At 41.1% G+C, this 141,451-nt stretch overlaps 3 protein-coding genes across 4 annotated transcripts in view; all 3 read right to left on the reverse strand.

Moving 5' to 3' along the window:
- Nucleotides 1-2,146: 2,146 nt before the first annotated feature.
- Nucleotides 2,147-13,500, reverse strand: cdk1 (cyclin dependent kinase 1). Its single transcript, XM_028603091.1, has 8 exons — nucleotides 13,408-13,500; nucleotides 12,204-12,246; nucleotides 11,807-11,963; nucleotides 9,293-9,416; nucleotides 6,252-6,422; nucleotides 5,946-6,109; nucleotides 4,669-4,810; nucleotides 2,147-2,422 (listed from the first exon to the last, which is right to left on the reverse strand). Exons 2-8 carry the CDS (start codon nucleotides 12,238-12,240, stop codon nucleotides 2,306-2,308), a joined length of 912 nt encoding a protein of 303 aa, XP_028458892.1. The 5' UTR covers nucleotides 12,241-12,246; nucleotides 13,408-13,500; the 3' UTR covers nucleotides 2,147-2,305.
- Nucleotides 13,501-18,970: 5,470 nt separating this feature from the next.
- Nucleotides 18,971-102,428, reverse strand: hnrnpll (heterogeneous nuclear ribonucleoprotein L like). The gene is made up of 14 exons (XM_028603729.1): nucleotides 101,982-102,428; nucleotides 71,324-71,442; nucleotides 57,543-57,652; nucleotides 57,304-57,431; nucleotides 55,937-56,022; nucleotides 55,742-55,838; nucleotides 51,554-51,626; nucleotides 41,781-41,855; nucleotides 37,827-38,044; nucleotides 35,717-35,838; nucleotides 24,256-24,457; nucleotides 23,087-23,144; nucleotides 22,750-22,848; nucleotides 18,971-19,555 (listed from the first exon to the last, which is right to left on the reverse strand). Exons 1-14 carry the CDS (start codon nucleotides 102,213-102,215, stop codon nucleotides 19,500-19,502), a joined length of 1,677 nt encoding a protein of 558 aa, XP_028459530.1. The 5' UTR covers nucleotides 102,216-102,428; the 3' UTR covers nucleotides 18,971-19,499.
- A 21,721-nt stretch (nucleotides 102,429-124,149) lies between these two features.
- Nucleotides 124,150-141,451, reverse strand: part of galm (galactose mutarotase) — a 20,592-nt gene continuing 3,290 nt past the window's right edge. The window contains exons 3-9 of one of the 2 annotated variants that reach the window (XM_028604287.1): nucleotides 139,564-139,718; nucleotides 136,498-136,611; nucleotides 136,079-136,171; nucleotides 135,210-135,291; nucleotides 130,782-130,932; nucleotides 130,509-130,683; nucleotides 124,150-124,540 (exon numbers count right to left, since the gene is read on the reverse strand). In XM_028604287.1, coding sequence (XP_028460088.1) covers nucleotides 124,463-124,540; nucleotides 130,509-130,683; nucleotides 130,782-130,932; nucleotides 135,210-135,291; nucleotides 136,079-136,171; nucleotides 136,498-136,611; nucleotides 139,564-139,718 — 848 coding nt within the window. In that variant the 3' untranslated portion in view covers nucleotides 124,150-124,462. Of the gene's footprint in view, nucleotides 124,541-130,508; nucleotides 130,703-130,781; nucleotides 130,933-135,209; nucleotides 135,292-136,078; nucleotides 136,172-136,497; nucleotides 136,612-139,563; nucleotides 139,719-141,451 lie in introns of both variants that reach the window. The other variant, XR_003694780.1, reaches the window with a different exon arrangement.

A 141,451-nucleotide genomic window follows, 5' to 3' on the forward strand; every position in this document is an offset into this window, starting at 1 on the left:
ACAGCATCCAGGACCAGGACCAGGACCAGCCTCCACACGCTACACAGTGCATGTGCTGGTCATGAACGGGCCTTCAAACTAAAATAAATTTATTTTTCGAGAAGACGCTGACCTCTCCAGTTGCCTTTCCCTCAGCTCCGCAAAAGTTATGCTAAATTGTTTATTTTAAAAATATTAGTTTCGCTTTATTTTGTTGACATGAGACGATGATGGCATGTGGCTAGCAGTCCTTCACCAGGAACAGAAAATCAACTTGCCAGTCTCGTGCTAACTCTGCTAACCTCATGGCGACTCTTTTAGCGAGCGGACCAGTCAAGGTTGTAAACCCAGTGGAGAAGGGGAAAAAGATGAACCATTTGATTAGGAGTCCCTGATCAGGACGGGGACATCAACTCACCATGGCTCAGTAACACCAAGGGTAAAGTTCCACAGACTGATCTCATAAAGTGGCACATGTATGACACGCCAATTCGGATGCCATTTTGGCGTGTTATCAAGACGCCTAATCGCTTTTTAGCGTTTTTATCAACGCCATTGACCTACATTACGTGTTAATTTTCGCCATAGCGAGTAGTATGAAAGGACGTAAGTCTGCAGAGGGAGGATTTTTGGGGTTTTCGGATGGGTAAAACGCAGGACTTTCACCCAGAAGAGACAAGATGGCATTTTTTTTTTGTTCTTTTTAAGCCTTCCCCAGTGTTTCTTTCCTAAACCCAACCGTTTGTTTTCCTAAGCGTGTGACGTTTGTCACCGTCACGTTTTTGACGTTTTTTTGTGTTAATAAAGCCTTTCCCAATGTTCTTTTCCTAAACCCAACCTTTTTACACGCGTGACGTCGCGATAGTACGGCACGTTGTCGCGATAAAGACGCAACGTGGCGTGTACGTTTACATATTCGTGGATAGCTGAAAATGCGTACAGATAACACGCCATTTGGCTTTATAAAGCTGGCGTGTATGTTTACGCAAAGTCATGATGCCAAGTTGCGTTTCATTAAAAGTCAGAATAAAAAACTGTTGCAAAACCTTACACTTTAAGTCATTTTTCATTATTGATCCTTTCAACCACGACTTTAGCTTTATTGTTCCAAAAGGGAAAAAGCCAAGAGCAGCACACCGAGAAGACGTGGAAACCCAGTATTATTAACCACTGACAACGGCTGGTCGTCAAGTGCAATAATGCATTTGGCAAGAGCCTAGTTATATTTTTTTACAGCCAAAAATCTCCAAACGGCTGGAATTGCTCCTCTTCTGTCGCCTATACCTGCTTGACGGAGAAGTTATGGTCACGTTGCTATGAGGTGTATCGGGTATGGTAATATCCGAGTCATTTTGTGACTACAAGTACGAGTACATGCGCATGGCATCAGACCGATACGCGATTACCGTATAAGCAACAGGAAATTGCAGTCAGTGATCAACAAATTATGATGTGGCTTTTGGTTCCAACAGGCATGAAAACGGGTCAGGGGTGAGAAGGATATTACCCCTCTAGAGGGGTCCGGGAGCATGCTCCCCTGAAAGAAAATGTTAAATATTCCATATTTTAAAGCATCAATCTGATGTATTTTGAGATGCATTTTTTGCCAACCATTTGTTTGAACTACTTTCTCAACTAAAGCTGCCTGTATCTACCATAGGTATCTACATGCTCCAAGTTTGATAAACTTTGTTTGGCTCAAGGTCATTGTGCAAAGGACCCTAGGGTGAAATTACTCCAAACCATCACTTTAAGAAGAGATTAAGATTTTAGAAATGGTTAATGGAGCGCATATTTTGTGAAAACATGAATTGTGTTAACGATATGGCCTGAGCAGACCCATGTTGGGCTAACGGTGTTTAGAGTTTTGAAAATATGACTACAAATTGGACAAAAGGATGGAAGAGATTGTAAAAAAAAAAAAAAAAAAAAAAAAAAAAAAAGTCACAAAGCTGTAATTAAAGTGGTTCACGTGGAGGGAAAAAAATTAAAATGATCTTTTTACACCAATTTTTCCAAACCTATAGATGAAGATATTTGTACAACTTGTATTTTCTGACCCTATGTCTAGGAATTGATCGAGGCTACACATGTTTTATAAGTTCAGATACTCCAGCTTATGTCAAGCCTTAAATTTCAGGCACACAGAAAAATTACAAACATGAAGTATAAATTTTGGAGAATGACAGAAAGTGCCGTTTTATTGAAAAGATTGTTGAAAGACAAACGTTACTAAAGGTCTACAACAAGTATCACACATAAGTATTTACAAAATGAGAATTCACAATGGTATGTATGTATGTATGTATGTATGTAGTTCTGTGTTTTAGATTTTGTTGAGGCTGGCAGCAGGCAGGGTGGATTTGTCCAAGTCATCAAAGTAGGGGTGAGTCATGGCCTCGCGTGCAGAGATCCTCTTGGGGGGGTTGTAGGTCAACATTTTCTACAGCAGAGACACGAGACAGGGAAGAAAAGGAGACCGTGTCACTTAGGAAAGGTTATGTATATCATTAGGTTATGTATGCATCAATAAAAATAAATCACGAACGACAGTGGAACACACAGAAGCTTTCCAACATATTTATATTCCTTGGATTAAATGAGTTATTATACAACACTGGAGTTATTGGAAATGTTTGGACAATCAGCTGTGTCAGGAAGTCGATGACACGGCGCGGTGTTAAAAAAATAAAATAAAAATAAAATAAAAGCCTACAAGTGAAGGTTGGCCATAGTGGCTGAGGGTCGATTCATGGGGGGGAAAATTCCAGCAAATATTTAAAGTTACAACACGATTGAGCGAGCAAAGCAGCTTTGTGTTTGTGTGGCATTTGTTCATTTTGGCAAATCCTACATATATATAATATAAATATATACATAATATAAATAGAGTAGGATTGTAGCTTTAATTTTGTTTGTAACCATTGAATCACGAATAATTGATGCATCAATGAATAAATCACTGAAGTTCAGGTTATGCGTCTGCACGTGGTCCATAGGTTCTAACCGTCTCCCCCCCGCCCCATAACCATGACAACCATAACTGTTCAGACTAGAGCCCGACGGATAAAGGATTTTTACAGCTATATCAATACAAACATTTGGGGAATTAAAAATCCAATATATATTTATAAACTAACAATTTTCATTAACACTTTACATTAACACATGATAATGCAGTCTAAAAATAAACTTTGTTTTATTGTCACAACAGAACAGAGGAACACCAAAAGATATTAAAGTTCTGATAAATAAAAAAGGTATAAACATAAAAACTTGATATGAAACTTAAAGTCCTTTGAACAAAAACACGAACAAAAAAACTCTGTGTAGCCAGCCATGTTGTAGAGCGCCCTCTGGTGGACTAACTATGCAACGCCCTACACTCACAACATGGTTGAAGGAGTTTCAGACAGACAGGCAGACAGGCATGGCATGTGTATGTCAGGCTCTAGTCGAGAAACAAGGCGAGGTGAGCGGAATATGAAATAGAGGGAGTGTGCCTGAGATTGAGACACCATGTCCACTTCTGAATGGTGAGTAATAGAAGTGTACCACTAACGTCAAGTATTGTTCTCCCAAAGAAACTAGGTTTATCTGTACTGACTTTAAATCGGACCGACCGGTCTGAAATAAAATAAAATAAATAAATAAATAAATAGATAGATAGATAGAACACCCTTGGGAGGACCACCAAGGAATAAGGAATAGATTCCTCCAGTGTCCCAAATTCACTTTTTATCTCACCAGCCAAGTTGGCGGGTAGATGAAAGTTTTTTTGTAACTTAGGCCTAAATAAGAAAACTTAAAGGTGGGGGCTGCAAGTCCAGCTGGTAGGGATGTTAATGATTAACTGTTTACCGACAACAGGAGTTAGATTAGCCTAATATCAGTTAAACCAATATTAATAAAAAAAATAAAGTTTAAAAAAAACGTCTTTTGCATGATAAAAATGTAAATGGGCTATTCAATCGATTTATTAACTACCAAACTTTCAACCAGCAAGTTGCGTTTTAAGCTCCTCTTTTGTTCTGCTTGCGGAGAGCTACGTGACACATGAGACTATACCGATGAGGACCGGCCGTCTGAGTACAGCAGGTAGACACTCAGTGGACAGCCTGCAGGTGGAGGCGCTGGAGACAGGCTGGGACATACACGCCACGGGCCGCCGTGGACAGGAGCCTCCCGGACGGGTGAACTGAGATTCCATTTCCTGCTCGTCGGTCAACGGTTAACATTTCATTTCATTGTGCTTTCTTTTGGAAGGCTGGCTGCCAAAAATGGCCACCTACAAGCTAATTAATTAGCCCGAGGTAAACGTTAGCTATCAGTGAGCAGAAGTGACGTGGTGGAAGGTGTCTGGTGTGTGCGCCAGTGTCTGCGTATCGGCCCGCCCACACGAAGCACCGACATGCAGAAAGCAGAGCAACAGAAGAAAGGAGCTGACTTAAAAGACTTAAAAACAACTATTTGGGTGCAAACATTTCCTCGCCACGCGGAGGATATTTACACCCCAAACGGAAAATGTAGCCGCATTTGGCGACTGGCGAGCGTTAACTTCGGACCCTGGATTCCTTTTATCTGGTTCTTGTCACGTAGAGGAATGATACATAATATACCAATAGTAATTGTGCTTAGCTTAAGATACTTCAGACTGGAGTTGTTAAATGGTTCGGCCCTAGTCCTTACCGCCAGCAGGTCCAGGCCGTTCTTATCCAGGTTTTTAACCATGGACGACAGGTTCCCAGACTTCCATTTAGGGAAGGTGTTTTTGTAGTCCGGTAGGCTCTCGACTTCAGGCCAAACGTCATTGTTTGGGGTTCCCAGAGTCCTGGAAAAACACAGAGACAGACAGAAGGATTCAAACAGGGAACTGCCGTTACACACCAGGTACTGCCCCAGGGGACCGACACCAATTTGGGGATTTTTTTTCAGAAAACACAGGGCTACCTGGAAATACTACTGGAAAGATTTTATTTTCTGTGGCTTTACTTAACTATGATCTTTTGTATCAACTACTATTTCACGTTTTAGTTAACATTCAGAGCAAGGCTGAATCGGTTTCAAATACCGCAGAAATCGCATTTTGAAAGAATGCGAATAGCTAATCGTGAAGGTAGCGATGAATGAAATGTGCAATATTTGGTTGAATGTTTGGTGTAGCATTTGGTTTAATATTTTTATTCCTCTTTTTATTATTATATTTACAATTTTTTTACAGAAATGTAAATGTGGTTTACTAGTTTTAAGTAAACGCAACATTTAGTCCCGTCTGCAGTGACCATAGTGCTAGTTTGTGTCTTTTAGCTCTTAGCTTTAGCGGCAGACTGTTTGAGATCTATGGTTGTACGTCCTGGTGTTGGACTCCTCTCCAGGGAAATCGAGCCACACTTTTACACCGTATAGCTGTCAGCATTATAACCCTGTTTTATCCAGCTACTAGCTAACGGTAGGCTAACATCAATGTTACTTGCTGCCAAGTAGGGCTGGGCGATATGGAGAAAATCAAATATGACGATATTTTTGACCAAATACCTCAATATCGATACCGCAACGATATTGTAGCGTTGACTATTGGTGCCATCACAAAATATTTACACAATGAGAGTTTAGATAAATAATTATCAGTAATGTGGATATAATGACTAAGTGGGTAAAGGCAAATAATAGAACAGTTACAGTCTGGTAAATATTTTGTGAAAGCACCAATAGTCAACACTACAATATCGTTGCGGTATCGATATCGAGGTATTTGGTCAAAAATATTGTGATATTTGATTTTCTCCGTATCGCCCAGCCCTAATCCATACGGATCAACTACGGTCCGTTGCACCACTAGGTGTTACATAGTGAATATTGAACTTTAGCTATACTTTCAAAAATAAAAATTGAGTTGTAATCGCAATATCTGGCAGAAAAATTGCAATTAGATTCCCCTGCATTTAGGTTTGCTTTGGTGTGTCTACCTGAAGATCCTAAAGAGCTGGTCTATCTCGGAGTCTCCATGGAACAAGGGCTTCTTAGTGGCAAGCTCCGCAAAGATGGTCCCAGTGCTCCAAACATCGACGGGGGTTGAGTATCGGGGTGAACCCAGAAGGACTTCTGGAGCCCGGTACCATAGAGTCACAACCTGGGAACACACACATGGGTCATTTTGGAGGCTCGTTGGCGGTTAATCAAAAAGGCTCTGCACACGGTTGACTCAGTGTTGGTGATGCTCATGCTCCACCTCTGACCACACGTATCCCCATGGCGTGTGAACGGATTCTCACCTCATGGGTGTAGACCCTGACAGGAACACCAAAGGCCCGAGCCAGGCCAAAGTCTGCCAGTTTGATAACTCCCTTGTTGTCGATCAAAAGGTTCTGGGGTTTCAGGTCCCTGTGGAGGACTCGACGACAGTGACAGAAGTAAATGCCCTCCAGGATCTGGTAAAGGTAGCTCTGAAAGGGAGTGGAGGGTGAGGGGAGGAGAATGGACGTGGAAAAGGACACGTTTAGTGAAGCTGAATGGGCAGAACAAGACCAATCCGTTTTAAACCCGACACCCCTTCAGAGCTTCTTTCATGACATCTCTCTTTTACTATAGGGGACTCTGTACTTTCTATTTTTGCTTTGAATTTGAATTCATTTTAAATCAGTAGGCCTATAGGTCTACTTCAAATGATATCAAGTTGTTCACAAAAAGTCAGGAGCAACCCTGAATATTACAGAAATTCACAATAACATCCACTCACAATTTCTTTGAACTTTACCATAAACAACCATCCATCCATCCGATAGTGGCCATTTCTAATACCAGAAGCAGCAGCAGCATATCTGCATTTTGAGCAGGGCTACTTAGACTTGTATTGCTTATTTCAAAATGTGATATAACAAAACAAGTGCCAAATGCCTTCTTTGGTCTTTACACATAGGATGCTATTGTCTTACTGTTTAAATTAGCAAGGGGCACATTTTGTGCATTTTTGGCAGCAAAGAAATATCATATAGGAGGTGGAATCATTAGACCATAAAAGCTTTAAAAAGGCCTCATATTTAGCTAATTTACGATTTAAAGTAGAACGTCTTGGTTCTACTGCAATACATTTTATTTAAAAACAGACTTGAGAAGCATTTCAGAATCAGAAAAGGATGTATTGCCCAGTAAGTAGGCTTGTTAAAGAGGCTCACTGCAGAGAGGAGGAAACTGGTCTTGTGTGAGGTTTTGGTCCTGATGGATTGCAGCCTCCTACCACAGTATTCATAAGGCCTGCACGATATTGGAAAAAACTGACATTGCGATATTTTTTTCCTGCGATATATATTGAGATATGAAAGAAAAGAAATCTAATTTTTACAAGATGACATAAACAGCTCTATTTGGAAATGATAAATCATTCTTGACTACTGAGGAGATTTTGTATGGAAGTGCATCTACATAGAAAATAAAAAAGGAAAAAAAGGTTTTCTAATGTGAACCAGTCTTTGTTGAATTTTAATGCTTTACAAACACCAAAACATGAGAGCGCTGGGAGTACTCTTCTGAAGTGATTTTGGAGAGGGACATTAGGTAGTTAAATACACTGGTTGACTGACATGACACCATTGTATTCATATAATACTATCATCATACAGGCTATGACAGTGAATGATAATAAAGCATGCATGTTGCTTCCTCTAATTTCCAGGTTGTGGTTGACTAGCGGGGCCTGCTTGGTTGTTTGATAAATTGATCAACATTGATTGTGATTGGTGGTTCTGGGTTCAGAGCCTGCGTGTCACACACTAGCAACAAACTGTGTATCCAAGATCACTTCAGTCAGTGTAAATGACGTTATATCAGACACAGACTGCTGTTGTAGATTAGGGTTACTGTTTCCAGCTTCGCGGCTCCGAACCCTAACGTTAGTTGGAACAGACGCCTTGTTTCTTTAGGCTAACTATATTAGCGTTAGCCTGGCCGGTAGCAGCTTTCTGCGGTGAAAAATGGCCGGGAGACGTCGTGATAACGTTGCATTAATCAGGTGATTTAGTTTGTCTTTGCAGCTTCACTACTCATGGAAAAGCATGTTCACCACTGTGTCAGAGGCAGCTGCCGCTTACGGGACTTTACTACACACTGGAGAGCCCGTAACAAACCCCGTCATTACTTCACACACACACGCTGCCCACATGGCTACCTGTCTTAAAGGGGAAGGCTCGGCTGGTAACAATCATGTAAAAGGACAACGGTGAACGTTTACTTTTCTATCAAGCAGCAAAAAAGTTAGCGTTAACATCGCACATCCTGCGATGTGACTATCGCGTATACGCACATCACGATGTAGACAATTAAACTAAATATCATGCAGCCCTAGTATATAGTAGTTTACTAAGTATAATTAGGATGACATTAGAATAGAAAATACTTTTTTACATTTTTGCGGGCAATAGGGCAGAAATTTGTTGTTGGTACTGGTGTGCAAAATTGGCTATTCTGAATGGTTAATTATTAAAATAATAAATGTCGAAAATTAACAGGAATTAAATAAAAAGTGTAAATTTATAAAAAAAAAAAAAAAAAAAAAAAAAGGTATAGTAAGCAATGTTAAGTTGTACACTGTCAAATTCAGTGAATCTCTCCTTACGGTCACCTAGCGCTCTATTTCTTTGTATTTTGTTCAGTCAGCAGAGATACTAACCAAAGTGGTTGCTATGGAAATGAGAGTCCATGAATCTGGGGGTCAGAGATTAGAGGGAGTATTTTGGCAGCAGAGATTAAATATCAACACGCTTCACGCAGCATCGCTTACTGCACCTTTAATGCTACAACCAAATGGTCAAAACTCAAAACAGAAACTACAATTCCAGTAGACATGAATAGAGTGGCTTCATGGTCACTGATACAGGTGTACGTTCAAAAGTAGTTTTAGTCGTGCAACAGAAAACTCCGATTGGACAGATAGTCTAGCTAGCTGTCTGGATTTACCCTGCAGAGATCTGAGGAGCAGTTAACCATAGCCCTCACAAATCCACCGGAGGTTAGAACGCCAACACAAAGAAATGGGAAACCGGACATCCGGGCGAAAAGAGCGTTATCCAGGCGGAATTCTCGGCAGCACCGGAACAAGCCTGGAAGTGGAACGTCCTCGATATAGACTAGCAAAACCCATATTTGAGTTACTATCAACCCGTTATCAGATATCAGGTCGGTGCACCCTTACTTGTAAATTATTTAATTGTATAATCCAATTCAAAACACTCAACTACAATATATAATAATACAATGGTCACACACAGACATAAGATCCCTAAGATGAACTGCTACAAGTTCATTAATCACAAACAGTTACCTTAACCAGCATAGGGTCCATGTACTGGCCAGAGGGGATGGAGTCCAAGTACTTCTTCAGGTCCATGGACAGGAACTCAAAGATGAGGTAGAGGCGAGACTCCTGCATCAGGACATCTAGGAGTCTGGCATACACACAAACACTGGGTGAGTCCATACTGTACGTGTACATGTTCTCATAGGCTGGGACTCCCACAATCCCAATTTGCTCACATACTCTATGGAAAGGGTTGGGATGGATATTTTTACTATAGGCAGTGGTCATGAATAAATGTCAAAAACATCAACTATTAAATACATTTAATCTTTTCACTGGTACTTGAAGCAAAATAGCATACTAGTGTTTTTAAACAGTACTATTTTTGGTGTTTGCTAACAGCGGATAGGATCTACTTGTAGTTAGTCAACACCTTGCTGACAAAAAATGTTTATTAAAGGATTCAGAAAGATAGCATTTATTTAGGCCTTTTTCACTGAATGGCAATATGTAATGCAGCATGGCGAGGGCTTCTTGTGATTTGTGGAGATCCAAAAGTGGCTGATGGTATGCAACTGTTGCTCTAGTGGCATGCTGATTCCAAGTTGTAGGCCACTGTTGTTATGTCTAAAGTGGTTTGACAGTGGAACATGAGTGATAGTGTTTATTAGTGCTCCAAGTCAGTAAAACAGCAGTGCCAGGTAGGCCTGCACGAGAAAAATCGCGATCTTAATTCACCCCCGCTCGCAATTACATTTTTAAATGACTTTTTGTCCTTCAATTAATTAATTGAAAGCATTTGACATTGACATGTTTTAATTATGTAAAGACATGTTGAGGAGTTCAGATAGAGCCTATATCAGGGCCATATTTAGTTCAATGTGTTATATGTCACCATTTTTGGTAGCCTACTGTACTTAAATGGTCAGTATGTACTTTATTCATTGAAGCCTCTATGTTTACAGGCTTGTGGTGTTGCACAATGTGCTATAGGTGCCACAAAAGAAAAATAAATAAATCGTGGCAGATAATCGTGATATCAATTCTAAGCCCCCTCCCCCAAAAATTTAAATAAAAACGTGATTCATATTTTTCCCCAAATCGTGCAGGCCTAGTGCCAGGGACATATCACTTTTAGAATCACATACACCACTAGAACAAGTGTTATAACATTAGATACGGTTGTCGTGGTTACGGCATTACAGACACACGCCTACTGCAGAGTCAGGCTTATTACAGCTGTCGCCCCCCCCATTCCTGCAAGTGAGTTACTGTATACCAAAAATGTTCAGTAGTCTGACTGTGATTCAATAACGAACGTGTGCCTGCCAAATGCACGTGAGCGGAGTTGAGGGTCAAGTATTTCCACTCCCCCTCACCGAGCTGTTCACACCCCCCCGCTGCATTGTAATTAGTATAAGATGATCGGCTACTGCCCTCCCTCCTGCCGCCAGTGCCTGGAGCTCCTTGTTCAGCCGCCCACAAAAAGGTCAGGCAGATAACGCCGGCGCTGTGGCCACTGGTAGCATGAAGGGAGGGTGGGCGCCTTCATCTGCATGCATCCTCATCCTCCTACTTGAGCGAGAGATGAGGAAACGCTTTATCTGCTCTGTGCTTGAATGCAGACCAATATTCCTGCAAAGTCTGCTTTTTAATGACAACACTGGAATAAAAAGATTTGACTGATTTTCTCCATATCGCCCAGCCATACTAAATACAGTCCTTCCACAAAAATGAGTTTTTTTGGGATTGTTGAGAGCAAAAATCTTTGATTACGCGGCACGTTTTCTTAAAAAATGCGATGGAATATGCAGGATATTTATGCAATTTTATGCGATGAAATTGCGGGAACTTGAAAAAAACTGTGGTTTGACAAACAAGAGAAAAAAAGTGATTCTAAGATATATGTGACTTTTTTGCAATGGAAATGCAGGGATTATGAATCCTGCAAGCCCCGCATATTTTGCGCGGAAATCGGCAATTTATGCAGCGAAAGTGCGGCGTATTTGAAAAAAATGCGGCCCCTGCATAAATATGCAGACTTTGGCTGATTATGCATTAAATTATGCGATCGCATAATCGCATTTTTCAGGAAGGACTGTATATATGCTATAAAACGATAGACTACTACAGGAATGAATGCATCCGAAAAGTTTATTCAGGAACTATTTAAAAACAGCTGGGATTAAAATATTTATTTTATGAAAGTAACTGCAGCAGTTTGAATGACTTTACAAAATGTGTGATAGATAGATAGATAGATAGATAGATAGATAGATATAGTAAAATCTCAGGACACTTTCCAGATAGAGTAGGTCTAGACCACACTAGAATTTACAGAGACCCAACAATTCTCACAAGAGCAACTGCACCTAGTGCGACAGCAGTGAGGAAGAACTTCTTAACAGGCAGAAACCTCGGAAGAAAACACGGCTCGAGGTGGGCAGCCACCTGCATGGAATTTCAGCCGCTTACAAACCCTTTAACACGACACAATTCTGTAACACGCATTCTAAACTCCACACCAAGCGAGCGTACCGTACAACGTTGGGATGCTTCAGCTCTTGAAGGAGGGAGACCTCTCTGACAGCGGTGCTGGGAACCCCCTCCTCCTCACTCTCCAGACGGATCTTCTTCATAGCCACAACCTGCCCGGTGTTCTTGTGCCTGCCCTTATACACCACCCCGTAGGTACCTGCAGAACAACAAGTCTCCAAAGCTTTTGTAACCGCATTAAGCACAGCCACACTTCTAACTTTATATTCACAACCATGATGATTAAAGTACCTATAGTGAAAATGAAGGGTGCTGAGAATCATTTTACAATGTAACTTTACTTCAATTAAACCCAAACCTACAATAATTTCAGAAGCATAACATTTGTAGCAATAGATTTGAATAATTGAGATTAAGACAAGAGAACAATTAGACCAACCTTCTCCAATTTTCTCTATCTTCAAGTAGTCTTCCATTATTGCCTGGGGGGATAAATAAAAATACTGTCATGTCAAGAGTGCTATTTCAACAGCAATTATTACTTTTCCATAGCTTTGGCTTATGCTTACCGAACTTTGATTTTATTAACTCACAGAATATCTTATGTGTTACCATTACTTACAAGGTCAAATGTGGCCTGAAAACGGACACGGCTGTGAAAGGCTGAATTTGGCTCAACGTAACTCACGTAACATTAACTGTTAATTCAACAACTTACAGCAATGCATCATACACTTTTAAACTTAAGAGGTAAAGTTGTTTTTTTTCTTCAACTTTTTTTATTTTTTGAAAATATAGTTTACAGATATTCAGTCATCACAAATCATACAAAAAATATGTGCAAATAATATAGTATGAAAGTAATAATCTAAACAGAGAAATACAAAAATAAATAAATAAAAAGAAATGTACAAAAGTGACAGACTTTTTGAAACTACGTTAATAGACAGCAGGGGCACTTAAAGAAGTTTGAGTGGACATCAGATATTAATATAGCTTTCTTATTGGATGCCAACTTTAGAGACTTAAAGTACATGTCAAATTCAACCTGGAATAGTCTGAAGCACGGTGTTGATCTGGAAAATGTTGCCTTATGGATATGGAACTTTAACTTTAAGGAAGATTTACAATATAACATAACTTTCTACCTTTACATACAAAACAGGTAATAATATGTTTCCCTTCAAGTGTGATTGTTTGTTTGTTTGTTTTAGATACACTTAGAGGTAATTTCAAACTGTGACGTTAACGTTTCACACTGTGACGTTAACGTTAATTCTGTAACATTAAAAAACGATAACGTTAAACTAGATTAATAGTGGCTCATAACATTGCCCTATTTTACACAGAATTTTAACATCAACAGTTCACTCGTGTTTTCGTTTCGACAGTGAGCCTTGAGAGATGAAAAGATATCAGCGTGTTCCAGGCCCTTTTCTTCATGCTAACAGTAACGTTAAGCAAGTTAAGCTTGGCTAACATTAGTGCTAGCTAACACTAAATCGTCAGGCTAACGTTACCTTCTTTTGAATTTCTCGTGGTAGCTGAACCCACTTTATGCTCAGCTCGAACGATCCAAGTTAACCTGACAAATAATTGAAATCATATTTCACCATGTATCGTTATAAAACAGTTATAATTACCTGACTGTGCCTGGTTTGGTTGTATGTACTATCCGTGCACAGACTGCCGCTGAATGCTGACAGACTCTTTTGAAATGGCCGCAGTAATGCAACAGTTCAAAACTAACCAATCAGGGAACGGGATGTGTTTCAAAACCACCAATCAGGGAACGAGAAGCTGTCACATGGGGTGAGCGGGAGCGAACGCGCCGACGTAGCGTGGAAATATGTATGTCCTGAGTTCCGTCTCCCAGGCAGGGACCACATTCCTCTCCCCAATCTACTGTATAATATTTTAATATCCTGTAATATCTACTGTAGTGGTTTAACTCGTAGAATGGGTTGCGTAGAAAAAGTATGGCATGGAAGTATATCTACATCCATAACATCTTTATTAAAATGACGTCCCATTCAGGGTTAGCCTACATTCAATGATCTCAATGTGAATGTCTCTCAGGCTCACTTTCAGCACATTGTCTGAAATGAAAATCTGGTACATAAATCTTCTCTGATAATACTCACCTCATATTCATAGATATGTGCTACTGTACTACAAAATGTGGACACCTCATTATTGTATTGTAAATGATATGTAACTTGTTTAGTCTTGATGCAGTGCTTAAATGAATAACAAAATAACTTTGAAAACATACCAACATTTTTTTTTTCATGTAGAAATATAATTCCAATTAAATCGTGTTTTTAATAGCAGTACTTTGATGCATCATTGACATTCAAATTGAATAACCCAATAGCTCTTTTAACTTTTTTTTTATGATCAATTTTGTATTATTTTTATATTTTTAACATACAACATACAGAACAAATAAATGCACTCGAATAAGAACCAAAACCCTCCCCCACCCCCCACCTTGCTGTCTCAAGGAAAACAAAACAAACCAATATACAAAAAACAATAACAAAAATCACACCTTGCCTAGTTGCTCTCTTCTAATTCTTGTGATGTTGAGGTCATTAGGTCTGATACCTGTGCTGCTGCGTTTTTCTATAGGTCTATAGTCGATGACTTGGCTTTGTTAATCCTTCCTGTAGAGAGCTCCAGCATAACTATGTCCAGGAAGTACGCCAACCACTGTTTTATACACACTCCCATTTCTTTGGGAGTTCTCCTACGGATACTTCCATCAGTTTAGCGTAAATCCTGGACACTAATCCTCCCACAGAAGAATCCTCTTTTAACTTTTTTATTGATTTTATATGGCCATATTAAAATAGTGGCACACTCCAGACTCCATAGAACACCAAATTCACCAGAAAACATCTGATAAGTGAGGCCATTTTTGAAACTGCCTTGAGAATGAAAGCTTCGTCCCACAGGTTGTCACTATGATCAACACTTAACTCCAGTCCATAGTGTCAGAAACAATCCCTGTGCAGTAAACCTGTTAAACCAAGCATCTACTTTTCAAGTAAATTATATAGTTTTATAGTGTTAAATACATGTAAATATCTGTCAAACATACACTGTATATACTGTCATATCCACATATCTCATAAGCAACCACTTATATTCATCATTGTATATTTATTTATTTATTTATACTCTTCATACTACTCACTGTGTATGTAACATTAAGAGCAACAACAAACCGGTGTCAAATTCCTTGTGTGTTCCTATGGTGTGTTTACATAATTGGCCATTAAAGCTGTCACTTTGACCTAAAAGTAATTCTTTCTGTTGGTGAGTGCTGAAAAATGTGCTTCACACAAGAAAACAAAGACACCATGTTTGGCTGTAAATGAAGACAAGTGGGAGACAGCTGAGTTCAGCTGTGCATAGTTGACTTTACAGCTCTAAACTGAATTTATTCCTTTTGAACATGTACATATAAGTTACAACCACAGATATCTTAAATGAATGGAACACTATAGTTCTATTTGTCAGTGATTACAGACTATTAACAACATTAAACCTTTACAGCCTTAAAAGTCGTGAGAAACCGGCAGATCTGTCTCATACTGTCAAGTCCTTTGATGAAAAAACTCACATCAGCTTCAGAGTAACAACAGCCCTTATTTATCAAACCCCTTTAAAGGTCTAATATATGTAAACAGAAATAAATAAAACCTTCTTAGAAAGACAGTAAGATTCAAGTGCCGTAAGAGATTGTCCTACAAACAGCATCTAAATGAGCAATAATTTCACTGCAGACTAAGTGGGATTCATCCGTCAAAACCTTTTTCTTATTTACATATTATGTACAAAAAGCATGCCTTAATTAACAAATGGTGGATCCCGCAATAAAATCTGCACGTCCTACATGAGATACGCTCGATGGTGTTTTAAGCCCCCAACGTCTCCTTCCAGGCAGCGCTGCGACCGTTGACTTCAAGGCACCTAAACCTAACCTTAACCCTAAAGGCCTTTTTACAGTTGTGCGGAGGCTCCACGCAGAGCTCTCGCCGTAGCCTACGTAAGTGGCCTGATGTTTATACTTGTGCGCGTCGAGCCAGCATGTGTGTGTGTGTGTGGGAGGAGTGTGTAGAGCGAGGGAGAAGTGAGAGAGTGAGGGTGATCTTCAGAGTGAGTACCGACTCTAGAGTCCTAGTGAGAGAAACAAAGAGTCTCCCCTGTTCTTTCTGACCACGGTGGGAGATCTGGAGCAGGAGAAGTTAACCCTCTCCTTGATCTCATGTTTATGGAGAAGGAGAACCAGGAAATGAGTCGGGGGGGAAATGCAACGCTACGAAGCCACGGCCAAGCGATGTGTGTCGCTGCGAAGTGTCGTTACATTTTTCGCGAGGTGCACGTCAGGCTACGGCGTAGGGTCCGGCATTGACACAGAGGGGTCTGCGGGGGTATGCCGTCGATTTTACGCACAACTATAAAATGGCCTTAACCCTAACCATAACCATTGCCTAATCGACCGAAAGGCAGCGCTGCGACCGTTGACTTCAAGGCACCTAACCCTAACCCTAACCCTAACCCTAACCATTGCCTAATGCTAGTGCCTTCCAGGCAGCGCTTCCTGGCCAGACGTTGGGGGCTTAAAACACCGACAAACATGAGATACAGGACGCAACAGAGACCCTATGCTTCTAGTTACTGTGCTTCACCAAACAACTGTGTCCAATCATCAACTCTGATTTAAGGTAGCCTATTTATTCACAAAGTGTGTGCAAAATACACAAACAAAAATACACAAACAAAATCTCGCATGAGCATTAGATTATAAAATTAAGATATAGCAAGAAAAATGAATATGCTGGTTAATATGACAAAGTAAAATGTCATGTAATTCCAGTGGTTTTCCATGTGCACTGCAAAAAGGTATATTTATTTTTTAAATGAGCATTTTTTTGCACAGAGGTGATACTGACGGTACATCAAAGAAAATAATTGATACATACGTAATTTGAAGGTAATATCAGCCCATTTCTACTACCCAAACTGGAGAGCTACTTCCTGGTTCTACTTTGACAAACTGCTTTCACAGCAGTTGTGCACAAGAATCAGTCAGTGCTTATGTGTAATAGATATTTCAGGTGCATTTACCCCTCTTTTAAAAGGTTATATTAGACTTTGATAAAAGCCGTCTTGTGTTAGGTTGCAGCATGGACTCAAATCACAGCAAGTAGGCTGATGAGTAAACTGTTAGCATGTTTCCTGACAGGAATGATGGCCCAAACTACTAAAGAACAGAAACTCAGAGATAGACCTTTAAAACTTCTTTGAGACCTTTCTGTTTAACCAGAAACAACTCGGAAGTTGCTAGCGCTAAACCCACCAGACTCCATTTAAAAAAAGCAATACTTTTAGCGTATATAGAGCCAACATATGTTCACATGTAAATCTGTAAACTATGTGTTTATTTCAACCAAAACTAGAGTTGTGATGTTTGGAAAAGTGGAAAGACGAACCAAGTTGGCTTTTCATAATTTTATTTTGTTTCTGTCGACTTTGAATGAAGTGTATTTTACGATGCTAAAATTACTGTTTATTTACATTGAGTCTGGCTGGTTTAGCAAACAAAAGGACCAGAGACAAGAGGAAACGACAGGAAGTAGCAGATGGAGGCCCATCAACGTACATGTTTTATATATTTAGTGAAAAGCCAACATCTAGCATGTACAACACAAATAGCTTAGCCCGGGAGCCAGATGAATCTCATTAAAGATAACATTGTATACAATACTGAGTGACATCACAAGTTTCACCCTATTACATGTTTTTTTCCAAATATTAAAGTGACATTCTTGTATTGTAAATATGTCACAGCAGGTCAGAGTAAAGTCAGAAAAGTCTTCTAGATACATTACAATATTTGACAGTTTATTTTATTCTACAGCATTCCATTATTTTAGACAATAATTGAATATGTAATAATGGAATAATCAGATTAATATGATTTTACCTGGAGGCTGATGAAACTTTACTTTTCTGAAATCATTATGTCAAGCTGCGATCAATGTTCATAGTGCATGGACTACCTTCACTGCTCATTACTTCTAGTTAGCTCTACCTTCTCTGTTCAATTACTGACTTTACAAGGCTCTCTTTGGTGCTGCCAATAACATATAGTGCCTCGGTCGTCAAAATAAAAGCCTTATAGTCTGAAACCATGCTCGCTGCCAATAAAGGCTGTAAAGGCCCTGACACACCAACCCGACGGCCGACCGTCGACAGAAAAGGCAGTCAGACTGATCAGTCGGCTCCCTTCTCTCAAAAAAGTGCCTTGGAACACACCGAAGCGACGCCGACTTGAGTGTACGTTCTGCGCGTGCGCGAGACGTAAAACGTCTCCATAACAGCAGGTGGCGCTAATCTGTATTGTCGCCCAAAATATGGACGGAACATCTCTCTAGACCTAGTAAACACAGAGCACGCTGTCGTCAGTCACTGTTTTCATCAGAGAGTGGTGATAGAAGTCAAGAAGGATGGTTGTTGTCATTACTCGCTGAACGGAAGAAAATACCATGGCGAGTAATAAGAAGATACTGGCGTTGTCAGCTCTTGGGCTTCTTCTTGTGGAAGAAGCACTGATTCGCTAGTCAAGGCACTCCACCAATCAGATTGGTCGTTGAGTCCACTGCCCACTGGCCGATTCAACATGTCAAATCGGCCAAAATGAACGCCAACGCCTCCTCTGACTGACGGCAGCACGGAACACACCGAACAGACTCGAGTCACCGACCTCGCCAGACAGCAGATAATCGGGTTGGTGTGTCAGAACCTTAAAGCTTTAAGAGCTTTATTATAAAAACATTAAAATTCATCCTTTTGGAAACATGAATATTCATGGAGAAGTTCATGGAAATCCTGCCATGAGTTTTCCAGTTACCATGTCAAGAAATCTGACCTCATGTTGGCGGGAGGGGAAAAGCGAGGTCAGAGGGGTCACCCAAACCGTTGAATATCCACCTCAAACTAAACAACTGGTCAGGAGTTGGGATATCTAACTCTGGGCCAAAGTGGCCGGACCAAACAAAACTCTGTCCTTATGCCTTGCTGCTGCCAGAGCACAAAAGAACCCTAAATAAGAACTTTTGTTAAAATCTTACCCACATTTACTGTATATGTTCAATGACAATTCAAAACAACACACTGTATTCCACCATTGTATAAACGTTAAAATATTATTTCAGTCACCATGTGCACAAATGAAGATTAAGAGATGTTTCACTGCCACTGAAGTGGACTTAAGTTTGTACAGTAGATTCCACAGAGTGGATCCTTGTCTTGTCCCTGTCTGTCTGTCTGTCTGTCTGTCTGTCTGTCTGTCTGTAAGTCTAGGTCTACACTCAAAGACAAGTTCACCATGCAGTGAAGACTTCTGGGACAAACACATGAGCAGTGTCCTCCGGTCGGCCCACACGACAATAGGAAAACCTTATTTGAGTATTTTAGACAGTCACTAGTCTGTCAGGTTGTTGAGTTGTGATTGGATGGAAAGATGATAGTGTGCGTTTGGAGACAGTGACAGTGTCTATACTTTTGTTCCATCTCTCTCCTTTGAAGGCCACATCTCTCTCTCTCTCGTTCTCTTCTTTTTTCATATAGCTCTCGTCCATTTGTCTCTCATGGTCCCTCTCTCAGGTCAGAGGTCAGCCATCATCTGCCTCAGCAGCCTCTTCTCGTGCTCTGAAGCTTTTTATAGATGAGACGAGGTGGAGAAACACAGTTTCAGGGTGTATGGGTTGGACCCATCTGAAACCACACACACACACACACACACACACACACACACACACACACACACACACACACACACACACACACACACACACACAGCATTAGTTTAGAATACTTGTATTAAAGACCTTAGCTAGATATATGGGAGAATTGAGTGTAGAAGGTGCAGTCCAGGAAATGAATACAGCTAAAACAAGAATAAATGAATACATAAAGATGAATCAGTGATCAGTGACAGCAGGTGAAACTGTGAGATATTATTTTAACCTTCAGAATACAGACACATCCTACTCATAGTTAAGTATAGAGCCAATCACAATGTTTGCTTATATTACAGCAATTTCCGGGTAGAAAACATATTCTTTGTAAATCTTTACAATCATCCCCCGACAGAACCAAGCAGGCCTGCCTTACTGCATGATCCAAATTTTCTTTTTCTTGCTAGCTCGAAGGTTGTTGATGTTTCATGAAGCGAACAGAGTTTGAGAACGGCAACACACAGAGAGCGGAGGGGAGGGACATCTGGCGCTTGAGCCACGTGCGGCGTGTGTCAGGCAATTATCCGTTGATCCAGACTACCTGCCTATGGGACTACGGATGTAAATTAGTATTCTTGCTAACTCCGGCATGGTTATACCTTATAGTTTATACAGATGTTTATTGACGTGCTCTGTCTTTATCAAATAAATAAATGAATGTTTGCTATACAGGACATTGGTGGCCTAAGGTCTGTTACACACTGGCTGTGTGGCGTGAGCGTGGCGTTTCTGTTGCTGATCTGATTACAGCAAAGACAACGTCTGCAGTATTGACGAAGAATATTTCGTTCTGTATTGACAGGCGCAATATTAGAAAACCTTTTTTTTGTTTTATTTATATCTGCATTTATATCAAAACCTAGAGACTTTCAAACATCAACATGTCATTTATTAATATGTATTTGTGTCTAAACGACATATAAACATCTTTTCCTATTCTATTTTGCCTGGAAACGCTTCCAACACACTTGCGTGTCGCATGAAAAATAGGCGTCGGTTCTATTTCTAGTAGGGACGCGTTTTCGAGCCGCGCGTGTCACGCAGGCAGTGTGTAAGCTCTAACCTGTTAACATGGGAGCCAAAATATAAACGGACACGCCACGCAGCTGACACGTTCGTGCACGCATCCAGCGTGTAACCGGCCTAAAGGTTAGAGAAGAGAGCTTGTGACCGGGAGGTCGCTGGGATCAATCCCCAGACCGGCAGGATAAAAAATGGGTGGGGAAAGTGAAAGAGCTCCCTCATTACCACCACTGAGGTGCCCTTGAGAAAGGCCCTTAACCCCAACTGCTCGGTGGCCAGCGGATCAGACTGTGGTTGTAACTGGGCAGCTTCCAATGTGGAACTGTGTGAATGTGATCAGGTCGTCTTTGCAAATGAGAAGTTGTTCTCAATGGACTTACCTGGATAAATAAAGGTTAAATACAAATACAATACTGTAGTTATGTGATAATATACTACTTACGTCATCACAAAATGAAGTGAACCCCACAGACTGATTCTGATATCTAAAAGTGTAACACTGGTTAGCTAAGAGCACAACACACCCGTACCACACGTGTGTGTAAAATGAAACATTCTGTACAGTAATACAATCTGTGGTTAAAGGTCCCATGACATGCTGCTTTTTGGAAGCTTTTATATAGGCCTTAGTGGTCCCCTAATACTGTATCTGAAGTCTCTTTTATATAAACCTTAGTGGTCCCCTAATACTGTATCTGAAGTCTCTTTTATATAGACCTTAGTGGTCCCCTAATACTGTATCTGAAGTCTCTTTTATATAGACCTTAGTGGTCCCTAATTCTGTATCTGAAGTCTCTTTTATATAGACCTTAGTGGTCCCCTAATACTGTATCTGAAGTCTCTTTTATATAGACCTTAGTGGTCCCCTAATACTGTATCTGAAGTCTCTTTTATATAGACCTTAGTGGTCCCCTAATACTGTATCTGAAGTCTCTTTTATATAGACCTTAGTGGTCCCCTAATACTGTATCTGAAGTCTCTTTTATATAGACCTTAGTGGTCCCCTAATACTGTATCTGAAGTCTCTTTTATATAGACCTTAGTGGTCCCTAATTCTGTATCTGAAGTCTCTTTTATATAGACCTTAGTGGTCCCCTAATACTGTATCTGAAGTCTCTTTTATATAGACCTTAGTGGTCCCCTAATACTGTATCTGAAGTCTCTTTTATATAGACCTTAGTGGTCCCCTAATACTGTATCTGAAGTCTCTTTTATATAGACCTTAGTGGTCCCCTAATACTGTATCTGAAGTCTCTTTTATATAGACCTTAGTGGTCCCTAATTCTGTATCTGAAGTCTCTTTTATATAGACCTTAGTGGTCCCCTAATACTGTATCTGAAGTCTCTTTTATATAGACCTTAGTGGTCCCCTAATACTGTATCTGAAGTCTCTTTTATATAGACCTTAGTGGTCCCCTAATACTGTATCTGAAGTCTCTTTTATATAGACCTTAGTGGTCCCCTAATACTGTATCTGAAGTCTCTTTTATATAGACCTTAGTGGTCCCCTAATACTGTATCTGAGGCTTGTGGGCTTGACCAACTGCCACTTTGCTCGTTTGAAAGCCATGATGTCTCTCTCTCTCTCTCATGGGTGGGCCAAATTCTCTGGGCGGGCAAAGCAGAGAAAGGGGAGGTAACCTTTCTCCTTAGGACCTCATAAGGAGAAGATTCCTGATTGGTCCATTTGAGCTTTCATTTTTTCAAAGGCAGAGCAGGATACCCAGGGCTCGCTTTACACCTATCACCATTTCTAGCCACTGGGGGACCATAGGCAGGCTGGGGGAACTCATATTAATGTTAAAAACCTCATAAAGTGAAATTTTCATGCCATGGGACCTTTAATGACACTTGATTCAATGTGAGATGTTTTTGGCTTCCTTCTTCCTTTGCATGTATTTATTTAGTTGGATTATTTTACAGTATGTATTTTACCATGAAATATTAAATCTGAAAACAAAACATTGCTTTTGCCCGGGTCCAAAAATATTAGGAAATAAGATGTGTCAACCAGCATTATGGACAGGGAATGACAAAATGTTTATTGGATATACAGGTGTAAACACAACCACGCTGTATGCGATGTTGACAGAGTGGACACTGAGTATATGAATGCTTGTAGGACAGGAGGTGTTCAGACAGACTTACTGGGTATCCTGATCTGGTAATGGTTGAGAACAGTAAGAACCTCCACAGCGTCTGTTTTACTGTCAAACTCCAACAAGCCAGAGATGGTCTTAGAGGAGGCTGAGAGAGACACAATGAGAGAGAGAGAGAGGAGTAAAAACAAGATGAGTAAAGACAGGATAGACAGGGAGTAATGTGTAATTAACAAAATGATATCACTTTCAAATTCATTAGTTCACAGAGCAAAGTAAAAAAAAAAAAAAAAATCGTTTCACAGACTTACTACAAAAGGAGAACATGAACTTTATAAACTTTAACAAGAACCTAGTAAAAAATCGCACACTGAAGTTCTACTTACGTTTGGCATCAAACATCTTGAATTTGACGAAGCCGGGCACGTCATGCTCCGTACACAGCTGCCAAAACACACACACACACACACACACACACACACACACACACACACACACACACACTCCGTTAGACAAGACTTAACCTCAGTCACTTAACCTCTCTGCATCATGGAGTCTGGCAACACATTCTCCCTCCCTTCGCTTAAAATACGGACGCTTGGTCAGGTGCCTTTGGCGTTGTTATTGACGCTAAAAGTCTCCTTTAGCATCATATCTAAACACGCTTTATCTAAACGCGCTGGGTCGGGACTATTGGCGTCACTTTTGACGCAGTTAGGTTAAGGAAAAGGTCGTAGGTGTAAGTTTGGGGATGGCGATTTTGGGGATGTTTCTCTCGTTAAATAAAATCTTACTTACAGGATCTTACTCTTTAACAAAAAGGTACGTATCTCTTTAGGGATCCTTTCCATAACGCTGTTAGAATAACAATCTGAGCTTGTCAGCGGCAAAAAGAGCATTTTAGTGGATGGAAATTGACAATGCACATTTTCCCCATATGATTACATTGCAGCCAGGTTCACGGCTACCCGTTAAAGCGTTCTCGCTCAATACTGGACCAATTTCAAAGATTGTTGTTCACACTAGTCACTTAGACAGCATGCCCAGCTTCCAGCAGCATGGTGGCCCAATGGTTAGCACTGTGGCCTCAAAGCAAGAAGGTTCTGGGTTCTAATCTAGGTCGTTCCTGTTTTTGCCAAAAGGAAGTCTTTCCTCACCACTGTTGCACTAAATGCTTGCTCGTGGGAAATTGTTGGGTCTTTGTAAATTATAAAGTGTGGTCTAGACCTACTCTATCTGTAGTGTCTTGAGATAACTCTTGTTATGATTTGATACTATAAATAAAATTGAATTAAACTAAATTGCATGGGAAAGTACTGTCTAGGTTTAAAAAAAAAAATCAAAAATTAGCCTTTAAGAGATGTCAGGAATCAAGCCCTAGATTGGCAAAATTAAATCAACACTCCACAATAAGGAGTGCAGTTGACAACCTCACACTGTAAAGCCTGAGGACTGTTCAAGTTCAGTACCAAAGACTGACAGAGACAGGCATCTTGGAAGGAAATACTTTGACTGTATCTTAAAGTAAAACATTCATCAGACAGAAGTAGCATACCCTCAATAATTGGTCCTGTGATATGCACGGAGGAACGTTGTAGTAGTGTAGCACTGCCGATGGAGGCTGGATGATGTTTTTGGAAGCCTGTCCGGCGCTGCTGAAGCGGTTGTTCCTAGTCATGGCAAAGTCCTTATAGCTGCTGCTGCCGTCCTCTAACTCAAACACCTGACTGGGGATCACTGCATGCTGCTTGGAAACACTGCACACAACACAACACAACACAACACCAGTGTTATCTGACCCCATCCATTTGTTAACCATTGTATTTTAGGATGCCTATTGTCAGCTGGCCGGGAACTACAGCTGGAAATTAGCCGTAGAAGCTAATGCTACTCCTTTTACTGTGAAGTTAATTAAGGTGGACTGTCCATGACATTATGAACTAATAAACTAAACTATTCTGGGTAGCCCGGATGTTAATATGTGAATTTTCAACTAAAATTTTTCAATCTCAATTTGACCAATCAAATTTCTTTGAAAAATCGTAACTTACGTATATTATTGGATCTGAATTTGACCAATGAATTTGAGCAACCTAAATCTACTTTTGGAAATTCTGAAAGTAGATTTCTTTTTTTATCTGAATTTGTGACCGTCGAAATATATATATTAAAATTCAGGTTTTTAAAATGTATTTAAAAGAATTCAGAATAAATTGAGATACATTGTTTTCAAAGTAAAATGTTTCAATATCAAGTATAAAGTGGCTGTTTAAGTTTAGATACATGGTTTTCAAAGTAAAAATATTAAAATTTTAAGTATCTAATGGCTGATAAAGTTCAAAGACTTTCCATTGGACGGTCATTCTCATAGAAATGCTGCAATCTAACAGCATATCATCTGGATCTGGAGAGAGAGTCTCATAACGTCAAATTCTGGCGCTTCTTTCAATTCTGCCTCCTGCATCTTTAAATTGATCAATAACAATTTGATAGTCACATTTTTATTTATGGATCTACATACACTGAACCTAAGAGTTAACATGTTAAGTAATACTTGTTATTACAGTATCACGGTGTCTGTTGTATGACAGCTTTTGGACTGTTTGCATTTGTTTTTTATATTTTAAAGGCAAATGTTTTGAAATTGAAAAACTAACGTAGAGATTAATAAACCTATAAAACCACAGGTCCTCTATTTATTTATTTGTTTATTTATTGAGGATCCGATTAGCTAAAAGTCTATGCAATCAGCTAGTCTCCCTGGGGTCCATTCTAAAAAAAATTACATTACAACAACAATATACACATTTCAATCATAACAAAATCGCATATACACATTTCATATCTATACATACATACACAAACACATACATACTGTATATACAATCTAGTTTCCATTCATAGTAGGACTAAATATTAATACAATATTAATATAATTACTTTAATAAAAACATAAAAACCTACATCAACACAAAACATCTAAGATTTCTTTTAAATGACTGCTTATTACAAAGCTGACGCACTTCAATAGGAATGTTGTTCCAGATGACAATAGCTCTATACAGGACAGTTTTCATCATAAAATTAGTTTTTGGATAAGGGATTGTTATATGACCAGTATTTGCCTTTCTAGTGTTATGATTATGCACGGAGTTGCAATACACTAATTGATTAAACTGAGTAATCGGCATTTTCATTGTCAATGTGTTTGTTGTGGTTTCTGCGTTTATGCCTTGCATTCTGTTTTGGTTTCTGTATTTTGGCTTGTGTTTTGTGCCGTTTCTGTTGCTTCGTAGTTTTCTGTATGTTTCCTGTTTTTGTTGTTGTTCTCCCTTGTGTTTAGTGTTGTGTCAAGTTTCTGTGTTTAGTCGATTTCATGTTTCCCTGTTTATGTTCTGCTTCCTGTTTTATTTTGATAGTCTGGTCTTCTGTCTTGTCATGTCTGGCTTTGCTTTCTGTTCCCACCTTTGTTGATTGTCTTGCCCCGCCCTGATGTGCTTCACCTGTTGTCTCACCTGTTTCTGATTTACTCATCACCTCATGTATTTAGCCTCTGTGTTCCCCTTGTCTTGTGTCAGATCGTTTTGTGTCAGCACCTGTTTAGTTTGTAGCCATGCCCTTGTGTTTCCTCCCTGTGCCTTGTGTTTGTGCCTGCGTCAGTTTGCTTCATCCTATGTTTTTCCCGTCAGTTTTGTTTTTGTGAGTTTTCCAGTCTGTGTACTGCCGCTTTTTGTTTTCATTAAACCCTCCACATCAATGTTTGCCTGCCTGCCTGCTCTCTCTGCATTTGGGTCCTCACTCTCCCGCCACACACCATAACAGTGTTATATATCATAGTACCTAAAGTAACTGTTATTCTTTGGTGTAAAGTGAGCCATGAAAGAGTGGAATACATCTGATCTCCATCCATCCATCCATCCATCCATCTTCGTCCGCTTATCCGGTGTCGGGTCGCGGGGGGAGCAGCTCCAGCAGGGGACCCCAAACTTCCCTTTCCCGAGCAACATTAACCAGTTCCGACTGGGGGATCCCGAGGCGTTCCCAGGCCAGGTTGGAGATATAATCCCTCCACCTAGTCCTGGGTTTTCCCCGAGGCCTCCTCCCAGCTGGACGTGCCTGGAACACCTCCCTAGGGAGGCGCCCAGGGGGCATCCTTACCAGATGCCCGAACCACCTCAACTGGCTCCTTTCGACGCAAAGGAGCAGCGGCTCTACTCCGAGCTCCTCACGGATGACTGAGCTTCTCACCCTATCTCTAAGGGAGACGTCAGCCACCCTCCTGAGGAAACCCATTTCGGCCGCTTGTACCCTGGATCTCGTTCTTTCGGTCATGACCCAGCCTTCATGACCATAGGTGAGGGTAGGAACGAAAACTGACCGGTAGATCGAGAGCTTTGCCTTCTGGCTCAGCTCTCTTTTTCGCCTGGCGGTGCGATAGATTGAATGCAATACCGCACCCGCTGCGCCCGATTCTCCGACCAATCTCCCGCTCCATTGTCCCTCACTCATGAACAAAACCCCAAGGTACTTGAACTCCTTCACTTGGGGTAAGGACTCATTCCCTACCTGGAGAAGGCATTCCATCGGTTTCCTGCTGAGAACCATGGCCTCCGATTTAGAGGTGCTGATCCTCATCCCAACCGCTTCACACTCGGTTGCGAACCGATCCAGTGAGTGATGAAGGTCGCAGGCCGATGATGCCATCAGGACCACATCATCTGCAAAGAGCAGCGATGAGATCCCCAGCCCACCAAACTGCAACCCCTCCCCACCCCGACTATGCCTCGATATCCTGTCCATAAATATTACAAACAGGATTGGTGACAAAGCGCAGCCCTGGCGGAGGCCAACCCTGTCCTGAAATGAGTCCAACTTACTACCGAGAACCCGGACACAGCTCTCACTTTGGTCATACAGAGATTGGATGGCCCTGAGTAGAGACCCCCTCACCCCATACTCCCGCAGCACCTCCCACAGTATCTCCCGGGGGACCCGGTCATACGCCTTCTCCAAATCCACAAAACACATGTAGACCGGTTGGGCATACTCCCAGGCTCCCTCCAGGATCCTTGCGAGTGAAGAGCTGGTCCGTTGTTCCACCCACCAGGACGGAATCCGCATTGTTCCTCCTCAACCCGAGGTTCGACTATCGGCCGAACCCTCCTTTCCAGCACCTTGGAGTAGACTTTACCAGGGAGGCTGAGAAGTGTGATACCCTATAATTGGCACACACCCTCTGGTCCCCCTTTTTAAAAGGGGAACCACCACCCCAGTCTGCCACTCCTTTGGCACCGTCCCCCAGACTTCCACGCAATGTTGAAGAGGCGTGTCAACCAGGACAGCCCCTCCACACCCAGAGCCTTGAGCATTTCTGGACGGATCTCATCAATCCCGGGGCTTTGCCACTGTGTAGTTGTTTGACTACATCAGTGACTTGGGAAATCGACGACAATCCCCCGTTATCCTCCAGCTCTGCCTCTAACATAGAGGGCGTATTAGTCGGATTCAGGAGTTCCTCAAAGTTCTCCTTCCACCGCCCTATTACCTCCTCAGTTGAGGTCAACAGTGTCCCATCCTTACTGTACACAGCTTGGATGGTTCCCCTTCCCCTCCTGAGGTGGCGAACAGTTTTCCAGAAGCACTTTGGTGCCGACCGAAAGTCCTTCTCCATGTCTTCTCCAAACTTCTCCCACACCCGCTGCTTTGCCTCTTTCACGGCAGAGGCTGCAGCCCTTCGGGCCCTTCGGTACCCTGCAACTGCCTCCGGAGTCCTCCGGGATAACATATCCCGGAAAGACTCCTTCTTCAGTCGGACGGCTTCCCTGACCACCGGTGTCCACCACGGTGTTCGTGGGTTACCGCCCTTTGAGGCACCTAAGACCCTAAGACCACAGCTCCTCGCCGCAGCTTCAGCAATGGAAACTTTGAACATTGTCCACTCGGGTTCAATGCCCCCAGCCTCCACAGGGATGCACGAAAAGCTCCGCCGGAGGTGTGAGTTGAAAGTCTGTCGGACAGGGGCCTCCTCCAGACGTTCCCAATTTACCCGCACTACACGTTTGTGCTTACCAGGTCTGTCCAGAGTCTTCCCCCACCCCCTGACCCAACTCACCACCAGATGGTGATTTGTTGACAGCTCTGCCCCTCTCTTCACCCGAGTGTCCAAAACATACGGCCTCAGATCAGATGAAACGATTATGAAATCGATCATTGACCTTCGGCCTAGGGTGCTCTGGTACCAGGTACACTTATGAGCATCCCTATGTTCGAACATGGTGTTCGTTATAGACAATCCATGACTAGCACAGAAGTCCAACAACAAACAACCACTCTGGTTTAGATCAGGGAGGCCGTTCCTCCCAATCACGCCTCTCCAGGTGTCTCCATCATTGCCCACGTGTGCGTTGAAGTCCCCCAGCAGAACAATGGAGTCCCCCACTGGAGCCCCATGCAGGACTCCAGTCAAGGTCTCCAGGAAGGCCGAATACTCCGAACTCCTGTTTGGTGCATATGCACAAACAACAGTCAGAGTTTTCCCCCACAACCCGCAGGCGTGGGGAGGCGACCCTCCCGTCCACGGGGTAAACTCCAACACAGCGGCGCTCAGCCGGGGCTTGTGAGTATCCCCACACCCGCCCGGCGCCTCACACCCTGGGCAACTCCGGAGAAGAAAAGAGTCCAACCCCTATCCAGGAGTATGGTTCCAGAACCGAGACTGTGCGTGAGGTAAGCCCCACCAGATCTAACCGGTAGCGCTCCACCTCCCGCACCAGTTCCGCTCCTTCCCCACAGAGAGGTGACGTTCCACGTCCCCAGAGCCAGCGTCTGCCGCCCGGGTCTGGTCCGTCGAGGCCCCTGACCTTCACTGCCACCCATGTGGCATCGCACCCGACCCCAACGGTTCCTCCCACAGGTGGTGGGCCCATGGGCTGGAGAGATGGGAGCCACGTAGCTTGTTCGGGCTGTGCCCGGCCGGGCTCCGTGGCAAACCCGGCCACCAGGCGCTCGCCGACGAGCCCGCCGTCTGGGCCTGGCTCCAGACGGGGGCCCCGGGCTTCCTCCGGGCAGGGTCACTCCATCTCTACCTTGCTTCTTCATTGGGGTTTTTGAACCATTCTTTGTCTGGCCCCTCACCTGAGACCACTTTGCCTTGGGAGACCCTACCAGGAGCACAAAGCTCCAGACAACACAGCCCTCAGGTTCACAGAGACACACAAACCTCTCCACCACGATAAGGTGATGGTTCATCTGATCTCTACTTGTTTTAATTGAGCAGCCCAGTACAAGTCTTGCTGCTTTATTTTGCGCGACCTGAATTTTAGTTAAGTCCTTTTTAGTTGCAGAGGACCACACCTCGGTGCAATATGACAAATGACATAATATTAATGACTCTGTTACTATTTTTAAAGTTTCCTGATTTACATATTGACATTTTTTTTGTTATTGCAATGCCACATCCTATTCTGTTAACAATCGTATTTATGTGTTCTGTCCATGAGAGACTACTATCAATAACCAAACCTAACAGTTTAGCCTTTTCTACTTGTTGTATTCTTTGTCCGGCTATTTGTAACTTTAATTCCGATCCTAGCATAAATTTTTGTTTTGATCCGATGATCATACTATTTGTTTTGGATATATTTAATGCTAATTTGTTTCCACTAACCCACTTACACACCGAATCCAGTTCTCTAGACAGAACATGATTAATTTTATCACATGAATCTGAAGCATAGTTAACAGTTGAGTCATCTGCAAACATTGTCATTGATGCTTTTTTAACAGTTAAGGGCAAATCGTTAATAAAAACCGAAAACAAAAGAGGACCCAAGCAACTTCCTTGTGGTAAACCACAATCTAAACTTTTGCAATTAGATAAAGAACCATTATAAAAAACCCGCTGAGTTCTATATGAAAGATAACTTTTCATTAATGTAACAGCAGAGGGAAAAAATCCGTAGCTCTCTAATTTCTCAATTAAAATATGATGATCAATTACATCAAAAGCAGCACTGAAGTCCAACATAACCACACCAACTATTTCAGAATTATCCATACTTCTAAGCCATCCATCGGTCATTTGTGTAAGAGCTGTACTGGTCGAATGTGCCTTTCTATATGCGTGCTGAAACATAGTAATCAAATTATTATTCTGGAAATAATTACAAATTTGTGTATGAATGATCTTTTCCAATATTTTACTGAGTGCAGGCAGAATACTTATAGGTCTACAGTTATGCCCATTATAAGGTAATCGATTGTCTTTTATTAATGGAATAATTTTTCTTCCTTCCACAAAGATGGATAAATCCCACTCGCTATGCACTGATTAAATATATAACACAACGGAGCAGCAATATATTCAGCAATTTTGTTCAATACTATGCTGTCTAAGTTGTCTGTGCCTGGACTACCATGTGTTGGAAGAGACTTTAACAGGGCCATAACTTCAGCAAATTGTACGTAATTAAAATTAAAGCTACACACTTTATCTGCCATGATTTCATTTTTGATCAATTCACAGTAATTAAATTCTTCTGTTCTATATCCTTTTCTCAAATTACCAACTTTATTTATAAAATGATTATTAAAATAATCAGCAATGTCTTTAGAATCTGTTATAAAACCTCCTTCAGACTCTACAAAAGAAGGTGATGCATTTTTATTTCTCCCCATAATTTCATTTAGAATACGCCAGAGCTTTTTGCCATCATGCTTAACATTGTGAATTCTATTTTTGTAGTACTCTCTCTTTTTCCTTTTATTAATTTTAGTAACTTGGTTCCTTAATTTACAGTATATTAATCTGTCCTCCAATACTCTCGTTTTCACAGCCACTTGTTTAGATTCATCTCTTTGCTTCATAATATTTTTCAATGTTGAATCAATCCACCTCCTAGCATGTGATTTTATTTTCCTATTTTTCATTGGTGCATATTTATCAACAATATTCAAAAGTATACTCATGAAAGCATTTAAGGAATCTCCTAGGTTGTGTCCACCGTACACATCTTTCCAGTCAACATTTGTTACCTCTCCCACAATCTTTTCGATAGCGGATACTTTATAAGACCTTTTATAAGTACTAAAAATGGCTTTAGCTTTAGGGACCTTAGCTATCTTATTAACAGCAATGAGATTATGATCACTGAACCCTACTGGTATTGACACAACATCATTACATCATTCTGGTACATTAGTATAGATGTGATCAATACATGTTGCTGTTGTAATAGAGAATCTTGTTGGCACATTAACAATTTGATGTAAATTACAAACACTTATATAGGAAAGTAATTTCTTTTTCTTTGTGCATTTATCATCATTCCAATCAATATTCTTATCTCCAAACAAATATAATTCACAATTGACATCAGAGACTTTATCAAGCATTTCACCTAAGCGTGTCAGATAATCCACGTGTGCATTAGGAGGTCTATAACAGCAGCCCACATGCACTGGTTTCATATAAGGTACATGGATTTCTACCCATATAGTTTCAATGTCATTACATGTTAAATTATGTTTTAACTTACAAGGAATGTTGCTTTGCACAAGAATGGCCACACCACCACCAAATCTATTTCTGTCCCTTCTAAAAATATTAAAACCTTTAACTAATAATTCAGAGTTTTGAATAGAACTTTTGAGATGTGTCTCAGATAGGGCTAATACATTAATTGAATACTTGTGCACTAAATCATTAATGTCTTGAATTTTATTCCTTATGCTACAAATATTTAAAGGTCCAATATGTAATATTTGTACTGTAATAAATCCAAAAATGACACCAATGCCTCATCAGATATTAAGGAAACATGTTAAACTGAAATACTATCTTTTCTGACAACAATGCTAATTTCAGTATTTTTTCTTTTTGAAATTTACATTCCGTGACGGAATTTATGTTTATGTTTTGATCTGTGTGTTGTTATCAACGGCCCAGTTTGACAGGCAGGCCGGGTTGCCAGATATACCTGTAAAAACATAAACCCAGCACGCTACAGCTGTAACGGTAGTACAGCCATGAAAGCAGCAAACAAACCAACAGGATCAACAGAGATAGATTCTACATGACATAAAAAAAAAGAAAACAGCATGTTTCTAACAGTTGCGTGACCAGAGACGTAACAACCCCCTGGTAAATATTGGAGATGTATTTGAAAGATGGAGACAGCTTAGATCCCAAAAGGACGCAGAGTGGGCTTATTTTCTCCTGAACCGGTAAGCATTAGCTCCACGCTAATTTATCACAGCTACTAGGGATGGGCATTTTTTGTCATTTCAACATTTGTGTACTCACATTGAATTATATAGCTAGAGTAACCGAGTTGGTTACTCGCAAAAACAATTGAGACATAGCCAGTAAAGTGATCCCGACTGGTCCTGGCTAACGCCGCCATGCTAATCCTGCTAACTGTTAACGTTACCGGGCAGTCCATGGCTGTTTACAGCGTGTAGCCTCTTCAGCGGCTGGAGCCGACAACGGTGAGTTATTTTAAGCCACGAGAGGGGGGCTATAAATCGGAAAGAGGGGACTATGAGTTTGCAGTGTGTTTAGCGATTGTTGCCGTAATTCTAAGCCAATGAAGTGTGTTCCGTCGGCAAGGTAGTGGTATTTTTAGCGTTTCGTATTGTAATTCTAAGCCGAGGAAGTGTGCCTGACTGGCGTGTGGAGAGGACAGTGAGGTTGTTGTGTTTTTAGCGGTTCATACTGTAATTTTAAGCCGAAAAAGTGTGTCTGTCAGTTGGTTACAGAGCTCCACGTGAGCCCGGGCTTTTATGACTGCAGCATCTAACGTTAGCTACTCGGCTGTGCTGTGGAGTAACGTCTGGCTATGTGAGAAAAGCGTCCAGCTACATTGTTGTGAATGCTGCGGTCTCAGCCTGGCAACCCCCGTGAACTTCGAGTCTGGGCAGGAGGGGGCGGGGGAGACGACTCTCCAGTATTTTGAATTGGTAGTGCAGTAACTATTTTAACCGCTAGCTGCCAGTATTACACACAATATTACATATTGCACCTTTAAATGTGCCAAAACCAAACCTTTACTAGTTTTAGTTGTACACATTAGTATGATATAAGGAATACAATTACCAAACCCATCAGAAACATAATCCTTTTACCCTAAAATGTATCTCAGTCCTAAGTCCTTTCATCTCTAGACAAAATCACCAATTTATCATACCTTAGTATTGCCTTTTCACCTTGGGCTCTAGCAGCTTTAAGCTTTGGCCACAGTTCCTTTCTTCTTTGAAGCACAGCCCCAGAGAAATCTTCGTTTATGTAAGTGTTAGTCCCCTTAAGCTTTCTAGCGGAGGAAAGAATGTGTTGTTTATCCTTCAAACGCAGTAGATTCACCATAATTCTCCTTGGCCTTCCGCCCTCCTGGTACTGACCCATCCTCTGGACACGCTCAATTTCAATCTTCCCATCCAGTCCCAGATTATTGGAGAACATGTGTTGTATCTTCTGCTCCAAACCACTCCAACTCTCTTCCTTATCATCTATTATACCATCAATGACTACATTTTTCCTTTTATGCTGATTTTCAATGAGGTCAAGCTTAGTGAACATTTCACCAATGTCTCGTTTTAAATTCATTAAGTCGTTTCCAGAAGATTTTATTTTGGCTTCAGATTCTTTATATCCTGATTTCATCTCCTCCATCATTTGTTGTGTAAATTCCAGACTTGTCTTCAACTCTTGTACATTGCGTATAACACCATCCAATCTCTTATTTGTTCCCTCCATAAACACTTGTATGAAACATTTAAAGTTGTCTTGCTGCTGAGTTAGCATGTATTTATAAAAATCTCTCTGCTGCTCCAGCTTTTGAGAGAGTACACTCATGGTAACAACAGACTCCTCCTCACACACTGCAGCTTTAGTTTGCTTAGGAGGCATGATCTTACCAAGATGTACAAAAGGATAGTTGATCTTACCAAGATGTACAAAAGGATAGTTGAATGATGTCAAAAATGCTGATGTCCAGGCCCACCTCCAGCCGAGGCCTACCAAGCCGAGAAGCCTCTCGACTTAGTTTAAAGGAACACGCCGACTTATTGGGAATTTAGCTTATTCACCGTAACCACCAGAGTTAGATAAGTCCATACATATCCTTCTCATCTCCGTGCGTGCTGTAAGGCTGTCTGACGGCTCCAGCGGCATCAGGCCAGCACAGAACATGCAGGTGAATGGTTCCAGTAATCCTACTGCTCCGAATAAGTGACAAAATAACGCCAACATGTTCCTATTTACATGTTGTGACTTTATAGAGTCACTATATTCTCAGACAGGCTTGCTGCCCAAGTACTATATTCTTCCGCCTGAGAATATAGTTCCCGGTTTGTTTACTGTTAGAATACGGCTGTGTCTCATGTTACGTTGTTTTTTGTACACGCTGTGACTCTACAAATCACAACATGTAAATAGGAACATGTTGGCGTTATTTTGTCACTTTTGTCACAATTGGGAGCAGTAGGCTAGTTGGAACCAGTTACCTGCAGGATCTGTGCTGGGCTAAGCTAATGCTGGAGCCGTCAGGCAGTGTTACAGCACGCACGGAGATGAGAAGGGTATGTATCGACTTGTCTTACTCTGGGGGTTATAGTGAATAAGCTAAATTCCCAATAAGTCGGCGTGTTCCTTTAACACCACGCCCCTTGTGCAGAGTTATTTTACTCCACTAGACATAAAAACTGAAGCATAGATAGAATTTACTTTGATAAGTAAATCACTGCTAAGATTTCCAACAGGATTCTTTAGATGTTTGTTGGATTGAAATGAGGGTCTCTATGCCTGTATAAGACTTGTGGTGGTGCGTTAGTTCATCTGTGGTTTCTGTGAACTGGCCTTTTCAGTCTGCCAGATAATCGGTAACTTCATCTCTATTACTAACACTAATTTAGATAGATATGAAACGTTTGGATGTATCATATACATGGTGACAGATATGCAACTTTAGAAAAAAAAATTGAATAATGTATGTATGTGTGTGTATTGATCTACGTCTCACCAGACATTGAGTCTCTTGCCAAACACCTTGATGCTGTTCAGGTGTGTGATGGCTCTGTCCACAGCATACTCATCTCCCATCTCAACCAGCGCTGTGCCAGGAACACTCTTCATAAACTTTACCTACAAGCACACAGGATCACACAATTGTTTGAGTCTGGCTTAAAACAAAAGTTAGGTGCCCATATGGACAGGGAAATAGATTTGGCCTTCGTACTTCCTTGTTTGCTTCCAATGTGAGTAGGGGTGGGTATCGCCAATAATTTCCAGAATCAAATTCAATCTGATTTACATGTCCCGATTCGATTACATTTCCAATTTGATTCAATAACAATTAGGTTAGGGTCATTTCAGTTAAAATACCAATTTAGCTTGGATATAAAAGAGATTCTCAGAGAACTAATGCAGTAAATAGTACAAGCAAGAAGCAAGCTTTAGTGCGTAACTTTTTGATATTAATGAACGTCCGTTCCATTCAAGCCATGCATGATCATGGAAGGCTTGTATCATGTGTGCCGACAGTTTTGTTGTCATTACTTAGACTTCCTCATGGGGACGACAGAAACTAAGCACTTTATTTTTTAAAGGTCCCATGGCATGAAAATTTCACTTCATTAGTTTTTTAACATTAATATGAGTTCCCCTAGCCTGCCTATGGTCCCCCAGTGGCTAGAAATGGTGATAGGTGTAAACCGAGCCCTGGGTATCCTGCTCTGCCTTTGAGAAAATTAAAGCTCAGATGGGCCGATCTGGAATCTTCTCCTTATGAGGTTATAAGGAGCAAGGTTACCTCCTCTTTCTCTGCTTTGCTTGTCCAGAGAATTTGGCCCACCAATGAGAGAGAGACATCATGGCTTTCAAATGAGCAAAGTGGCAGTTGGTCAAGGCCACACCCCACCCTCCACCTAGCCCCCCCTCTCGCCACCTCAATAACATTTAAAGCTACAGACACAGAAATGGCACATCCTAACGAAAGCTCATTGTCGGACTGGCTCTAGTGGCTGTAATTCTGCACCAAGGCTGAATTTCGGTTAAAGAGACTTCAGATACAGTATTAGGGGACCACTAAGGCCTATATAAAAGATACTTCAGATACAGTATTAGGGGACCACTAAGGCCTATATAAAAGATACTTCAGATACAGTATTAGGGGACCACTAAGGCCTATATAAAAGATACTTCAGATACAGTATTAGGGGACCACTAAGGTCTATATAAAAGATACTTCAGATACAGTATTAGGGGACCACTAAGGTCTATATAAAAGATACTTCAGATACAGTATTAGGGGACCACTAAGGCCTATATAAAAGAGACTTCAGATACAGTATTAGGGGACCACTAAGGTCTATATAAAAGAGACTTCAGATACAGTATTAGGGGACCACTAAGGTCTATATAAAAGAGACTTCAGATACAGTATTAGGGGACCACTAAGGTCTATATAAAAGATACTTCAGATACAGTATTAGGGGACCACTAAGGTCTATATAAAAGATACTTCAGATACAGTATTAGGGGACCACTAAGGCCTATATAAAAGAGACTTCAGATACAGTATTAGGGAACAACTAAGGCCAATATATAAAAGCATCCAAAAAGCAGCATGTCATAGGACCTTTAAAATGCACCCAGGTTTACATTAAGAATGGAACCCCAAAAAGGGAGTAAATTCACCACACCCATGGTGAAAAGGTATTAAAAGATCAATGTCACAAGAACAAAGATTGATTTTAATTGGAGAAACAATTATTTGTAACCCAGCCCTAGATGTAAGTGAGTGGATAAAATACATTCCAAAGTTGATCTGCTTTTATGTTCTGTGGTGCAGTACAGCATAGTGGGCTGAGGATGTCTCAAAAAGTTACATAAAGCTCTACTGTGGATTTGACAGCCTTGAGTAGTCCTCTCAGTGTAATGGCAGAGTGTAACTGTATAGAGTCTTTTGATGATAATGTAAGGAAATGATTATCAGAAGGGTGGGAGTCATTTGTGAGCAATTCCTTCGCCCTAACGATCCAAACAGCAGTGACTGCTGTGAAACCACAATTATAACTCTCCTTTGTTTCTATAATAAACATGAAACTACAAAAGCTGTCAAAGACACCCACCTTCTCAATGTTGCCATAGAGGCAGAAGAGGTTGAAGATGCGGGTGCAGTTCATCTTGGACGAATGGAGGCCGCTCACCATGGCAACAGAGCTGGGGGCATGGCTGGAATATGAGGAGGATGATTGGGGCGCAGGGTAGGACACCATGTCTGGAACATCCACTGAGCTGAGCTTGTACCTGCTGTTGCCAGGCAGAGGCAGCAGGGGGCAGGGTTGACCTGAAGAGGCAGAGACCGAAATTAATTGAATGATAGAACTGATAGCCTGCGTCTGTTGTTATTTTTTAGATGTGGCTGTGCTGTCTTCAGGAGGGTTCCCACTATTTGCAAAAATCTTTTTTACCAGGAACCCCACTTCACCCTTGTGACCTAAACTAAGTGTTATATAAGCACTGTAACTCTCATTTGATATATTATCTGAGTTTAAACAGCACATTTGACTCCAGTACAGCAGATATATAGCAATGATTAACTCCAACAATGAGCATTCATTCTTTACTTTCTCTCTCTCTCTCTCTCTGTCTATCTGCCTGAGGGATCATAAATTAATCAGATTACTAAGTTAAATTCCTCTGTGGATTCAAAAAGTCCCACATTGGCCTCTAGAGACCACTGAAAATGTAACCAATTTTGGCATGCCCTTATAATAAGTGTTGTGAGATGTTGTGCAAATCTTTTTTAATACAATGTTTCTCCTGGAAAGAGAGGAAATTTTAAACTTAACAGAACCCCCCCTCCCCCCATGCCCCCTCCAACAGCTGAGGCCTCACTTTAGCTAAAGCTGAATGAGGACTTTTCTTACAATGTAATCACACTAATTCTTCGAACATTTAACACACATATCACGCATGTGCGCTCACACACATGTAAACATGTAACTGATTATTTCAGATAAGGGGATTGGTCTGTTACCTACACAGGGTGTTTACTTACTTACTACTTAATTTATCAATCAAACAGCTAATTTTATTTCTGTCTTCCCTGATCTAAGAAAGAGATAAAAAAGCAACATGAAAAAGAGGGCTGTCATAAAGGAGCGTTTCACCCTATGTAATCCTGTTTCTGTATCAGCTCTTTATTTTCCTCATCACAATTAAACAGCTATGTCCGTTTTGAGAAACACAATACATGTGAACCTTATTGTGATGAGGCTACTGATTGAGCGTTGTCTCTAGTATCATGTATCTACGATCAGTTTCCTTCAGCCCACAGACTGATCGGAACATTTGTTCACAGTTGGATGGACATAAAGATTTGGGATTCCAGACTTAAAAGTATTAAGCCGCTTTTCTTTTATTTTGGTCATCTCAGTGCTGATTAGATTAGATTAGATTCAACTTTATTGTCTTTGTGCAGAGTACAAGTACAAAGACAGCGAAATGCAGTTTGCATCCAACCAGAAGTGCAAAATAAAGCTGAAAAGTGCAATGTGATATACAAGTATAGACAGGTGGTGCATAGGCAGGACAAGAAATATATTGCAGTGTTATAAGAGCAGTATAAATATGGCTATGTAATATGAACAATGTATGAACAACATGTACATGTGGCGGCTTAGTAGGTTACATTTATACACTGATAAACTGAACACAGCTGATTTACTGTTAACTGGATCAAGAGATGCATAACCCATAGCTGCGTTATGACAAACATTTCACATTAAAGGGTAATTTAGTTTTTTGTTCAACCCTGGACCCTATTTTCCCATGCACTAAATGACTAATGTGAACACCAAATCTTTGAATTTTGTCCAGTGTTGAGCGAGAATAGCACACACGCACAGAGCAGACACCACATGCCTGCCAGTGTCAGGTAAACTCTGCCCTCAAAATATATTTCTGCACGCTCGAATGAAACTGACTTTTGACACTCTGGGGGCAGAAACCAAGCAGGCACTGGCCCTCTGGCTGAAAAAGTGTTATTCTGTCTTTATTAACGATGTAACGCAAGACACCATCGTAAATAAAGGAATGTATAAGTGTGTCTCTTCCGTTCTGTTGTTGGGATATGTGCGATGCTTTTGAAATGTCCATAAATCCTTGCCGATGTACCCTTATCTCTAACATTAGAGCTAGCCTTAGCTAAAATGGCTATCGTTTAGCCTGGCCAGCCAGTCTGATTAATCCATAACAGAAATTTAGAGCCAAATAACCAAATACTTTTATTATTTTTGGCATGTCTAACTTATTAGTAGAACACGATCACACATTAACTTTACATCCTACACCACGTCATGAAACATTATTTCAGTTTCTGGATCAATCAGAAACAACAGCCACATTAGCTAAGGCTAATGTTAGATCTAATTTTAGAGGTAGGCTATATGGGTTCATACATCGGCAAAGAATTTTACCAACATTTCACAAGCATTAACCTGACTCCGCCAGATGGATCGCTTCGCATTTGCTCGGCATATCCATCTGGGAACTTTCCGTTGGAGAACTTTTGGGAAGGGGCGGAAATACTGGTTAGCTGATTGGATGAACCATCTGTCTATCACCTATGTTGGTGATAGATGGGCCAAATCAACCAATCAGATCCACGAAGCGTATGAAAATACAACCACAAGCCCGCCCATGCTGCTGCAGGCAAAGCATAGCTCGTTAGCTCAGCATGCAAGCAACGTGTCGGTAAAGGAGATTTGCCGTTTGTGTAACGAGAATTTAGGAATAAAAGACACCATTTCAGGTTCCTGGACCATATTCCAAAAGAAGGATCCAAGAGAAAAAAAGCATTAGCGAGCGGCTAACAGAATTAGGGCTATACCGCTGTCTGAAAATACTGGTTAGCTGATTGGATAAACCATCTGTCTATCACCACCTAACCCACCTCAAAACCAACGCTGATTGGCCCGGTCGTTTGGCTAACGGCTCCAAATTTTCTCTGCCTCAAGATGCCAGACTGATCTGCGAGTGGAAAACTGGAGCTCGCGAGATCAGGACGGTCTCACGAGGCTACACAAGCATCGCACATATCCCAAAAACAGAAATGATGAGAGACACTTATACATTCCTCTATGTCATGGCCTGCCCGTGACTCAGGCTGTGTAGTTTTTCCTTTTTTGGTGTTCTGTTTGTGTGTGTGGAGTTTGTGGGCAGACGTGGCTTTCTCCAGGGCACCTTTCCTATACCAAAGCACATTTTCCTAAAGAAAAATGCTGTTCCAACAGTGGAGAGCTGCAGACAAATGGGGCTACTGTGTTGACCTGGCATCAGTAAGTTACAAACCAAAGCATGGCAGGAGAACAGCAATTTCACAATGTCCCCATTATGTTGTCAGACACTTAAAATTACAATCTGAGCTTGTCAGTGGCAAAAACAGCACTTTTGGTGGACGTACATCGACGGTGCACATTTGCCCTAACGGATTACATTGCAGCCCTGTTCGCCGCTGCCACTCACTCAACACTGGAACAATTTCAAAGATTTTAGATTTTTTAGATTAGTCACTACACAAATGCATTGGAAAATAGGGTCATGGTTGAAAAATACGCAAATTCCCCTTTAATCTTTGTGCTTAATGTACTCAGTAACTGTGGCCTATTTAACTTTAAATCATCAAGCCACATCCACGTGTGCACGTGTACTCAAGGTTCACCAACAAATGCACGTGCGTCTTGTATTTCCAAGACTCTTCTCACCCCCATATAGAGTATGTGTATGTATGTGTTCGCGTGCGTGTTTGTTTGTGCGTGTGTGTGACAGCTTAAATTAAAGAGTGTAATTGGCAGGGATCAGTTTGCAAATGCAGGTGAAGGTTTACCTACTGCTGCAGACCATTACACATGACTGGCAGTCCACAACTATGCTGGGGAATGTGTGTGCGTGTTTGTGTAGAAGAGTGTCAAGTTTCACCTCAGAGGTATGGGGACTGTAGATTAAGTAGCAGCCTTGTATAAGGCGGCAGATTCAGTTACCAGTTTAATTCTAAGTGTGGGTGTGTGTCTTTGTCTTACCGTAGCCGTTATCGCTGCTGTAGGACGATGGGTGTTCTCCTAAAATGGCCTGTCTCTGCCTTCCCTTTCCACGGTCTGAAACACACACACACACACACAAACACACACACACACACACACACACACACACACACAGTAATTTACTACGAAACAATGGGCTTCTTTCACGATGTAGGCTTTGCGTCAGAAGACTCCACAGTAAAATGGGAAAACGTATTTAATCCAGAACAAGGCCCATTAGTATCTGCTGTTTGACACTGCCTTTTTAGAGGGCTCTTGAAACAAGCTCAAATTATTTCTGGGGTTGGATAATTACAATAGACAGTTTGTTCTCTTCTGTCCGATTGTCTGACTGCTTGTGTTTCTTGACCCATCTTTGACGATGTTAATGTGTTCCCAGATCTCAGCAATTAACTCGGCTATTACAATATTCACGTTATTAATGGAAATAAATCCTTCAGAAATTCCAGTTTCACATTAATTTGGTCTTGTTTTCATGGTTTTGTCATTTCTACCCATTCAGCCATCCATTTCCAGACTTTATCTAAGCAAAAGGGTAAACAAAGTAGTCCATTCGTCCTTCTCTCCCAGCCACAGACTCCAGCTCCTCCGTGGGATCCATAGACATCTCCATGTTCTACAGTAAGTCAGCCCTGGGGTCTTCTCTCCCATAGAAAGGCTTCCAGGAGGCATCCTAATCAGATTCCAAAACCAATTTCAATTTCAACTGCCTTCTTTTGAAGCAAAGTAGCTTCCAGATGTTGGAGTTCTGGACTGAGCAACCCAGCCAAGAACACAGATTGCCTCTGCTTATATCCACAATGTCATTCATTTGGTCACTACTCAATGCCCTAGACCATAGGGGAGGGTTGGAACGTAGCTGACTGACTAATTACTGCCGAAGCCACATCGATCCATTTGTTGATCTTGTGTTTCATTTTACTCTTACTTGCAAGCAAGACCCTTTGTTCATTGCTCAGGAACTGAGAAAATCCCCCTGTCCAGCAGAGTATCATGATGTTTTAATGATCAGCTTGACGGGCCGTGGCAAACAAAGGGAGGACTATTTTTTTTTTATAAACCATAAATTCAATTGTCAGAAGCGATGTCATGTGGAAGCCAGTAAGGTCAGTGGTGTAAGTGAATTGATGTGAAAAGAACCAGAACAAAAGAACCAAACAAAGTGATGGAGGGAGGACTAAGGTGGCAGCTTGTGTAGCGACAGGGAGCATTTGTACCAGGTGCGCTCAGCCGATCCAAGTGAACAGCCCTGCCTACCAAACTACCAATAAAAGAGCAAACAGACCAGAGGGCCGTCACAACCACCAGTTTGACTTGAAGGTTGTGGGCCCTATTTTAAAACGCCAGACGCAGGTGCGTTTCGGGCGTGTCCAAATCGTATGTGCGCCAGGCGCATGGTTCAAAAGGGTTGTACTTAGTGTCTTCATTAATTCATAGGTGTGTTTTGGGCCTAACATGCAATAAACCAATCAGAGATCATCTCCCATTCCCTTTAAAAGCCAGGCGCGTTTGGACCTTGGTGCATTGTTATTATGATGGAGGATTTGCTAAGCAGGAATGAGAGATTTTCAGGAGAAGAAACTGATCTGCTCGATAACACTATTTCACATTGTACATTTTTTTTATTTGTAAACTTTTGCATGTTTGTGTGCTGCTTCGCGCGGCATGTCCCGTCCAGAACGACGTGGGCTCTGTATGGGACGTGGACAACTGAGTCGGTCTTAAACTAGCAAAGACACTTGAATTTGGCTTTGCTCTGCTGCCCCAGTACATGGAGGTCACAGGTCAATGAAGCAAACAACATCATCTACAAAAAGTAGAGATGCAACTCTGAGGCGACCATACTGGACATTTCACCCCCCCCCCGCTGCACATTCTGTCTCTGAAACAGAAGGCAGGGCACAATCCTGGCAGAGCCCCACTGTGAATGTCCTACTCACAGAGCTACTAGCTGAGATCTGAGACACAATAACAAATCTCTGCTATACAGCATCCAAAAAATAGAACCCTTAGAGTGCACAAAATCGGAACCATTTTAAACATCGTACAAGAGTAAAGGGATGGAGAACAGAGGATGGTGCTACAGGAGCGGTTCAGGCTTTTGTATGGATGCTTTCATAATTTGGAACTTGTCAAAAATAAAAGCTGATCACAGCCAGTCTTCTCAGTGGTGGAGAAAATGACATTTTTCAGAAGCTTTTGAAGGCAACAGTAACATGTAGTCATGCATTTTGTTTGTTCTTGTTAAAAAAAAAGAAATACACACACAATGAAATTGAGCCCTGAAATACTGCCCCGACAGAGATGGGTTTATTTATTAACTAATCTTATGTACATGACAGTTAAAGAAAAAGATGGACTTGGTGTTATTTCTGCCTATGTGCTATTCTCTGGGCAGAAGGAGTGTGAGGGCTGTGCACAGTCCTCCTACAAACCATACAGCTCAGTTACATGTTACTTGTCATTTTTTTTTCTGTTGAAGGTATGAGAGTTGATTTCAAATTACATTCATTTCTATAAACCACACTCATGAGTACTGATTCTACACCCCAGAAAAAAATTGAAAACGTCAATACACGTTATGGTAATGATGGAAGAGAATAAATAAGAAATAAACAGCTTTAAGGTGGCTTTATTCAGAGAGAGGCAGGTATAATGATACAGAGAGGGGCATGTGAACAGAGATATGAAAGAGACAGTACCTGTGAGGCATCACGCTTTCTCTTTTTTCTCCCTCATCACGAAAGAACATCAACCTGCATTACATTATCATCATAATGATAAAAACATCACCATCGTTACTGTGACTCATCCACAACAAAGTGATAGCATTACATACTGCAGTATATATACTACATACAAGCTATACACTTCATTGGAGTCACATTGCAATGACACTGACTTTTTGTCAGTTGATAGGAAGAGTATATAGTAAAAAGTATCCCTCCCCCATTCTCCGGTCAACAGGTATGTGCTGATGCAATGCTGTGTCCTGAAGCGCGCACACACACACACACACACACACACACACACACACACACACACACACACACACACACACACACACACACATTTAGAGAAGAGATGCTACAGCAGTGAAAAGTGAGAATGCCAGGAGATAATCCAGACAGCAGGATGGCAATCCACACTGACCTTCATGCATAAATTGGCAGCACGCACACGGCATGCATGCATATTTCTCTGGTACGTTCAGAGTGTCACAAAGGCAGCTGAGCTGAGCTACTGCGTGCATCCACCAAGACAAGACAAAACACTGCCATTAAAGGTTCCAACTCTTCAGTTATGGTAGGCTTGTTTTGTTGCGAGCAACTGACATAACCAGGTAAACCACAACGGCTCTGTATTAACCACATTATGCCTTATTTAGGGTTTGGAACAAATTAAGTCTAGTGATGGATGGAAAAGAAGTGGACTGTGCTCTAGTATGGGTATGCAAAGGTTAAGGACATTTTGGTACTTCTGTAAAACTGGGTCAATGTTCAGATCCATTGTAACTGTGGCAAAACCAAATTGACCATGAGGTCTACTTCCTTTGACTAGGGAAACAAACGAGCCATGCAGAGTAGACCCCCCCCCTCTCCTCCACCCAGTTGCTAGTAGCCAAGGAGAACACGGAGGATTAAAAAAACATGGACTCTTCAGAAGACGTCATTATCTTTACTCGAGTTTCTGCGTGGGAAAGTCGCCGGACGCCATAATCTTCTGAACATAGTCATACTGAGAAATCCAGAGAGAGTTGTGTGGAGTCTTAATTAGCTTTGTAACTAATTTGGCAATGGCTTGAATGGAACGGACGTTCATTCATATCAAAAAGTTACGCACTAAAGCTTTTAGGAATTGTAACCATGCAAAAGCAGTCTGATTGGTTCATATGTGTGATATAATTCCACAAAAGATGACTACGATGTCTAATTCCTTTGCACAAATCTGTGTTATACCTTATCTGAGGAAAAATAAACTAACAAACTAGCTAAAAGCCACTTCAAAACAGAAATATGTATGGTTAACTTCTACCTCCTTGGTAGCCTACCTATTTCCATTGCCGTCAGACAGCCCTTCCCGAGGTGGTACCAAAGCCGTTACCTATGTTCAATGGCAAACGCACAGATATGTGCAGCAAGCCAGCCCAGGAGGGCCTATTGTGATCATAATCATTTATTAATACAAATATATTTCAATTGGAATGTGTCTATAACTTTCATATAATCACAACATACCACCTGTCGTGAGCTATTGCTTAAAAATAAAACATATTACGAGTGTTGCCACCTGTAACAGAGCCAGGACCTGGTACAAGCAGTTGGGCAAATTTTAGGAATGCCACGGTAGTAGTTCCATTATCTTTATTGTGACTAGAATTGCCACTGTTCATCCCATCCCCAACCAGCACCGTCAGACACCGCCCACCAAGAGGCTGGGTCTGTCCGAGGTTTCTGCCTAAAAGGGAGTTTTTCCTTGCCACTAAATGCTTGCTCTTGGGGGATTTATTGGAATTGTTGGGTCTTTGTAAATTAAAGAATGCGGTCTAGACCTACTCTATCTGTAAAGTGTCTTGAGATAACTCTCATACTATAAATAATAATTAATGGATTTGAATTAAATTGAAATCCACAGCAATCCAGCCCTTTGGTCCCAAAACGTCCCAGTTAGATAGCAAATGCAGTAAACATTCTTTGTAATTCTTTACAATCATTCACTCAAAGAACCAAGCAGGCCTGCCTAGTGCACAATCCAAATTTTCTACAAAACTTGCCATTTTCAACGTGTGGCTTGCTAGCTCGAAGACTGTTGTTGTATTCTGTAGCGAAGGGATTGTGGGAAAGGCATCACACAGAGAGCGGGAGGGGCAAAGATGTCAGGCTTTATCCTGGATTTGTACTTCTGTTGATCCAGACTAACAACTCAGTAACACAAGCAGAATGCAGACGTACGTGTGGCCTCAATGTTGTCAATGAAGTTCACCTACATTTCTTCCTGTTCAGTCCACCAACTATTGCAAACACAAAAAGCTACATTTGTGGCTTGTTGTGAAAGAGGTAGAGCCTTTCAAATACGTTGACTTCTACCTCTTTCACTCCGTGATGCTGAGGCCCCCACACTTTAATTCTAAAGCAGTCTTGTTAATAAACTCTGTGTGGCCAGTGATTCCCACTCAGAGATATCGATCAGTAATGACTTCCACCCTGTCTGTGTCCTTGCAATGTGCCTCTATTGAAAACATATAACACTGTAGATATACATTTATTTGGTGAATATTTCATCTATAACAGAGTTGGGCCCAGTTCACAATGCTATCAATCATTTCATGAAATCATTTTGAAACAAGATAGTCTACGTCTGAATTAGTGATCCTTACAGGCTCCAATGTTCATTATGCAACACTTAACCCAGCCTTAAAGGTTCCTTGTGGAGTTTTAGACCTGTAGCAGTGCTATTCTGGTGACCAGTAGGAGATGGTAACACAACCAGATATGATGCGATGTGCCAACAAAGGCAGGGAAGAAGAAGACTGCGAGCTAGTAAACATGAATTTAAATAAAAGTTGGATACTTAAAAAATGTATTTTAGATTATATATAATGAGGAAGAGCATGCACTTGGCACGCTTGTTATACCTCAATGATACACAATGCATTTTGGTGAGTAACACTGAACGTAAACATATCTCTTGTTTGTTCAAAAGAAAAATACATAGGGCAACAAGTTTGTTCTGAGGGTGTAGCTAGAAAATGGTTACACTATTAAAACCAATCTGCTCATTAAATACAATTAGCAAAATCTGGCAAGAAGGTGGCACTTGGTAAAAGGTCATTAGAAATCATGGACATGACTATTCAGAGCAAATATAATGGTGATCTCGACAGTAGCTATTCAGTCCCTCCAGGATTTCGCGATGTCGCTAATTCAACCAATCACCGTGACTTTTCCGCAAATTTGACCAATAACCAGAGTTTACCGCAACTTCAACCAATCCCAGCAGTCCCACGTGCCAGACTTTGAGAGCCACTGACCAAGCGGGAGTAAGAGGGAGCTTGTTTCTGAAATTCCGATATGAAGACGAGACTCAAACATCTCACATTTACCAACAAAACGTACAGCGAAAGACCGTGCAAAACATTTCAGACTGTCCTGCCAACTTGTAAACGTTTTAACATCAATGTACGCTGTAACGTTTTTTCACTACACAGTCACTAAAGCGGCTACTTTTTGAATATTGTTGGCTCTCTGCAGCGGGCGGGGGCGGGGCTGCTGCTCATACAGTTCCCCCCCGCTACTGACGCCCACACACACAAACGCACACGGTGGATGCAAGAAAAACCGGAGATGCGACAACACGATGACCTAAACTGAGGACAGCTACACTCGTTATTGTAAGTGCAATAACAAGTTAAAGTCCAATAAGTACTTTATCGAACCGTATGAATGTGTGTCCCAGGCCAGGATATGAAATGAACTAACAATGTAACGAGCAACAAGCCACTGACACAAATTATTGACTCAATAAATTATAATTTTTTGTCTTAAATCCACCAGCCATTTTCATATTATACCAACATTTGCAGCATCCTGAGCCTTTTTGGTAAGGTTCCTAGGAAAACTCAGCCCAGAGTAGTTTTATTCTCCCGAAACAAGTTTCCTTTTTATTTTTAAAGAACTATACAAAAAAAAAACTTTCACTGACTCCCGCAACTTCATTGCAACAAACATACAAAAGACATCGCAAAAAAGCTCCCGCAAAATCAGGCATTTTGGGCCGCAACTATCTAAAAAAAGAGGCAGCAAAATCCTGGAGGGACTGAATATTACATATTTTGCTCTGGACCATCCTTGGCCTTACTGCTAGTGGAACAAAAATGGGAAGAAAAGACACCAGGACATTTGTTGTATAACTACAGTTTTAAATAGTTTGACTATTTTAGATTAAAAGTCAATCTAATTTCCTGAATTGATTGAATTAAGAATGAACCGAGCCCAACATTAATCTCATCACAGTTTGAAAGAATTCTCAGCTACACACCACATAGTACAAAGACTGCTGCTGTACAGAGGACAGTGCATAGACAGCAACAAATGTAATCCGGCATATTATAGTAGGAGTGCTGTTTGGCCCTGGTTTTAAATAAGGAACTGATACATTCCAAATAATCTATATATGAAAAATATAGAGCTACATTATGTGAAAAGCACATCCATGCACGTGTCTGAATGTACAGCTACTGTAATCAGGGGGTTCCGATTTAGGGGTGTCACAATATACTGGTTTTCACCATTATCACAGTTTTTTCAAGCTTGAATTGATCTTTTATTTTTCTCAAAAATGGATCCCTCCACACGCACAGTTTACACGATCATTTTGCAGGGGAGCAGCAGGGCATTAATTAGAAGTTTGTGCAGTGAAAGTAAAGCCAATGCTTAAGTGCCATTGACCTGCATTCTATCTCATTTTCAGCATGACCCTACTTCTCACTTGATTTATTACCTCAGTAAACATGTTCACATTCATTTATATTCATGGTCTCAGTCACTATTTTTTAAGTCTTCTTCAATACAACATGATGTTCATTTTTGTAAATTATGGTCCCATTTGGAGTAAATTGACGATAAAGCAGGACATGCTTTAGGGCGTGGCTACCGTCAAACTGGCAACTTGTTTTGGGGTGTTGTCCATGTCTTAATCTTTGACCCTCTCACTGTGTGTTTTCACTTCATCAAAGTTAAGTGGAACATTTTGGTCACCTAAAAATGTCTTGTTCAGTATTATGCTAGCCAGGCTAGCTAGCTAATGCTAGCGTTAGCTGGTAACTTAAGGGAAAGTTTGCTAATTTTCTGTACTGCTGTACATGCAGATGAATGGGCAATTGTGAATGTATTTTTTTGAAAACTTTGGCAATTTTTGCCCCCTCAATCACATTTTGAAACATTCTGAGATTTCTTGGGGCAGTTGGTGTCTTCGCCAATGACATGTCAGTCAAGTAAATAACAATGTGAAAGGGATAAAAGTTTTACTAAATCATGTGTGAATAGTTTGAATTCTATATAGGACAGTTTTAGCTTGAGTAAGTCAGTTCATGGTATGTAGTTCTCTGATTAAATGTAAATGCTCTGCTCAACTCTTCTCATGTCAGAGCTACGTTATCACTGAAAGAGAATGTGGAGTCAGAGTTATGGTCAAAGGAAACATCTCAACTCACAACTATTCCCTGCAGCCACAATCCTGCTGCATTCCAATTAGAGAATACACTTGTTTAATCATTACTTCATTCATTCAGTTTGCATTACATTAGCTTAGCAGAACAGCTGTCCATTAAGTATTAGTGACAAAAACAAGAAGGACATTTGTAGGTCAGGTAAGACCTTATGAATGGAGTAAGGTGAAGTGATGTGATAATAATATCATTATACTATTAATAAAGTTATTAACTAATTAAGTCTTGCTTTTAAGATTCTATTCTATTAATTACATGTTTTATGTTCATGTTGGAATAGGGTGGTTAGCAGTTAAATGTGGAATGACATTTTGAATATAATTTTAAATAATATTTTATTAATGGCTCTTTTTATTATTATAGTTATTTAAAGTATGGAGAGGTTATTATTGTGATATTTTAATGAAAAGTTGATTTCGTGACATCCCTAATTCAGATGAAGTAAAATGACAGAGCAAATATTATGCCAGACTTTTATACGGTAGCCTCGCATAGCCAGACTTTTGACTGTCAATATGTCTGGTCCAAAATGTTGAGCTATCAACCAGATATATCTTCACAATCAGATTTTGCAGTAAAAAAAACAAATAAAAAAGGCAGTTTGGAGTGTACAGTAGATTTTCATTATTTGTTTGCTGGAAGACCTGCATTATCATCACTGTTATATAATACTCTATTTTTGTGAAAATTTCATTCATTGTATTTCATAATCGTAACTGTGCTTTTGCAACAACATGTCAAACGGCCAATACAGCCTATTGAATTAAGTTAAACTGAACCACAGAGTAAAATCTAGAATCTGGGCGCTCTGAAGAGCTTAACACACTGTGTAGACCAGACAATTGGGCCATGCAAGACTACCTTTCCAGACAGAAGAAGAGATTAGAAACAGTGTGGAGCAGATAGATGGAGTCTTGCAGACAGAGGTGGGGCTGAGGTCTCCTGGGCATGTTGAAGCAGCAGCTGCATGGTGGTCAGCAGGAGTGAGATCCATCTCTTTCTCTTTTTTTGCTGGGTTGCAGAAGTGTAGATGGAAGAAAGCTGCAGTGCATGGTCAGCCTGACGTCCATCCCTCTTTCTCTGTTCTCTCTCTCTCTCCCTCAATGTTTCTCTCTCTCTTTCCTCATGGTAAGCGGAGGTGCAGGCTTGTGAGAGGCCGGTGATTTGCTGGTGTGAGTGTTTAGATTGGAGATGGAGAGACGGGAGGCGGAGAAGTCTTGGTGTGATGTAGGTCTACGGTCCAAACTGTTATGACTACACTCTCAATCCAGAATGATTGTAGATCTGGACACTTTCACAAACGACTGACCATTTTCATCTATTGGTGTAACGTGAATCAAGGATTGCTGCAGTGGAGGGAAATGTGCCACTACAGAAAATTCCGTCTAAAACAGAGTCCTACCTTCCACATCCCAGTATTGTGAAAAAGTAGGGTCATCCCAAACGGCCCAGTGGTCATGGTCTGACTTAAGTCTAAGTATGAAATAGAGACAAAAGAGAAAGAGGGAGACAGTGTATGCCTTACCTCGTCTGACCAGGTACGGTTTGGTGTAGTCCCAGCTCTCGTTGTCATTTTTAATCACGTTCAGGCGTGTAGGCTGTTTGACAGAAAGATGAAAGAATTAATCAAGATCCAGTTAAATGTACAACAGATATACATGAGCTGCATTCTTAGTAATTTGACAGTTTGCTCGTAGCTTTTAGTAAACCCTGCAAAACAGTTTTTGACCAAAACGTGTCAGCTGCCAGTATGCCAACAAGGCGTGTAGCAAAAAGAGACAACACCAAGAATGACATCAAAGACAGAAAAGAAGGAGAAAGAACTGGAAAGAGTTCTGCGCGCAGCTCAGCGCCAACGTCAGTCTGTCCTCCGGATCCCATACCCAGTCCAACGGTCTAGCGTAGCACATGAACCAGGCGATGGAGACAGCTTTTCGCTGCTGTGTATCCCAGGACCCTTCTTCCTGGTGCCAGCAGCTTGTTTAGGTGGAACACGCCCACACCACTTTCACTAGTTCTGTTACAGACCTGTCACCTTTTCAATGTGCCCATGGGAACCAGACTTTCCTCTTCCCAGGCTTGGATAAGGAGATCTCCTGCCCATCTGTCCAGACCTTTATGGATGAGGCTATTTGCACCCCTGGTACAAATATCAATGTATGCTATTTGCACCCCTGTGCATTTACAGTACCTTGGCATATATTTACACACAGTTATCCATACTACTCATGTATTACACCTTTTTGGAATATTATCGCCCTGACATTCTTACCCTAACCATAACCAATCCCACTCCTCTTGCCTAAACCTAACCAACCCAACCAGAGCAGGCATATTCATGAGTCTTCCCCTACCACCCTGCAAAAAAAAAAAATCCAAATTTAAAAAAGATCACCACACAGGGGAATCGAACTCCAAACTCCCATACCAAAGGTAAGCGTACTAACCACTCACCTAGCAGATCTTTCAGGAAATTGAACAACTGTTCTACTTGGTTTTTTCAAGCCTCGGTTGCTAGGTAACCATACTGTATACAAAAAAATAGGTACTAACTAACAAACCAACGGTTGTATGCTTTCACTGAAGACAGAAAGCGCAACTGTAGTATCCATTTTGCGCTAGAAATTCAATTGTTATAAACTTTAGAGACAAAACTTCCCTAATATGCCAGTTTCTGCGGTCATGGAAGATGAACTTCCGCCATGATTTCGGTGCACGCGAGCAACGTTTTTTTGTTGTTACGTCACAGGGTGTAAATAGCTCAGCTGTGTGGCCGAGGCTATTCGTACCGGGGGCGCAAATAGACACTCCGGACCTTTATACTCCACTACAGCAGAACATGGATCCAAACTCGAGCTTTGCTTCTCCACTCATCCGCTCGGTGAACTGCTACACCACCACTAACTGACGCTGTTCTCAAACACCCCCCTACCTGGTGGGCCAGAAAGTGTGGCTGTCCCTCCAGCACATTCCTCTGCGGGTCAAGTCCAAAAAAACTGGTGCCCCCATTCAATGGCCCCTAGCCGATCAAAATAATCATCAATCCAGTGGCGGTGAAAATCGAGTTACCCCGGTCCATGCTGGTCCATCAAACTTTCCTGTTAAGCCGTTCCTGGAGAGTCCATTGGTCGCGGCCACTCCACCCCTTCCATTGATTTGTTTCATTTACCTGAGCTACTAGTGAGCTAGTCCATATCCTCATCCGCTCCCACTGTCGAGGGAGGGGACTCCAGTACCTGGTCAAATGGGGAGGATATGGTCGAGAAGAGGGGTCCTGGATTCCTGCTTGACACATTCTTCGCCCACACCTCCATCTATCCATCCATCCATCTTCGTCCGCTTATCTGGTGTCGGGTCGCGGGGGGAGCAGCTCCAGCAGGGGACCCCAAACTTCCCTTTCCCGAGCAACATTAACCAGCTCCAACTGGGGGATCCCGAGGCGTTCCCAGGCCAGGTTGGAGATATAATCCCTCCACCTAGTCCTGGGTCTTCCCCGAGGCCTCCTCCCAGCTGGACGTGCCTGGAACACCTCCCTAGGGAGGCGCCCAGGGGGCATCCTTACCAGATGCCCGAACCACCTCAATTGGCTCCTTTCGACGCAAAGGAGCAGCGGCTCTACTCCGAGCTCCTCACGGATGACTGAGCTTCTCACCCTATCTCTAAGGGAGACGCCAGCCACCCTCCTGAGGAAACCCATTTCAGCCGCTTGTACCCTGGATCTCGTTCTTTCGGTCATGACCCAGCCTTCATGACCATAGGTGAGGGTAGGAACGAAAACTGACCGGTAGATCGAGAGCTTTGCCTTCTGGCTTAGCTCTCTTTTCGTCCTGGCGGTGCGATAGATTGAATGCAATACCGCACCCGCTGCGCCCGATTCTCCGACCAATCTCCCGCTCCATTGTCCCCTCACTCGCGAACACAACCCCAAGGTACTTGAACTCCTTCACTTGGGGTAAGGACTCATTCCCTACCTGGAGAAGGCATTCCATCGGCCACACCTCATCATCTCTTTATCAGACAACGGCAAAAAAAAAAAAAAAAAAAAGTTGTTTTCTCACTTGATTTATTGCCTCAGTTAAGATTTTTCTAATGAGTTTATGGTCTAAATCTTTAGTTTTAAGTCTTCAATACATCATGATGTTCTTTTCATAAATAATGGTCCCATTTATTTAACAATACAATATCCATTGTAAAAACAATTCCAAACCTATTTATCCTATTTACTTAGATCATGATGTTATCTATTTAGAATATTTTACACTCAAAATAAAATAAATAAACCCCTCCCTCTCCCGTCTCTATATTCAATCAAATAATTATTAATTTCTTTCACAGCACTGTAACTTTTATTCTTGTATTTGTATATTATTCTATTTTTGCCTGTTTAATCTTATATATGTTTTTAATTGCTCCTTAATGTTTTATGTAAAGCACTTTGAATTACCTTGTTGCTGAAAGGTGCTGTAGAAATAAAATTGCCTTGCCTTACAACCTCAGCCTGTCAGTCAGTCACCAGGGCATAGAAACCACTGTTGTGCCTGCTTGTCTCAGAGGAAGTGTCACGCCAACTGCATCGCGACCGCTTTCACTTCGCCATTAATATGATATTGGTGTCTGCGGGAAGTTTTGTGAAGGGTAACCACGCAACCGCTTTCCTGGCATTGCCGTGACTCACCGTGACTTCAACAAAACTGTAGAGACGACTTACATTGCTCCTTCTGCTAGCGGTGTGGGATCCTGCAATATTTGGTATTGGTCGTAAATACAGGGCCAGTATTGACGATACCGATACTTTTTAATAATTAAGGTGGATGCATCATCAAATTGGTAAATCTGAATTAATTTCCATGGCCTTTAAGTGGTTTTGTGATTTTTCCTTGAATTATTAACAAGTTAAAACCCAGGACAGAATTTTCATATGCTTGTATACATTTGTTGTGTTACCACTCTCTCTTACGGCCTTTTTAGAAATTGTACAGCTTGTTGTGGTTTCATTTTCAGCCTGAAAATATAGCGATACGGCGCTCCTCTTCCTCTCTGTCATTCTTCTGCTCCGTCTCTGTCCTGCCTGGCTGCTTGCTTGTTTGCTGAGTCACGTGACGGTACAACATCAAATCACAAGAGGGGGGAGGAGGAGCAAAGTGTGCCTGCTCTGCACTGTAACAGGAGCGGCACTTGAAAGCAGCGGCACTTAACCAAGACACCGACAGCCAGGTCACTTCTTTGATGAAACCACAGCAGTGCATACTGGAGAGAAACTGAAACTAAAGTATCAATCTCATTACACTGGTACTGATCAATATCAATACCAACGTTGGTATCGATATTTGGATCGATCCGCCCACCACTACCGTCCACGGGTGAGCGTGCACGCGCGCGCGTGCGTGTGTGTGTGTGTGTGTGTGTGTGTGTCGGAGCCCTGCTGTCTGTCAACATGCAGAGAAGACAGATAAGCTTGCGCTTACTTGCTCTCAGGTACTGAAAGTTTGATTTAGTGTGAATCGGTCCACGGTAGTACTGATGTAATTCGGTCAGTACCCAAAAAAAGTAAAACATTTTGGTACCCAACCCTACTGTCCTGTTGTTCTTAGACCTTCCTAAGAACCTAGGATTTTATTGATTCCTGTGACTCACTGATGGAAACCACCGGTGCTTACACCAAGCTTACAGAATGTCACCAGGCTTGTGACTGCTGATGCGTCTGGTCTCTTACCCTTGCATATTCAATCTTGAGTGTACAGCACCCAGCATAGATGTCAGCTCCGTTGAGAGCAGCTTTGGCCTTCTGAGCACACTGAACTGACTCAAACCTGAAAGAGTGGGGTTAAGGAGAGGATACGGTACATTCCAACACACAGATCCAAACGGCATGTAAAGACACATACGTTCACGCTTTCAGTAAGGATACTCCACCATGGCCTGGATTCCATTTCGTTTAAATATGACGATTCTCAGCACACTGCCGATGGGGTTACACACTGTGTACAGAACATCCTGGAGCAGAATGAAAAGAAAAAGAAAAAAAAATTCTACAAAATCTTAAAGTCTCTAATGCTGCAGTGTGTCTTAACCTGCATGATGTACAGGCCTCAGGGAATTATGCAGTTTATTAATACCATAATGATACTGGAAAGACAGAAATATAACTCCATGCTGATCTTCAGGTCTTGTTTTAGGGATCTAGACCATACTCACATCAAATCCATCACCAAATCAACCTTTTTTCATCTCAAAAACATCTCCAGACTCCGGCCATCACTCTCTGACTCCGTGGCAGAAACCCTCATTCATGCTTTCATAACCTCCCGTTTGGACTACTGCAATGGAGTCCTATCTGGGGTCCCCAGCAAAACCCTAGACAGGCTCCAGTATGTCCAAAACTCTGCCGCCAGGGCCCTCACCCACACCAAGACCTGGCAGCACATCACCCCAACCCTCATCCACCTTCACTGGCTCCCAATTAAGTCCTGCATCACATATAAAATCCTCCTTCTCACCAACAAATCCCTCCATGCCCTGGCCCCCCAGTACCTCTACGACCTCCTCCATCCATACACCCCACCCCAAAACATGCTGTCCTCAGACACTGGCCTGCTCGCCATTCCCCACACCAGACTCTGTACCTTCGGAGACAGAGCCTTTAGTGTTGCAGCCCCATCCCTCTGGAACACCCTCCATGCAGATATCCAAAATGCTACATACTGTGATAGCCTACCTACAAGTCTTGGCATTGTAGAAATTGGATGTGACTAAATACTGATCCTAAAAGCCCAATTACATTCATGTGTGATTATATTGCCTCATAGCAACCATTTTCATGTGTCGACAGCATTATTTTTATTATTTGAATTTGACAATACTAAAATAATCTATTGTGAGCTAAGGGGTTCTGCTCTAGGAAAATCACAGCATTGTGAAACTAAACCCAGAATCTAGACGGCTAGATCATTCAGAAACAACTGGGAGGGACTTGAAACTGGCTCCACACGGTTTGTTTGAGTTACCTTCTCATTATGATGTTGTGCAACTTGACTTGCTCTAGGTACGTAGTAGGAGGTAAGAACATGCTGGTAATCAGCTGTATGGCCAAAAATCTGAAACACTATGAAAAAGTATAATATACATGCAGCAAATTTTTAAACGTGCATTATAATTGTATTTATAATGAGTTTAAGAAAAAAAACACTAATGACATGAGTCCACACAGGTGTGTGTGTGTGTGTGTGTGTGTGTGTGTGTGTGTGTGTGTGTGTGTGTGTGTGTGTGTGTGTGTACCGTGGTTATAGGGTAGAGAGGGTTCTGTATGGACAGCAGGAGGACCTTGTTGCCACTGTTGGGGTTGTCAGCGTTGGTCGGCCTGGTGATTCGCTTGGATGTCGAGTAATTAAAGTATGCCTGTTGGCCTGATGAACAGATGGATGAAAATATAAAGATATACAGTATGCTACATAAAAGTATGTGTAACTTATCCATGGCACCTGGAAGTCTTTACATGAAAAGCCTGGGAATCAAACCTGCGATGTAAACCGGCTCCTTGGCTCCGCAGGACACACAGCGGTCGGCGCTCTCCACTGCAGAGAACTCCACCAGGGCCTGACGCTTGAATGGCATCATCATCACATAACTGAGAACAAACAAGCAGACCTTGAGATAGGACATACAATTCATTCAAATCTTTTCCACCTAATGGCCTAATTTATTTTCTGGACACATCACCTCCTCGGCCAGCTATACTGCATGTCCTTCCCTCTTTGACAACATCTCATCATCTCAACAGATCTGAATAGAAAGGGGTCATATGTTGTGCTGCTGCTGTCAGCTTTGAACCAAGAGTATAGCTATGAAAACCCCACAAAGGCAAGGAGTTCACCGCCTTCTTTTCATTAAAGACAAAAGTAATGAATGAAAAATAATGTAAGCATGAGGGCCTGTAAAGGGGACATATTATGCTTTTCTGTATTTTCTGTCAATGTTCTAATGTTGGATTTTAAAGTTAAATGTGGTCAAATAATAATATGTAAAAGTATTTTAGAGAAATCCCCGTGAACTAAAACGTTAAGATTTCCACCTGTTCTGAACGCTCTGGTTTCAACAGGTTTTTTTCTACTCTCGGTTAAGTGTTACACAACTCTAAGCCGGCCTTCTACGATTGGTCATCTGCTCCAGGCAGGACTGGAGTGGTTTTTTAAAGCTACTGCGGTGTTACAGCCATTTTCCACTGGGTGTGTGTGCTGTGTTCCGGTTTTGTTCCGTCCTCTGCCATACCACACCGGGAGCATCTCAGAAGCGGAGGGTCTTGCTGCCCGACTCGCAGATTTTATTGTCGCTACAAGTTCTTTATAGAACAATCATGCGTTTATTAAACTAGCACCTACCTTCCACTCCAAGTACTCCTGAAATTAAACTCCATGCCTTCTCTTTTCTGGAGTTGACCTGATAAAAAGGATGTGTGATGACAAATTATTTTTTCCACCTCCAGCTAGCTACATGCTAACAGCAGTAAAAGATGTCATCTTGGCTGCCAATGTGTTAAATTCTCCCCAATTTCAGGTTGCATTACTGCTGAAACGTGCGATTGGGTAGTGTTTGGTTCAGAAGCCTTTATCTGCGATTCCTGACGCTAGTAAGTGCTGCTTCGTTTCACTACAATCTAACGTTAGCCTAGTGCTAAATATTAAGTAGCTGCATGCTAACGCAAGATAGCTCTTATCTTGGCAGCCAATGCTGGTCATTTCTCCCCAATTTCAAAAGTATTTGGTTAAGAAGCCTTTATTGGTGATTTTTTAAGTCCTGCTATATACTCTGTTGCAGTAGCTCCAGCTTCAACTAGTGAAACAACAGCGGAGGCAATAATGATATATTTGTTTGTGTGTGTGTGTGTGTGTGTGTGTGTGTGTGTGTCTGTTTTCCCTGCAGTCCCTTTCAGGTGAATGAGATGTTAATGAATACTGCAACATGCATGGAGTGTAAATAATGGAGAAGGAGTCGTTTAGAGTGGAAACTGTAGTATCGCAAAATGTTTCCTTCTATTATTCAGAATCTGTAACTATCTTTATACTAAAGCTACTGAAGCTCAATGCAGTAGTTTATTACACCAAATCACTTGATATATGTGACTTCATGCCATTTAATTAATTTAAATGTCCATGTTGTTGGAGTGTTAAGTATTTACTCTTTAAAAAACGTGTATATGCAGAACATTGACAATGTTAAATGATTGGTTATGATGATGAGTGAGGTGCTTGTGGGAACTTGGAATTGTATCAAGTTCAAATTTATAATTTATCTTTAGTTTTGGATGTTTGACTTGGAGTGATTTTATTGATGATAATGTAGGTATTTATTGCTGGTAGCCATGGAGCAAGCTGAGCAGCTGCGCCCCTACTATTACATCGACTGGGCAGGGTTTCGCCTGACTCAATATGAGAGGGAGGTGGTACCATCCTGATGATGTACACACATGTGCACGTTTACCGTGCCTTAACCAAACAATGTTTTACAAGCAACATATTTTGGGAGATTACTAACCTAAAATCATATTACTTTTTAAATGCCTGTAATAGTCAATGATGTCTGCAATGTTGCACTGATGGGTTGTAAGATTAATTTAGGAAACCTTTAAAAAACAACTGGCAGTCTTGGATACAAAAGAAACAATATTCACTCAGTTTAAACAGCTGGGGCCTGTTTCACAAAAGCAGAATATCTAAATCCAGGATAACTGATAAAGCGAGGCTTGACCTAGTCTAATCTGTGCATCCTGGCTTGGTGCGTTTCAAGAAGGCCGAGCCAGGCTGAGGAGGAGAGACTTGGTCGAGTCAGGCTGAACTAATTCAGATAGATGCGCGTCCACGGATTTCCTCAAAAGACCGTGAGGTCGATCACAGATTTACTGATGCCTAAATGGAGAATACGCATTGTACATAGGCTACTTTATACAGAGTGAGCAGCAGCTTCTTGTGGAAGTATGATGACGTGAAACACATTATTTGAATAAAAAGAAAATAACACGGCCGCTGTAACGAAACAGCGAGAGAAAGTGTAGCAGACGATCACGGACCGACTGAATGCATAAGCAGCCTAAATATAAACATTAACTGACCTCTGCTCTGAATGGAAACAGTCATAATCCTACCATTCAATGATTAGGCTACTAATCATTTGCACAAATTAACAATTGTACTCTTTGTCTTAAAAGTAAGCAGAAGATAACTCAGGAAATTTACCATGAAGATCCATTTTCTATAACGCTAGAATATGAAGCGTAAATATCTCTTTCACTCTGTTCCTCCCTCTCTCTCATTGGCTAAAATATTAATTTCCTAAGTCATATTAACTTCCACTACTCGCTTTTAATGCAAAGTGTACAGGTGTTCGTTTTTGCAAATGACAAGTGACACATTGAATGGTTTCATTTAAGAGCAGTAGTTCATAAATGTATATTTTTAGACTATCATTTAGTCGGTCCGCTATTATCTGTCACGCTTTTTCTCGCGTTTTTTTATTTTTTATAGAGGACGAGTTTCCTTCTCTACATATTATATGCCTTGCTCCCTGGTATATATGGACATAGAAAATAAAAACACTGAAGAAATTGCACTGTAAAATCTAGAAACTATAAAGATAATAAAGTGATAAATTCCATGCACACTATAAACATGAATGGAACAGAGTATATTCATCAGTTATTACCCCCCAGGCAAAATATAAGGTCAAAAACCATTAAGGTGTCCTCTCCCTGTTACATGAATGTACAGTAGCCTACATCACTAGATAGTTACTGGTCCAGTGAACTAAGTCTATAATTTGGGAGGATTGTACAATTAGGATATGTTCTTAAAATTGTACATTCCTCCCAAATTATAGTCCCAGTTTACTGGACAACACAAATTGTGTGCTAAGAATGCCAAATACAATGCACATGGAAGCAGAACAAACATGATCCTTATTGTTAAAGAATAAAAAAAGAAATTATAAACTAAAATAATTTAAGGTGCATTGGGGAACTATAGAAATGTACAGCATTGTATGTATTGCCCTTAGTAACAAACTTCATTTAAAACTCATTTGAAATTTTATCAGCCTTTTTTAATTATCTCAACAACTGCCATAATATATTCATCAAACTTCTTACAACAATATGAACAGCAGTCTTCATACAGCAATATAACAGTAACAATGACAAATTTATAATTATAAAAAGAAATAATGGTCACAACTTTAAATAATAACAGTACTTAAATAAACAGCAATATGCACCTGTTGTATTTTAATCCAGGCTGATAACAAAAGGGTAAAACCACTGCTGAGTGAACAGAAAAGGTTCCAGGATTAAATAAATCCTGGCTGCTAGCCTGGTCGGGACCAGGCTAGCTGCACAGAATAAATCTCCATGGTGATTTATGTGCCTCTGCTTTCGTGAAACCGAGTCAAAGCTAAATTCATCCAGGATAACCAGGAAATCCCGGCTTAATCCCTTATCTTGGTTTTGTGAAACAGGCCCCTGGAACGTGTTTGATCAATGTGCTTAAACATGGCCAGATTATAACACAGATAGTCAGTGGTGTCTATAATGTGAACCCCTGGATCCTAAAAATGCAATGTGTCACAAGTTTACATTTCAGCTCAAAGAGTACTGCCAGGCTTGTTAGTAGGGCTGGGCGATATGGAGAAAATCAAATATCACGATATTTTTGACCAAATACCTCAAATTCGATACCGCAACGATATTGTAGTGTTGACTATTGGTGTTTTCACAAAATATTTACACAATGAGATTTTAGATAAATAATCATCAGTAATGTGGATATAATGACTAAGTGGTTAAAGGCAAATAATAGAACAGTTGCAACAGTCTGGTAAGTTCAGAAAATGACATCACTTTACTGGAATGCAGCCTTTAAAACCAGGAACAGACAACACATATGCCATATCACTATATCCAAAATCTAAGACAACATCCAGTCTCATATCACGATAGATATATCGATATATTGCCCAGCTCTATTTATTAGTTAGATGTGCGTACAGCTTTTCAATAAATAGTTCATAAACCTTCGTTTGACTAGTTTATTTCTGAACCCAGCATTCACGCGCCGCACCGTCACATCCTGTGCCACCCACCACCCACCACAAGTAAACCTCAAGCAGAACACAGTGCAGCGGAGACGGTTTCCGGCTTTCCCAGTGGTGTGGCCGAGGCGTTTCTACGGTTTATCAGGATAGTGAATCCGGAAAGCCACAACACCATAAGCAGCATGCTACTAACATCCGAGATGGTTTAGTATAGAGGATCTTTGCTAACGTTAGCCTGGCGAACCTCTACTTCACAAGGAGGAGGGGCTGGAGGCCACTGGTCTGTGTGCACTGTAAAAATACATAGTTGATTATTTGGCTTTTATCTACCTGGGCGGGCCGCCCAAGTAGGACATATGTATGGGAAACACTGGCAGCTTTTCTGTTTGTTTGGTCAGCAGTGCAGGATTTGGGAGCAATGGCTGGGGAGGACGGTGATGTTATGTGGTACAGTGACTTAACTAGGGAGCAGCTAAAGAAAGCTCATCTTATTGCTCTGGCTGAGGAGGAAGTCCTGCTGTGAAAAGACATCACCAAGCCAGCAATAGCAGCCCCTTTGATTGAGGCTCTACAGTTAGAGAAACTGTGGGGGAGAACAAGAGAGAGCTGGTGCAAACGGGAAGCCGGAGTGAGCAGACATTTGATATTAGCTGTGCAAGCGGTTTCGTGCCACCTTTTGATGAAAGGGCTGTAAACATGTTTTTTGTAATGTTTGAGAACATGGCTATGGAAAGTGAGGCTAAGAAGCCATTTTTGGGTTCAAAGTGCACTTGCTGGGAAAGCTGAGACAGCAGTTGCGGCTTTGGACACTTGTGTGGGCATTAAGAACGATGATCTGAGGAAAGCTGGGCTGGAAACTTACGGAAGCTTGCAAGCAGCAGTTCCGTGATTTGCAACGGCAGCAGAACAAATCGTGTTTGGATCTGTGGCGAAAACAAGTAGTGCCGTTTGATCGTTGGATTAGTTCATGCAGTGCTTTTGACTATCAGTCAGTTTAAAGTCAGTATCCCCAGGGAGGTTGAGGTCTATCTCAATGACCCTGAGGTGGACGGCCCCCAGCATGCAGCAGAGTTGGCTGACCGCTTTGTGGGGATCCATGGTGGTAGGCCAGGTGGACTGATTGGGAAGAGAAAATAGTTGAGGAGCCTGGAGGAGAACACCAACAGGAAGAGCCTGTTGAGAGTAGGGCAGGGTGCCCTCGGCAGTTAGGAAGTACAGGTCCACCCTCAGGTCGCAATCCCACTCCATAGTCAGAGCTACGATGCTACTAGTGTCGCGGTTTGGGCAATAAGAAAAGTCAGCGTCCAAGCTTAAATAGCGGGTGAGGTCCAGTTAAGTTAAGTGGGCTTAGTGACGGTAGAACCAGGGTGTTGAAGATGAACTTCACGGCTATGAGGGTTTCACTTCAAAAGGGGCAGTTTCTGCATTGGTGAGAAGTATGCGTGCGCAGGGAGAGATGCAAAGGGGCAGAAAAGGGCAGACTGCTGAAGATGTATCAACGAGGGAGGGGGAACCTAAGGAGGAAATTTAGATTGCAGTTAACGGAGGATAACCCAGACCATGTCAGATAAGCTATAGTCTCGCATTGCCAGACCTATCGCCACAACGCTGCAAAGTAAGGTCTGGCAACTGAAGCATACACTCCTGAACAGGAGAAAAAACGGTCGGGGTTGTTGCATTTGTTTAAAGCAATCACAATTGTCTTGGGCGCTGCTAAGTTCCGGACACAGCGAGCGTGGCGCTACAAAATGGTCTCAGGAAGGAACTTGTTTATGTGGAATATTTGCACCGCGCAAAAGAAAACGCCACATACAACAGTGTTCCCCATACATAGGTCCTACCTGGGCACCCCACTAGGGCTGGGCGATATATCGATATTAAAAATATATCGATATATTTTTAAATGAGATATGGAATTAGACCATATCGCATATATCGATATAGTTCAAATGTGATCCTTGCTCCCATAGATATATACACAGATGTCGCCTTGAGGTTCTAAACATACGTCAAAACCGCCGCCATCTTGGAACAGGGGTCCGAAGCATTCAGATCAACGCTAAAGATGCCGGACTTTTGTACTGCTTAATTATGTTCGATAGAGGAAATGAAAAGAACAAACAGCAATGAATAACATTTAACAGGTGACAATGTGTTTTATGATTATGTATGCCACCTTCGACCAGCAATCTGAGCTCCGGCGGCAGCGGGAGGCGGAGAGCTCCGTGGCCGGGCCGCAGCGCCTCTTCCCCGGAAAACACACAGCTTTGCCTCGCTGCTGCGCGGTCCCCGCTGATCCAGATCGGACCAGCCAAAGACAGAGTGGTGATCGGTAGGATCTTACACGTAGTCCAGGACGACCTGTATGTCGATATCGGGCGGAAAGTTCCACTAAGTTTGCCGGGCGGCAGGCGGACGGAGAGAAGCTACAGCGGGCAGCAGAGACCGCCTGCAGCTGCAGGATCTGGAGCTCAGTGCCCGTTAAAATGACATGTAACGATAAATACATACAGAAATAAATAGTGGAGGAATGAGCCTGGACATTTCAGTCTGTTTTAAACTTCACCTTGAAGCAGAAACTCTTAGTTCAGAAGGGTGAAGTTTCCGTTTGACTCAGATCTGTGAACCGATCATAATAAATATTCTTTGTATTAACACATTAATTAGTTTCTTTGTTTTGTAGTCGATAGTTCATCTTTTAGTTTACTTAAGTGGAAGCAGTATCAAGTGGAAGAATGGGACTATAAACCTAGGCTTACAGGCATGAGGCATTACATTTTGAACAAAGTAGATTATATTAATATCAAAAGCTTAATTGACCTTTGGAACGAATCACAAATATGGAGCTTTGATTTCAAAAAAGGTACTCCTGTTATACAGTATTTAGGTTTACATTTTATTGTTATTTGAACAGCTGAGCATTTAATCATGAACCAGGTGAAGAAACCGGTTTATTATTTATTTGATTTTGCAACTGTCTCTATGAAACTACTTGTGACATGTCATATTTGATTTTGGCTTTGACTGAACATTTGCTCTCACTTTGCGGAAAAAAATATCGGGATATATATCGTATATCGATATTCAGCCAAAATATATCGGGATATGACTTTTGGTCCATATCGCCCAGCCCTACACCCCACCCAGGTAGCTAAAAACCAAATTTCATTAAGTTCCCCAATAAACAATGTCATTTTACAGTGCACTCAGACCAGTGGCCTCAAGCCTCTCCCCCCTTCACTTATCGAACGCTTCAGACTGAGAAAAGTTGTTTTGGAGGTGAATAAATGTTTTTCTCCAATTAGAAAGTACCAGGCTCTGCAGTTTCCGTATTGGATGCCTAAACATTATTGCCTTGTGGTGTTTAACGTGTTAAAGTTAAGGTTATATTACAAGGGGATCAACGGTTAGTTGGACTCACTGGCTGTGTAACGCTAACCTAGATTAGTGTCGATAAAGATCCAGATTTTTCCATAAGCGCAGACGGATATTCAAAGAGCCAACTGCTTTCTCACAGTTTCCCCTTGAGTTCGTTGAATAGCACCAAAGAAACACTTTAAGTGAAACTGCTTCAATTCATGTTTTCACCAGGTCAAACAATTGACACAAGCGGCAAATATGAGACATATTTAGTCCTAATACAAGCTGATGGATCCAGAGAAAGCGGCTCAAAGAGCATTGTCCATCACTGCTCCTGCTTGTAGGCCTCTCTTTTCTGCACAGGTGGTCGAAGCCTCCTTGGTCAGGACCCCTTTGACCACCATCGTCTCCACCCAGGGTCTGGTCCTCCAAGACCCCCTGGTCACTCTGCATGGCCTTCTTCCTGCTCCTGGTGTTGGGGTAACTTGGCTTCTTCAGTTTCTTCAGCCTCAGAGACAGAAAAAAAAATCCCACCACTGCCACCAAAAGTCAAACCACCCAGCTCATGCCAAGGCTCAGGAGGAGGCAGGGCATTTTGAGGAAGCTGGACAGGAAGCTTGTGAAGTGCAAAAACTGGTGTGTTTATTAACAACAACAAAAAAAACATACTCAAACAAAGGGCAAAAACTGCCCCCCCCCCGCTAAAAGAACTAAATTAAACTGATGCAAAAGAACTAAAAGGGCAAGCTGCCAGGTCCTTTCTATCTTCCCATTCTTCAGAAGGCACTTTTAACCTCTCAGCCTCACATAAGACCCTACCACCTGCACAGGTGATTATGGGGTGAACTAAACTGAGAAAGCATCATTAACACTCTGTATCTGAAAATACCATTACAAGTAGATAGATCAGTTACTGCCGACATTACCATCTATACATATATGTGCACCCACAACAACAGGCACCCCAAATATTATAAAAATGTAATTCACTGCAGAACTATCTTACCTATTGTTCTACACCTTAAGAGTGCCCACCACCTCAGGACCTAATCAGGCACACCTGCATGCCCTCTCCTTAATTGAGCGGATCTACCCACCTCACATCACAGACAGATCCATAGCAAAATATGAACCCATAAACCAAACAGGCAAATATCAAATAATAATTTATCAAATAAACTAAAACATTACACTGAATTCAAGATTAAGTGGACACAAAACATTGTTGATGTTGGGAATATAGGCTACTGAAAAGGGAGAAAGGCAGCCTTAAAATGCGTGATTTGTGTGACAATTTTAGCTCACATTGTTGAGCAGCAGCAACCTGAAAACAGCTTATGTAACACTACACACAACAAGCGCACAACTACAACAACAACACTTTTGTATGACATTATGAAAAACTGGACTAACATAACCAGGCTGGCTGAAACTGTTTCCTTCTTACAGCCATGAAGCCAATTCATTCAAATTTGAAAAGAAAGCGCCAGGAAGATGAAGGGAGTCAAGAGGGTGCAAACTCTTAACAATGAAATTGTCAGACAATATTGCTGTTGGGAAACAATATTAGATCATGGCTTGAAATGACACAATTCAAGTCCTGGCATTACCTCACAAAGCATAATATGTCTGTGTTCAAACTTTTAAGTCTTCCACATTTGGTTGATCAATGGCTTTATGTTTTTTATTTTTTTATTTTAAGAATGTTTTGCCTTGTGTGCAGGCAGGACAAGCCAACAGCCAAAAAAGGTCCTGCAAAAAGGACCTTTAGTGAAGTTGGGGCTCTTGTGTTCTCTAAAGATTATTTGGAGCATCATCTCTGAGCCTCATAAACAAAGCTCGGAAAAGCAGGCTTCACTTGCATCTGGTATGTACCCACATTTTTTTATCTTATGTAATTACACATTGGTAACATATATCATCATTGTTGAGCACAAAGCTTTTATAGGAGGATTTAAGTTCCTGTATTGGCTTGATGAATATGAAATAGCACATCACACCAACTACCCAAAACTATTGTGTCTGGCTGAGCTTTTGGGGTATGACTATTTTACCAAACTGAAGGTGATTCCAATTAATTTAATTTTGAAGTGACAAATTCTGTAAATGATCAATTACAAAAGATGTACATGGTAAATGAATTATTTAATCCAAAGGTGGATCAGAGAAACAACTACAGATCCCACAGAATAGTAGACGAGATGCTAGACATCCTGGCAATGGGTAATTGAGGAGCCTCTCCTAAAAGATATGAAATCTTCTCAAGCCTTCAGCCTGAAAATTGATGAGACAACGGATGTCTCTGTAAGCCAACAGCTTGACATACATATCAGGTATGAATTTTGGAGCTGGTAAAAGGTAAATAAATAAAATTGCATCCCAATATCTTGAAATCATATGCCAATAACCAGCATTTTATCATGCATGTGGACAAAGAGGGACAAGTCTTTAATCATTTCCTGGACATGGTATCCATGGATGATGGTAAAGCTGAAAAGTCTTGCAGAAAAAGGAAATCCAGAAAGACAGACTGTATGGTCTTGGGACTGATGGCGCAGCAGTAATGACAGGTATTGAAATTATTTCTAATTGATATTTTTTACAATTTGACATTCTGTTTTTTTCTTTTTCCTCAAATGTCTGATGAATAGGGTTGCAAAGCAACTCACTGACCGCTTCCCCAAGCTTATATTCAAGCATGTGCTGCTCAACGACTTGCACTTGTATGCAAGGATTCATCTAAAGAGGTCAAGTGCACGGGAACATTCCAAGACCATCTCCAAGAAATCCATCTGTACTTCTGCAACAGTGCCAAATGGACAGCGACGCTGAAGTCAGCAGCCAGTGTCGTTGGCATCAGTGACTTAAAAATCCAGGTGTGCTTTCATTTGCTTTTGTATACAATAAACCTATAGTTTACAGTTTTATCATGTTTATTTGGTATTAAAACAATATTCTACCTGTAGGAAGTAAAGGATGCACGATGGCTGTCCCAGCTGCTCGCAATTCAGAACCTTCAGAAGAACCTGCCAGCTGTTTTTGCTGCATTAGCAGAGGAGGCAGACATCAAAAAGTGTCCAGTGGCCAAAGGGCTGTACACAGTTTGTGCCACTTAGAGGTCTGTTGCTGCATTACATCTACAGGCTGATGTTTTGCCCCACCTTGTAAAAGGTTTTCCAGAAGGCAGACGTACATTTTCTGCACATCAGAGAGCAGGTATTTTACAGGTTAATTTTCTGCCATTTAGTTGCCATGTGATCCCAATATGGCTGGTTTTGTTTGTTTAGCATCATGGAGGCAGGTGGCACCCTCCCCCGCTCCCCTGGGTCATTCCTTTCCCAGTTTCATGAAGACCTTGATGACCCGGCTGGACTTGGGTCCTTTAGGATTATCAATGAGAGCAGAGGAGAGGAGCAGGAGGGGGTCAGAAGCACAGAAGAGCTGTGGATCAGATTCCTCAGAGATGTAAATGCATACATTTTAACCATAACTTTTGAGGAATTTCTTTTTCCTTATTTGCATCCATCACTGCAGATCCTCAAACCTTACATCACTAGCCTAATCAGCAATCTGGAGAGAAGATTTGAGAATCTCCACATTCTTGGAGCCTTCAGTGTCCTGGGGCAACAGGCACCAACCTCTCGGATGACACTGCTAACATTGCCCACCTGCAGGAAAATATTGCTAAAATTAATAACTAACCTATTTTCCACTTACTCTGCACAACTATGTAATGTGCACTGCATCTACAATTAATGACAGCCTATAAACTACTGTAAGTCAACACATCCCCAGACTCTCAAACCCAGTGTAACGTTAACTAAATAAAGCTGTAGCGTTATATGATCAACAATAAACCTGTAACCGGTTTGCAGCCGACGTTAATATCGATTCACATTCGAATCACGATTCAAGCACTACTGATCCAAAATCAATTCATAGAATTCCCAAAATCGATTCATATTTTTTAATAAAAAGTTTTTTAATTGTATGTCTACTGCAATCACATGGGAAAAGTAACTACATTTACAGACTGTGAATAATTTTTTTTGAATCGAATCTTGAGCCTGAAAATCGATATTGAATCCAATCGTGACATTTTCTGAATCCCCCAAACAAACAAACAATTCTCATTCATCTTTTAATAACATCTAGTGAACGACAGTCTGAGTTTACCTCCGTAGGTCGTAGCTAAAGTAAGACGCAAGCTAACGTAAGATGGCCAACATGTTTGTTGTCCTCTCCCATGTGTGGCCGGTGACCGTGTGCAGCGGCGTTTGTGTTGTGGCTTTTGTCTTTGTGTTGAACCGTCTCGGCCAGCGTATAGGTGGGTTATAGGTTACGCAGGGAGGGGAATAATATTCAACTCATCAGACGTTTTCAAAAACTAAAGATTGTTCACGAGTCCCACATCTCAAGTCCGAATCGAGTCTGAAGTCTTTTGAGGACGAGTCTCAAGTCAAGTCTTAAGTCACTGTGTGTGCGACTTCAGTGCGACTCAAGTCTGAGTCTCAAACTCGACTCCCCATCTCTGGTTGGGGGCTTACCTGCGTCAGAGAGTGAAAAGTGGAAATGAAGGAGACTTTGAGAGGACATGTGACAGTGGAACAGCCTGAATGAAAGACTGACGGAGAGAGTCAGCAATTCCTGATTTAACTGACGTTTCCCCTTATTAAATTATGTTATTGTTATGTCCACGTCTTTAAATGTTTATAAAATGAACGGTCAACTACGCCGTTGGATGCTGCACCGACTGACAAAGGAAGAGGAGCGGGCTAGCTTGCGCTGAAGCTGAGGACACACTGGGCTGGAGGACGCCAAGCTAAGCTAGGCCTCGCCGTTATCTTTCAGTCAGGCGTCTAAACATTTAGGTCCTAGTATCACATGCCAGAACAACCAAGCTCTGTTGTAAAAACCTAGACAAATCGGAATAAGCAAGTTCCCAGGGTTGGTAGTGGTCCCAGTAATATTTATTTCTAAAGTGTACGTAAGTAGCATATTTTGTTAACATATACGTTCAGCGGTGCAATATGTAATATATTTACTGTATTAAATCCCAAAATGATCACAATATGTCATCAGATATTAAGGAAACATGCTAACTATGTTATCTGACAACAATGCTAAAGCCAGTATCCTTTAAATTTTCTGTTTGTGTGTTGGTATCAACTGCTCATTTTGACATACCTGTAAAAGCGCAAACCCAGCGTGCTACAGCCATGAAAGCAGCAAACAAACAAACGGGATCAACAGAGATAGATTCTAGCCAACCTAAAAGACCTCAGTGTTTCTAATCAGTTGCATATCCAGAGACGTTACAAACCCCGGGTACATTTTGGAGATGTATTTGAAAGATGGAGACAGCTTAGAGCCCAAAAGGACACTGAGTTGGCCAATTTCCTCCTGAACAGGTAGCCTAAGCATTGAGCTTCAAGCTAATTCAAGCTACAAGGGACAGGCATTTTGTCATTTCAACATTCGTGTACTCACATTGAATAATATAGAGTACTCAAGTTAGTTACTTGCAAAAACAATTGAGACACAGCCAGTGAAGTGATCCTGACTAGTCCTGGCTAACGCCGCCTTGCTAACACGCGATAACTGCTAACGTTAGCGGATGACCAGGCAAGTGGGCCACGGCATCCCAAGCTGACGAAGCCATCTTACAACCAGCCTATGTGTGTGTCCTAAGCTGCCAAATATGAAAACAAATCGTCGCCAACCTATAGCCTAGCTCTGAGATGGTGTTTAGGAGTGGTTGGTACTTAATGATCTTGGTCAAAAAATCTTCCTCCATGCTAGGATCATAGGTGCATGCAACCTCTAAAACGAACACCTCACTGAGTAGTTGCTGTCTCACCATATGGCTCCAAACTTCTCCAAGGCATCTATCAGGTCTGCTTCCACCACGGCCTCACACAGACCCCTGACATGGACCACAGGGCTGGGAGAGATACGATGGGAGTCCTCGCCATTATCCTGCAACACACACAATCAACCACAGTTACACACAATGGCTGTATTCACATCAAAGTTGTCTTATTGCATTAAGTCGGGGGATGACGGTTCTGTCTGCATGTGTTTGTGTTTATTTAAATACATATTGATGATTTTTAAATATATTTTATAATTTTTTTATTAATCTTGGTGTGCATTAATCTGTAAATCCATTTGTATTTTATTCCTTATTATTATTATTTATTTTTCTTGTCTGATTTTTTTCAGTTACTGTTCAGCACCGAATTGGATTTTGTTATGTTTGAAAGCATTTAATATTCTAAAAATAAGGCCTTTCAAAGTCTTAAATTTCATTCACAAAGTATATAATTTACAAATGTCTTAAATTATTTCTTGTCCTTTCATAGGATTAAATAAATACAGTAACAGAATAAATAAATGGTGTGTGTGTGTGTGTGTGTGTGTGTGTGTGTGTGTCTTTACAATTTACTCCGTTTGGTGTGACTGGATGTTATATGACAGTACAGGTACTGTTTACGTGGAAAGATACACTCGGAAGGCAGAGTTACTAATTTCCAAGCTAGGTTACTGACAGAAATATGGCTGGTGTGTTGCAAATGCCAGGGCCGTTTTATGATCCCAGTCCGTTACTGATGTATAATAATACTTAAATACGAGCTTTTAATGAAATAATAGATAGACGTGCTCCTCCGTGTAAGTTATCTAGTATTCTACACGACAGAAACCAGGCCTGGGCAAAGGCTAGAAAGACAGGGTCTGAGGTGGACTGGCTCCAGTTTAGGCAGCTAAGAAATCACTTTACTTCCCAAAACAAAACCTAAAAATCGGAGTATTATCCTTCAGTTATTGCTGAACATTTGAACAATCCTAGGAAATCCTGGGAAGCCCTTAAATCTTTACCCGCCCATAGTAACAGTAATGAGTTACATCCTTGCATTGCCACAGACTCCAGCACTGTATCGGATAGACCTACTATGAATTGTTTTTATGAGCATTTTTGTGTCCTGTGGCTCACTGTTTAATTTGTCTCCAACTTTGCATCTCCAAACACCACAGTTTGTGATAGAAACCAAAATGGCATAGTTAAACCTTTCTGCTTTTATCTCTCCTTTTTCTGTCGTCACACATGACGCCTTAGTCAAGCTCGATACTAAAAAAACCTGTTGGTCCAGGCAACTCAGAACAGTTCTTCTTAAAGATAGCTGTTGTATTAGAAAGGTGTACGTTATAGAGTGGCCACTAGGTGTAAGCAGTGTAAAGATAGCTTGAGAAAATCGTTTTTTTCAGTCATATTATTTGTGCACATCCATTGCTTCTGTGGACCACCAGGCTGGGGCCAAACCCAGACCAGTTTGAAAGGGATGTAACTTATTTTGCCAGTCAGCTGAGAATGCTTAGCAGAACAATGGACTTCTGTCTGTAAGAAAACTTCAGTGGGAGTTTGAAGGAGTTCCAAATCTGCCAGTGTTTCAGCTTGAATAAATATAAGAGATTAATAACCAGCAGGAAATCAGTGGTCACTAAAGAGCAGCCGTGCTGGCGTTAGCCCATGTTGCAACACAGTAAGGCTTTTCTTCAATGTCAGTTATGAATATGTATTATTGAGGACTCAAAATCAGGAAATGATAACAAAGACAGGAGAGAGAAAAAAATCCTGATTGTATTCAGTACTCTCTGTATTGAATCATTATTGAATTCATTTAAATTTAAACATTCTATTTAACGTGCCAAAATATATGATCAATGTTTGTAATTAACTATTAATGAATTCTCCATCTATTAGTTCATGGAACATTCAGTGTCTGGCTTTTGGACTGAAGAGCACAGACCCACAATTCATCTGGAGCATTAAAGGTCAAGAGATATTACTACCATGCCTCAAACAGAAATACATGTTATGGTGGAGATTCGGAACACATAAAAACCGCTTAAGTTGGCAAAAATACTGCCAAATGTGATGACGATCTGTACATTTGTGCGGCCTACACTCCCCCATGTCGCCATATTACGATGAAAATACTTTGAAAATCACCATAGAGAAATGGGACCCAAATGGGATTTCCAGGCCCAGGGTAATGTCCTGTTGGGAGGAGATTTAAATGCCAGGATGGAAGCCTGACATTGTGGATCCTGCTGGCAACTGCCACATCTTTGGCCAGTCCGCTATACACCTAATTAGTGCTGACCGATAGTTGCAAGTTGAGAGCATTAGTAAGCAAAGTAGTTTATAAAGTAATTGTAGCATATTTTATGATTTAAAAAAAGAAAAGATCGGGAGGGTTGGCAAGTATGCACACACTTTACCGCTTGTTTATGTGATTCAGGGAAATCACAGGATAAAGTCTGTTTAATGTCCAGTCCAACTTATTTAGACATTTGAGTTCTTGCGTAGCTCCGCCAGGTAATGTCTAGATAATTTCAGGGTTGCAATGCATCTGTGAAAGGGTCTGGAAAGAGAAAGCTTCTTATTTTATCTTGTTTATCAGATATTTTGTCTTCTAAACTTTAATCTCTTCCCTCTTTTACTTGTCTCATTCTCCCTCTATTATCCATCCCTTCCCCCATCTTCCTTCTTTTTGTCCTTCTCATTCACATGGGCATTCCTTTTAGTCTATTTTTAGAGGCAGAGGGTTCTTCTGAGCGTTTGGAGAGGAAAATTGCATCAGACTAACATTTCTGTGTCTGTTGACCAGGCTGCTGGCTTCTCTGTTTCAGACATGTCAGCAATATTTCTGTACACACATGGCCATTGTGCAGGTTTGCATGCCATTTGTTTATCACAGTATCACACTGTTCTGTCTATAACCATAGCTGTAAATTGAGTACTTTGATACACTTTCTGATACAAATGTATCAGAAACTTACGTCATATAACGTACGTCATATAATCACAAGTTATCACAGACTGAAGTGAGCTATTGCTTTTATAAAACGGTCATTAAAACTATAGTGCGTAGTTTCTGTCGCCCCCATGAGGAATTCTAAGTAATGACAACAAAACTGTCGGCGCGTCCACATGATGCAAGCCTTCCGTGATCGCGTCCCACCCCTCCTCCACACAGTTGCTAGTAGCATTTAACCCGTCAAATCAAGGACACAGAGAATTGAAAAAAAGATGATGGAATCTTCAGAAGAGGGAGTTATCTTGTAATTGTTATGTCCTCTTTGTCTCCAAAGCTGAGTGACGTAAAACGCATCACTTGAGCTGCTACCGTGCAAATATCTCCGGACTACACCGTTTTGTTAACATAGTCCTACTGAGAAATACAGAGAGAGTTGTGTGGAGCTGATAGTCTTAATTAGCTTTGTAGCAACTCATTTGGCAATGGCTTGAATGTAACGGATGTTCATTAATATAAAATAGTTGTGCACTATAGCTTTAAGTATGGCAAAATGAAAGGTATAGTTACATTCCAATTAAGACAGCTTTTAATTGGACACACGCTTCACAACGTGAGTGGGCACGCGTGCCACTCGGAGAAAAGGGAGAAAGAAAAAAGAGACAGGCTGTGCGGAGGACCCGGTTGAGATGGCATGTGTGTATCCTTGAGAACTGTAAGTCGTATAACTTATATTGTCAGTTCATTTAAGCCTGTATTATTAGTCTATAGTGCTTGCACATTTTTAGTTTCACCTTCACCTGCTAGCTAAATTGCACGTTGCTGTTGATTCAATACAACGCCCTTGATATCATATCATGGCATAGTAGGCTAAACCGTGATTATTTCATACATTCATGTCCCGAAACATATTGGGGGAAATTCATTCAACATAATTCACAGCCGAATAACAATTAAAAGTAGGCTATGTTATTTGAACATTTATAACCTAACCTAACTGGCACTGCCTCCGTTTTGGTGTCTGCTGCGGTGCCCAGCTCGGACCGTGCTCCGCTGTCCTTTTATTTTTTTTTCTCCGTGAACTCATCTCTCAGCTCCTCTGCCAGTTGCTGCATGAACTTCCTCCGGGACATTTTACAGCTGGTGCACTCCTTGGAGAGGATGTGTGTAATGATTCCAGCCAGTTGTAGCATGTATAAAGTTATATGAACACGTAGACAGCTACCGGCCATCTAGGCTACGTGTAGGCCTACGGCGCCTTTCACAGAGTGAGCGCCCGGTGCTTTTCTTCTGATTCAGAACCGAATCCATCCACGCCGTAGCCTGCGTTACCGACTCTGGCTTTGCCTTCGGCCCATCGGTGATGCCCACTAGAGTCCGGATCGGGCCAAATTTTTCTGTCCAAGTCGACCCGCATCCGACAGAGCCATAACCGAACACGGCCCGAGCCCGACAGGCATTAAAACATTTGTGTCCGAGCCCGACACAGTTAAAATCTAATTTTTTTCATCATACTAATGACACATGTAGGCTCTGTTTGTTTGAGTGGAAAGCCCTTTTTTATTAAGCAACTGTAGGAAGGCATTCGGAAATGTCAACAGATGAGGTCATCAGTGCACACGGGGCAACAAGCGCACGTTAATCAGCTGTTAAAATGTTCAATGGGTTAACCTCTCCTCATCGCTTCGTTTCCGACCGTGATCAGAAACCAGGAGAGACTCGTTACCTCCAGGGCCGACGTTATAACACGAATAACCACCAGCTCTGCTCCGGTTGCATCTACAACACGTCTGCTTCCTCTTTCTCTATCTATCTTCTGCCCACTTAGGCTACCACCTTAATGCCCTTAATGCCCAAACTTGTTACTCGAGAACGCTAGTTACGTTTCTCTGACAGAGACTATGATTATTACTAAGCAACCAAGATGCATCTTCAACCACGCAAAAGATTAAAAACAAAACCACGAAAATGGCCAAAATAGGTAAAAGATTGTAGGGGGGGACCATCAGGGGGACCATCTAGCAGCATGTATGCTACTCAGCATTAATGGGCCACCTCTTTCTGAATTCCCCTATAGCCGAGCCTTGGAATTATTTTTCCAAAAGCCAAGAAAAATCAAATGCACACAGCAAGGCTGCCAACTTTACCACTGAGGCAAATATGCAATTAGTTTTATTATGAATGGTTTCATACTATAGCCTACTTTGGGTTTTGGTTTCCCTATGAAGAATTTCTTATAAAATTCATTTTGTAGACCTACAGTTCCTCAAAAATACAGTTCAATCAAAACAAAATCAAAATATGCCTCATTATGTGTGAATAGAGGTGAATATATATATTTGTTTGTGTTGCAGCGAAGTGTCCGTTCCGTTTAATACGTAAAACATTTGGCGGCGGGGAGGGGCATGGGACTGGGGGGTACCGACAGATCTGCCCCCACTGCTAAAAATAATCCTAGAGGAAACACTGCTATTATTTGCCACTGTTCATCACACCACCAACCGGCCCCGTCAGACACCGCCTACCAAGAGCCTGGGTCTGCCGAGGTTTCTTCCTAAAAGGGAGTTTCTCCTCGCCACTGTTGCAACAGCCACTGCTAATGCTTGATCTTGAGGGAATTACTGTACAATTACTTGTTGGGGTTTTGGAATTTATAGAGTGTGGTCTAGACCTACTCTATCTGTAAAGTGTCTCGAGATAACTCTGTTATGATTTTATACTATAAATAAAACTGAATTGAATTGAATTGGATTGCCCTGTCTGAATCTGTATGGAGAGACATCACTGCTGGGTGTGGCTACAGGTGCATGAGAGCACTCTTCTGACCACACCCACAGTGATCATGGCTGGTCAGAGGTGAAACAGACTTAACCAGAGTGCAGCAAAACACAGCCCGCTATTAAGTTACTATTTAAGGGAACCTCCAACCACAGCTTGTTGCATAGATTTAAAATGATGGATTAGCAGGGATGGATTAATATTAGGGATGCACCGATCTGATACTGATATCATGCTGAATCTGACTCAAATAGCTGGATCGCGTTATCGGTGACAATGGGTTAGATCTATTCAATTCAGTTCTATGTTAATATACTATGCGATACTTTATGCGATAAATCAACTATGTAGAGCTCGAATATGGCCAGTTTTACAAAAATGTATGGATAATAGCAAATTTGCTCCGACGGTGTTGGAGTTCAGAAGCTCCACGGTCTGACGTGACAGCCAGCGGCTGCCTGTCGGGGGCGCTGGTTTGGCCTGTCCACCTTCACAGACCCCGCTGGGAGTGTGTTGTATTTGCTTATTTCACATAAATAAAGATGTAAGAAATTAAGTTTCAGTTTCTCAAATTTTCAGCATCTTAAACAAACAAAAAATGCAAAGCTCAATAAGTTATAGTTTTCATTTGCAATAGTGGTGTGAGTTCTATTTTTTTTTGCCCAGTGCTTTAAGTGCTTGTTCAAAGGCCTAGCATATTGCAGAATACAATGATTTAACTGTTTCCGACTGCATACTACTGATGAACGCAGTATGCAGTATCTGTATTAATATAGAATATTGTCCAGAATGACCTAAAGGTACTGTATGCTCAAGAAATATGCTGAAAGCAAATTAAAGGCAAACTCAAGCCTATCAAGCAACAACAGATGGGTATATTGACCTACATCAGGACTCGACAGCGTGAGCCTTTTACTCGCATTTGCGGCTAAAAATAGATGTGTGCAAACTGTAAAATACATTTAGTAACACGTGTGCGAATAACCTAACATTGGGGTATTTTCACACTTGCTGTCTTTTGCAGATGCGGCAGCCAGTAGCTCCCATGTCCTTGGCTACATTTTTGTTTTAATTTGTTGTCTTTCTGTCTTTGTTACATGATATAGCGCAGCGGTTCTCAAAGTGTGGGGCGCGCCCCACTGGTGGGGAATAGAGACGTGACAGGTGGGGCGCGCCAAACGGGAGGAAATTTTCCTTTTTATGCCTTTATACAGTATCTTTATCCAGACATCCCAACACCCAGGCAAGACCGTGCATTAGACTAGAGAGTGACTGCGCGCGTGTTTTCTGTGTGTGTGTGTGTCTGTGTGTGTCAGCATAGGCTACCCGCGGGATCTTAAAAGCATTGAAAAAATCTTAAATTTGATAATCTCAAATTAAGGCCTTAAAAGTATTGGATTTCGTTACAAAGGTCTTATATTTTTCGCCTTTCCTAGGATTAAGTTCATACGTAACAAAATGAACTGTTACTAATGTAGGCTAATTAAAAACTGACCGGAGCCCGGTGGACAATATTATTATATATGTCAATTGACACAACAATGGGGGGGGGGGGGTTAGCGGTCAAACTGATCGGAGGATGTGCAGAATGTGTCAGGTGTGTCAAGCCTGGCTGGCCACTGGGCGTCTTCAGGTCTTCAGACAAAGCTCAAGGTAACAGGCTAACGGCTTATTAGCTAGCCAAACACCGAGCGGCTCCATTAATCTGCTCGGTGCGTATTATAACAAACGGAGCGAGCAGCCGCCGGACTCTAACATATGTTGATCCGTGCAGGACTTCACTGTGAGCGGACCGTTTAGAGACGATGTGACCGGCAGGTAACGTAAGGTTCGCTGCTACTGTAGCGGAGCAGCAAGTAAACCAGGGGCCTGTTTCACAAAACCAAGATAAGGGATTAAGCCGGGATTTCCTGGTTATCCTGGATGAATTTAGCCTTGACTCGGTTTCACGAAAGCAGAGGCACATAAATCACCATGGAGATTTATTCTGTGCAGCTAGCCTGGTCCTGACCAGGCTAACAGCCAGGATTTATTTAATCCTGGAACCTTTTCTGTTCACTCAGCAGTGGTTTTACCCTTTTCTTATCAGCCTGGATTAAAATACAACAAGTGCATATTGCTGTTTATTTGAGTACTGTTATTATTTAAAGTTGTGACCATTATTTTTTTTTTATAATTATAAATTTGTCATTGTTACTGTTATATTGCTGTATGAAGACTGCTGTTCATATTGTTGTAAGAAGTTTGATGAATATATTATGGCAGTTGTTGAGATAATTAAAAAAGGCTGATAAAATTTCAAATGAGTTTTAAATGAAGTTTGTTACTAAGGGCAATACATACAATGCTGTACATTTCTATAGTTCCCCAATGCACCTTAAATTATTTCTTTTTTTTTTCTTTAACAATAAGGATCATGTTTGTTCTGCTTCCATGTGCATTGTATTTGGCATTCTTAGCACACAATTTGTGTTGTCCAGTAAACTGGGACTATAATTTGGGAGGATTGTACAATTTTAAGAACATATCCTAACTGTACAATCCTCCCAAATTATAGACTTAGTTCACTGGACCAGTAACTATCTAGTGATGTAGGCTACTGTACATTCATGTAATAACAGGGAGAGGACACCTTAATGGTTTTTGACCTTATATTTTGCCTGGGGGGAAATAACTGAGAGAGTGAAAGAGATATTTACGCTTCATATTCTAGCGTTTTAGAAAATGGATCTTCATGGTAAATTTCCTGAGTTATCTTCTGCTTACTTTTAAGGCAAAGAGTACAATTGTTAATTTGTGCAAATGATTAGTAGCCTAATCATTGAATGGTAGGATTATGACTGTTTCCATTCAGAGCAGAGGTCAGTTAATGTTTATATTTAGGCTGCTTATGCATTCAGTCGGTCCGTGATCGTCTGCTACACTTTCTCTCGCTGTTTCGTTACAGCGGCCGTGTTATTTTCTTTTTATTCAAATAATGTGTTTCACGTCATCATACTTCCACAAGAAGCTGCTGCTCACTCTGTATAAAGTAGCCTATGTACAATGCGTATTCTCCATTTTGGCATCAGTAAATCTATGATCGACCTCACGGTCTTTTGAGGAAATCCGTGGACGCGCATCTATCTGAATTAGTTCAGCCTGACTCGACCAAGTCTCTCCTCCTCAGCCTGGCTCGGCCTTCTTGAAACGCACCAAGCCAGGATGCACAGATTAGACTAGGTCAAGCCTCGCTTTATCAGTTATCCTGGATTTAGATATTCTGCTTTTGTGAAACAGGCCCCAGGGCTCTCAAGTGTCAAACATTTAAGGAGGTACTTCCGAAAAACCTTGAGAGCCCTGAGTAAACGCTTAACTGAGCTGTGTGTTTTCAGTGTTAAACACAGCTGCAGCTATTCATGCACGACTGTTGTTGTTGATCTACAGAGGTGGAAGACAGATCATGTATTGCAGTAAAAGTAGAAAAAAAAGTGTAGAGTTACAAATTACTTGTCAGTTACAAGTCCTGCATTCAACATTGTTCTTAAGTAATAGTACAAAAGTATTATCAAATATACTGTACTTAAAGTACCAAAAGTAAAAGTGCTCATTATGCAGTGTAATAAAAGTGCTCATTTTGCAGTGTAATATATCTTATTTTATTGGATTATATTATTATGCCACATCATATCTCTGTGAGATGGGCTTTTCAGCTGTTGCATCATTGAAAACAAAGTACAGATCTCAGCTGAACATTGAGCATGACTTAAGAGTGGCAGTATCAAGCCTGCCACCCCGCTTTGAGAAATTGTGCAATGCAAAACAGGCTCCTTGCAGCCACTAATGCAGGGATAAATAGACCTGTCTTGCCAAATGGATTTCTTCTTTCTTTTTTTTTAACAGATTGCAAAGTGGCACTTTTATTTATTTTCTATTTTTGAACTTAATACAAATTTTGACACAGCTGCACTTTCATTTTCTTTATTTTTTAACTTTTGTTATTGGATGTAGATCATTAGTTTGTATTTAGATACAAATTGTTACTATACTGATACTACTGAAACATTTTAAGCTTGTTGCATATTTCATTAGCATCTTTTGGGGCGATGGGGGCAGGTGGGGCTTGAAAATTCAGCCTTGTCCAAAGTGGGGAATGACCGAAAAAATTTGAGAACCACTGATATAGCGTATCTCAGATGAAGTGTTACTCAGATGATAACTTCAGCTGCTTTCAGCTCGTCATTATATTATATTGAAGCAAGCCTCCAACTGTAGTGAGCATTGTCTGCGTGGGGTTTTGAAAAGTCTAGCCACAGTTGCGGCCACTTTATCAGCATTGCTATCCCTGTTAACTGAATAAGCTGCAGAGGTGATGTCTCACTGCTGCGCCCTGTCCACGTAAAGCCACCTACACGTGATCTGCGCTATTGTTTTTCTATGGGGAGAGCACTGGAGACAACTCGGAGGAAGCGCTACCCCTGGCGCCATGCACCACTCGGATTATTTCAATTTAACAGTTTAACAGCAGCAGTAAAACTTTATTTCACACTATGATGGTTAAACTAAATTAGTAGTTAATCTGCGGTTCCCATTCATGCCGAATCGTGGGAGCGGTCCGTTGCACAGCTACTGTATATTCAACATCACTGACTTTATTGATCAATAGAATGTATTTTAAAATAGAAAACATTAGGCCTACACTGTATTATTGTAAAAACTAGCTACAAGTTAGAGCTGCACAATATGAGAAAAATATGCGATATGCGGTAAAGTTGTTGAATATCACGAATACGATATTACTTGCGATAAATAAACAACAGATATTGAAGTGTTCTCATTTTCTGCTGCTTTCAGTATTCTGCTAAACTACAACAATTGCTCGTTGAATTTAACAACTGCTTTTTGAATTTAAAACAAATGAAAGGAAATCACTTTCAACCATCTTTTACTTACCAAGTATTTGTTTCAATTTAAAGTGCAGTTTTCTACTGATAAAAAATCTTGGCGTGTCTTTCACAATATGTTGCAGCCTTTTCGCAATATTTGTGTTGCCATCCATCTTCGTCCACTAATATTTGTATTGCGCCAATTGATACTGCAATGACGATACATTGTGCAGCCCTGCTACAAGTATCACTGTACACCAACAGTGAGTTAGTAAGTCAGTCTAAAGCTGACGGGATTGAATTGTCCAGGGGTCGGTCTGAATTCAGTGGGAAACTTCCTCTAAAACACCTTAATATTTCTATGCTGCAATAGAGTATGCATAAAAAAGAAACTAATAATGGACTAATACATATGATAATAAACAGATAAAATCCCAAATACGTGTGTATATATAGCCTATATCCTGTAATGGTTTAATGGAAAATTGTTTACATCAATGATGCTCAAACTTAGTCAAAGATGATGGACAATTTATCTCTGATGTAGAATTTTTTATGTTAAGATATTATCTGCCCAAGAATTCAACTGTGTTTTTGTTGCTGCTGTTTAAATTCCTCCTTATGCACATTCTGAAAATGCAGTACAGGAAATCACGAGTGCTTTTGTTTGGTTTTTCTTGTGTAACATAAAGAGACTACTGCATTTCGTAGTGCAATCCTGTGCTGTGCAATGACAGCAAATGAACATTGAACCATACAGCCTACAGTTTAAAGCAGTTCAAAGTATAAATAAATACAAAATGATTAAATAAAAACAGTTTGAGGCAGAAATAATTAAAAACCTTAAATACTTTTTATATCCAAATGAATAAAGTTTGCATGTGCTCCATGGGAGAAAAAGTTAGTGCTGAGCCCTGTGAATGTAACATGACTTGGTAATAATAACACAATGTAGTGTCCCAATTTACACCTGTGAAGGTTAACTAAACCAACCATTTCCATTAAAAGGAATTTGCATTAACTCGTTTTCATCACGTTCATTTCTACAGTCCTAATTGATACATGTAATCAGTCCTCCATCAGTGTACAGTACTGCATGTAGGTCAACCAAGAATACACAATCACCGTAGTTACTTGCATAAAAAGTGTGAGTAGAACACAAGCCTTAAAGCTTTTAGTACGTAACTTTTTGATATTAATGAACATCCGTTACAGCTTCACACAACTCTCTCTGGATTTCTCAGTATGAGTATGTTCAGGGGCGATTACGGAAGGCTTGTATCACGTGGACGTGCCAACAGTGTTGTTGTCATTACTTAGAATTCCTCATGGGGGAGACAGAAACTACGCACTATAGCTTCAACGTGGCCTGTGTAGACAGCTGTATCAATTCAAATAAAAACCTCTTCAGTCAGATGCAGGAGAGAAGCCTCTTGCGTGGGAAGAGGTAACTGACTAATTGGGGAAAACTGTTTCTTGTTTACATGTTATTTAATAATGACCTCAACCTTGACCAGCTAACAGTGGCAAACCTTGTACTGACAACTTGAAACTAATTTTGACCTGAACCAACCCGAGCAGATTTAACAAAGCTCTGTGAGAGGTCTCAGCTCTGGAGGGGTCTCTGGTGTAGGATCTACTAGCCACTGAAGAGATCATTAGATAGCCTTGTGTTTTAACTCATTTCTATTCATGCTGTTGTTTCTTTTGTGTAATCTTGTTTTTAAATTGTAAACTGTCACGCCTCAATGTATTTTTCCGACTGTATATAATGGTTAAAGGAATGAACATACCTAAGTAGCCCATCTATCTTCTAAATCACCCTCTAATGATCAGATGACGTGTATATGTGTGTGTGTGTGTGTGTGTGTGTGTGTGTGTGTGTGTGTGTGCATGCATACCTGAGTGTTTGTGGAAACTAGACTACATGCATGTTGATTACACGGCAAAGTGATACCACCTTCACTCAGGACTCGTGCGTGCGTGCATGTGAGTGTGGGCTTGTATTGCTATCTTTGTGAGGACATTTGTGCATTGTGTGACCATTTGGCCGCTCCTCATTACTTTAAAGGACTGTTTGAAGGTTTAGACTTGGTTTTGAAGATACAGGTTCATTTCAGTTTCAGGTTAGGTTCAAAGAAACGGTTGTGATAGGTATTTAGTTGTGATGGTTAAGATTTGGCTTAAGATTAAGGAATGCATTCTGTCAATAGGGTCCTCACAAGTACAGCAAGACAAGAGAGTGTGTGTGTGTGTGTGTGTGTGTGTGTGTGTGTGTGTCAATCTAGTACCCCTGCATCCTGTAACGGTGAGACAGTGAGAAAGGAAACACAGAGAACTAACACAGTGTGGTTGACTGATAGCTACACGTATACGTTACAGCACATCCTTCCAGTGGAAGCAAAAAACTCCTCACTTCTCTGTTTACTCTGTTGGTTAAGAATGAAGAACAAATCAATTGTACCAATTCAGTTAGCATGTAAGTAGTAAAAGTAGTTGAAATGTAAAACAGTCCCCATCCCTGTTGAGATAATGACAACTTGTTGAGCAAGGTTGGGCTGGGTTTATCGTAATTTGCCTTATTACAAATGTCGTTGTTATTTAGAATGAGCTTTCTTTCTTCTGTAACCAAAATAAAGTTCTGGTTTCACTTTGGCTAGCTTGATGTTCAACAAGTGAAAAAAACTACATTTTCAAAGTTGAGGTGTTAAGAGACTGTTAACCCTAACCAAGATATCGTATTTAGGAGTGGCGGGAGTCACAAAACTACAGTTGTCTACTGCAAATGATGTGATCACTGAAGCTAGAAAGGAAATACTTCAGGTGAACTACATCTGAATGTAAAGACCAATAAATCCCCAAGATATCTAAGCAGTTCAGAGCGAGAGACTGTAACTGTGGAGCGACTATTTTTTTTTTACATTACATACACATAAAATTCCTCAACCAAACATAGAAGTGACAAAAACTACACCTAGAACATGACAAATCAAATCCTATTTTTCAGCCAATCCGATTTAAGTGTATTCTGCTCATTTTCAGGTTCATAATTGTATTTAGAGGTTGTATCAGAATAGGTTTACATGGTTTAATTATCACCACCATATAATTGTTGTACTGCACATTGCTGCAGCTCCTCTTTTCACCCTGTATGTTGAGCTCTCTGTTTTAGCTACAGAGTGAGACATCTCACTTCTCTTTATCTGTGTTGGGAGTTGCACATGTGCAGTAGCTAGGTAAGGACTACTAGCCAGTCAGAAGCAGAGTATGAGGGCGTGTCCTGACAGTACCTAGGTAAGGATTACTAGCCAGTCAGAAGCAGAGTATGAGGGCGTGTCCTGACAGTACCTAGGTAAGGACTACTAGCCAGTCAGAAGCAGAGTATGAGGGCATGTCCTGACAGTACCTAGGTAAGGACTACTAGCCAGTCAGAAGCAGAGTATGAGGGCGTGTCCTGACAGTACCTAGGTAAGGACTACTAGCCAGTCAGAAGCAGAGTATGAGGGCGTGTCCTGACAGTACCTAGGTAAGGACTACTAGCCAGTCAGAAGCAGAGTATGAGGGCGTGTCCTGACAGTACCTAGGTAAGGACTACTAGCCAGTCAGAAGCAGAGTATGAGGGCGTGTCCTGACAGTACCTAGGTAAGGACTACTAGCCAGTCAGAAGCAGAGTATGAGGGCGTGCCATGCTAGCAGCTAGGCGAGCATTATAACGTGTGTTCCAAAGTGACCACGTTTGTCTCTGAAGTAAAGGCTGGACTACAATAGAGCTGTTTGGAGCAGTTGGTGAACAGTGTTTTCTGTTGGAGATGGTCCAAAGTCCCTTTGGGGGGGACTTTGGGCTTTTTCACTTTGTAAACCTATAACGTGCGCAAAAAATATAACACAATGAAGGAAAGGGGAAAGCACAATATGAGCACTTTAAGTCACTTGACAGTTTATCAACTCACACATAAGTTCCGAAACAATGTAATCAGGGTTTCACTTCTCTGTCATCCTTCTCTGTTATTTTCACATTTTATCATAACGTGAATGACGTCCTGTAATCTGGAAATGACAGATACATTCTGACAGAAAGTAGAGATTAATGATTACAATTAAATTGCATTACTGAATTTATCAAATCAGTTAAAAATGCATAAGCATTATTGTGACTTATTTTTCTCATGGGCTTTCCCTTAGTCACACCAAAAACATGAGATCATATTCAATGACAGCCCTATGCTGCGGGCCTATTTTTAACTCTGGCCTTAGACCACAGATTAACCCTTGCCCAGAAGCTGAGCAGCTATAGACAGTGTGCCGACAATCAGAAGATAAGCTGATGATTTTCAAAACAGGCCTACCGGAAGAGTCATGTGACCCGCTGCTCAAAAACACGTTTCTCTGTTCATGCTCTGGTGCATGTCACTTTTAAAAAGACATGCACTGAAATGTGCTTTGTCCTTTTTTCTCTCTCAGCCAGGTCTGACTAAAAAAATATATCCATTTTAAACTTTAACCTCTCATGGAAAAGATTTTATAGTTTAAACTTTAGGATATTTCATATGTGTTACCACGTGTTATGAGGTGATTTCCCTTTAAATAAAAAATGACAAAACCTGTACAGTAAAATAACTCTGCCATGATCAGAACAATTTGACATGATCATAGTCTGGGTCATTTTGAACACTATTTCAGCAAACCTGTGAAAGAAAGGATTTATTTATTTTATTTAGGAGAGTTACAATATCATTTGAGCTGACTTGGCCTGTACAGTAATGTGCAGTGAAACTATTTCAAACTGGACAGGGTCATAGTCAGGGACTTTTTGAGCAGAAATCCATTGCACTTCCCAGCAAAGCTATTCTGGAATGAAAAAAGGACTTTTTATTTAATTTGGTACAAAATGTGAGAAATTATTGCTCATATTAGGGTCTTTCTTCGTCCTTTTTTGCCGCTCCAGTACCGTAACAACACAAATAGTCGCGCATCAAAATCTAAGTTCCGGCTGGCTTGACCCGGTTCATGCAAGCGATGGCTCACTCGACCGCAGTGATCTAGGGTGCTGCTGTTGCTCCGTGCTGTTCTGTCTCGTCTGTCCGTGCGCTGTCGGTGTAATCTTTCCCCATGCAACCTTTTCAGTTATAAATTTGTTTTTCTCTGCGTCACAAAATATTTTAAGTAGAGATGTTTCATTTTTTACCTTCCAAATACCGATTCAGATACCTGAACTTGTGTATTTGGCGTTAGCAAGTATTGATCCGATTCCAGTGGGTTAGAAGATATATGTGTGTGTTTATGTATATATACAGGGCTTGACACCCGTCAACCTGCCAAATCCGGGTAGATTTTGGCAGTGGAGGGTAACACACTCACTCTCACTAGCCACTTTGGTAGGTGGCATGCCATTACAGTATATTGTAACACTGGGGGCTGGTGTATTGCGCCACAGAACACAGCTGTGACCCAGTGTGCAGTGGCAGCCCGCGGCCGGAGTACGGTGGCCCGTACAGCACAGCAGACCAGCAAGCCGCGCATTCCTTTAAATATCCCCCAGAGCTCTGTTTAGCGGGTTTGGGTTTGTAGAAGAAGTACAGAGAGAGGGCACAGCAGGACAATTTAGCAGGACATTTGGTCTGTATGTCCACTAGGGCTGAAGGATTTTTGAAAATAATCTAATTGCGATTTTTTTCAAAAACATTGCGATTCGATATGCGATTATTTTTTAAGCTCTTTGTCTTCTGTATTATTCAACAAAAACTAGCAATAAATCATTGTATAGTATGAACAACACAAGATTAGATAGATTAAACAAACTGTTCTTTCCTGGAGGCCAGGTCTGGATGTGATGATGAAATTAGGTGATGCATGAATTTATATGAATGACATCTTTTCTTTAACTACTTCAATCCCAGTAGTATATTGAGCACTGACCAAGCCTGGTGTAAACATTCATATGAAAGTCAGAAACTAATCACACTAAAGCGCAGATTGCAGAAATATAAAAACAAATGTGGCTTTACCACACTTAGTAGTATTTAGATTATTTAATTATTATTTACATAGACATATGTAAACATGTGGAATGCACTTTCTGAACACTGTCTTTGAACTTTACTAGACAGTTAAATAAGTAAAAATATATACAGTGGTATAGTCGGTGTATTTTCTTTCACAGCGCACAGAGAGGCTGCCTCCAGCCCCTCCCTCATGAAGTTGCGTGCCGTGTGCATGACAGCGTCAACGACGCTGCACTTGCCAGCTATCGTTACGTTAGTATTAGCATGCAGGTGTTGCCGTGGGATTAACTGTACTAATAAAACCGTTGAAACAACGCGGCCACGCTGCTGTGAAAGCTCCCCGAACGTCATTTATTAGAGTCTCGTTGTTACCTCTCTCCGCGGCAGTCTCCTCCACTCCATATCTTTATAATGGAGCTAACCGCTAACCGGAGATAACCGCTAATCAGAGATAATCGTTGCTGTCAGTTCTGCGTGCCTGTATTCATTATCTGCATGTATGGACTGGAGCCTGAATAAAACACTTACAAGTTTTAAACTACAACTCAGAGTTGTTTGAATGACAGTAATCTGCTCAAGGTACGGCGTAGCGTTAGCGTGCTAAGGTGATGCTTTCTCTGCGGAGTGCAGACTGATTTGCGCATCAGGGGCAACTGGGACTGCAGGGCCAGGGATCGAACCACCAACCTTCCGATTGGCAAGTATATCAGTGATATGATATAAAGGGCGAGGTGAAAGCATAGACAGTATATAATGGACCAATAGACCTGGACGGAGACCAGTGAAGGATATTAGAAGCACTTTTCCGGTGATGGCCAGCTTTACTGCGCAGCCTTCAACTGAGAGAGACAACGTAAATGTGACGTGAGCAACGTGTCTGAAAGTTGTAAGTCTTCTGGTAGCTGTGCCAAGAGAAATCTCAATCATTCCCAATCTAACAGAGACGGAGAGTGTAGGTATATGTAAGGAGATAACATAGACACAGGCTAATTATTGCTAACTAAAATGCTAGTTAACATTAGTAATTAATCCTAAACAGCTAACGTAAGTCAAAACTGCCTGCAAGCTTATCCTGTACTATACGGTAATTCCTCTTCTATATGACACAATCATTAGCCTGCTACGGAGCCATAACGTGAGCTACAAGGTAATGGACCCTTTTATACATTGTCGGGTTTCTTTAGAAATAAACAATGGACAAATAGAGTCTTTAAACGCTTCAGATGTAAAGTTATTCGCTGTCAAGTGGCGCCAAAATGAATGCTAGTCAGTGGAATGCTAAGGGGAGGTGATGGCCAGGTAGCAACAAAATGGCGCCATAGGAGGTTCGAGTTTTGAAGCAAAGCTTACCCCCTTGGGTGAAAGCAGTCGCGGTGCAGTTGGCGTCACACTTCCTCTGACACAAGCTACAGCAACAGTGGTTGCTGTGCCCTGGTGACTGACTGACAGGCTGAGGTTGTAAGGCAAGGCAACTTTACCATCTACAGCACTTTTCAGCAACAAAGCAATTCAATTCCATTCCTTTGCACTTAAGTTAGTTCTCCATTAGTCCAATGTTGACAACAGGGCAGTCACCAAGTTCAGTGTGTCATTATGCAGTTTGCACTAAAAAGTTTTTGTTGTTTACATTCCTTTGCATTTTAGTTAGTTCAATATTCGCCTGTACACAATGTCATGTGTTTATTTATTATTTATATTATTAGTGAGCAGTGTTACCAGAATTGTTTTGTTTTGATTTACAATTTAGGTGGAAAATAAAAGTTTTGTGTTTAATGTATTTTTGTTGATGTTGAAATGGATTTTAAAACCTATGGTATCGGAAAAAGTATTGCTAAGAAACTGAGGTATCGAAATTGGCACCGGATCAAAAAATTTTGAACAATGCCCAGCCCTATTCAGGCAAAAAACATACCACATCATTTTGAGAAATTGACTTTTTTATTTTAAGTCTGCACAAAGAAACCAGGCATACATTTTCATTATTTTATCTAGTTAGCCAATGTTAGCCCTGCAAGTAATGGTCAATTAAAGTGATTTTCCATCCCCTTTTTAAATAATAGTTGTAAGCCTTTGCATTTTATTTATTAATTAATCTTATATGTAATGGACAACAATGGAATGGCCAGCGTAGAGCAGTTTTACCGCGGAGCATCTGTAGGCAGCTTTAGGTGCTATTATTGGCTGTGGTTTAGCATCAGAAGCTTTTTTATTTATATAATGGTCACATACACTCCTCTTCTCTCCTCACATGCACTTTTGAAATATATTCTTCCACCCCTGCAAATCCTGAGCTACCTGCAGCGTCAGGTTGTCCTGTCCCCTCAACCTCAGACAACCCCAGAAAAGCAGCATCAGTTTCCGCTGTCCCCTCCACCTCAGCACATCCTGGCAATATGACAAAGGGCTGCACCAATACACCAGTGGTGTAGGCAGAAATAGTGTTTTGGGTGGGCTAGTTCAACTGTTTTTTTCCCCAGAAAAAAAGCAACTTAAACTCAGAAGTAGAAAAAAGGACAAACATAGACAAACTGACTGAGTGAGTGACACTTTTACTTTGCAAAATGCTGCATTACAAAGGCAATACCAGCAACACACTGTCTGCTCAACCAACAAAGCTCAGTCTTTAAAGGCTGTACACAACAGTATAGAAATAACCTGTCTTTCATAACCTATTCAGCCTAAAATATATTTGCACCGGCAGAATCAGCAGCAACGGCTCTACAGTGCACAGCATTTTATTGCACAATGTGGCAACATGACATGAATCCAAAGAGGTGTCAACCAACTGCATGACCACATGTTCTACATGAAGATGACAACTACATGTTTACACAAATCAGCAGTAAAAGGAAATCATAAATGAAAACACCCAGCCAAGCATTGTTTGAATTAAAAAAAGATATATTTTAAAGTATCCCGCACAGCTTCAGTTCTTAGATAGTGTATCGGCTGCACGGCAGTGACAAGGATCAAAGAGGCATCCGGCACTCACAGATCAGTAATCTTTTTATTTAATGTGGGCAACGCGTTTCAGCTAAAAGCTGTCATCATCAGCATTCATGATTTCTTCTTAAATAAGAAGATCACTTATCAGTGAGTAGCGGACGTTTGGTTTTCTTTGAATTAGGAAAGAACAACACACTCAAACAAACTCTCTCTCGCAAATAGGCTGTCAGCTCCACTGGGGAAATGTCATTTTACAGAAAAGCGCTTCCTTTATCACACTGTATTCCAGCCAAGAAAACGGTCTTTGAACCACTTTGAAGGGACTCGAATCCTTTACGTATATAACATTAAAGAACTTTGTTTTACCATTGCTGTTGCAGTCACTTTACATCTAGCTGTCAGCTCAGAGAGTCTGCCTGTCGGAACCAAAACAACCAATTATGTTTCAGAGTAGGGCTGCACTATCTATATCTATATATGAAATGCCAAAAAACCAGAGTGTCACTGTTTGTTTTTTTCTCTCTCAACTTTCTGTTACTGTTTTGGTGTGGGGTGGAGGGGTTTGAGTTGAGGGGGCAAGGAGAGCGTGATTCACATGTATGTGTAATATATATATATATATATATATATATATATATATATATATATATATATATATATATATATATATAATCACACATACATGTATACTCAAACCCCTCCACCCCACACCAAAACAGTAACAGAAAGTTGAGAGAGAAAAAAACAAACAGTGACACTCTGGTTTTTTGGCATTTCTTTAAACCAATCACAATCGTCTTGGGTGGTGCTAAGCTCCGCACGGAGCCACGGTGCCTCTGCTAAATAGCCTCAGGAAGGAACTTGTTTTGGTGGAACATGTGTACGTTCAAAAGTAGTTTTAGTCATGCAACAGAAAACTCAGATTGGACTGATAGTCTAGCTAGCTGTCTGGATTTACCCTGCAGAAATCTGAGGAGCAGTTAACCATAGTCCTCACAAATCCACCGGAGGTTAGAACGCCAACACAGAGACAGAGGAAGGGGACGGACATCCGCCGGAATTTTCCGGCGGCCCCTGAACAATCCTTAGGGGTGCACAATATATCGATCCGAAAACGGAAGTTAGAGGGAACTGAAATCGCCGCACGGGAGGCTAGTTAACAAACACTTGGCATTAGCGTTAGCTAGTTAGCGCTACACCTGACAGCAGGTAACGTTAGCCTACCATTAGCTAGCAGTTAACCAAGCATTTTAACCGAGTAAAAAATGAGGTTAAAATGCTGACAGCTAAACGGTGAAGAGTGTGTCTGTATTTCACTTGAGAGAACTGTAACACCAGACTGTAGCTGCCGTTGTCTGAAAAACAGCACAGACTGAGACTCGCCAACTTCGTGCTGCATTCAAAGAAATTGTAAAATAGGCTTTCCTTTACAGTGTTTGGCCCATTGACATATACAGGGCTTGACATTAACTTTTTGAGGCACTTGTCCTTTGGACAAGTACATTTACGTTTCACTTGTCCATGAACAAAAGTCACTTGTCCGGGTAAAGATTAATCATTTTATAATTTTTTGTGTGTTTTGCTAATGCAGAATTTGAAGAAACCATTGAAAGCATCCAAACTCTATCAACATTAATACAATTCAGTTTAAACAGTAGAAACAAACGTGTCCCAAGAATAGATTTCCCCTTCAACAAGAAAAAAGGATCTCCAGACTCATAATACAAAGTTATACTTTGCACGCCGGTGTGCAGAAGTTAATATATTGAGATTCTAAGTGAATATTTTAAAGTTTCTCATTACTTTCAGATTCCTAGTCAATATTCTAAGTTACTATGTCAATATATTGAGATATTCTAAGTTACTAAGTCAATATATTGAGATACTGAACCAATATGTTAAGTTTCTAAGTCAATATATTACGATACTAAGCCAATATATTGAGATTAAGTCAATATTTTAGTTTCTCATTACTTTGATATTCATTGTTTATATTCTGAGATACTGAGTCAATATATTGAGATACTAATTCAGTATTTTGACAAGAGGTAGTGGTGACTTGAACTTATACTATATCTAAAATAATTTTGTAGACATAACAATGGATTTTGCCACTAAATGTTGGTGTCAAAGTGTTTTTTTTTTTCTTTCTACAATTTCACTTACCAAGGGATCCTTTAAAAAGGTGTAGCTACTTTACAGTTGATTATTACCTGATATTTAATCCGCTACAAACGAGTAGCGGAGCAGCTAGTAACGTTACGAGGCAGAGAGCCAGCCGTCAAGAGTCAAATTAACTTCATGCTTCATCTGCACAAAGCACACTTCTATCGCCACGAGTGACAGCTTTATTCTGCTCGTTTTCTGTGAACGATGTGGGGACGGCGTAACGTTAAAGCGTAGTTAGCATGCTAACGTTAGCTAACTAACACCGGCTGCCTGGCTTGCTGGTTCCGCGGTGCTTTCATGCTGTATCGCTTACAGAGAAGGAGCTGAACAGTGGGCTGGGTCTAACGTCAGCGGTCCGCTCTCCCGCTGCGGCTGGGTCTAACGTTAGTTAATGTATTTGTTTCAAATCGGTAAAGTAAAATCTGTAACATAAACGGAATGAGTGGCACATAATAACGTATATAATGCTTCATCCACACAAAGCACATTGCTATCGCCACAAGTGACTTCTGTTTTCAGCTTGTTTTCTGTGAACGATGTGGCGAGGAGGTAACGTTAAGGTGGAGTTAGCAAGCTAACACCGGCTAGCTCGCCGTGCTTTCATGCTGCTTCCCCTTTCGGAGAATGCGCTGAACAGCGGGTTGGGTCTAACGTTAGCGGCCCGCCGACCCGCTGCCCGGGATTGTGGGGTAAAATATGTATTCGTTTCAATTCTGTAACATTGACTAAATGAGTGGCATTTTGTTTTGTTTGAGTTTTAACTTGTCCAGTGGGGCAAGTAAATTTCTCTTCCACTTGTCCTACAAAAAATCCACTTGTCCCGGACAAGCGGACAAGCCTTAATGTCGAGCCCTGGACATATATATATAAGGTTTGGCCTCGCCAGCCTCATGCTGCATTCAAAGTAATTGTAAAATACCCTTTTCCCAGCCAGTGTTTTTTTTTTTTTTTTTTTTCATTAACAGGAATTTACTGGTGAAATAAGATATTGTTATAAGTTATTGTTATTACATTTTTAATAAATCATTACATTTTAAATATATATATCATTCTTTCAATTCAGGCAACATTTTAAATGTATTGTTTTAGCACTGGGAAATATGAAATCTATTTTTTATGTGTTTTCCCATAATTTTGGTAATTTTACATATGTTTAAAAATATTGAAATTAATATCAATATCAAAATATTCATTATCTATATCGCAATATCAAATTTTTTTCAATATCGTGCACCCCTAATTTCTGTATGTGAAACTTCATTGATATAGACTATCCTAAAATACACGTATCAGGATATGTGATTTATTGTTTAGTTTTTTTACTGTGGTATCAGATTAGATATCAAGAATCATGAAATTTCACTGGTATTGGTATGGATTACTTAAAAAAATAAAAACACCATTCTACACACCGTGGTATCGACTTTGGTATCGAGTATTGTGTACTTTCAGTGATATCGGTACGATTGTGACATCCCTAGAACAGAAACCTTGTTTTTTGTAGGCTAACTAAAAAAATTAGCTTTAGCCTGGCTGGTAGCCAGCCTTAAGTCTGTCAACTCTGGGGTGAAAAATGGTCGGGAGACGTCGTGACAACGTTGCATTGATCAGGTGCTTTATTTTGTCTTTGCAGCAAACACAAAACAGTGACTACTGCAGCTTCACTACCTATAAAAAAGCATGCACTTCACTGTGTCTGCTGCACCTGCCGCTTACAGGACTCCTCCACACACATAACATAACAAACCCTGCCAGACTACGTCACATACACACGTTGCCCATATGGCCACCTGTCTTACAGGGGAAGACTCAGCAGGTAACAATCAGGGCAAAGCCCCGCTGTACCTAAGCTCATTGGTCACGATAGCTTCACCCACCCCGCAGCCTTCGCTCAAGCAGATACATCTCCTTGGTCACGCCAAAAGCCCACACCTCCTTTGGCCGCCACTCCTTCCAGTTCTCGGCTGCAAATAACTGGAATGAACTACAAAAAAACCTGAAACTCAAAACCCTTATCCCACTAACTGCCTTTAAAGTACTTCTGTCTGAGCTCCTGTCCGATCACTGCACGTGCTAACTGTTCTCCATCATTCATGCTTTGCACACCCTTATTCCATTATCTCTGTCATGCCCCACTGCATAGTTGCACAGATGCACCTCTTAAACTGCACTACTATCATATTTGTTTACGCTCTTTTGCACTATTCCATTTGCCCTGGCTTGCTCAACTGTTATTCTTCCCACCACTGGGTCAAACAATTTTTGCACATCTACTGATCTGCCTCATTAACTAGACCACAATTTGCACTAACTGTATATTGACTCTTTACTACATTTCAACATGTATATTGACTGTCTATTCATTTATATTGTGTTATTACCATAACACTTTCGCATATACATTGACTTACTTACAACTCACTTTGCGCCAGCTTTGAAATGCCTACTTAATCTGTAGTTATGTAGCCTATTGTATTCTGTTTTCTTGCACTATACTGAATGTGAAACTGTATGTTGTCTTGCATGTTTATGCTCTATTCTTGGCCAGGTCGGCGTTGCAAATGAGATGGGCCAGTGACACCCAGGCCCATTACTGGCCACAAGATTGCAATAGACCCTCTGTTAAAAGTGATAAGTTAAGAACAGAGTTTGTTCACAGAGGACAATCCTAGTGGGAATTTAGTAAAGATACAGTAGGTTTCAGTTTTTTTTTATGCCACTAATACTTTAGCTACTTATTTATAACATAAATCACAATGTACAAGAAAGCATCCAACCCAAACATCACTGAAGAGACAACAAGATCAGATCTGTGTGGAGTGATAAGGAGGATGTATTGTTTCTTGCGACATACGGCCAGCAAAACGGTGCCATAAAAAGGAAAATGCCAAGAGCAAGACAAGGTACAGCGATGGAAGAGGAAATGGAGGAGATCAAAAAATCCCTGAGCTTTATGACCGAGGAGAACAAACAAAACTTGTTGAACAATTGGCCGAGGTTAAACAACTTCAAACGCTTACCAAGGAAAAGGACAAGAAAATTGAGGACTTGGAAAAAAGGATCAACGACTTGGAACACTACACGCAGATGGAAGATGTGATTAGAACTGGAGACCAAACACCAAACTAACGCAAGAGCATCGTCCGACACAAACAAAGGTGAGGACGCACCAGTCCAAGAGTTACAATCTTTGGAACAACAAGTCATTCAGTTTTTTGAAAGACAAAGCATGTCAATTGACAGCAAAAACATCTTGCCCTGTCCCACTCTTCACATGAAGGACAGTAGGCCTAAAGCTAAGGCCATAATAGTTTGCTTTGTGACTCGGAAAAGTAAGATTGAGTTATTAAGACAGGCAAAAAAAAGCTGTCTGGACCTGGTCTGTACACCTGAGCAAAAAGAACGCGGATATATGCCTGTAGGGGTGCACAATTAAAAAAAATTTAACAATTCAATATCGATTTTTAGGCTCAAGATTCGATTCAAAATCGATTTTCAATTCAAAAACGATACACAGTATGTAAATGTAGATACTTTTCCCATGTGATTACAGTAGACATACCATTTAAAAGAAAAGAAACAACAAATTAAATGTAGTTTGATATTTAAAAAAATGTAACTAAAACTGCGAAGTGCCAAGCTTTGGCCAGCTTTCAAATACATTTAATTCAAGTATAAAATAAAACCGTTACATAAAAAGAGCTTTTACATTTAGGTTTTAAGTGCTGTACTCAGATCAAACAAAAGATACTGCTAAATGTGGTTGTAGGAGTACTTCAGCTACCAGGTTGACTGGCTGGAATGTGTAAATTATTTTGCAGAAACAGAAGCTGGTCTAAGTGTTTTGGAGTGAGCATGCTCTGCTGTGTAGTTACGATGTCTCCGGCAGTTGAGAACACTCTCTCTAACGCAACGCTAGTACCAGGGATGCATAAATAGCGCTTAGCTAACTTAGCCAGGAGGGGAAAGACAGATCTCTGGGTGATGGTGTACAATGGGAGTTCCCCAGTGGTGTTTCCAAAATACTTAACTTTCGCTTTGCAAAGCCTGCATATAGCAGGTTTCCTATCAAGTTCCGTCTTCCCCTTGAGGTTATAAAAGCCAAAATGTGTCCAAACTCTCGCCTTCAATGAAGATGGAGCGTTCTCTTAATACATCCCTGGGATGGAGCAGGCTGAATAATTCATTATTTCTGTGAAGTTTTCCATTGTTTGCGCCGACTAAACTACTTCTGCTGCAATCGTTCTTTTGATTATAACAAGTGCCTAGGCGTCAGTGTGAATTTGATGCTGAGGCTGAATATCGATATACGATATATATCCGGATATTTTTTCCGCAAAGTGAGAGCAAATGTTCAATCAAAGTCAAAGCCAAATATGACATGTCACATGTAGTTTCATAGAAACTGGCTATTTCAGTGAACAGTTGCAAAATCAAATGAATAAATAATAAACAGGTTTCTTCACCTGGTTCAATGCTCAGCTGTTCAAATAACAATAAAATGTAAACATAAATACTGTATAACAACAGGAGTACCTTTTATGAAATCAAAGCTCCATAAGGTTTGTTTTAGTTTTTTCCAACGTTTTAAATTGTTACATTTTTCTTCTACACATTTTCAGCACTTATTTCTACGTCCCATATTTTCTAATATAGGGCTGGGCGATATAGAGAAAATCAGATATCATGATATTCTTGACCAAATACGTTGATATCGATATTGCGGCGATATATTCTAGAGTTGACAGTTGGTGCTCTCGCAAAATATCTTCACACTTAGATTTTAGATAAATAATCATTAATAATAGAACAGCTACAACAGTCTGGTAAGTTCAGAAAAGTACATCACTTCACTGTAATGCAGCCTTTAAAACCAGGAAAAGACACTTATGTCATATCACGATATTACGATATCCAAAATCTAAGACGATATCTAGTCTCATATCACGATATCGATATAATATCGATATATCGCCCAGCCCTAGGTCATGGTGAGGGAAATGAAAGACCTGGATCTGTACAGACAATGACACAAACGGACACAGAACATTCAATTTGCTACATGGAAGAGTTATCAATGACATCAGATGGGGTTGTGAATGGATCTGCATTATGACAAGTCTATGACATTGTGGAAACGACGAAAACATTTTTAACTGCACTGCTGAATGGCGACAACGATGACACCTGACCTCCATTTAATGACATGGAAGGATACGACCTTGGTGAATTTGGATCACCTAACTATGTGAGTAGTATTTCACATGCACATGAAAACTGTCACACATACACATACACTTTAAAAGTAGAAGCCTGTATAGCAACTAATTTAAAATGAATGACTATTTGAAACAATTCTCAGTGTTTAGTGTAATTTTAGTATCAGAGACTTGGTTTACAACTCAAAAAGAAGCGGATGTAGAACTGCAGGGCTATGAGCTATTTTCAACTAACAGAGAAAACAAAAATGGAGGTGGTGTTGCGCTATTTGTGAACAACAAATTTGAGTTTAAAAAAGTAAGGGAAATGTCAACAAAATTGGAATGTGTTACTGTAGAAATAGAGGTGGAGAAAACAAAGAATATATGAATAAGCTGCATCTATACCTGGAACTTGTCTTGTTACCTTTAATGAAAAGATGGTTGACATGTATGATAAAAGACATAAAGATGATCATATGTGGAGACTTTAATGTAGATTTGTTAAATCTAAAGGAGCACAAACCCAGCAGAGATTTTATCGACACAATGTATAGTATAATAGTATTATTATTATTAATAGTCTATTACCTACAATCTTTAAGCCAACTAGACAACTGATAAGGAAACTTTAATTGATAACATCTTTACCAATGATATTGGAAATAGAGTACTTGTGGATTGCTTATCAATGATATAAGTGGCCATCTTCCTGTGTTTGCAACCCTGCAAACTTTTTCAAAAGAAAATACACATAGAAACTCCAAAATTGCTTGATTGCTTGATTCGGAAAAAAAGACCTGACACCATAAAGGCCCTTAAGGAGGGGTTAAGGCAGCAGAGTTGGACAGAGGTCTATTTAAATCATGATCCAAATAAAGCTATGATGAATTCATGTCTACATTTACCCCTCTCTATGACAAAAATTGCCCTTTACAACCACTAAGGACAATTAAATATGAAGACAAACCCTGGATTACTAGGGGACTAGAAAATGCTTGTAAAAAAATGTAGTGTACAAGCAGTTTCTACAATTTAGAACAAAGGAAGCAGAACATAAATATAAGAAATATAAAAATAAATTGACTAGCATATTGAGAATAAATAAAAAGAATTATTTCAATAAACAATTAGTACAGTACAGAAACGACACACGGGGCACATGGAAGGTGCTAAACAACATAATCAAAAAAGGTACTGGGAAATCAGATTATCCAGACCACTTTCATAAAAACAACCGATCACTAATAACAGACACAAAGGAGACTGCTAATAAATTCAATGACCATTTTGTGAATGTTGGCTATAATTTAGTAAAAGAAAGTGTTGATCCAGTAATAACAGAGGATATAAATTAAAAATATTGTTAAAATAAATTCAAATACCATTTTTTTTGAGGAGAATTGACGATATATAGTTAATTGATGTGGCAAATAAGTTCAAGAATAAGAAATCCACCGACAGAAATTGTATTGACATGGCTTTAGTTAAAAACATTGTACATAGTATAGCGAAACCCCTGACTCATATCTTTGATCAATCATTAAAAATTTTCCAAATCAAATGAAAATTGCAAAGGTCATTCCGATGTACAAAAATAGAGATAAGCACTCTTTCTCAAACTATAGACCAATTTCTCTCCTTCCACAGTTCTAAAAAATATTAGAAAAGCTTTTTTTCCATAGATTCGATCATTTCATAGAAAAACACAATCTCTTGAGCGAACGTCAATATGGCTTCAGATCAAACCGGTTCACTACAATGTCAGTGATGGAGCTAATAGAACAAATATCTACAGCTATGGATAATAAGGAATTCACTGAAGGCGTTTTCATAGATCTAAAAAAGACTTTGATACAATTAACCATAAACTATTAATGACCAAACTGGAAAAATGTAGGATTAGGTGAGTAGCACACCAATGGCTCAGTAGTTACCTGGAAATATGTCCAATTAAACAAGAAATCAGATTTATTGAGGTGGGGTCCCACAAGGATCAGTGCTGGGTCCAAAGCTGTTTCTATTGTACATAAAAATATTTTTTGTTTTTGCTGATGACACCAATTGTTTTGTTATATAAATCACAGAATATGCTGGAAATCACATGTTAATCATATTAAAACCAAAATATCAAAGTCCATAGCAATTCTGAACAAAACCAAAAATATTCTTAATACAAATTCATAACATATATTATATCTCTCATACTGCCATATGTAACTTATGGTATGGAAATTTTGGGGAAACATTTTCTTACTTCAAAAGAGAGCAATCAGAATCATAAATAGGGCTAATTATCAAAATCAGTTATTTATAAACTTACAGGTACTTAAATTTAGTGAACTTGTCGACCTTACAATAGCATCACTAATGTACAAAGTATATAATAGCATGTTGCCAGACTGTATCTAGAGGCTGTTTCAAATAAGAGAATGTCAATATGAACTGAGGGGAAGCTGTATTTTCACTCAACCAAATAGCAGAACAAATGTAAATCAAAGATGTGTTTCGGTGTACGGAGTTAAACTGTGGAATGAATCAGAAATTGACGTGAAAATGTGTAACACAATCGACCAATTAAAAAAAGTATTTAAACATAAGCTGATAAACAAATATAAAACAGAAGTGTGAATACCAGAAGGTACATAAAATGTATGGGATTTTTTGTGTTGTACTGGGTTATATAATGTATAGGCCTACTTAGTTTCTGTAACTTTCATCTTCGTATTTTAATTTTTTTAGTATTGTTGTTTTTTGTTTGTTTGTTTTCTTGTCTGTTCATTTTTTTGTTTTGTTTGTGGAAGTAAAAGCAACAATGTTATGTTTTGTTTGTTGCTTGTTATCAGTGCATTAACTGCCTGGGTTACAGATGGCCGAAAAAAAATATAAAGTGAACAATAAATAAATAAATAACATTTATAAATCTTTCTGTTTGCACTGGTTTTCATTATGTTGTATAAATATGTAAAAAATACCTTATTTATAATGTATAATTCATTCAATGTCACTTGCTTCTTTTATACTGTTTTGTGTGTTTTAATCTTTTTTAAATAAGTCTTGAGAAAAGAATATACCGCACACTGTTCAAATGTATTCATTTGACTAATGTTTGTGTCCGTCTGGACCTTCGTCAAGAGTGTTTTGTTATATTTCTAAAATAAAAACGACCTCAAATACATAAAGGTGCGCAGTTTTCTTTGTAAGTGTATGAACACAATAATTGGTGGGGGAATTGGCTGCGATGCAAGGGGCACCCGCTAAAATCACGACTAGGGCACCAAATTGGTCAGAGCCGGCCCTGATTGGTAACTGCAGTGTAAAAAAATCAGGGAGAGTAACTTTAATTCCAAATAATTGAGCTAAAACTTGACTAAATAGATAGGAAAATATATTTAAGTAGAGTATAGCCTAATACATAGGCTAGTCCATCATTTGCTTCTATATTTATCAGTGTATAAATAATAATAAGTCTCATATTAGTTAATAGTTGAAGTTTAAATGCATCGTTGCATGTTACTTGCCATTCAATTCTAGCCTGGATTGCCAGCCTACATCCAGTTAGAGGTGTTCATCACTGACATAAGTGACCTGTAGTGTGTGACAGGAGATGCTCACCCAATGACAGAAAAACAGGCAGCAAACACACGCACGCACGCACGCACGCACGCACGCACGCGGATGTCTGCTGTGATGCTGTCCTGCAGGGTAACGTTAGAACATATTTTTTTTTGCCCTCCTTACCTTCCGTGCTGCTCCGTATTGGCTGGCGCTCCACCTGGTGCGGTTATCCACCGCTGACTCTACGTTACCGGGCAGCGAGCCGGAGTCCGAATCCTCCCCCTCCTCCAATTCCTCTTCCCCTTCCTCTCTCTCCTCCGCCTCCGTCTCCCTCTCCCTCTCCTCCGTTTTTAGCCGCTTTGCCGCTCTTCCGTACTCCCCTTCCTCGCGCTGGCCGGCTCCTTCTGCCGTCGACATGCTTGCGGCTGCGGCGGACCTGTCAAAGAGCGGGTCTAGAGCTGGTCAAACTGACACGTTCATGTCAACAGCTATCCCGTAGTGGAACCTCGTTAAGCAGTCTCCGGGTATCTGTCTGTCTCCTTATATTTGTGCCCCCTTTCCCCGTTTCGCGGATCCACTCTCGGTCCCTGTCTGTCTCTTTATCACTCTCGAACACCAGTGATTTTCTGTGTGGAGGTGTGAGTGGACTGGACAGATCCCGCCCCGTGCTGTTCTCTTATTGGTCAGTCGGCTCCTGCGCCTTAGAGATACGGCGTGTGATTGGCCGGTTTCGATGCGTCAACAGACAGCTCTCCATGCTCTGCAGAGGAGTGCGCAGAGGAGCAAAGAGGGGAATGGTGGGCTAGATAAAAACAGAAAAGAAGACAGTCTCAAAAAAAATGCAGAGCATAGGAAGAGAGAGAGAGAGAGAGAGAGAGAGAGAGTCAGTATGAGCGGATATTTGCTGCATCATTAAACAAGAAATCAATTGGCCGTATAGGCACTAACCTTCCTGAAAGCTCTTTGAACATTGCAGATTACAACGTCCCCAACAAAGGTCAAGCCAAGTGTGTAAGGTAGCTGTACGATGGTGCTTTGATTGATCATACACAGCCATCTCTAAAAATGAGGGGAATTTGGCTGATGGTATAGGCTAATTATCAATGTGAATTTCTAAGCTTATTATTCTTATGATGTGGGGGAAAGTACAGCAGAACAATAGCCATTTTGAACAATAAAAAATTGCCATTTTGAATTGCCCTCCCATAAAATTTGGGGGATGTATGGACAATTCAAAATGCCAAAATTAAAGAAAATCAAACAAAACAAAGTGAAATACAATACACATTGTTATATGTATTCCCTTAAAGGTCCAATATGTAATATTTGTACTGTAATAAATCCAAAAATGACACCAATGCCTCATCAGATATTAAGGAAACATGTTAAACTGAAATACTATCTTTTCTGACAACAATGCTAATTTCAGTATTTTTTCTTTTTGAAATTTACATTCCGTGACGGAATTTATGTTTATGTTTTGGTCTGTGTGTTGTTATCAACGGCCCAGTTTGACAGGCAGGCCGGGTTGCCAGATATACCTGTAAACATGTAAACCCAGCGCGCTACAACTGTAACGGTAGTACAGCCATGAAAGCAGCAAACAAACCAACAGGATCAACGGAGATAGATTCTACATGACATAAAAAAAAGAAAACAGCATGTTTCTAACAGTTGCGTGACCAGAGACGTAACAAACCCCTGGTAAATATTGGAGATGTATTTGAAAGATGGAGACAGCTTAGACCCCAAAAGGACGCAGAGTTGGCTTATTTTCTCCTGAACAGGTAAGCATTAGCTCCACGCTAATTTATCACAGCTACTAGGGATGGGCATTTTTTGTCATTTCAACATTTGTGTACTCACATTGAATTATATAGCTAGAGTAACCGAGTTGGTTACTCGCAAAAACAATTGAGACATAGCCAGTAAAGTGATCCCGACTGGTCCTGGCTAACGCCGCCATGCTAACCCTGCTAACTGTTAACGTTACCGGGAGGACCAGGCAAGCAGCCCATGGCTGTTTACAACGTGTAGTTCAGCGGCTGGAGCCGACAACGGTGAGTTATTTTAAGCCACGAGAGGGGGGCTGTAAATCGGAAAGAGGAGACTATGAGTTTGCAGTGTGTTTAGCGATTGTTGCCGTAATTCTAAGCCAATGAAGTGTGTTCCGTCGGCAAGGAAGTGGTATTTTTAGCGTTTCGTATTGTAATTCTAAGCCGAGGAAGTGTGCCTGACTGGCGTGTGGAGAGGACAGTGAGGTTGTTGTGTTTTTAGCGGTTCATACTGTAATTTTAAGCCGGAAAAGTGTGTCTGTCAGTTGGTTACAGAGCTCAGCGTGAGCACGGGCTTTTATGACTGTCAATATAGCCAGCATCTAACGTTAGCAACTCCGCTGTGCTGTGGAGTAATGTCTGGCTATGTGAGACTAGCATCTAACGTTAGCTACTCTGCTGTGCTGTGGAGTAATGTCTGGCTATGTGAGAAAAGCGTCCAGCTACATTGTTGTGAATGCTGCGGTCTCAGCCTGGCAACCCCCGTGAACTTCGAGTCTGGGCAGGAGGGGGCGGGGGAGACGACTCTCCAGTATTTTGAATTGGTAGTGCAGTAACTATTTTAACCGCTAGCTGCCAGTATTACACACAATATTACATATTGCACCTTTAATGTATGCATTTACACACATTTATTGTATGTGTTAAAATTAAAACATATTCTAAAAGAACAATAATTATGCTTTTTGTCTTTAATAACTAAATGAATAGTTTTTTTTTTATTGTGACATGAATTGAATGAACACAGAAAACAAAGTGAAGAGGTGTATTTAAGGCAGGCCGTAGCTAGAGTCAGGGTTGGGCTCAGCCCACCCAAACATGCGTATTATCCATCCAATCAAAAGTTAAGAAAATATGTTTATCCAACGGAAGAAATAGCACAGAAAATACCAGTAGTGTATCTTTTGATTGGGTGGGCAGCCTACAGCCCGCCTTCAAAGTATTCATATTTCAAAGATCTAGAGTGTTTATTCCCATTGCGCTCTCTGGATTACTGCTGTACGCCATTCAAAATCGGCTACTCAGTGGTGAGTTTCACCTCCGATGCCTAAGGAAATGATGTGTATCAAGTCAAATACTAAGGAATTTGTACTCTTGCATCATCAATAAGGTCCCAACGGGAACATCACTGCCTAGTATGGAAACAGTACTGAACAGGACCGCAAGCAAGGTCCTGCAAAGAATGGTTCCTTCGGCTGAACATACAATGGTCGTAGCCCTACCCTGCCTAAAGGATATTTACATCAGGTGCTGCAATTCTAAGGCTAAGAAAATCATTAAAGATCCAAATCCCCAGGTAACAGCCTTTTCTCCCTGTTCAGGTCAGAAAGAAGGTCCGATACATCAGCACTGAGAGGCTTAGAATGAGCTTTTACACTTGGGCCACTATAGAGTCCTAAATTAGGACACAATGAGCCCTACATCTAAAGGCCCTGACACACCAAGTGGCCCACATCGTCTTTGTCTTTAATTAAAAATTAGCACTGGAACTCACCAGAATTGAGTTGTCAATCTTCCTCTGTAATACCATTCAAATTTCATTTGTTATTTTTTTTAAATATTGGAAGATTTAATGCTCAAATGCAGCTTGTCCTACACTACTCAGCAGGCGCGTAGTCAGTAATGGGCCAGGGCAGCACTGGCCACCCACTTTACTCACTGGCCCGTTCAGCCAAGTTTGATCAAAATACGTCTTGTTATGAAAAATATTCAAATGTATGTAAAAAAAAGAAATAGTAACATAACTAGTTGTATGTGTTTATGGTTTAATGTGTCTTTTCTTCTGATTAAAACAAAGCTGTTTAAACCATAGAATAAGGATCAAACAATTAGGAAGCCTTTGGTTGCTATGGTAACAACAGGCAGACTCTTGGGGCTGCCTTCGGCAGCTAACGTTAGCTAGCTGGCTTTTTAGACAAAGTACTATGGATGTGTTAAGCAATGGTCCCATGGCATGAAAATGTCACTTTATGAGGTTTTTTAACATTAATATGAGTTCCCCCAGCCTGCCTATGGTCCCCCAGTGGCTAGAAATGGTGATAGGTGTAAACCGAGCCCTGGGTATCCTGCTCTGCCTTTGAGAAAATGAAAGCTCAGATGGGCCAATCAGGAATCTTCTCCTTATGAGGTCATAAGGAGCAAGGTTACCTCCCCTTTCTCTGCTTTCCCCGCCCAGAGAATTTGGCCCACCCATGAGAGAGAGAGAGAGACATCATGGCTTTCAAACGATCAAAGTGGCAGTTGGTCAAGCGATCAAAGTGGCCTTTGGTCCTCAAGGCCACACCCACAGAAATCCACCTCCTAAGGAAAGCTCATTGTGGGACTGGCTCTAGTGGCTGTAATTCCCCAAGGCTTCTCCTCCTCAATAGCTACAGACACTGTATTTGATACAGTTATGGGACCACTAAGGTCTATATATAAGAGAAATAGCACATCACTAAGGTCTATATATAAGAGACTTCATTGTGGGACTGGGTCTATATGGCTTCAGATACAGTCTGCACCACTAAGGTCTATATAAAGAGACTTCAGATACAGTATTAGGGGACCACTAAGGTCTATATAAAAGAGACTTCAGATACAGTATTAGGGGACCACTAAGGTCTATATATAAGAGACTTCAGATACAGTATTAGGGGACCACTAAGGTCTATATAAAAGAGACTTCAGATACAGTATTAGGGGACCACTAAAAGAGTCTATATAAAAGAGACCACTTCAGATACAGTATTAGGGGACCACTAAGGTCTATATAAAAGAGACTTCAGATACAGTATTAGGGGACCACTAAGGTCTATATAAAGAGACTTCAGATACAGTATTAGGGGACCACTAAGGTCTATATAAAAGAGACTTCAGATACAGTATTAGGGGACCACTAAGGTCTATATAAAAGAGACTTCAGATACAGTATTAGGGGACCACTAAGGTCTGTATAAAAGAGACTTCAGATACAGTATTAGGGGACCAGGAAGGTCTATATAAAAGAGACTTCAGATACAGTACTAAGGTCTATATAAAAGAGACTTCAGATACAGTATTATAGGGGACCACTAAGGTCTATATAAAAGAGACTTCAGATACAGTATTAGGGGACCACTAAGGTCTATATAAAAGAGACTTCAGATACAGTATTAGGGGACCACTAAGGTCTGTATAAAAGAGACTTCAGATACAGTATTAGGGGACCACTAAGGTCTATATAAAAGAGACTTCAGATACAGTATTAATGGACCACTAAGGTCTATATAAAACTAAGGTCTAGACTTCAGATACAGTATTAGGGGACCACTAAGGTCTATATAAAAGAGACTTCAGATACAGTATTAGGGGACCACTAAGGTCTGTATAAAAGAGACTTCAGATACAGTATTACAGTATTAGGGACCACTAAGGTCTATATAAAAGAGACTTCAGATACAGTATTAGGGGACCACTAAGGTCTATATAAAAGAGACTTCAGATACAGTATTAGGGGACCACTAAGGTCTATATAAAAGAGACTTCAGATACAGTATTAGGGGACCACTAAGGTCTATATAAAAGAGACTTCAGATACAGTATTAGGGGACCACTAAGGTCTGTATAAAAGAGACTTCAGATACAGTATTAGGGGACCACTAAGGTCTATATAAAAGAGACTTCAGATACAGTATTAGGGGACCACTAAGGTCTATATAAAAGAGACTTCAGATACAGTATTAGGGGACCACTAAGGTCTATATAAAAGAGACTTCAGATACAGTATTAGGGGACCACTAAGGTCTATATAAAAGAGACTTCAGATACAGTATTAGGGGACCACTAAGGTCTATATAAAAGAGACTTCAGATACAGTATTAGGGGACCACTAAGGTCTATATAAAAGAGACTTCAGATACAGTATTAGGGGACCACTAAGGTCTATATAAAAGAGACTTCAGATACAGTATTAGGGGACCACTAAGGTCTATAAAAGAGACTTCAGATACAGTATTAGGGGACCACTAAGGTCTATATAAAAGAGACTTCAGATACAGTATTAATGGACCACTAAGTCTCTATATAAAGACTTCAGATACAGACCACTTCAGATACAGTATTAGGGGACCACTAAGGTCTATATAAAAGAGACTTCAGATACAGTATTAGGGGACCACTAAGGTCTATATAAAAGAGACTTCAGATACAGTATTAGGGGACCACTAAGGTCTATATAAAAGAGACTTCAGATACAGTATTAGGGGACCACTAAGGTCTATATAAAAAAGAGACTTCAGATACAGTATTAGGGGACCACTAAGGTCTATATAAAAGAGACTTCAGATACAGTATTAGGGGACCACTAAGGTCTATATAAAAGAGACTTCAGATACAGTATATTAGGGGACCACTAAGGTCTATATAAAAGAGACTTCAGATACAGTATTAGGGGACCACTAAGGTCTATATAAAAGAGATACAGTAGATACAGTCTATTAGGGGACCAGTATTAGGGGACCAGGGTCTATGTAAAAGAGACTTCAATACAGTATCCAAAAGGTCTATATAAAATGGGACTTCAGATACAGTATCCATGGACCACTAAGGTCTGTATAAAAGAGACTTCAGATACAGTATTAGGGGACCACTAAGGTCTATACAAAAGCACCAGAAGAGCACCATGCCATGGGACCAAGCTGTATTGATATCAGCTAAGCATTTTGGCTTCGAACGGATGGATGATATCATAAGCATTTTGGCTCGGTGGATGTCGATTTTAAAGTCATGTTAAAACTATTTCCCATCCTTCTTCTGATTTCCAGCCGCAGCTTGTCACTCCCCCCTGTACTAACGTTACTGGGTACGTAAAGTTAGCTCACAATGCCTTGTGAGAAAAAAAAAAGGCCAACGAAGGCCGAAGAAGTTCGTCTTGGTCTTAAGGCCTTTGTAGCCCTCTTTGCAAATGTTTAATCATTTTAATAATTTGTTTAGTTTTAGGTTGAAAGAGGTTTTTCTCCAAAGTCATATTACACTGTAGGCAAACTGTAGTCTACATGAAGTCATAATTTTAAGGCATTTAATGTTTAAGATAAAATGTAATAAATATGGAACTATATGGGGTGTTTGTACTGCACTGTACAGCTACGACTACTGGCTCAGACTACTCCGAAGATGCACCAAGTCCGAGATCTGCAGAGCGAGGTGAACAAGCTGACAAAATAAATGGGAGTTTTTTTTAACGCCATTGTTTTCTTCTACACACACACACACACACACACACACACACACACACACACACACACACACACACACACACACACACACACACACACACAGGATCTATATACATGCATTTGTGGAGAGATGTCAGAGTGATAGGTCGGCCACATAGCACAAGAGGTGAACTAGAAAGTATCTTTCAAACTGAATGCGTCCAGTTTGTAACTCAGGCTTTTCTGAGTGCCTTAAATAAAGTTCAGTTCAGCTGTTTTTTAACTTCTCCTCTGCAACTTATTATGAGCACCTTTGTAGATTTTATGATACTGTTGTGATTGTGTATGTTTCTGTTTCCTGTATTTTCCTATTGATTGTGTATGCTGCTGTACTGTGGGGATTGTGTTTGTTTCTGTTTCCTGTTTATTGTGTATGTTTCTGTGATGATTGTGTAGGTTTTTGTTTCCTGTTTTATTTTGGTAGTCTGGTTGTCTGCCCCACCCTGATGTGTTCCACCTGTTGTATCGCCTGTCCCTTGTTTTGATCGTTACCTCTTGTATTTCGTCTCTGTGTTGCCCTTGTCTCGTGTCAGATCGTTGTGTTCCATGCTACGTTTCCACGTGGCCGGCTATTTTCATAAACGGACATTTCAACCTCTTGGTTTTCAGAAAAGTGTTTGTTTACATGTACCTGTGTACATATGCCGTCAATGCAGTCAAGAGCACGCCAGACCTGTAGGTGGCGGTGTAACGAGAAACTCAAGCCCACATTAGCTAATCAGAATCCCAACAATAGCAACAACAGCAACCAATCACGTCCCCTCTCTCTCTCTCGGCTGCCTAAACCTCCGTTTGTCTCAGTTTACGTGCCAACATGCAAACAAAGTTTTCCAAAATCTCCACTTAGGCCGCAGTTTTTAGATATAATCGTTTTCTGTGATAAAAACGGGGTTTTCGTGTAAATGAGAGGCCAAACCGCAGGAAAATATCTGCGTCTTCCCTTCGTGTAAACGGGGCCCCAGTCTCTGTGTTTGTGTGTTATTCTCTCTTAGGTTACTAGGCCTATGTCTTTTTTTCAGGGGTCAGTTCCTCTAGGTAACAACAAAAAGCAGATGTTCTCACTTCCCTTCAGTGGTTTCTACTTTTGTCAAGGTGTTGGGATATCTGTCTCTGAGAATTATGCCTCCGTTGCTGGCAGTCTTCTGTCAAGGTATGAAAGCACCAATTTGGTACAAGTACAAGTTATTCAACTAGTTTAAGAAACAAAAATGACATGATAATAGTTCAGTTTTACAGCACTCTGATTAAATCATGACATCATGTCAACGGTATCTGACTCAGTATTGTGGTCAGTAGCTTCCTTCCTGTAGCTACATGAGAATGTACAAGTCAGCAGCAGTTGCATGTTACTGTTCATCAGGCTGTGACTTTACATTTTGATCAGCCCCAGCATATACCCCAACCGGCCCACTCCGCTCTGCATCAGTCAACCTGCTTGCTGCCCCCTCACAGCGAGGGACAACTAATCACTCAACGAAATCCCGACTGTCTGCTGTCCTGGCTCCCAAATGGTGGAATGAGCTCCGTGTTGACATCAGGATGGCCGAAAGCCTACGCATCTTCCGCCAATGGCTAAAAACACATCTCTTCTGACTACACCTCAGATAAATATACAAATATATATATATATATATATATATATATATATATATATATATATATATATATATATATATATACCCACTCTCAGTTACAACTGAGAAGGGTCTGGTGTTGAGTTCATGCAGCAGGTGACAATTCAGGTGACAAAATAATGGAATATAATGCAATAATGCTCTCAGGCATGCAGGTAGTTTAACTAATGGCAATTGGTGGTCTATTAGATCAAAAGCTGCACTAAAATCAAGCAGACAGTGCTGCAGTGCCCACCATTAACCCTCTGTCAAATTGTTTTAACCAGTCATCTGTCACTGAGTTGATGCTGTTTTCTGAGAAATATTGTTGAATCTGTTTGAATGCAATTCCCTCCATAATTTTGCTCAAAACAGGCAGAATGCTAATAGGGCGACTATTTGGTCCAGTAAATGGCTCCTTACTATTTTTCTGTAGAGGAGTGATCTTTGCTATTTTCCATATTTGTGGGTGAACACTTTCGTTTAGACATAAATTAAAGACATGACTCAATGGCTTAGCTACAATCTTAACTGATAGCCGCAGTAGATTACCATCTAGATTGTCATATCCACAAGGTTTGTCGCATTTCAAACACAAGATTAGTATTTCTATAGCTTCTATCGTCACATCACTAAAGTCAAATTTGCATTTTTTCTCACACATAATCTTTTGTTTAATTAGTAACTCAGACAACTTACCACTAGCAGGTGACATTTGATTTCTTATTGTATCCACTTCACCTAGGAAATAATCCTTTAAATAATTAGCTATATCTCAAGGTTTGGTAATAAATCTATCACCACAACATCACCACACATGTTGTTGGCTGACTTCTCTCTGACATTGACAGGCTATATTGTTGCTTAATATCAAGTTTTCATAACACAGAGATTGTCGTCTTCGTTAATGTCAAGTTGTGATAACAAACATTTCAAACAATGCTAACTTAGCATTAAAAGGGTGATCATTTACAGAATGACACTAAATGACAACAGCCATGAACATTCAAAAGACTCCAGATGTCATGTTCTAGTTATGACGGTGTAATGTCAGTCTTGTGCACACCCCTTCATATAAAGTGTTACCAAATGAGTCAAAATGAGTGCAATACTTCAACATGCTTAACATGCTCAAGTTAGTCAGTGGTTCATATAACACTTTATTTTTACTTTGTCTGTCACAAGGACTCAGCCTCTGAACTATTTCTACATGCATGTGTAGATCTACGTCTGTGTGTGGCTGTGTGACCGGGGAGTGAACTCATAAACGGAATAATGCAATATGGCAGAACCTTTTCCTGACCCTGTCTAAGCCTGCAGACACATTTAATGTTCACACGACGAGTTTTCACACTGACGCTGTGATTGAGATCAGCTTTCAGCTGGCGCGGCCTGTTTGACAAGACTGCAGTTGAAAGATGAGACTGTTCAAATGATCCTTTCACTTAATGCTTTCAAAAAGGTGTGATTCACACACACACACACACACACACACACACACACACACACACACACACACACACACACACACACACACCGTTACAATGGTTAGGGAGTGTGGAGGGTAATTATGTCATTATTCATTATTGTCGTTATTATTACATCAGCTTACTTTATACAAAACTGAGAAGGTTTGTTTAATGTTGTAATGAGTACTTGGCAGTGCATCCAGCAGGTTCTAAGGGTGCTGGCCTTTGGGTGTCTCTATATAATGTGGGCATTGATCCAACATAATGAAGGAAATGCAACGGTGCCTCTGCAAAATAGTCTCAGGAAGGAACTTGTTTTGGTGGTCCATGTGTACGTTCAAAAGTAGTTTTAGTCGTGCAACAGAAAACTCAGATTGGACAGATAGTCTAGCTAGCTGTCTGGATTTACCCTGCAGAGATCTGAGGAGCAGTTAACCATAGTCCTCACAAATCCACCGGAGGTTAGAATTACGGTGCCACCCCGTGCCCTCATTCTAGCCCCGCCTCTGGCATAGACAAGGACACAATTAAAAAAACAATTTTCCCACTTCAGTTGCCTCTAAATATCGTGATTTTTTCCATAAATATCAAAGATTTAGTTTTGGAAGAAATCATTCCAAAACTCAGACAAAAAAGCAGCATTTGTTTACAATACTGTATGCAGTAATGCACTGTGGGCTCAATTGTCGATATATCAAAAATGTGAATACAATTTTTTTGGAAGACAAGAGATGAAGTTTCCAAAGTTTGCATAGGAACATGGATTTCTTAGGAATAATAATAATAATATTGACAAACAATAGGGTCCACGCAGCTTCGCTGCTTGGCCCCTAATAATAATAATAACTTTATTTATATAGCACCTTTAAAAACAGAGTTTTGCAAATTGCTTTGACAGACAAACAAGGCAAAAGAGGTCAATAAAATAACAGACAGCTAAACAGTGGGGCCAAATATTTGCAAGACAAAACTTGATGAATAGAAACAAGAGGCAATACATGCAAAGCATAGTGATAAGGAGCCCAAACAAGCATATAAATATAGAATAAATAACAATAGCAATAAAAGAAAACCAGATCAAAAGAAACAGTAAAATGCTGATGTAGGGAGCCAGTGTGATAAGAATTTCAGCTCTTCTGAAGGCAAGGCAAGGCAACTTTATTTATATAGCACATTTCAGCAACAGGGCAATTCAAAGTGCTTTACATAAAACATGAAAGAGCATTCAGAAAACAATTAAAAACAATTTAAAAACATTCAAAGTCAAGAATAAAATGTACAGTGCAGTATAAGAATTTAAAATAACTGAGAAACATGAAAGAGCAGTTACAAAACAATTAAAATCAATAAAAAACAAAACAAACACATTAAAAGACAATAATAAAATTTACAGTGCAGTATAAGCACTGTTAGGTACTGTTAGTACTACTAGGCACTGTTAGGCACTGCTATGCACTGTTAGGCACTGTTCTAGGTACTGTTATGCACTGATATGCACTATTAGGTACTGCTATGCATTGTTAGGCACTGCTATGCACTGTTAGGTACTGCTAGGTACTGTTAGGTACTGTTAGGCACTGCTAGGCACTGCTAGGTACTGTTAGGCACTGCTAGGTACTGTTAGGTACTGTTAGGTACTGTTAGGCACTGTTAGGTACTGTTAGGCACTGCTAGGTACTGTTAGGTACTGTTAGGTACTGCTAGGTACTGTTAGGTACTGTTAGGCACTGCTAGGTACTGTTAGGTACTGTTAGGCACTGCTAGGTACTGTTAGGTACTGTTAGGCACTGCTATGCACTGTTAGGCACTGTTAGGTACTGTTAGGCACTGCTATGCACTGCTAGGTACTGTTAGGTACTGTTAGGCACTGCTATGCACTGCTAGGTACTGTTAGGTACTGCTAGGCACTGCTAGGTACTGTTAGGTACTGCTAGGCACTGCTAGGTACTGTTAGGTACTGCTAGGCACTGCTATGCACTGTTAGGCACTGTTATCTCTGGTTCACTAGACTATTTTATTCTTAATTTAATAGTTTCTCAGACTATTTCTGTTCAATTGTAATTGTTTTGGTCTTCATACCCTTTTGTTAGTTATCAAACTAACTTTGTTGACAGTCCACAGCCTGTTTTTTCTGTAATCTATTGTCACACCCGTATCAAAGAAATAATCAGAAATATGTCCGTTTCTGCAAAATGTCACTGATTTAAAGAAAGTCAACATAAAACAATAAAAACAATTTAAAAACATTAAAACAGTTAAACTTTTAAAAGCAGATAAAATAGGTTATTTAAAGAAAGGCAAGATCAAAAAGAGAGGTCTTCAGCCTTGATTTAAAAGAACTGAGAGTTGCAGCGGACCTACAGGTTTCTGGGAGTTTGTTCCAGATATGTGGAGCATAAAAACTGAACTCTGCTTCCCCCTGTTTAGTTCTGACTCTGGGGACAACAAGTAGACCTGTCCCAGACCACCTGAGAGGTCTGGGTGGGTCACAGTGTAGCAGCAGATCAGAAATGTATTTTGGCCCTAAACCGTTTAGTGATTTATAAACCAGCAAAAGTAGTTTGAAATCAATTCTTTGAGGCACTGGAAGCCAGTGTAGAGACTTCAGAACTGGAGTGATGTGATCCACTTTCTTGGTTTTAGTGAAGAATAGACCTTCTTTGAGACACAGCAGTCTGTAGGATTTTCACTAATAAATAAAGGTTCAGGTTTTTGATGCAAATCAGTATACCACCAGCTGCAATGCCTTGCCTTGCTTATATCCCATAGAAACATGTAAAGTCACATTGTGGTCTCTAAGCTGTCACTGAGCTAAACAAAGCTAACATTAGCTCACGTCAACTTTGAATAGATTTGGACACAGTAACACTTTATTTCAGTAATTCATATGCTACGGTAATTTCTTAGCTTTTCACTAAGGCTACATTTACATTGCTATGTTTTGGTTTAAAAACGAATATCTTTTGCTACGTTTCCCCCTCTCATTCCCCCTGCTCTGGTGTTTCCCCCTCTCATTCCCCCTGCTCTGGCGTTTCCCCCTCTCATTCTCCCTGCTCTGGCGTTTCCCCCTCTCATTCTCCCTGCTCTGGTGTTTCCCCCTCTCATTCCCCCTGCTCTGGCGTTTCCCCCTCTCATTCCCCTGCTCTGGTGTTTCCCCCTCTCATTCTCCCTGCTCTGGCGTTTCCCCCTCTCATTCCCCCTGCTCTGGCGTTTCCCCTCTCATTCTCCCTGCTCTGGCGTTTCCCCCTCTCATTCTCCCTGCTCTGGCGTTTCCCCTCTCATTCCCCCCTGCTCTGGCGTTTCCCCTCTCATTCTCCCTGCTCTGGCGTTTCCCCTCTCATTCTCCCTGCTCTGGTGTTTCCCCCTCTCATTCCCCTTGCTCTGGCGTTTCCCCCTCTCATTCTCCCTGCTCTGGCGTTTCCCCCTCTCATTCTCCCTGCTCTGGCGTTTCCGAGCCCCTAAACCGGAGACATTAGGAAACACTTCTGACCCGTTTTGGTTTGGAATCTGCAGGGTTGTGTTTCAGTCTCAACGGCCCCAAACGGAGACCTTTGGCAACACCGACACTGACGCCAACGTTCCTCCTCCTGATTGGGTCTAATCGGTCACGACGTCTCGTTTTCTGAGACAAAGCCACTAACGTTACCATGGCAACTACCAGCAACGGGAGGAGTCTCCACACTGCCTCCTGTTAATGCCCAGTATACCAGAATGTGTTAGTTTTAACGGAGAGGAATTCTTCTACTGGAGCTAAAAACACTTGAGTGCACGAAGTTCGCTTTGTGGCTCAAAACTAAGCTTAAAAACCAAAACGTATCGGTGTAAATGTAGCCTATACCCATTCACCAGGCCATAATGTTGAGGTTCTTCATACTGTGCTTTGGATGCTGTGTGTAAAAAAGCACATCGGCATATGCATTTTTATCATAAGCGTTTTAAGCACTCCTGTTTTGTGCTAATCTTCACATCATCTTGTAGATGACCTCACTACTAGCTTCTCAAACTAGTGCTTCTATCAATTTTTGAAAACATGTAATACATTAAATATGAGAAGCAGGGATTGCCCTATTAATTTACGTGACCTGTCAGTCCACATGATTGTCGGTTTAGTTGCAAAAAGCTAGTTTGAACTAAAGCAGAACTGGTCTGGACCAACTGAACTAAACTACAGAACCGGGGCCAAACATGGTTTCTGTCATTCTTACAGACCTTTTTCACGGCAGACATGTTGACATGTCATAGTAGGAAAAGCACAGGTGTGTTCAAAACCATTACTGATGGCTGCATTCCACTTAGGAGAGGCCCTGGTATTGTGCATGCTGACTCACTGAAATAGCTTACTGGGACACTTGATGGAATTGAGCCATCATTAAGGTTCAGTGACGTGCGGTGATGTCAGTGAGAGGCTAGGCACTGACTTATGAAAGCCAGATTACCTAATTTATTGTTTAGGCTAATATCAAAACAGTAAACGTTACGCACAAGCGCGGCACACACGCACGGTCGATATCAAGAAATTTCCAATCAGGATGACATATTCTCACTCTCTCACTCACTCACTCACTCACTCACACACTCACTCACTCACTCACTCACTCACTCACTCACTCACTCACTCACTCACTCACTCACTCACTCACTCACTCACTCACTCACAAACCAGTAGTTAATGTCTAGCATCAGAATGCAAGTTATGCAACCATCTTTATCCTTAATTATTGCACAGCAGCCAATTATGTTTGTCAGTCAGCAACAATGAAAACACACACACTGCTCAATTGAATATGAAGGCAAATGGCTTGCAGTCGGCATTAATTCAACCACACTTATCAATTCATATTAAGCCCAAAATAGTTTCTGAATCACCAATCGGTATTATTTATACATAAAATCCATCCGCCGCTCTTTCCTAGTGAAGACGTCAATCACAGCGTTGTAAAACTCGTCTTTACGGGCCTTCAGTTTGCATAGTCTCTGGCTCTCAATTGACAGAATGGCAAGGGCTGAAAGACGTGCTTGCCCGGTCCGGTTCCGACTGTATGTTTTGATCCGTTTCAGGGTGGAAAATGTGCGCTCCACTGAAGCTGTAGTGGCTGGCATTGTCAAGACCAGTTGCAGCAACTTTGTTGCTTCAGGAACTGTTGCTTCCAAGTCATGTTCTTTTAAAAAGTCAAGAAGCTGTGTCGGTGATTTGCCCCTTAGTTCTTGTGAGCCATACAACCCCACAAGATCACTTTTCAGCCTGACTAAGTCAAAGTACCTTGCATACTTTGACAGCTTCTCCAGTTTGCTGTCATCAAACTGGCGCAACATTTCTTCAAACTTTTTGCAATCTACCACTCCAATGAAATCCAGATCAGAAAAATTACCCACAAACCTGGTCTTCATCTGAACATTGACATTGTCCAGAATGCAGTAGTAGATGCGAGCTCGTTCTGTTTTGTTTGACAGCCCATCTCGTGTCTCGTGCTGAACGAGTTCCATCTCATCACATTTTTCCTCAAAGTGTGCATGAAAACATCCTGTCGCTTGCTGTCCAACACTTTCATTGTGTCTTTGATGCGATTACAGCAGAATCCGATATCCATGGTTTTGGACTGAAGGATGCTAAAGAGAGCATCGGTGTCATTGAAGATCCCTTCAAAAGCCATCAGTAGGAAACAGGTTGACCGTTTTGAAAGCCACAACTCAAACCCAGCAGCCATTGCCAATGTTTCACCGTCCCAGTTGTCGGGATTGTCGCTGATTACTTTAAACATGGCACGTAAATCTGGAAGGTGAAATAAAATAGTTTGGACCAGCCTTGAATTTGAGCTCCACCTGGTTGCTGCTGCTCTGGCGATGCAACGTTTGACAGTCTCATCTGGATGGTTGATTTGCTAAAAAAAGCAGAAAGTCCCTCAGCTGTCTTGAAAAAGGTTCTGCACTCGGGGATGCATTTCACGGACTGGGCTAGAACCAGATTCAACTTGTGTGCATAGCAATGCGTGAATATAGCTTCGGGCACCTTCTCTTTAACTTTTGCCTGCACCCCATTTAGCTCTGAGGCCATGACAGAGGCTCCATCGTAGGTCTGTAAGTCTGTGCAACCAGTTTATCGCAGCAGTTGTATTTTTCTAATGTGCCTAATACATACTGCGAAATAGCGGCTGCTCTCCGGTCGTTGCTGACATCATCAAAGCCAAGAAAGGCTTCTTTTACTTTACCTCCACATACATAACGTACAACAACAGATATTTGGGCTTTATTTGTCACATCAGTCAACTCGTCCACCTCCACAGCAACAAAGGGGGCCGCATTTATGTCACTCCTAATGTCAGCGAGTAGCACGTCTGCCACTGAGTCAATCAGATCATTTTGTATTCTGTTAGATGTTCCAGAAAATACAGTAGATGTACGTAAATGTCTTGCCAACCTCTCGTCTTTCTCAGCTAGCACATCCAGCAACTTGATATAATTGCCCCTATTGCTAGAGCTAGCGCTTTCATCATTGCCACGAAAAGCAAGCTCTTGCTTTGCAAGGAAGCAGGTCGCATTTATCAGATCCTTCAATACCTCTCGGTTTTCCTTTACCTTTTCATTGTGGTAGGTTATATTCAGCCTCCTTTGCTTGTCAAGTGCAAGGTCGATCCGAGAAGGTTTTCACTGGATGTGAGCTGACGACTTTTCATGCTTGGTTAAAGCTGCGGGCAGGTTGTTTAAATCACAGTATCCCGTTGAAGTCCAAACAGTCGGACTCGTTGAAAACAGCACACAGCCACATAGCCAATCTTTTGCGGGGATTACGCTTACAAACAATGTAGCTGGTGTAATGACGTTAGCTGCGCAAATGTCCAGTAATATCTCGATTTTAATTGGTCCATATTTGATATGATATGTTTTGGCCGTACATGTTGAGGAATACAACATCGAAGTGCGCATGCGCGACATGGGTTTTTCGCTTGTCGTCCGCAATGAATGGACAGTAAAAGCACTGCTTATTCTACCATTTCTTTTGTATTTGATTATGCGTAACTGCTACATTTGTCATCTTAACGTCCCAAAAATTGGAATAACACACATATTGCATATATAAATCACAAGACTATACAGTAAAAATACATATACAAGTTTATTAAATACAATTATTTAATAAAGATTTTTATGTTTTGAATTTTGACAGGGTAGGCAGTGCCTAGCTTGCCTACCCTGACTGCACGTCTCTGTTAAGGTTGTGCTTTTCCTACTATGACAAGTCAACATGTCTGCTGTGATAAAGGTCCATTACGCTGATGCTTGTTGAAGTGTTTTTATCATTTAATTACACTCACTTAAACCACAGGTGGCTTTGCTCCCCAGTCCCATGTCCCCTCATGCCACCGTCTCTGTGGACGTTCTCTCCTCTCTTGCTGCTCGCACGCTCATTTTGAAATGGTCTGTTTCACTCATTCCCAGGTGGCTCACATCGGTGCTAATTGGCAAAGGGGCTGGGGGGGGGGAGGTCAAGTCATCGTGTATACAAATCAAACACTACAAAATAAAAGCATGCAAAAACCCAAAGCAACTCAATAAAACAAACAAAGCAAAACAAGACTGGTAGTGGCGAAATTATGAATCCCACTATGGCCGTGGGCCATAGGGCGGGTCTTGGCGTGGCCATAATAGGATTCCTAATTTTGCCACCAGTGAGACGTCGGACTAGTGGGTTGTAGGACCAAAGGAAATTTTTCGGGTTATTGAGAGGTCGGAACAATGGAGTGTTGGAGATATGACATGGCACCCGTATCACCAAAACTTCATAGATGTAGTTCTACAAAAGACTAACGATACACATATAAGGTCAACAATCTCCACCTGAACGTGGAGAAGACGAAGGAGACTGTTGTGGACTTCAGGAGAGTGCACACCCAGCACACCCCACTAACCATCAACGGTGCTCTGAAGACCTGTCCTGGAGCCACAACACGGCATCACTGGCCAAAAAAGCCCAACAGCACCTCTACTTTCTGCGCAAACTGAGAAGAGCAGGAGCCCCGTCCCCCATAATGCACTCCTTCTACAGAGGCACCACTGAGAGCATCTTGACAAGCTGCATCACCGTGTGGTACGGTGCCTGCACCGAGTCCTGCCGCAAGATCATTGGGGTGTCTGTCTCCCCACCGTTTCGGACATCTTTAACACCCGCCTCACCAGCAAAGCAACCAGGATTGCAGGTGACCCCACCCCCCCATCTCACAGCCTCTTCAGCCTGCTGCCATCAGGGAGGAGACTGCGCACTCTCCGGGCCAGATCCAGCAGGCTCAAAGACAGCTTTTTCCACCAGGCTGTCAGGAGACTCAACTCCCTCCCTGATCTACCGTCACTCGCTCCCCCCTCTGCCACAGACTAGGACTGCACCCTCCCACAACACTCATACACTCTGTACTCAGGGACTGCACATTTCACTTCCCCTGTTTATTGCACTACACTACTCTACCTCACCAGTTAAAATATTTTAAATACTTTTTTATTCATCCTATTTTATTTCGTCAAAATACTCAAATGCCTTGACTGTGAGTCTGATTGTTGATTGTTTATTGTATGTCTTGTTGATAGTTGATTTTTATATTATGTTAAATTGTTGATTGTTTATTCTATGTCTTTTCTATTTATAGAAACGTATTTATTTTTTTATTGCATTTTGCACCGGGGGTCCGAGAGGACTGAAATTTCATTTGTGCCATATGTCATGCATGTATAGCACATCTGACAATAAAGCTGACTTGACTTGACTGATAACAATAAACACAAGCATACTCATTCCGTGTTAACCTAAATTCTATTTATCACTGCTGTTACGAACGCGCTAAACTAACCGCTGCGTTAAAACCCCAAAGACCACCGCTACTAAAAGTTAGCCTAGCCGGTAATAAAAAATCCCTCTGCCTCTTTGTCCCTACGTGTTGCGTTCAATGTGTGGGTGTGAGTGTGGGACTAACCTGTGTGGGTGAGTGCAACGCTTTCCTACTTCTGGATGGGTTTGCGTGGTGACACCGACTCACCTCAGACTCTGATAGTTCGCATTCACAAATGTCTTAGTCTAAGGTAACAAAACTGGCAACAATAATGGTTTGATTTTGGCATTCAAATTCATTATTCAACCAGTAGTAATTAAAAACAATTTGTTATTGTACATGCATTAAGAATTTTTATCCTATTTAATGCACTAATGCAGTGCCCACTCAAAACAGGCTGATTGCTTGGCCTTCTACTGTTGGTTCGGGAGACTAATTTAGAGCCATCTTTAATCAGAATAACTCATTGTTTATTTAAACTTGAGGATATTTTATGCTTGCATGCAACTGCAATTTATGAATGAATTTCTTTAAAGTTGTCTTATCAATGAATGAAGTGGAGATGACATGTGTAGTCACACGTGTGTGCGATCAACAAATGCCTCGATCGTGGTTCTCTGTTCCTCTTTTAAAATGAATGTGCTGTCGATATCTTCTATAACAGACGTGATGGAGGAATCTACACATCTCAATTCTCCAGCGGCAGCCATCTTTGTTGTAAATAAATTCAACCCAAGCGCTCTTTGGTGACGTGGTTGATTACGTTACTGTTGATCATCTGTCCATCATTGTATAAAGCCTGCCCTGACAATTTGATTGGTCCAAACAGCTCTGGTTGGAGTATAGTTGCTCCACAACGGATCAAGTCCAGACTGAACTTCCTGACCTCAAATGTTGTGGGCGGGGCTAAGTTCGGCTGGCATCCGGGCTAGAAACAAGTAGCCTAGAAAAGCTATTTGTACAAAACTCAGTAAATTACTTCGGCGCTGTATTCACGGTCGTCAAACTAGCCTTATGACATTTATGACATCATAATGGATCCACTATGGTCAAGTAAAGATATTAATGGCACAATTATAATAGTCTCATGACAGCCAATGTCAAAACCAAACACTTATGACAGTTTGATGTAATGTTAACACATAAAGCTAACTAGTTTCTTAAAGTTTGATAATTAGGCCTGCCATGACATATTTATGACAGGTTATGTTGCCTAGGTTAATGTCAAGTTGTCATTACACAGATATCTGAACAATGCCAACTTTGCTTTAAGGTGTCATCATTTACTGAATGAAACGGAGTAACAGTCAAACATTCATATAGACTCCTTCATGTTCATGGCTGGCGTCATGTCAGTCTTATGCACAGCCCTTCAAAAAGTTATGGTTTTGGTTATGGTTAGGGTTAAACTTTGAAATGTAAAAATTAAAACAGTGAGTCGGTTCCCAAGGCACTGGCAGGGTTAGGGTTAGGGCTCATGCGTCATGACAGTGTCATGTCACTCTTATGTAGATACCTTCAAGTGTTACCAAATAATGTTAGTAAATCTTGCTTCTAGTGCAGTGTCACACGATTCATGCACAAATATCCAGATAAAAGCCATGTTTTCCCTCCCACTCACCAGCATCTGCTTTCTGTTCCCTGCTGCAGTTTCTCTCTCTCTCTCTCTCTCTCTCTCTCATCATTCCTTCTTCTCAACATTCTTTTTTAAGGCACATGTTGTCCTTGGATAGTTTTACACATGATCACATTATTCTAGAGTGACACTGTAAATAATCATGTATTATTTAAGAGTGTCAGCAGTTGTACTGTAGGGACCAGCTGGTGGTAGTGTCAGGACAGTAAGATAGGTTAAAGGTCCACTCACTGTGTGGGAATTTCTGCCATCTAGCGTTGAGATCATATATCGCAATCAACTCTCTCGCACCATGCAGTTCAAAGTAGGTATTACAGCTACGGTAGCCTTCACGCTTCAAAAAGCCGCTCTCTTGCTTTTTTTAATATCCTTTTTAATTTTCTGGGAGAAGAAGAAGACTCCTGTTCCTGAATTTTGGATTTTGAATACGTGTGGTCCTCCATGTTCCTTCTTCAAACTTGCTGGGGGCCGGGAAGCTACGATACCCATTAGCAGCATTAGCAGCACCTGGGAGTTTATCATGTGACAGTTAAAACGTGAAAGGCGGAGCAGTATGTCCTGTAACGTATTTCAAGATAGAGCATGAATATGGAGCGTCTACCCCAGTTCAGTTCAATTTTAAGCCAATAGAAATGGAATTGATGGCGGAGGTAAAATATTCATAAAAAAGGACAAGTTTGTGAACAGGCAACACAGATTTTGATAATAAAGAACTAAACACGTTACACACTGGACCTTTAACTTACATTTTTGAAAAGAAAGTGACCTTTCTTTTTTTAAATAACTTATAGAGAAAATAAACCAGCTAAACTGAACTAGGTGAGAGGTTAGAGTTGATGATGCTGACTGTGGCCTGTCTCTCCCTCTGCCCCCTACAGTCCAACAGGGACATCACGATGCTCCACAGCCAGTGCTTGATGGAGATCAGTTTTGTTTTTGTGTCCAGCTCCTTTGCAGTGAGGCGTGCAACGTTTCACGTTCACGTTTTATGAAATCTCAGCTGTTAAAAGCCCTCTTTGAGTGATAGATAAGAGGTTGCCATAGCAACACAACATGTCTCTAGGCAGAATGCCCTCTCACCCAAACCCGCCTCCTCACCTAATGTTACAGGAACGGTTCAGCCTTAAAAGATGTTGAACACACATACGTTACATAACATAAATAATGTGAACAGCCTCAGTCTGACTGCTCTCTAAATGTTTTTTGCATTTTAAGCTTTTATTAAATAAGACAGCTGAAGATGTGAAAGGGGAGAGAGAGAGAGAGAGAGAGAGAGAGAGAGAGAGAGAGAGAGAGAGAGAGAGAGAGAGAGAGAGAGAGACGGGAATGACATGCAGCAAAGGACCGCAGGTCAGAGTTGAACCTGCAGCTGCTGTGTCAAGGACTGAGTCTTTATACATGGGGCGAATGCTCTACCAAGTGATCTCTAATTGTTAATACTGCATAAATAGGACAGATGGACTACAACCAATCAATGGACACGGACCAATCTGATCTGAAAAACCACATTGGAACAAATGGCAATAACCAGACTGAGTCAGAAAGCTCTTTATTTTTTTGTTAATTGTAATAATGGCATGGCACAGGATCACAAATCACATTATAACTAACAGTTTTGTCAGGTTGGACTATAAACATGTCATTTTTCAAAATGAAAAAGATATGCATCAAATTACATTTTTACAGAGGGGAACTGAGGTTGCACTGAAAAGGCACTGCCTGCTGAACAGTATGCATGACTTTACTGCAAAAAAAGTATGTACAATCAATTAGTGGACATCCTTCTGTATGTAGAAGTACCCAGGTTTCTTCTTCTCTGTCCTACTGTTAGTAGAGGTCACATGATTAGACGGCGGTGAAGGTGAAGCGAGTGACATGTTTGTAGTCCTCACCAGGACGCAGAACACAGTCAGGAAACGAAACCTGGACACACACACACACACATACTATGAGATTTTTTTTTTAAAAACGTCTTGGTATTTAGAAAGCAAAACATATTGCTTAAAAATTCAAAAGAAATATTACAGAAATAGTTGTTAATTGTACTAAAACAATTACATACACAGACGCGAACACAATAGGTCCTGTATGGTAGATAATCAGATTAGATAATAATCAAAAACGCAACGCTGCTCCACATACTTATTGACATCACACCTCAGGTAGTTATCATAGCTATAGGGTTAAGGTAAGAGCCATGGGGATATTTATTGCTTATAGCTTCTACAATATCTATGAAGGGTTGCCAAGTCTTACAAAATGTTTCAACGGAACCACGCAATGTATATTTGAGTTCTTCCAGTTTTAGGTGCTGCAGAACGTCTTTGATCAACATAGTGAAAGTTGGAGGTTGTGAGGAAATGTCTTTTTTAAGAGCAGATACAATGAAAAGGGGAGTTCATATATATATATATATCGGACTGCTTGAATTTGTCGATGAAAACCATGTGTACTTAGCCTGGGTAAGCCCGGACAAACTTCCGGCAAATTTGAGATTTGCTCTGCAAGTCAGTCTGGCCAAGAGCCCATTCAAACCCATTTCCAATGTCCCAAAATTCGAGGCACCAATCACAACCGCTGAGGCGGGCCTTCCACCAATCACAACCATTGAGGCGGGCTTTACGCGATGACGATAGCGCAGCGACGGCGAGCAGCGTTTTGTTTACATTCAACATGATGGCTACCAAAGCTGTGCTTCACGTGTTGGGCGACCGGCAGATCAGTGTGACATATGCCGATTTCATGCCGGTCAACGCTACAATTAACTGACAACATAAGTTATACGACTTACAGTTCTCAAGGACGCATGCACACACGTGTCACCCGGATCGTTGGTCTGATTGGTTGAAGGACTATTCAATGCGCCCAGAGGCATTTGAGCGGCGTCCGTTGGTGACGCCCCTTTGGAAATGAACTGTCAATGAACCTTTCCCAGACCCACTCTCAGTCACAACTGAGAAGGGTCTGGTGTCAACCAGGCTGATGTGTAGCAATATATAATAATATTGAGGAGGTGGCGGATCGTGATGATTGAAACACATCACCTGTACCAAAGTACCACTTTCTAACAAGGCAAAGTTGAACTAATGGCTTCATTAATGTAGCCTGGAAATCCAGACCCAAATCCGAAAGATTAAGGGTCTGACACTGAGTAATGAAAATGGCCCAACTCGAGGGGCGGCACCAAGCATGCATTTGAAAATCTCACTGCATGCAATTGGATAACACTACCACCAATCACAACAATACACAGGGTGATGTATCCAGAGCTCCATACGCTTAGCTCCCAGCGGAGCTAACTAGTAGATTAAACTCTTAGCTACCAGCGGAGCTAACTGGTAGATTAAACTCTTAGCTACCAGCGGAGCTAACTGGTAGATTAAACTCTTAGCTACCAGCAGAGCTAACTGGTAGATTAAACTCTTAGATACCAGAGGAGCTAACTGGTAGATTAAACTCTTAGTTAACAGAGGAGCTAACTGGTAGATTAAACTCTTAGCTACCAGCGGAGCTAACTGGTAGATTAAGGCTGAATCCGAATCCTCCCCTTATTCCTTCCCCTTTGTCTTATCCCTCGTTGTGCGCGTTAGCTACCAGAGAAGCTAACTGGTAGATTAAACTCTTGCTGTATCCGGTCGGCAAAACATCCTTCTTGCAAAGGAACGATTGGCGCGCCGTCTTCGGTTCCTCTTTTAGATAAAATGCCAAGTCTAAATTCTTTCATTGTATCGGCCAAAGCCGTTTCAAACTACTGCTGTTCATCCGTAGCTGAATCCATAGCATGACTTGGACGTTGCAGCGATGTCGTCATCTGTTTAGCTTGCCTCTGGCCCGCCTTCATCAGATACACCAATGTGATTGGTGCAGCTCGGCTCGGATTGGTGCAGCTCGGCTCAAGTTAATGAGCACTGTTAATGAATGCCACAGTGACTTGCTGAGCAAATTCAAATTTCAGTCCATTCACCCTTTGACTCATCGATTCGCAGACGTGAGAGGATGCTGGCGCTGCTTTGTTCGCCGCTTCTCCGTCTGCTATTCTGCTATTTTCTTGTGTTTTTCCTGTTTGTTTGCTTTTGCTGTGACCCTACCTCTGGACAGCCTCTGTACCTCTGGACACTCTCTCTGCTGGTTCCCCACTGCTTGGGCTCCTCGACCGGACTCTCGCCTCTTCGGTTAGCCGCTAGCTGGCTGCCCCCGTTCACCAAACACGTGGCGGCTAATCCTAGCTGCTACAGCGGCTAACCCGATTGCTGACCTCTTCCTCATAGGCAACCTCCACCAGACGTGAGCCGTGACCAATACTGGACCTTCATCTCCTCCTGTCTTGCCGTGGATCATTCTGGCACTCACATCATTCATCCACCTCTGTGCTCCTAGCCCACGGCTAACCGCTATCACGGAGCTCTCAGTCCCTCCACTCGGCATCATGATCAAATATTCAACTCTGCAACTGGTCCAACTCGTCAACTACTCCATCAAACAGCTCGGACTTCTACGTCGACCACGTTACATCCACAGAAGCTCTCGCCGCAAGTTTGTTTTCTTCCACCACGGACAATCCATTACATCCATGTGGTCACCTGCACGCTCTGTCACACCTGTCCCACGTCATCAGAACGCTTCACCCCCTCCTCTTCATCATCTACATCCTCCCTCTTGGTCAGATACTCCGCCACTTCAACCTGGACTTCCACTGCTAAGCCGATGACACCCAGATCTACCTCGGCACCAAATCCCCCCACAATCCTCCCCTCTCCCACATCAACTCCTGTCTGTCAGCTATTAAAACCTGGATGCAACACAACTTCCTCAAACTCAACAGCGACAAAACAGAATTCCTCCTCATCGGCTCCAAATCCACACGCAGTAAAACAAACCCCACCCTCACCATCGACGGCACCATTGTCTCCCCATCTTCCCAGGCCCGCAACCTTGGTGTTTTCTTTGATTCCACCCTCTCCCTTGAGCCTCACATCCCAGTGTTTCCTCTAGGATTTTTTTTAGCAGTGGGGGCAGATCTGTTGGGAACCCCCCACGCGCCCTGACACTTCGCTGCAACAAATATATTTATTCACCTCTATTAACACACAATGAGGCAAATTTTCATTTCGTTTTGATTGAACTGTATTTTTGAGGAACTGTAGGTCTACAAAATGAATTTTACAAGAAATTCTTCATAGGGAAACCAAATAGGCTATAGTTTGAAACCATTGAATAATGAAACGAATTGCATATTTGCCTCAGTGGCAAAATTGGCAGCCTTGCTGTGTGCATTTGATTTTTCTTGGCTTTTGGAAAAATAACTCCAAGGCTCGGTTACACTAGAACGGCCAGGAAGGTCATTTTGACCGTTTTGAAATTTATATGTGTAATAACTTTGCTAAATAAAAAAAATACAATCCTGCTGGTACCTGACTTTTCCTAAAAGAGTTTGTATTTTCATTTAAAATAGTTTTTATATACTGTACATTACACAAAAGGCAAAGAAAATACAATCACTTTTACCTATTTTGGCCATACTGTCATATTGACCGCTCGGATTTTCGTGGTTTTGTTTTTAATCTTTTGCGTGGTTGAAGATGCATCTTGGTTGTTTAGTAATAATCATAGTCTCTGTCAGAGAAACGTAACTAGCGTTCTCGAGTAACACGTATGGGCAATGCATCACCGATGGGCCGAAGGCAAAGCCAGAGCCGGTAACGTAGGCTACCAAGTAGGGCTGCAACAACGAATCGATAAAATTCGATTACTAAAAAAGTTGGCAACGAATTTAATTATCGATTTGTTGTGTCGCACAACTATTACGCCACCTAGTCGCGGAGATAAAAAAAAAAATTGAGTTGAGCACAGAGCGGAGCAGCGCGGAGCGAAAGAAAAGAAAAAAGAGCAGCGCGGGGGTAGAGGAAATACGGAGAGAGACCGGAGAGACCCGTAACGTTGTTCTGAAACACTCGGCGGAGGCAGAGAAATCAGTACGACCCAAGTCATCCAAGGTGTGTGAGCATTTCACACTAAATCAATCAAAAACGTATTAATTGCAAGATAAGCAATGAGTCAGCACCTAAAACGTAAACATGTTGGAGTCCTTGATGAGGAGGAAGGGAGTTCAACAGCAGGGTAAAGTCACTACACTATCCTCCTTCTGTTCCGTTCTGAAGGGAGGAACGTACCGTCCCTCCAGTAGCTCTTCTGGTGCTGCTGTTTACTCGTTATCCAGCTGACTAGCTAGCGTTAGCTCGGTAATAACAGTAATAAAGCAGGGGTGGTATACTTTGCAAGACTAAAGACACGGTTTTATTCACTCGCCTTTTTTGGCCCATTCATTTTTCAATCTGTTATGTATATTATGTGCTTTGTCCCATATCAGTTATTGTTGACAAATATAATAGTGTGTGGTGTATAAATGAACTTAACTTGCACTTACTACAATGATGGTAATAATTTAATGAATAAGTGTGTGTGTGTGTGTCTGTCTGTCTATCTGTCTGTATCTGCTATTTGGGTTACTTACCTTTACACAACTATTAACTAAAACAATATGTATGCATGTATTGAGTTGATGTAAATTAATGTTTTTTTTTTTATCCGATTCATCGAAAAAATAATTGACAGATTAATCGATTATTAAAATAATCGTTAGTTGCAGCCCTACTACCAAGGCGTGGATGGTTCTGAATCAGAAGAAAAGCACCGGGCGATCGCTTTGTGAAAGGCGCAGTACACGTAGACGGTAGCTGTCTACGTGTTCATATAACTTTATACATGCTACAACTGGCTGGAATCATTACACACATCCTCTCCAAGGAGTGCACCAGCTGTAAAATGTCCCGGAGGAAGTTCATGCAGCAACTGGCAGAAGAGCTGAGAGATGAGTTAAAAAGGGCAGCGGAGCACGGTCCGAGCTGGGCACCGCAGCAGACACCAAAACGGAGGCAGTGCCAGTTAGGTTAGGTTATAAATGTTCAAATGACATACTTTTAATTGTTATTTGGCTGTGAATTATGTTGAATGAATTTGCCCCAATATGTTTCATGAATGTATGAAATAATCACGGTTTAGCCTACTATGCCATGATATGATATCAAGGGCGTTGTATTGAATCAACAGCCACGTGCAATTTAGCTAGCAGGTGAAGGTGAAACTAAAAATGTGCAAGAACTATAGACTAATAATACAGGCTTAAATGAACTGACAATATAAGTTATACGACTTACAGTTGTCAAGAATGCAAACATGCCATCTCATCCATGTCCTCCGGGCAGCCTGTCACTTTTTTCTTTCTCCCTTTTCTCAGAGTGGCACGTGTGCCCACTCACGTTGTGAAGCGCGTGTCCACGCTATTCTCCGTCGACGTGCTCTTTACAATCACTGCTGATAGAAGGCTTTTTGTATATATATTTCTGATAGCGTGGCGGGAGAAATCTAACCGTGGCGGACCGCCACTTGCCAATCAACATAGAGGAAACACTGCATCCGTCAAGTCATTAAAACCTCCTCCTTTCACCTCCGCAACATCGCCAAAATCAGACAGACACTCTCTCACACCCCCCGCTGCTGAAAGACTTATTCACACCTTCATATCCTCCCGACTGGACTACTGCAACTCACTTCTCCTTGGCATCAGCTCTACCAACATCAACTGACTCCAACTGGTCCAGAACTCAGCCGCCCGCCTTATCACCCGCTCCAAATCCTGGCACCACATCACTCCAGTCCTTAAACAACTACACTGGCTTCCTATCCCCCACCGGATCACCTACAAAACCCTGGTCCTCACCTACAAAGCCCTCCACCATCTGGCCCCCTCATACCTCACTGACCTCCTCTCCCCCTACCAACCCTCACGATCACTTCACACCACAGCTTTGTAACATCATCATCATCATCATACCTGGTTGACAGCATCAGGCCAATTCTGTGTCTCCAGACAGAAGGAGCTGTGCTTCCCGTACCTAGACCCGCCCTTTCCTGTCATAGAGCCATCCAGGAAGTTGGCAGTGTAGAACTGGACTCCTGGTTGGCTGGTGGAAACCTCCAGGACCCGCCCACTGGCTGGATGACACACTCTGAGACAAAGAAAAGTTCCTGCTAGATTTGATTAAAGACAAAAGGTATGCGTGGTGGTGTTGTGTGTGTGTAGCGTGTGTTGTCCTCTGCAGCAGACCTGGCAGCATGTCTTTCTGTCCAGGGGTCTCCGGGTGACGACAGACAGAAATTATGGTCAAACCCCGGACCTGGAACTTCCTTCAGCTGAGGGCCAATTAGAACAGGCTTTCTGAGGTCGAAGGGCGTGCCATCCACTCGTCTGATCTCTCCTGCGGATAGAAGAGGTTATTGATCGGTGATTGTGTATCACTGAACAAAGTTTAGGTGATGAGACACGGTCTGGTCTCTAGTAAAAGAAGGAGGAATAATGTGGTGAGAAATCTCAGCAACATTGAGCATCATCATTGGACTCCATTGGAGTGAATCACTGCAGCGATACAATCATTATAGAAAGCTAGGGTGAGTCAGTCACGTTTTGCCAGACCTTCCTCCACAGCGCTGCTAAGGAGGGTCTGATTAGTCCTTACAGCATTCTGTGATGGGAGAAAAACGTGCTCTGGTTTATTGGCATTTCTTTAAACGCTAAACGCCGTACGGAGCAACGGCAAAATAGCCTCAGGAAGGAACTTGTTTTGGTGGAACGTGTACGTTCAAAAGTAGTTTTAGTCGTGCAACAGAAAACTGAGATTGGACAGATAGTCTAGCTAGCTGTCTGGATTTACCCTGCAGAGATCTGAGGAGCAGTTAACGATAGTACTCACAAATCCACCGGAGGTTAGAACGCCAGCACAAAGAAAGGCAACGGCTATCTGGACTAAATTTTTGACAGGACAGCTAGGTGAGAAAGGGGAGAGAGTGAGGGGGAAGACATGCAGGAAATCGTCACAGGTTGGACCCTGGACCTCTGCGTCGAGGCATAAACCTCTCAGTACGTGTGCGCCTGCTCTACCCACTGATCCAACCAGGCCACTTGATTCGTTATTTTGAAGTCTCGTTCTTATTCGGCCCTTGAGCTGGATTTCCATTCTAACACAGATTCTGGGATATAAATAAATAGTCATTATCTCCTCTGTCTTCGGGGGAAACCAAAGTTAATTGCAGAGTAATGAGCAGTTTGTCTGACAGAGCATGAAGGAACACACTCCCACACAAGTGTTCAGGCTTTCACACTTCTGTGTAACAGTGGCAAAAACACCATAATTAACGTTTATACTGTACAAACCACATGGTAAAGAGGGATTCAACATGAGGACTAAACTAACAGTTATCTCAAACAACAGGACCTGACTTCTTCAAAACACCCACAGAGACACAAAGACAAAGGCAGAAAGACTACAGTTAGAATAAGGGCAAAGACAAGAGCTTAATGATGAAGAGGAAGCATAATCTATATCAAAATTGTTGTCCACTTGACTGTTGCAGCTCTTTGTAGCTGGTCCCCCAGCTGCCAACATCACAGATAAAGTTGTTGCTGTAAGGCTAGTGAGCAGCTAACCAGACGCGCCAGATGGTTTCTTACACAGAACCATCTGAGAAGCTGTCATTGGAAACAGTTTCGGAAAGGAAAGGCACTTTCAAAAAAAAAAAATACCTGGCAGTTAATTGGATGTCTGCCACACACCACTAAACCACGCCCGTAGCAGTAGCTCCTCACCGGACGCTGGTTGGTGCAGTTCATACACAAATAGGGCTGGGTATGGTTCAAATATTTTCAGTACCAATACAAATACCAAGACTTTGATACCGGTTCCTGAATGATACTTTTTTCGATACCAATTTTATAAAATCCATTATTAACAAAGAACAACAATAAGAAATGACACCATTACGGCACAAATAATTTTCAGCCCCTACTACGTGAGCTGTCTCTCTGTAACATAGAATTTTGTATTGTGTCTCTGCGACGTGTAACGTTAGACAGCCAGTCACAGACATTATTAGATCTCGGTAGAAGCATGCTGCATGCTTATTGTCTCACTGATGCTGATGAGATTCACTCTTCAGGTATTGGAATTGGGTATTGAATGACAAGGCAATTTTTGATATACTCGATACTTTAGAGGCAATTCGGTCTGTGCCTAACGGCCTTTTTACAGTCGCTGCAGCAGACCTGGCGCGCACCAATGTGACGTCAAAATGATGTAGATCTCTCTGGTGCGCCAGGATTTTAAATGCGCGACAAGAGGTTGTTGTGTTCCCACAGCCCTATGTTCCTACATTTCTAAGATTTTTCTTAAAATTAGGCCCTATGTTAGGGTTAGGGTTACATTCCATCTGTAGTCCATTGCTACTGGATAATAGGTTGGGTGTAATTGGCTACCAAATTGGGAGAAAGGGGGATAGAATCTGATACAAATTTATGAAAAAGGAAATGTGGGAACATAGGGCCTAATTTTTGAAAAAAATCTTAGAAATGTGGGAACTGTGTTAACTTTTACGCTCCTGACAGATGGAACTGGCTTCAGGATTCTCTTAAATTAGAACAACTCGTTTCCATAGGGACGTTCAAGACGATGCTTGAAAATGTGTTACATAGGGACTGCTCTTGTTTTTAATAGCCCTCTTATTCGCTTACATTACGGATTCTTATTTGTTTTTATTGTTTATGTACAGTCATTTTGTGATTGTTCATGAATTTTTCACGTTCTAATTTGGGTATTGTTTTATGTTCAGATTATTTTTATGAGCATATTATTTATATGTACTGTAATTCAAATCGTTTTGTTATTTATTTTTATTTGTGCTATAATCAGGGCGTCATTGGAAAAGAGAGCTTGCTCTCAATGGACCTCCCTGAATAAATAAAGGTTATAATAATAATAATAATAATAATAATAATAATAATAATAATAATACGGTCCTGTAAAACGTCCTCAGGAGGCTTTACATCGAGGCGTAGACAGTCTGTCAGTTAGACTGTGTCAAGTTGCTACTTCAGAACAAATATTACCGGACCACAACTGAACATAGATGAACATTTGATATCCAGTAGGGCTGCACAATTAAACGCAATTTTATCGAAATCACAATATGGACTAGTGCAATATCCAAATCGCAGAGGGGACCGCAATATTTGTTAAAGGTGTCAAACCATTCTGAATTAAATATTATGTTGCTGCAGACATGTCCCGGCCTATTAATAATATCCTACAGACTAAAGAAAAACATCTTTGTTTGGTACAAATCTTTCCAAAAATATACACTATAATCATTTTAATTTAAATTTTGTTTTAATATTCTTCAATGAAAATGAGAATAATGAGACAATAATGATCATTCCCTCCAATGTCGTGAATCACATCGCAATATCCGTCAAAATAATCGCAATTAGATATTTTCCTCATATCCTAAAATTAACTAACATTTGGGCTACCAAACAGCACATTGACCAAACACATTCCAGCCGTGTACACGTTTCAGTACGGATGCAGTACGTCATGACGTACGTTGGAAAATGTTGGAAATCCCTAAAAATGTTGGAAATCCCTCTAGTGGACAGCACGTATAACAACAGTGACATTGACGATGCCTAAGCCTACCCTCCATTTTCCACTGGGATTGTCTGCGCTGCGTTCCGGTTTTGTTCCGTCCTCCGCCACGGGCCATACCACAGCGGGAGTGTCTCAGAAGTCAAGCGTCTTGCCTGTCCGACTCGCAGATTATATCGTCTCTACTTTCATCCATTCCCCCCACCAGACTCTGTACCTTCAGAGACAGAGCCTTTAGTGTTGCAGCCCCATCCCTCTGGAACACCCTCCCTGCACATATCTGAAATGCTACATCCATGGACATTTAAAAAAAAACTCTAACACCACCTGTTCACCACAGCCTCCAACCTCCTTTAGCTTAGCCACAGGAATTCAGTAATGTGTCCTTGGGTTTCATGAGGCGCTATATAAATAAAAGTTATTATTATTATTATTATTATTATTATTATTACTTTGTACTTTACGAACAATCACGTGTTAATAAGCTAGTATCTACCTTCCACTCCAAGCACTTAAACTCCATGCCTTCTCTTTTCTGGCGTTGTCCTGATAAAAGGGATTTGTGATGAATTTCTGGTCTACCGTGGTGTAAAGGACACATAAACGATAGTGGGGGTGGGGTGGGGGGGGGGGTCTTTTGGTAAACTGACTGGATTCTCTCACTGTTTCACTTCCTGTCCGGCTGTCTGAATGCCCCGCGGCTCGCGTGAAAATAGACCTGGCGCTATAAAAAAAAAATTACAGTAGAGAGAAAGATTGACAGCTCTAACGTGCAGTGATGCTTCTGTTGCCTGTAATGTCAGTTTTAGAGCACCAGAGGGCAGCGCAGGCATTGGGTTTCAGTACCCAACATAGTCATCCTATAGTGGCAGCTTGAGCAAATGTGAGAATTTACTACCATTCTGCACTTTATTAATATCTGAGACCGTTAAAAATGCATCAGACTGCTGACAAGTTATTACATACTGTACATACACATACTTTCACACTTAATTTCAATGAATCACTTTCTCATTGTTGGGTTCATTCTGTTGGGAAAGGACACGGAAATCTTTTACCTGTAGGAATCGATGAGTCATCCACAGGCAGGTAGGACTGAGCACTGATGGACACTGCATGGTCATAGATATCTGCTGCACCCTACACACACACACACACACACACACACACACACACACACACACACACACACACACACACACACACACACACACACACACACACACACACACACACACACACACACACACACACACACACACGTTATTCTGTGACACTATAGACAGTTCACTTTACAGCACTTTACTTAGTTTAAAATGAATCTATTTTAGGTGTATATGGTCTATTGGTGTAATTTTGTCCCCACCGGTGATAAAAATAATTCTGCAGAGGCAGGGATATGTAGACCTCCGTGTCAGGGTGGGTTTTTCCCTCTCTCTCTCAGCGTTTTTTTGCTTTAGTATTGCCTTTCTCTAGCTTAACCTCCTTCATTGTACATTCAAAATGATCAGTAGGAATGGAGAGGTGAAACTAGGGCTTAACAATTTGGGGCGAAAAATGTAAATGTGATTTTCCTGTCAGATATTGCGATTGGATTCGCAATTTTTTTTTGCTACATATTGCACCTTCTATGACCATGTTAACTAGAGTAATAAAAAATAAATGAAAGATCCACTGTGATAGGTAAGGTTATTCCAGCATTTATCTAATGAAAAAACAGTAAATACGATAATGAAAAGAGGAACAAAAAATGTTAAATCAAACTAAAGACTTCACATTCGATTAATCAAAGGTCTTCACGATTAGCTAATCACATTCTTTCAATTCGCGATTTCGATTTGAAAGCGATTAATCCTTCAGCCTTAGCTGAAACAATAGCCCTTATTAATATTTCCTAATGACCAAAGAGCAGATGGTGTGCTCTTACCTGTCCAGCCAGGTTGAAGTAAGAGTGGTTGGTGAGGTTGATGGGGGTGGCTTTAGTAGACCTGGCTTGGTATTCAGCAGTTAGTCTTTCCCCCTGAACACACAACTCAAATCTTACTGAACTGGCCTGTACAAACCATTGATTTACATTAAAAAGTCAATATGGCATTCTGCAATGAATAACAGACTTCTTGAGGAAAATAAGATTTCATTACTTCTACTTTAATAACTCAACATCTTTTTTCATCCAAGGTTGTTTAGTTTTACCAAAAGTTGTTCGTTTTCCAAATGAAATAGGATCATTCCTGAGCCACATCTCTTCAGTCAGATCATCCCAGCCAATAACAAAATGTTGGTTAATGAATAGGCAAAATGTTTGGGATGCTCGGAGGATGATCAGCTACAGAGTGGTGTGCTTACCTGTAGGGTGTAGGAGACAGAGACCTGAACCTCCCCAGGATAACCCTGGTCTCCATCTGGACTGGTAAGACTCAGCTGTACACCACCTTCCACTGCTGTCCCATGCCAGATAGCCTAAAGAGGCAAACACATACTGTACGTACAGTATTATACAGTATACATATAGGATTATAAAGTGGAAGTAGTCCTTGTTATAAGAAAAACAAGTAATTTCAAATAAAATACTACACTTACAGGAAGCAACATCTCATGCGAGTTGGAATAGAAAAAAGACCTGTGTATATTCAGTGTAGGGATGCAGCGGTTAACAGATTTCACTATTAACTGCGCTTTAAAGCGCCACAGTTAATTACTCGTAAAGAGCATTTACAGTGAGTGCACTGATGATGACGTTACATTTGTACGAGGCAAAACTCCGCACCAGCTTAAACATGTCACTGATGTTACCACTAAACGTTACTAACTGTCCCCTGTGGGACATAAGGCTGCAAAGAGATCTCTTCATCGCATGTATTCCTTGGCAACATGCTGCACATCTCCCTGTGACAGGTGCACCTTGACTAGCAGCTCCTCCAACTTCTAAGCTGCAGACACAGCGACCAGACGGCCGACCATCGGCAGAAAAGTCAGTCGGACTGATCAGTCTCCCCGAGTTGGTCAAAAAAGTTCATCAGAACACAACGAAGAGACGAGACGTAATACGTCTCCGTAACAGCAGGCGGCACTAATCTATATTGTCACCCAAAAATGAAAACCGGCAGCTGATTGGACGAACGCGTCACGTGAGTCTGATTTCTCTGGAAATTCAAAGCCAGACATGGCGGCTCGTTCAGAATACGATCTCATATTGTACTAAAATAGTTCACTGAAACGTGTTTCTGAAAACATTTTAAGAGAGAAATAGGCCGTGCAGTTGCTGAATCTGTCTTCATTTCAGCTCAACAAAAGGTCAGTTTAAAAGATTTTCACTAATCTGACGCGGAAAAATCTATTTTTCAACACCTAAGAGTGTTTTTAGTACTTTGTTTCTCAGGACAGCGTCTTCTTGCTGAACTGCAGGGGAGGGGGACCGGGACAGCTTTAAGCTTTAACTGAACTTCAGAATGCATTTATGCACAGAAAAAGGAGTGTGGATTTTGTCCCCCATCAGTTACATTGGAAAAGTATTAATGGGTAACTTTGTTTCCTATGTTTTTGTGTCTAAGTGACTGATGGGAACAACAATCTTTGACATAGTAATAAGCGAGATCTCTGCAGTCAGCAGTTAGCGAAACAGGCTACAATGTAAGTTAATAGGGCAGTTGTCCAGCTTGTATTTACCTTCACAAAAGTGTTAGTTTTGCCGTTGACAGGCTCAGATTAATATTCTAAGTGTCTGACAACATTATGGAAAGGATTTCTAAGGAGGTCGACCTTTATGTTAAAGAGTAAGATCCTTTTTTTTAAACATAAAAACATCCGTCAAATTGCGTTTGCTAAACCCACCAGACTTCATGTAAATAAACAATAATTTGCACAATCACAGAAGGCTTGTGGACCATCATGTGGACGCGCCGACACTGCTGTTGTCATTACGGTACTTAGTATTCCTCATGAAGGAGACAGAAACTACGCACTATAGCTTTAAGGGATCCTTATCACCATTTTTTCTTTATGTTATGTGTTTAATAAAGTCAATATATCGTCATTGGAATTTAAACTCTCATACATCAATTCTGAAGTCGGCCTAAAAAAATTATGTATAGTCGGGTGCTAGTGTGCATTTTAGTTCCATGTGTGAACAGGGACTGTATAGTGGGATAATACCCCTTAGATAGCGCTTATTACTTTTAGTTTTTCTTCCTCTACTTCAAGTCTCCCTAATAAAGTCAAACCAGCCTCCCCGGCAGCATGGAAACTACTTTACGTCTGCTGTCAGTTGCTGATGCTGTCCCTTTTCTAGCCATTTTAAACTTCTGCTTAAACATCATTACCTTTAAATGTGCACTAAATCCCCTCAGGCAGTGCAATGATGAACGGGTTTGTTTTGGCCTCATGATTAACAGAAGCCACAGGACTTATGTCACACAGCTTGATGTGTGGCACAAAGACAAACAGTCCTCATAATACAGTGTACTAGCTGTAGTGTCTTTCTGTGTGTGTGTGTGTGTGTGTGTGTGTGTGTGTGTGTGTGTGTCTGTGTTAGTTGATGAAGCAGCTACATGAATTCGCAGTAATTAGCCAATTCTGTGTAGAGTTTAACCCTCAGGTCGAAGGAGCAGACTGCTGCTTTTAAAACAAACAATAATCACAGTTTGTTTTAACCCTTAAACCTGTGTGTTGCTAACAGACATCAGACACCAGCGCAACATGTCACTGTGAAATGTACATACAATGGCAACAACTGGCAATTATTAACCTTTTGTTTTGTACTTTGGCCCTGACATCTATTGGATGGATTGCCATACGATTGGTATATTCATTCATGGTTCCCACACGATAAATTAATATAATGAGTATATTCCTCTTGTGCCACCATGTATAATATTTGAGGTTTTGAGTAAAAAGTCTTGACAACTGTTGGATGGATTGCTCAAAGCACCGCTATGCCTAAATACAGCCTCACAGAGATTGTTTTTCAGTCAGCTATGCTATAGGTCAGGGGTTCCCAAAGTTTTTTACATGGAGGATCCGTAATTAATTAGACCACGGAGCCCCCACAAGATTTCTCCCCAGGGTCCCCCATCTGATAGGAGTTTTGCTTAAGGGTGTTTTATTACAGAAGTCATATATTCTCTCATTGTGTTACTTCTGGATAGTATTATAGTTCAAATTTTAATGAAATATGTATTCCCCTTTTTGCTGGAGACCCCCTGGAACACCCTCTAGGGTGTAATGGAGTGGAATGGAAATTTCTAAGTGACCCCAACTTTTGACCGGTAGTGTACCCTCATGTACCTGTAACTGTGTGGGAACAAGTCCAAAGAAAGGTGGTATTTAACCACCGAGGTTCTACAGAAATCACTATAAGCTTTGTACAAACTCACTCAAGTTTAAGTAACCCAACCACATATCACTTAGTCTTACCTTATTGAAGCCCCGCAGCCCTCCATGCAGTGCATTGGGTCCATTATTGATATCTAGTTGGTACTCTTTTCCTTCCAAGACAAAGCGTCCCCGTGCGATCCTGTTGGCCACGCGGCCCACAACAGCTCCCAGGTACCGCTTATCTGACACATAACCTGACAACACAACACAGGTTAGTCCTCTTCACTACAGATTACCTTCACCTCACTCAAGCCACGTTTCCACACAAGGAATTTAAGTCTTTTAAGTCCCCAGAACTATTTTGAAGGACCTAGAAGGTTCCTTCTGCCCATAGTTCTCTGTAGGGCTGTGCTCGACTGAAGAAATCGACTAACACTCATTCAATTGGATTGACTAATCGATTAGTTGATTTAATCGACAGATCTGTAAATCTGCACTTTAATTCTTGTGTTTACCAGAGATGTGCTTGTACGTTTCTTGGAAATAAGTCATTCAGCATGAAAAAAGCATCAAACATGACTAATGGACTAAAGAGATCTAAGTTGACTAAGACCAAAACGACCGATTAGTTGACTAATCGACTAAGAGGGAGCAGCCCTAGTTCTCTGCCCGTTGTTTTTCTGTTAAAGAGCAACTATTATGCTTTTTTTTTTTTTTTTTTTTTACTTTTCCCATCTTTTAGTGTGTTATATAGTCTTTGTGTATGTAATCGCTGTATCATGTACAAAAAAACACATTTCACTCTCTCCCAGAGACAGCACTTTTTCCTCAACTGCCTGAAATGCCTCGCTCACATTCCTTTTTCGAAATTCCTCAATTAGATGCCACTGATTGAGAATGCCAGCCCAGTTTTTCATATGTGCTGCCCAAAGGTGCACAGCCCGCCCAGTGGCTTGTTTGAATTTGGTTGACCAATCACCACAGAGTGGGCCAGTTGGCCAATCAGAGCAGACTGGGCTTTTCAGGAAGGCGGGCCTAGAGCTCAGACAGAGCGTTTCAGGTGGAACATCGTGGCTGCGCAACTTGTACCGCAGCTGTCCACAGAATTCAGAAAGTAGGTCCAGGTCAACTGGGACACGGTTAACGAGGGTCGGAAAAAATTGGTCAGAAAAAAAATCTAAATTAGCTTCCTCATATATCCTGTGAAATTTAGGCGAATTAGTCCACTGACGTATAAACCCCCCCCCACACATATTTTGTCTCATTGTGCTTTAGAAAGTATCAGAAAATAAGATTTTATTTCTGTCATTAACAGCTCTGTCTTTTTTAGTTAGAAAGCTGACAGCAAAGACTAACTTCACTTTTTTCTTTTAAAGATTATATTTTGGGCATTTTTTAAGGCCTTTATTTGACAGGACAGTTGAAAACATGAGAGAGAGAGAGGGGGAGTGACATGCAGCAAAGGGCCGCAGGTCGGAGTCGAATGCGGGCCCGCTGCGTCGAGGAGTAAACTTCTATAAATGGGCGCCCGCTCTACCAACTGAGCTATCCGGGCGCCTGTGACTAACTTCACTTTTAATGTTATCAAACAAAGAGGAATGTTCTCCCCTCATCCTAAAATGGTCAAAAAGCGATATAAGAGTACTTCCTTGTTTTTGAATTGAAGCAGCTGTGCTCTGTGTGTTTGACCCATCAGTGACGGTCCATCCTGCAAAGACCACCCACAAGGGTTCCTGTACTCCCAGAAAACACTACCCTCCGACCAGGGACTTTTTAAGGGGGTTAAAAGGCCCCAGAAAATGTCCCCAGAACTAAATGTAGACCCTGGTCCCTGTGGTCGAAACGCAACAAGTTCCCCAGAAGGTTGCTAGTTCTGGAACTAGTTCCTGTAGTTGAAATGCGTCAATAAGCTTTGTCCAGAAAACATCTTTCACTATTGTTTTATCAAATGCAAGGTAATATAATGTTACTATAAATGCAATGTTCC

The sequence above is a fragment of the Perca flavescens genome, chromosome 17, assembly GCF_004354835.1.
Source record: "Perca flavescens isolate YP-PL-M2 chromosome 17, PFLA_1.0, whole genome shotgun sequence".
In the NCBI taxonomy this organism is placed as follows: Eukaryota; Metazoa; Chordata; class Actinopteri; order Perciformes; family Percidae; genus Perca; species Perca flavescens.

Coding starts and splice junctions, on each gene's coding strand:
- hnrnpll (XM_028603729.1), bottom strand. CDS start 102,215: ATGTCGACGGCAGAAGGAGCCGGCCAGCGCGAGGAAGGGGAGTACGGA. Junction 56,023..57,303: donor CTCTCTACCCTATAACCACG/GTACACACACAC, acceptor ATTCTGCTCCAG/GATGTTCTGTACACAGTGTG. Junction 38,045..41,780: donor CAGCAGCGATAACGGCTACG/GTAAGACAAAGA, acceptor CTGCCTCTTCAG/GTCAACCCTGCCCCCTGCTG.
- cdk1 (XM_028603091.1), bottom strand. CDS start 12,240: ATGGAAGACTACTTGAAGATAGAGAAAATTGGAGAAG. Junction 6,423..9,292: donor TGGACCCTATGCTGGTTAAG/GTAACTGTTTGT, acceptor ACTCCCTTTCAG/AGCTACCTTTACCAGATCCT. Junction 6,110..6,251: donor TCAGGGTCTACACCCATGAG/GTGAGAATCCGT, acceptor GTGTGTTCCCAG/GTTGTGACTCTATGGTACCG.